Genomic DNA, 144179 nt, shown 5'->3' with positions numbered 1-144179 from the left:
TTCAGCATGTTGCCTATCTGTACTTACTAGCAACTAACACTTAGTAAACAAAATAAAGATTAGCCTATATTGCACTTCCTTTGTCCGTGGACTGACTGCTTGGCTTTTAAATGACATTCTAAGGGCATGCTCTGCAAAAGAATTAGGGTTGGGGAAAACTAAATTTGATAACATTTTCTTTTAAAAAATACTCCTCTTTTATGATATAGCTTTTTTGTTAAACGAGTTCATTTCAGTAGCAGGTTTTGGAGAAACTTGTGGCTACGTACAAGCCTTTTGGAAATGACATGGAACTGTCATGTTCCAAGCTGTAGACCTAGATTAAAACATCATATTTTTAAATTATTATGTATGGATTTTCCTCCTGTTTTGCTAACTGAGATGTTTTCATTATTCTCAGATTTACAATTAAGTTTCCCAGACTTCTCGGTTCTCATTTCTGACCTTAATGGTGGTTCAAAAGTACTTCTCTAAGCCTATAATGTTTCCTGAATTGACAAGAGGCTGATGAATTGAATTTCAGCTCTGTGGGAGGACAGTGGTGCTGTTAATTCACTAGATTCATCCAATTCAATGTATTTGCCTCAAAGGTTCCCAGTACTTTCTTATATACATGATTTAATTTCCTCACTTTCAACAAGAATTAAGAATTATCCAACCTGATCTGCCTATTTCACTGTGACAGGCCACATCAATTTTAGCCACAAACTGATTGCTAGTGTCTAAAAGCTAAATTATGACATGAAGTGAATTATCTGTAGTGTTAACCATGTATGAGATCATTTCCAGGAATCTCTTGAAATGTAGTAATGTGAGAAACATCTGGCCAATGTACAGTTGAATTTGATTTAAATGTGAAAGCCGTATTCCAAGGAGACTATGTATTTATACATAAATCATGCTCTTTTCAGAGATTTCCATTCAGCCACCTCATTAGGCATTGAAAGTCCAGAATGTCTCCAACATTTTGAATCATATGATTTATGCAATTCCACTTCTACTTTAAATTATTTTCTAAGTGGGCTTTCTCCATTTCCAATTGATTGTATTACTTCATACCCAAATTATATTCTGATGAAAGATCAAAGATTAACATAGAAATATAGTTAACAGTGCCCTGAAAAGTAGGACCCAAAGATTAATGAATCTAAGATTTCACTGATCTGTCTACCTCAATCCATGGCAATTGTGACGTTACTTCTAGAGTCCATGGTGTCCTCCTACATGCTGAACCAATTGCATCATCTTTGCCTACTGAACCAAGACCATTTTTGGACCATTTTTGGCTTTTAAGGCAGACACTGTGATTAAGTGAGGAGAAAATTAACTGGATTTAGTATAACATTCTATACCTAGATGCTCACTATAAATTATAATTTCAATATTTGTGTGAGTATAACTTTCAGATTTTCACATCTTATTTGGAAAACAGCCTTATTGCTAAATGAAGTTTATTTTCATTTTATATTATTTAGAAGATTCAGAAGCCATCTTACCTCAGAGGCTGCAGTGTTTAAATAAGACAATGTAGTAAACTATATACAATGAGCCACAAAATAATGATAGTAGCAATATCACCAGTGGCACAGAACTTACTTGGCTGTTCCTAGTGATAGGTCTTTAATTGTTCTTCAAATGTCCTTCACAAGAGATGCATTCTTGTTTCAGGTGATAAGCCATTCCATGGAGAGCAACTGCCTTACATCCCCCTCCTATTGTAACTCCTTAAACCAGCACTCTGTTTATACGGGCTGGGACAGAATATGAGACAGGTGGTCTGTGACATAGTCAAAGTTCAGGCCACTATAAGGAGGACTACTTTTAAAGTCAGGGCATGTAAGGTTTGTGAGAATAACTTTGAGGAAAAGCTGAAGCCAAGGTATGGTCAGATAAAAGAAATAGCCCAAAGCACAGATGGACATTAAGAAAACATCTCATACTGGACCCTCCCTAGTTCTTTTTAGGAAGGACAGAGGCACATTCAGAGTTGCAAGATTCTGTTACGGTAACCCTATAATAAATATAGTTTTACTATTCATGACTTTGGTGTTCACATCTGCTGAAAGGGCACTAATTCTTCAATATGTTGCCCCAGCAGACCTATCAGGCCTAAACATTGTATATTTGATGAGCTTTTGGACTAGATATCTGAGTTTAGTTGCCCATGTGGCTTTTATTTATTATTGATGGGATTTATTGATGGGATTTATATCCCGCCCTATCTCCCGAAGGACTCAGGGCGGCTAACAATAAAACATATAATAAGTACATAAATCAAGATAAAATGAAATTGAGAGCATCAGTGCAGTAAAAAATTAGAGAATTTAAAAATGAATTAAAAATACTAAATATAAATTAATTAAAATGCCTGTCAGTCTAGGTCAGCTTGGTGGAACAGGTGTGTTTTGAGGCCGCGGCGAAAGGATTGGAGGTTTTGGGCTATCCGAAGCTCAGGGGGGAGCTGATTCCATAGGGTTGGTGCTCCCACAGAGAAGGCCCTCCCCCTGGGGGTCGCCAGCCGACATTGCCTAGCTGACAGTACCCTGAGGAGGCCTTCTCTGTGTGAGCGTACTGGACGGTGGGAATTTGTTCCCGGCAGCAGATGGTCCTGCAAGTATCCCGGACCTAAGCCATGTAGGGCTTTAAAGGTAAGTACCAGCACCTTAAATCTCACCCGGAGGGCAACTGGTAGCCAATGCAGCTCACGCAGGAGGGGTGTAATATGGGAGTATCGGGGAGCTCCCATCACAACCCGTGCAGCTGCATTCTGCACCAGCTGAAGCCTCCGGGTGGTCTTCAAGGGCAGCCCCATGTAGAGAGCATTACAGTAATCAATACGGGAGGTAACGAGTGCGTGGGTGACTGTACGTAGGGCATCTCGGTCCAAAAAGGGGCGCAATTGGTATATAAGACGAATCTGTGCAAATGCCCCCCTAGCCACGGTTCCAATGTGATCTTCGAAACTGAGTCGTGAATCTAGGAGGACGCCCAGATTGCGTGCTTTATCAATGGGAGGTAACATCTCTCCTCCTATAGTCAGAGATGGAACCTCTTGGACTAAACGAGATGACAGGCTTTTGTTTTCTGTTCTAGCTGGGTGACTATTATGGAGCAATATTGATGTAGGCCAGTGTTTCTCAACCTCAGTTCCTTTAAGATTGATGGACTTCAACTCCCAGAATTCCCCCAGCCATTATTCTCAGGAGGAATTCTGGGAGCTGAAATTCAGCCATCTTAAAGGGAATGAAATTGAGAAGCACAGGCAATGTGGCAGAATGATTTCTTAAGGTCAGTTTTCATTTTACTGATTTATGCTGTTTATTCTAAGGATCGCTTTGTGTCACATATTTTAATAAAAGGTTGTCAGCTGCTTTAGATGGATTCTTACATAAGTCTATTATAAATAAAATCAATCAATCAATCAATCAATCAATCAATCCATCCATTTGATGGCATTCTTCCAAACTGCACACATCAAACTGTTCATGCCATTCCTGTTGAGATGGTAAGCACAAGGCAATGTTATATCTATGAATGATCTTTTACATTCATGGTATTCATTTTTTGAGCAGGGATAACACCAAGGCATAGTGAAGAACAGTAGACACACTTCCTCCTCCTCTCTCTCACCCCCAAAATAGCCTTTCTTTCTGCCTTTCCCTATCTAGTTGGCTGGAACTATACAACCAAAGTCACGTAATAGTCAAAGTACATTATGAGACAATCTCATGAACTCATAATTTTTCCATTTCTTCTCCTTTTTTTTTTGAAGCCTCATTGACTCATTTCCCTGTCTTCCTCCCCCTTCCTCTAGCAAGCAGCAATCCCCAGCACTGCAGCCAAATAAGTAGGAGATGTCTCAGCTTCCCAGGAGCCAGACCATACCCTTGGCCTCTTTGCAAACTGGGAACTGCAGGCCAGACACATGTGGACAGACGATCTTCCTGCAGACATGCTTCTTCTCACAATCTGAAAGAAATTATCAGTTCTCTTGATAAGTTAACCTGACAATCATAAATTTCCTGATCTCTGTAACTTTTATATATAGAAGAAAATCACTGATCTCCCCCAAATGATATATGCCACTGTTTTGCTCCTCCAAACTGTTTGCTCTAGAGTACGGGTGTCAAACTCACCACATCATGTGTCGTCTCGCAACGTATCACAACTTGTTTTGCATTGCTGGAGCTGGATTGGGTGCAGCCTCTGTATGATACAACCAGCCTGCAGGCTGGCAGTTTGAGACCCCTGCTCTAGAATAATTGATGTTTTAGCTTTTTAAGAACATTTTATGCCTCTGACACATATTACTTCTTCTGCACATTATACAAGTTGCATCAGATTAAAGTTGATCTCTATATTCTTCAAGCAGCGACTTCCAAGATATAATGAGGTCAATGTTGTACTGCGTTTCCAAGCAAAAATGTACACAATGTATGAGATGAGTAGCAATGTACTGTATCGGTTACTATGGGAATTGCAGTGCTTAACTAACTGTATATAAAAAGTTCATCTGTGGCATGAGGTTGATTCTTCAGAACAAATCTTGATATTTCCCTGACAGATTCATAACCAGATTTTTCCCCTCAGAAATGTGGAAAATTTAACATTCTAAGTATGGCATTTGAAATTTAACATTAACATTAAAAACATTTAACCCTAACCCTAGCCATGGAACATGTTATTCTTTTTCCTTTGGGGCTGCAGAAATCCTATGTTCCTCCAGTCACAGAGAAGGAAAAATCTCCAATTTTCTCTGGTGAAAAGAGTGAGGAAGATGAGAAGACATTTCATGGAACATGTCAGATGGATTTGAATCTATAGAACCCTAAGTTTCACTTCAGTACTCCCCAGTAATCTAGCTTAAAGGTAAATTTAGCTTTGAAATGCTTGCTGGATGCAGGAGGAGAGGGAAATGTGGCTTTTATTTTATTTCAATAGCAGGAAGAGAGGGAAATGTGGCTTTTATTTTATTTCAAGCCACATGTGGAGGTTTCTGGAGATCCCAACCACTATGGGTAAAGCAATAGTCTAGTCCAGGGGTGTCAAACTGCCGGCCCGTGGGCCGGAGCATCACGGAGAAACTGCGCCCATCCCATTGCCGGCAATGGGAAAAAGTTCCGATACGTCGCGTAATGTCACGTGACGCCACGAGTTTGACATGTCTGGTCTAGTCCAAGAAGATTGCTTTGTCCATGGGAATCAATGAAAGGATTAAAAATATATATTCAAACAAAAACATTCTTCATGTATTTCTTCCTAATAATTCTTTGCAGGTTTAATACAAATCTACAAAGTCTCTCAAGCACAAGTTCTGGATTATATTGAGAAAGGGCTGTTCAGTTTTTACATAGATGGCCTCTTTGACCCCTCTTTCAAACCAGCAGTCCAAAATTTGGACTTTGCTATCTTCAAAAGAGTGGCCAGAAGGAATGCACCACCCTGAAGCTAGGCATGTCACAGGTCATGAACAAGCGCAACCAAAGTCATCACCGTATTGTATCCCAGTCTGAATCCTGACTGGAAACTATCCTGATCATTTGCTTCTTCATGGGTCCTCTGAAGCACTGTCAGCTAAATAAAAGGTTATACAGTATTTACTTCTTTCAGCCAGCTCTGTGAAAAGGGATTTATTCATCACTTGCAGTTCTACCTCAGGAATAGTGTGCAAGCATACAGCTCTAAGCCTGATTAATATGTACATGAAAGATGTTCAGGAAATCCTTGGACTTTAGACCAGATTGAAAAAATTTATATGTATTATAAATATTTCCATCTTTCTATCTTCTGTCTTTCTATATGGCAGAAGATAAAGGCAATCCACTTTCATATCTATAAAAAAAACACAACACAAACCCACAGTTACATATCCCTAAACTGCAGGGATGGAAAATGATGGCCCTTTTATGACTTGTGGACTTCAGTGCCCAAATTTGGTGAGCCAGGAATTGAGTTGAAATCCACAAGTCATAAAGGAGCCATCGTTCTCCACCTATGCCCTAAGTTAACAGGACTGAAGTTTAGCATAGATGAGGCTTTAAGAGTCCCCCCCCCATATAATGAATAGGAAAATAGCTATGAAGCAATTCAGGGATCTGCATGAACAGGCAGGGTTAAAGCAATACACACAGAGGCACACACAACTGAAATATGACATAGATTATAAAGCTTTGAAACTTAATGTAATTTTCTTTAATCGTATATCCTTCTCTTTTAATTAGTTTCAGAATAAATAATACCAAGGGTAGGGTGATTTAAAATGGGCTCATAAAATGTAAGGCTGCACATTACACAGTTTAGGACAACAATTTTCTTAGTAGATGCATTTCAGCAGTCTCTTTTGCCAAAAAGGTTTCCAAAGCAGCATGGCCAAGGTCTCAACAATTTGTTTTATAAAAACAGAGCTGGAGCTTTAGCAGCTTAAAGGTTTGGAAAGACAAATGGAAAAAGTATTTTTTTTTCAAAAAGAAAAGAAGGAATGGGTGAGAAAAGTCAAGATCCAGCATCAAGGGAAAAGGATGTGGATAGGAGAGTCAAGGGAGAGATGTCTGGGATTGCTTAATATTCTTCATTGTTCCTTTTCTTAAGAATGTATGAAGAAGAAAGTAACATGTAAAATACCTAGTGAGTCTCTGGTGATTCTTTTGTATGCTAAGATAAATGAGACATGTTACCTAGACATAATATTAAATGCATGGGCAGTTCTAAAAGCTGAGATATTAATCAAAGATAGCTATACACCACATATAACACATTGCTAGTTTAGATACAGACCTAATATGGATTAATGTTACATTTATTAGATCAGACAACCCAATTTGTCTCAATTTCCCCCCCAGAAGTAGCTCATAATGTTATGTGACAGCCAGGGGCTCATTTTGACTCATTCACAATCCTGTAATGTGGCTTTTGTAAGTATAAAAAAGGCTGGGGTTTAGGATTGGGTTTTGAAGATACTTAATGGGGTCTAGGTGACTGATATGGTAAGCAAGAATGGTAGAGGGGACTAATGTACCTGAAAGTGATACATAGCACTACAAAAAAAAAATGATCAGATTGGTAGAGAGAGAGATGGTTGCTGGATGGAAGATAAATGACAGAGGATGGTGGAGGAAGGTGAAGGGGATCAGGGAAGATTAAAGAAGAAGCAGTAGGGCTTGTGATGGTGTTTCATGCAGAGTAAGGGGAATGTTGGATAGACACAGATATCAGAGACCGTTGGAGTGTGTTTTTAGGGAGGAGTTGAAAACCAGCCAAAAGAGAAATAAGATTGGCTGTGAGAATGGAATATACCAAAATCAATGGTGGAACTTGTTGAGGACACCACACTGATTTCCAATAAGTTTCTGAGTACAATTCAAACTTATGGTTGGTTTTAATTTTTAAAGGCCTACTTGGCATGTCAGCTATATATTTTCAGGTCAAGTGGGAACAAACCATCTAAGGTGCATTCCTCATCTAAGGTGTCCCAGTGCCATCACAGGAGACAGGGTAAAGACCCAAAGACAATGTATTGGTTGCAACCCTTTGAGACAGGCTACCCCAGAGGTTTGGGCTACACTTCCTTGGCATTCTTTAGGAAACCCTTGAGTTCTTCCATAGGCATTCACAGCTTAACAGATATAAAAGATTAATGTAATACATGGTTTTCACACTCATGTATTATTGTTGTGTTTACTTTGTTGCTTTTAAGCTACAAAGGGTGGTTGAAAAAATAGGAAAAGCCTGCAATCCAACTTTCCATTATCCAGCAGTGGAAAAACATAAACAATGCCCATAACATCTTTGAGTTTTATTTGAATGGGATATAATTTTCAGGAAAGGTAGAGCATTGGGGGTGGGTGGGTATGCAACATTTGCAGAATTAATGCAGGTGTTTTCACATTTGTTCAATAGTCATAGCTGGTCAAACTTCTTCCACAGTATTTTCAAAGCTCCTATTAACAAAGGATTGATCATCATATGGACAACCAAAGTCATCTCCATGCCAAATCAGAATCTGAACCCATATTAGAAAGGATTTATTTATTATTTATTTATAAAATTTATTGGCCACCTATCAAATGGGTAACTCTGGGTGGCTTGCAGTCATTAAAATATGTCCAAAAGCCATCAGAATAGCCATTTAGATAAGTCTCCATCCTCTAAGGATTACTAGTTGCAGTATCACCACCCTCCCTGCCACATTACCTAAATATAGAATGTTGGACACCCACCAGCTGATAGCTGTTGAAATAGATGAGATCCAGAAAGGCCTCACGACCACTTCCTTTAAATTGTTAAAAAATGCCAGGTATACTAGAGATGACACTCATATGAGATTCTGCTAGTAGTGAATTTATTTATCACTCTCCCGCTCTATCCAGTCCCCACATCTTGCCAACCATTGAAAAGTCTGGAAACACTAACTGCAAACATTACTGTGATCTGAAGATTGATTTATTGATCTAAGCAGCCAATGTCCCTGCTTTCCATTAGTTTAAAAACAACAATAACAACAACAACTATCTTTTTAGTGTAAAGGCTGGCCTCAGAATCCAGGTAGTCCTTGATTAGGGACATATTTGGGAATAGAAATCTAGTTATAAATTGTTGTGGTTGTAAGTTGAAGCACTGTCATCACAGTTATCACTAAGCAAATGTGATGGTTGTTAAGTGAATGTGGTGGTCATTAAATGAATCTATTCATTTGGACTTCCAGTTTGATGTTGCGGTGTAATGGGCACAGGAAGACAAGGCTCCATCTTCCACATTCAATTTTGCCCCACTGGGGACCCTAAAAAGGGTCAAAAGTCACCCCGAAGAGAAGACAAAGAAGGAGGAGATCCTTATTATTATTATTATTATTATTATTATTATTATTATTATTATTATTATTATTAATTGGATTTATATACCGCCCTTCTCCCGAAGGACTCAGGGCAGTGTACAGGACAATTAAAACACAATATACAATATACACTATACAAAGTTAAAATAAATTAAATTAAATTAGCCCTAATAAGTAAAAAACATTTCAAAAGTTTAAAAATTAAAAAATTTAAAATCCCAATCCCTCAGTCCAGGCCGGCAAGCTCAAATAACCAAGTTTTCAGGTCGCGGCGAAAGGAGCGAAGGTCGGGAGCCATCTGGAGCTCAACAGGGAGTTGATAGCAGAGGGGTGGCAGCCCGTCCATTGGATCTTAGGAAGCCCTCCAAAATGGCGGGGGAAAGACTGGCTTCGTTTGTGTGGCCAGTCAGAAGCTGCTGACAACTGAAGACAAGCACCAACTAGCAATTTCTGAGCAACGTGGATAGAACTGAGTGAGACTTTATCCTCTTTGTATGGCCCTAACACTACTTTCTTGGGGGAAAAAATGCCCAAAGCAAAGAATCCTCCTTGATGAGAGAGGGAAGGGAAATTATTGCCCTGCTCCCTCAGGAAAAGAAAAATGGTGAATTAATTGCTTTGGGGGAAAACAGAGGAAACAACAAAATTAATTTGGAACTAATACAGAGCTATAGCTTTGAATTTGGGGACTAAAAATTCCTTTGAGACTTTTTTTTAGAAAAAAAATATTTGAAAGTTTGCAAAATAAGCTTGGATTTGGAAAGCTGGAAGATGTTGTCAACAACATCTAGTGGAGAATTATGGCACTACAATTTATTATGCTTAAGGGAAACCTGGCTTGAAGCCCAGACTCAGATAAGACTCTTTGTTGTTCCTGGACACTTTCACTTTTGCAGACTGCAGCTGGGGAAAGGAAAAAAACAAAAACTCCTGGGCTGCTTATCTGGACTGGGGACCCTATTGGACTATAAAGACTACATACAAAAACAAAATGAGGGTTCCATACTCAGCCTTAAATGGTAAAAAAATCATCTTTAACACCTGTCTCCAAAGCTCCCAGCTTGATATATCAACAAGAAAATGTTAATGAATTGCAGAAAGAAATTCTTTCCATGTTGAAATCAATCCATGAGACATTTGTGTTATTTCAGGATAAGACTAAAAATAATGCAAATAAGATAAAAGAACAATTTTCTAACTTAAACTTAAAAATCCAGACAATGACTGCAAAGAAGGAACTAATAACCAGAAAACAGAAGGAAAATTAGAAGATATGGATCCAAAGCTGGAGGACCTAAAACAGACATGTCAAACCTGCCACATCACGTGACGTTGTGCAATGTATTGGAGCTTTTTCTACATTGCTGGCAATGGGGTGGGCATGGTTTTGGGATGATGCATCCAGCCCGCAGGCCAGCAGTTTGACATCCCTGACCTAAAGGAAGGAATTAACAGACATATACAGACAAACGAAAAATTAAAAGATGAAGTGATAACACCAGAAATGGAAAAGACATTATACTTGTCAAGATGTCAGAACACATTTGAGGATAAGGAAGAAAAACTGATTGAACGGATGATAAAGCTGTTAGGAGAAATGCTGAATATTGTCAAATAAGAAATGAAAAGAAAAACTGAAGGAGAAGAATGGAGGCTGTTTAATGAATGTAAATGGGTTGAGCGTTCTTCCAAAAACACTTCAACTGAATTATTTTCCTCATTCCAAATAATATATACAAAACTACTTAATGATTTAAATGTACTGACTTGGAAACTTATTTGGCAAAGGAAGAAAGCTAGAGTAAGACTGAAAAAAATTGAGGTTCTGACCTATTAGAAGGGACATTATGCTACTAAACAGTTGTTTGAATATGGCTAAAAATAGATAACTGTTAGAAATAAAAGTATTATTATAATTAGGATAGGATTTTTAACTAGAATATTGTACTTTGTTATGAGATGGGAAATATGAAAATTCTAAAAGGGTTTGAATAAGGGAAGATTTTGGTTACCCAAATATAATTTATAATGAGAAAATTATAAGCAATAGAAATATTTTGAACATTGATGAGAAAGTAAAATTTTTAAAAAGTGGAAAAAACAGGATATTGATTAAATAAATAGATTTTAAATGGAAATGCAATTGATATATATTTTAACTAGAAAAGATATTATAAATTGATACTATCAATATTATATATAATACCAGAAAAATATGATGAAGATGTCTATATTTAATTGTATATCTATTAACAGTAACAAGAATTGTATTTGCCCAGTATGGAAAAATGCATACTACTGGAAGAAGAGAAGATCAAGGAAGCACTGGATGCTGTAATATTGGAATAGACTGAGAAAGTTAATATGTACCACTGAATTACTAATAGACCCACACAACACATTACTTATTAAGTACTTATGATTGTAAAATTAGAAAATTAATAAAATCTTTATAACAAAATTGAATCTATTCATTTGAATGGGAACTTTTGCTGGAAATCAGCAAACAAATATTGGAAATTCATGGCCACGTGACTATGGAATGACATGACTATCATCAAGCTGAAAATCTGCCTGATTGTGGGGAGGGCAACGTGATCATTTATGGAGGCCAGTGGGTGCTTAACAGGCCATAAATCACCTTTCAGTGACTGGCATAACTTTGAATGTTTGTAAAAACAACCAATTCAGTGGTGGGAATCAGCCAGTGTGCACCGGTTTGGTAGAACCGGTAGCTAAATTTTGTTGAGTTCAGAGAACCAGCTGAACCCATGCTGCTTCTGGAAGTCTGTTCTAGGCGAATGTGTGTGGATGTCACTTCCAGAAGTCCATTCTAGGACTCGGAGGCCCAGGCCTGCATCCACGCAGAGAACCGGTTGTTCAGGTATTTGAATCCCACCACTGAACCAATTGCAAGTCAAGGACTGTATGCTGAACCATTGAACAATATATAACAGGTGGAGCACCATTAAGCATTTTTAGCAGGAAAAGATAGAGACTTGAATGAGGTTGAAAGAAATAAACATCTGCACCCCAAATTTCTCCATTCCATGTCTGGTTTCTAGTGGAAACACAATTTTATATTGCATGTCTGCTCAGACTGACGTTCAATTGAGGTAAATTAAGCCTATCCTTAAATACCTGTTTATAAGACAACCATCTTAAGTAACATTTGTGATCCAAGTGTTTGCGTTGGGACTGCTCTGCTTTGAGTGAACATTTTGCCCTAGCTCTGTTTTACTTTTCTGTATTTATGTTATACAGCACGTTTCCCCTGCATGTTTATATTATCAGAAGCCTCTACATTAAACAGTCTGCATTCAAAAAGTGAACAGTTTACACGTTTTAATAAGTTATAAACAATCCAAACAATCTAAAGTAATAAAACAGATTAGGTCAAGATCGTGAAGAGAATAATATAAAAAAAAATGCTGTAGGAGAGTTTAAGCTTTTTCTTTATACGTCAGAAGCCCAAAGTGAGAAGCAAAATTCTTGGCTTCATGGACCTGTTCAACAACATGCACTCATGACTGTTAATTAGCTTAAAACCAAGGATAAATTAGCATTCCGTTGCCATCTCTTCAGATTGATTCCCTGCTGCTCTTTTAGCAATTTATGGTATATAATATAATTTATTTCAGAGGAAGTGTGTTTAGGATTACAGCCCAGATACAGTGATACGGTTTAGATTGTATTAAAGACAGTCTAGATACATCCATGGAAGAGAATAGGTCCGAGCATAACTTTGTCAATCATCGGCAGCTTTCTTTAAATATTAGTTGCAAAGGGGCAACAGTGCAAAAAAGATGCCACCTAGTCCTGCTTCCCAAATGCATTCTTCCTAATAGGGAATGCTAGACTGGATTAAAATTAGCCTCATCTAGATGGCCATTTTTTGTCTTCAAAATGGGTCATAGGACAAGATGAGAATCTTACTGGAGTACCACTATCCTACAACCTGACAGGGTCTCTACCTGTTACTTAATCTGGTCTTGAGGCTGGTGTTGGAGTTCCCATTCCTCTTGGTGTCATGTGACTTTGGTTTCTGTGTTCCAGTACCCAATTCAGACAGAGCTTTGAAAATCTTGGAGCCAATTCATACAGATAGCCACACATTAGACCTTATTTTGCCTAGGAGCAGATGTAGCAATCTGGATAAGGAAGGCATTTTGTTCTGCCCTTTACTATGGTGAGATTCCCTTCCTGGTTCAGAGGAGATTGATGCTCCAGACACTGATGGATCCTGATGAACTCCAGTGTGTGTTTTGTGGCTTTCCTAGCAACCTTTCAGGCATTCTATTAAGTGCCTGGTCAGCCACTGGTAACAGGAGGTGACCCAGGCATATGATGTAATTGAGTCCTCAAGCAGACTTTGTATATTGGCTGTTCCTGAATGACTCAAGAGTCTACTGGGGATCTCTGGGGATTGAAGGGGTAAGAAAGACACCTGGAACACAAAGGCAAAGAGTGAATCTGACTGACCACAGACATGAACTCAAGTCTGAGCCTAGATTGTGGCAGGGAGACAAAGCTTTGCTTTTTCTTCTCCTTTATTATGTCAATGAGCTGTTTCTGTGCACTTACTGATGGCAATTGGGATAAGAACTCTGTTGCTTTGCCATGCGGTTGTAAAGTTCAATGTCACACTGACTTATGATGGCAATTCTGGCAGACCTGGTTGCCGTTGTTAGGTGAACCCTCACAGATGCAGAATTCTGTGGCATCTGGTTGTCCCTTGTGAAGCTTTGCCAGCTTTTCTCACTGACTTTGCTTGTCAGAAGCCAGCAGTGAAGATCACAAAAGGTGAACTCATGAATGCGGGATTCTATGACATTGTAATTGAGAGCTAGTCACTGAGTGCCCAAATTCATGATCATGTGACCCCATGGATGCTGTGATGGTGACAACTACAAGAACACATTGTTAAGTAGCCTTCGTTTAGCACTGTTAGAATTTCAAACTGTCACTGAGCAAGTGGACTTTAAATAAGGACTACCTGTCAGAATCCATTTATATCACATTTCATAATTGTATAGGTAGAACAACGTGCTATTACTGGGGATTCTGCCATCTCTCCGAGGGGGGGGGAGAGGATGGTTACTAAAGCGATTTTCAAACAACAGGGGATGTTTTAACGGGGGAAGGGAGGGGGACAGACAGATCTGGTTTGTGTCTTCATTTACAACTGAAAAAGGGAAGCAATAACCATAAAACCAAGGAGAGTTCCCTTTCCCATGGAAGGACCTGACACCTAGCAACTGACGACAGCCTGACCAAATGGATGAGGGGAGGGACTGGAATGGGAATGGTTTATATAGGATTGAAATGTAACTTTTCTCAGATTCCGTCTTGTATTCCCACAATCGATTCCTTCCTAGTAAACATTTTCCTTTTGGACTAAACTTGCATCCAAGAGTTCTTATTTCCTAAGATGTGGATTGAGGTGGGTCCTGACACTACCTCTGCAGTATATGGTAACACCAAGAGGATAGGATTTAGCTTGGTAGATATTCAAGCTGTAGATAATCCAATGGTTTCCTCTGATTATTTTTTTAAACTTTACATCTTCCCACTGATTCAATTAGTAACTGCTGTTCTGATACTTCATTACATGTCACATTTCACTTCTTCCTTTTTTGTAACTACATAATTTTTAACAGATTGTATAAAAAGAAATTGCCAAAAGATGAAAATACAAAAAGCAAAGTAGATGATAAACAAGTACTAATAAAACATAAGGAAAAAAACATTATTTAAACAACTGGTAGCACATTTCCCCCTCTCTTCCATTTATTTTTTCAACTGCTGATCACAACATAAATATCTTTACTGTACTTTGACCATTAAACAGGGAGATTGTTGCTAGAACCTTCTTAAGTCATTTCATCTATTCTTTTTGACTAGATGCTTAACTTTTAAGTCTTTTTCAAAAAAAAATATTCTAAATGCCTGAGTTTGCCTTACTGTGTAATGTGTCATACATGAGGGAACATGCATTCCTGCTTAAATGCCTAAATTTATAATGTATAAATGTATAAAATGTATAAATTTATAAATACTGTCAGTTTTGTCATTGCTGTATATTCTCTAATTCTGGTCTCCCAATCTTGTATTGTCAGCAAAGTTTCATTTTTCCAATTTTGTGCCAAATCTGCTTTTGCAGCCATCAACAAATTTTTCAGTAAATTGTGATACTTTTCATTTAATATATTTTCTGGAATTACTCTTCATAAAAATAATTGTAGTTTCCATTGAAATTTTATCTTTAGTATTTTTGAACATCTTGATGTATATTCTTCCAGTACTTTTGATTCCCCTTCCCTTCCATCACATGTATTAAAATGTTCTATCTTAGTTGTGGCTTTCTAATCTTTATATTGTTATATAAGTTATTAATCACCTGTAAAATATCCTATACCAAGTTTTCCTTCAAATTATAGCTTGGAGAAAATGTTACTGATTTTTCCCCCCATAGCTTTTCTCATTGTTCTACCATAACTGCCATTTTAATTTAATTTAATTTAATTTATTAATATTTCTATACCGCCCTTCTCCCGGAGGACTCAGGGCGGTGTACAGGGCAAGAATAAAACACAGAGATTTACAAAAAATAAAAGATAATTAAATACATGCCCGATTAAAAATACAGTTAATACATGGTAAAAACCCCAATAAAAATAATAAAAAGACCCCACCAATCCCCCTCAAGCTTTACATCTGCTTTTTAGTGCAGTTTTCAATTTCTTCTGTCTCCATGTCATATTACAATAATATATTATGCATTTTAATGGATGATCTGGGTTTTGCATAAGACAATACTCTGTGGTATGACATAATTCTGTTAGCTTTCTTAAGGGCTCTCCTTTTTTCTTAAAATAACCTTTTATTTTTCCAGCAAGTTGTAAAGGCAACAACCATGGTAAATTCCTTCTTTCAACAAACAGCTGTGTCTTTATCCCAGTGGTTTTCAACCCCTTCTTTACTTCAGACCCCTTTAAATACATTTTATGGCCACAGACCATTACCACAGACCCCCAAGACCTAACTCAGCATTTAAATATAACATTTCTTCAGGCCTTTGCAGATCCCCCTGTGATGACATCACAGAGCCCCAGGAACTGCAGACCACCAGTTGAGAACCACTGCTTTAGCTGGTTTGCTGAGTCTGGATATATCATACTGGCAAACGTAATTAAACCCCTTCTTACTGTATAATAGTTGTCCTTGAAATAAAAGGCATTTGACTAGTAGCATTAATGCTGTGATTGCTAGACGTATCCTCATTTTTGGATGCATCAATATTTTTTTAACAAACTTTGCCTTAAACTATTTTATTTTTTCTTTTGTTTATTTTACACATGCCTACTGTAGAGTAAGGAACATGATTTTGACAAAAAATATGCAAAAGCTCTCTAGTTAGGTAAAAGGGGCTGATTTTCCCCCACCTTAAGTACAGAGCAATGAGGTAACATTTGGAAGTGGCTCAAAGAAAGGCCACCCTGATTCCACAGGAGTATAAGGAGGAGGTGGAAATGCAACACAATGTATTCTTGCAAGATTCTGCTATGATTATAATCCATTTCAATTAAAGTGGTTTTAACCTCCCATTGGAGTTGATTTCCTGTACTCATCTATCTAGTGGGGTTGAGATCTATAAAGTCCTTTGGCTGAGCCAGCACCTTCTATAATTGATATTCTGCTATTTGGGGATTTTGTCCTTTCTGTTATCCATGATAGACAACTAGCTTGATAATATAATTTAAGATTAGGAAATACAAGTTTACCTCTTACTTTTGAAGTTGAAAAATGTTGACCCTTCCTCTCATTGTTTTTTCTACTCCATCTATGTCTATGGATTATTTTGCCAGTCCTGCAAGCATTTGTTTGAGATTGGAATGATGCCATTTGGCATGGGAAGTTTATTTTAGGAATATGTCCATCTTTACTGTTACAATAAGTCCTAACCAAGAAAGGTTTAGGTTTTTCCACCTATTAAAGGTCTTGTTTTCTTTTCTTTTATTTGTAAAAGTTTTTATTATTTTTTCCATACATAAATAATAATTTTTCAACCAATGTGCTGCCTGAGTTTAAATTCGTTAATATATATTTAATTCCTAATCCTTTATTCTTTCCTTTAGCCATTGATAAAATAAGTCACAAGTTTGATAATATCCTGTTTCTTTTTCTTTCAGTCTCAGTCAGTCTGTCCATCTCTGCGCATTCTAGTATTTTTTTAAATTATTTCTTCATCTGATGGTGTTCCTTCATTTTTCCAGTATTGCACAAATATAATTCTTGCCGCTGCTGTGACATGTAAAATCAAATATAAGCTTTGTTTGTTAGTCTTTTCTGGCATCATACCTAATAAAAAAAGTTCAAGTTTAAAATCTATATGTTCTCCCAACATCTTTTCTAGCCAGGTATGTAATTTTTTCCAAAAATTCTTTACTTTGTCACATGTCCACCAAACATGATAATATGTGCCTGGCTTATGTTTACATTTCCAACATCTACCTGGCATGTTTTTCAACATTTTTGCTAATCTTGCTGGTGGCAGGTGCCATCTATAAAACATTTTATATAAATTTTCTTTGTAGGAAGTTGACATTGTCAGTTTGTTATTTCTTTCCCATAAGTTTTGCCATTTTTCTAATTCTATTTTATATCCAAAAATTTTTGCCCATCTTATCATTGTTTCTTTAACTTGTTCACTTTCCATTTTCAAAGTTAATAGAAAATTATACATTTTCTTAATTAGTTTCTCATCCGAAGTTAACAATGTCTTATCAAACACAGTTTGTTCCTTGTAAAATCCATAGTTGATCATATCTAGCTTGTTTTCTTTCCATAATTTATTGTAATTTCTTTTGAAATATGTCTTTATTGCATCTTACCAAAGAGAGACCCACATATATCACTTTTTCTTTTTTTCTTTTGGTTTTCCCACAAGTAGTCTCTTTTTTTCAATCGTCTTCTTTTCCTTTAGAGATTATGTAACATTATCTTTATTTTCTTTTCATTAATCCTGTATCCGTGGAATGGGCTGAAGCCTTTGATTGTTTTTATCAACTGTCATATGGAACTGTGGTTGCATAATTATTAATGCTACTCCATCTGTATAGCATTTCATTTTATACTCCTGTCCTTTCTGACTGAATTTTGATCCCGCATATTTGTTTGTCTGTTTAGATCTTATCTGCCAACATATCAAATTAATTCCCAATGGAAGAAAGTAGATACCTTTGCCTTCTTTTACTTACTGAAAAGCTTATGGAGAATATTCCATTTGCTGTAATCTTTGCTGTTTGAATTCAACATATACTCCCTATCCAAATCTAAAAGGTTATTCCTGGATTTATTTTGTTCAAAACCTCGACTGAAAAAGTTCACTCCAAATTATGAAACATTTTTATATTACTATATAAATGTTGATTTACTCTAATGCATTTATTTGTTGTTCTTTATGTTCCTCATGGGAATGTAGTAACCCGTTTGATCTTATATATTATTTTGGATATGTTCTTTCTTGTAGATTCAGCTAATATTGTAGTGACTATTATACTGTATAACCAACAATCAGAAAAGAAATTGATCATCTGTGAACAACAACTAGCAGTTGGAAGACATGATGAAAACTCTTTAAATTCACAACAAGTGGACAGACTTAACCATAGTTTTAGTTGGTAAAATGTGGCCAACCTAGACCAAGCTAGGGAATTTCTAAAAGCCTAGCACTCTGACAAGTTAGCCATCAATAGAAACATAGACGTAATCTATATGCTATGCAAAAAAAGACAATCAACAAGCACTTCCCCAACAGTAATCAGTACCCCGATGAGCATAGAATAACTTCAAGATGAAATCAGACCAACAATCAAGTAAACAATACCCCAAACAAGGAACTGCCAAACAAGCCAACAATAAACAGTACAACCAAAGACCCTCTATGACCACTCCATTTAAAGAACCATGGTGGCGCAGTGGCTAGAATGCAGTACTGCAACACTACTTCTGCTGACTGCCAGCTGCCAGCAGTTTGGCAGTTCGATTCTCACCAGCTCAAGGTTGACTTAGCCTTCCATCCTTCTGAGGTGAGTAAAGTGAGGACCCAGATTGTTGGGGGCCATATGCTGACTCTGTAAACCGCTTAGAGAAGGCTGTAAAGCACTGTGAAGCAGCATGTAAGTCAAAATACTATTGCTATTGCTACTTATAGCTTGACAGGGCAAGTTATAAGAATATAGACTGAGAGCAAACCCAACTCTCTACTAGCCCTGATGATGCTACCTAGTTTGGGTAATCAAATATCTGCAAGAAAACAACAAGGCTCAGAGACCACCAAGGACCCTTTATTTCAACCCTGAGCTACAAATTTCTTCTTTATTGGTAATGTAAGAGCTTTGCAGAGAACCACTATTTCCTTGTTTAAAGAAAAGGTTCTTTCATATGTGAAAGAAATTTAAGAGTTTCAGTGAAGTGAGCGGGAGTGGGAGTGGCATCAGTAATGTGATGTGCATGTGTCTGTGTGCAAAGTTCATAATGTGGAGACATCGACAAATTACAAACGATCAGTTACTGGAAAGTGTTCCTCTTTTTCTTGCCAAAGCATCTGCAAATTTAGGCTGACTCTTCTAAAATGAAGCAACAAGATGACTTACCTCTGTAATAAAAAAGCATTCTTGTTCACTAGTAGCCACATTACTCTATATGTAAAGCATGTTTCAAAGCCTACTGAAAATACATCCTAAGTGTGATAATCCCAGTTACTATTCCACTATATGACTTCTGCTCTCAATTTTCATTTCATTTATATTAATGTGTTATGAATTATATAAAGGTTACAGTCCTAGCCAGTGGTTGGATTCAAATATGTGAACAGCCAGTTCTCTGTGTGGATGGCACTTCCAGAAGTCCATTCTGGGCCTGCACGACAAAAAATTAGCTACTGGTTCTGCCGAAGTGGTGCGAACTGGCTGAATTCCACCCAGTCCTGGTCCTAGCCTCATGTGAACAAAAACTTAATTGAACTGAATTCTCTGTATTTGATATTCTAGGACAAGTTCTACAGTAGAGTTTCTTTTTCTTGATTTATGTTAATTGTAACTAATTGTGGGTGAAATGCAAAGACAACTTTCTATGGAAGGAACTGTTTCCATAAGTAGCACAGAGAAAGGGTGACCTTCTTATCACTGTTTCCTCAAGGATCCCACACAATCTGCTCAATAAGGATGAAAAAGCTTCAAAAGAAAGTAGAAGATGGAAAAAAAATCCTACTGAGTTTAATGACTGCCCGTCTGTGCTGTGTGGGTCTATCACCGATGGAAGTGGCTACCATTTCAATGTTCTCAGAGTGAAGATGGGGTAAGTGCTAAAGAAGGAAGCCTGCACCGTATCTCTGCTTGAAATATGCTTGGGACTCCTAAGAATTCCTTGTGAGAGCAGTAAAACCGCTGCAGTGTCCAGAAATGTTGCCTCCTCGTTGCTCCTAATTGGCCTCACTAAGAGGACTGATAGCTTCCTCTGTGGCCTGACTACATTTCAGCCTGTCAGCCATGGACATGATAAAATGGCTCTGACTGCACGGAGAAAAGCCAGGAGAAACTGAAAGGCATTGCTTCTAGAAATTGCAGGAAAAAGTGACCAACTTGGAAAGCTGCACTGGATGAATGTATTTATTTATGCATCATTTTATATGGACACCCACCTCATAAAAATGTGACTCTGGGCAGTGTACATCAGTGAATTAAAAAGAAAAACCAATAAATATTGAAAAAACAATCATCATTAAAAACTATAAGAAGAGAGGAAGATGTTATTTATTTTTATTTTATTTTTTTATTAAATTTCTACACCACCTTTTGTTGTTGTTGTTAGTTGCGAAGTCATGTCCGACCCATCGCGACCCTATGGACAATGTTCCTCCAGGCTTTCCTGTCCTCCACCATCTTCTGGAGTCCATTTAAGCTCAGGCCTAAATGATTCTGGGCAACTTACAACTGTGTATTGTGTAATTGTACAGTATATTTGTACTTTGTATAGTTTACTAACATTTGTTGACTACAGCTAGGGAGCCATATTTTCAGTGCCCTAGCCCAGGGGTCCCCAACCCTTGAGCCACAGACTGGTACCGGTCCATGGTCTGTTAGGAACTAGGCCACACAGCTAGAGTTGAGTGGCAGGCAAACAAGAATTTGTCACCCTAACTATAACCCATCAAATTAAGCATTTACAGAAGTAATTCTCTGTGTTAACTATGAGAGAAGTAGAAATAAAGTGAATTAGGCAAAACGAAGAAATTTTGAATTTGCCAATAAACTGGAGAGGTGGTTGGCATACAAGCTGCGAAAAGAAAAAGGAAAGAAAGTGAAATTAAGGTTACAAGATGGGAATGCTGTAATAACAGATAATGTGAATAAGCAAAAATGTGTTTTATCAATATTACATTATTGGTTTTTTGGAAAATTTTACAGTAGTTGTCTTATCTGGTTAACTATACCCAGAAGGTGATCCTGCTTAGCCTGGATGTATGGGTGTGTCAGGCAAATATATTAACTCAATCAGCAGTATGGGTAGAGAAAGGTAATTTTAGCCCACGTCATGGATAAGGGTTCCTATAGGTCTGTCTTCCTATTTTCTGGTATACAAACAAGTTCTATATCAGACATGTCAAACACAAGGTCTGGGGGCCGGATCCGGCCCACAAAGTGGTTTCATGTGGCCCACAAAGCCATCCTGGAAACAGTGAGGGAACGGCCCCCGCTGCCCTGGCCCTTGCCCAGAGACCCTCCTTCTGCCAGAGACCCTCAGATCTGTCCCACTCTTGCCCAGACCCCCAAAGGCACCCTTGATGCGAACGATGTAGAGCTGGCCATGCCCACCCAGTAGGCCATACGCACTCTAGCCACGCCCACCCAGTAGGCCATGCCCACCTAGGCCATACCCACCTGGCCCCCTGAGGGCAACCGCAATGCTGATGCAGCCCTCAATGAAACTGAGTTTGACACCCCTGTTCTAGATCAATCCCCTTCCTAAATGGGATCATCCATCGTATTTAATTTTTAACTCTCCTAGCAAAATGGAGATTGGCAGTTTGGAGAAGAAGAGAAGATGGTTAAGTCACTTCCAGTTTTGTACATAGTGACACCACATCACTGATAATTATTTTAGATTTTTCTCCTTAGTGCTTTGTGTTTTGTAAGCGTTGTCAGGAAGCAACAACCTCTCAGCCACCACAATAGCAGCTGGAGGGCTCTCAAATGTCGTTACTTCCTATTTGATGGACCATCTATAACTGTCTGTTGCCAACTCATTAAAATGTTTATCGTGGAGTAGCAACAGACTGAATCTCTCATTTATCTAAGTACTGTGGGGTCATGAACTGAGATTTCATCCAAACTAGTAGAAGCCACTGTGCATCAATAGACTAATCTGGACAGCTTATAAATTGATATCACCTGTAATATATGGACATTTTCTACATAAAAAACGAGATGAGTAGAATAGCAACTCATCAAAGAGAGCTAGGGGAAAAGGCAATAAGCTTGCTATATGCCTTTATCTAGAAATCTGTAAAAAAATAACATTACTTATACAGTTGCATGCAAAAACTTATAAAACTGGTTAAATTGTATATTTTAATTATTCTCAAAATGAACCAAAGCTAAAACATTTATTCATTAGCATTTTGATACATACTTACTTTTTATGTGCAATTGTTTACAGATTCAAAATAAGAAAAAGTTATATTAGAGGAATGAGGTAGAGGGACTGGCTGATTTCTTTATTTTTTTTTTTTTTGGGTTACAACTTTCACTTCTATATTTCAGAGGGGATTGCAAAAAGTATATTTGTGAAAAAAGGAAATACCATGCAGAGAAGACACACTCAGAAAATTTATAGAGCAGAATGTGAAGAATTCAGTCTGAGCACAGCTCTCAAAGCTGTATTTTAAAAAAGTTGACACAATGTCTGAATGTACAAGGACCCAAAGACGCAAGTGGTTTTGAAACTCAAAAGAGTAAAATGAAAGACCCAAATGAATGTTGGTTACAAATGATTAAGCACCAGGAATTTAATGAAAAATGTCAAAGATCATAGGAGGAAAGACCTTGGCCTTTCAAACTGCAATTACTGCCAAGAGAAAATAAATTATTGGGCACTATTTTATTGAGTCAAATATGGATGGAAGTTAACTGAATCAACTAAACAGGCCTTCCTTTGATACTTCCCTGGAACTTGACTGAGATGCAAAGTTGCCAGGTTTTAGAGTTTTGAGATTTCTCAAAGAAGAAAGGAGTATAGTTTCTGAATGAGGGGAACACATTTTCTTTCTTAGCCGCCAGGGACCTTTTAAGATTCAGAGAGACCTGGGCATGAAATGTTCAGCTGAGTGTTCTCCTCCGTCGTCAGCTGAGAGTGTGCCTGTATGTATATTGTGTATATTTTCCATTTCTTTTTGTTGGTTGATGTCAGTTGCCAGAGGCAGGAATGTATGGGAAAATCCAAAACATTGATATAATGATGAGAATTGTATTTTAAGAAATGAGATATACCAGTTTGAATCAATACATCTGTCTACCTGACTGCTTTCAAATAAAGTGCTGAAAGCTCAACAAGAAGCAACTGACACTGTCTTAATGGTAAGGTTGAAAATAGTGCAAAGCTTTCTTAAAATCAGGTAAAAGTAAAGGTACATGACTCTATCCCTGTCCTGGGGCTGACTCATATTTTTTATTCTTTGGTTTCTGTTCTGCAAATTCTTCATAATGGATATTCATTCATTCATTCATTCATTTACTGTCTTTATTTTTTACAAATAATGCAAGGTGGCAAACATATTCAACACACTTTCTTCCTCTTATTTTTTTTCCATAACAACAACCCCGTAAGGTGGGTTGGACTAAGAAAGAGTGACTGGCCCAGAGTCACCCACCTAGCTTTTACTGGTAAAGCAGGATGTGAACTCATGGTCTCCCGCTTTCTAACCTGGTGACCAGCTTTTACATTCCTTCTTTTTACTTCTAACACTTACTTTTTAGTTCTTTCAAATATTGTAGGAAAGGCCTTGGGAAATGGGGTGAAGAGATGCTTCCTAGGGAACAATCAGGTAAGTGAAGGCATAGCCCACAGGCTGCATAACGGGCAGATAAAAAATTTCAGAAGGGACTCTCCCTAGATTCTAAGGCTATAAAGGAGATGGTGGAAGATTTGTACTTTCAGACATGCAATATTCCATTAATAAGCTGCATTTATGAGATGGTTATCTATATAAACGTTGATAAATAAGTAATTCTGAGTCCAAAGAAGGGCCACTGTACTACATCTCTGAGGAGATTCCATCACCTGCTTTAATAGGATGAACAGCCTATGAAGAGAATCAAAATGCATAGAGGGAGGCAGGAAAAATCAGCATACATTTATAGTATTTCTACTGGAGAAGTAGTAGCATTGAGAATATATAGGCTTGATGAATGATGTGGATTATAGTGGTATTCACTCACTATTGCCTTTCTTTCTTTCTTTCTTTCTTTCTTTCTTTCTTTCTTTCTTTCTTTCTTTCTTTCTTTCTTTCTTTCCTTCCTTCCTTCCTTCCTTCCTTCCTTCCTTCCTTCCTTCCTTTCTTTCTTTCTTTCTTTCTTTCTTTCTTTCTTTCTTTCTTTCTTTCTTTCTTTCTTTCTTTCTTTCTTTCTTTCTTCTTTCTTCTTTCTCTTTCTTCTGAATATAATATTAGCTTTGCAGCAGATCTTTAGGACTCCTCCTGGAGTTAGCTTGCTAAGTGTTGGATTGATTTGCTTGTCACAGGAAAAATAAAAGCTTCTGCAAAATCACTTTGCAGCCTGCAGTGGGAAAGCAGAGAGATGTCCTACTGTCCTCCTGAGAATCAGTAGCTGTCATTAGCAGAGATGGAGCAACTTGTCATGATGTCATGTCTGTGTGTGGCAGACCCCTGGCTGTAAACATCTGGAAATTGTTTCTGAGAAAAAGTCTCATCAAGTCCTTGTTCCCTGTGATGAAGCTGATCTCCTTCATTTCTCCCCAATTTCCAGACTTTTCAGCAGATGCTGGTGCCAGTGGTGTGGAAAAGAATAGCACAAGCAATATCAGTTCTACTTGAGATGCAGATGCATGAAAAAACACAGTGCAGCAGTTAATCAAGAAATTGCAAGGAAAGTAAACAGATTAAGAAACTAAGATAGGTGGAAAAATATTTCTCAGATGATTTGTCAGAAAGAATAGAATGGCTCATAAAAGGAACTGCTGCTACACTTGAGGAAAAAAATGCAGAACATTTTTGGACCAAATCTGTTTTAACTGAGATTTCTTGTGTTGAAAGAAAAATCTTCATCAGGGTCCAGTCTAAGCCAGGAATAAACAAAATGGAGACTGCTTTAGAAAGAAGGTTGTAGTTTATTGAAGAGGAGAGCCAGACAGAAAGATGGCTCTGGAAAAGCTGACCACATATTGCTGGGAGTGGTCGGTTTTTATATTTTCTGGGGCTCTTGAGGTTGTTTCCTGTACCTGTTTGAGGCTTTGTATTTCCTGTGTCATGTACTTTGACCTGAGTCTGAGTATGCCCTTTTGGTATTGGTGGGTTAATCCTATTATGTCCCCAAAGGTCATGTCTTTTAGCGTTTGGGTGGGGTATGTAGATTTTCCAGAGCCATGTTTCATTGTCATTGTCTTCCTAATCTCATAGCTTCTAGCTTCCGGGCCCCCAACCTTTCTGAATGGATTATTACGTCTGCATTTCTAAAAGCTGATTTCTGCTGAGTTTTCTGCCTTCTAAAGATCTTCTCCATTATTCCTTTGGAGAAATATATTCTGCCTTTTTAATATTTCCCAAAATATTTCTTTCTCTGGATTCTTCCCACACTTGTATTGATGTTAGCATGAAGTTTAACAATTTATGAAATACAAATCTAGTGATTTTCTAATTTGCATGTCACCATTGCAAACACAATTTGTTTTGGTTGGACATATACATAAATATAAATATAAATGTGATTCCAGTGAAAGGAATCCAGAAGATCTGTTTCTTCTCTTCTTTCTTGGTGCAACTCCATTGCTGTCAAAAGGGAACAGCAGCCGTAATGAAAAAAAGAGTGTTTCAAGAGAAAGCCACTGTCCCTGGAGTTCTCCTAAATATCTTAAGTTTGATGCAAGGAAGAAAAGAACATTTGAATTCAGTGGCAGCAAAATATGCACTTTAAGCAAAGATAGCACATTTAACAGCGTTCCGTGCGCCTTTGGCATCTAGTCATGCTGGCCACATGACCACGGAGACGTTCTCGGACAAGCGCTGGCTCTTCGGCTTTGAAACGGAGATGAGCACCGGCCCCTAGAGTCGGAAACGACTAGCACGCATGTGCGGGGGAACCTTTACCTTTACCTTTACCTAGCACATTTAAACCGCAAAATGTAATTATGTGCATCTCTCTCTCTCTCTCTCTCTCTCTCTCTCTCTCTCTCTCTCTCTCTCTCTCTCACACACACACACACACACACACACACACACATTGACTCAACAACTGAGATATCAGAGGATAGCTGCTGTGATTTTGCCCAACGCAAGAAAAGGAAAGAATTTTAACAGAAATTGGTGAAGAAATCAGGGGAAACCAGAATAAGGCTTGGTCTGATGCAGATTTATGAGAGAAAAGCTGTATGTCCTACTTATTTTAATTAAAAATGTTCCACTTAGAATGAGAATAGGAAACACAAAATTTAATGAGGAAAAGAATGGCCAAAATAAATTATCCAAATGTTTTTACCAGAGATTCCTTCCTGTCTTTTTATGACAATGATTTACAATACAAATTTCTGAAATACCATGGCCTTACCCAGAGGTACATAATTAGTTTTTCCATGAGAACAATAATGCAAAAAAATGTTCTGGAACCTGGGGTCAACGTTTCTTTTCTGGATTTGGGAACAGATTATTGTTTCTTGTCACCAGCATACCTCAGTTTGCATATATAAAGCAGCACAGACTTTTGTCATACCACCATATGAGAACGGAAACAGACCAGGAACCATTTGCACTTTCATTTCAGATGCATTAAGACTGGCTTTAGGTCTGCCTTTTGCAATTGATTGAAACAGCAGCCAGTTTATTGCACACCAGCCATTTTATTGGTCAGACAGCAGGGAACACCTGGCTGATTCTTTTGGATCATATTTCAGACTAATCTTTGTATGCTAGACATTTATTTTATCATGAAAGATCAGAACGCTGGACTTCCTTTTTGTTTATTAGAATTTATAGTAGTATAGGTAGAGACATACCGGTTCGCTTTCATAAACTACATGCTGCACCAGAAATATTTTTCACTCTAGAAGACTGAAATTCAAATAGTAATAGTATCTCTTCTTCAACACCTGTGTTTATCAAGAACTAGTTGAAAACATTTTTATTTTTACTTTGAGACTCATGTGTGATGCAATAAATTTTAGATGCTTAGGACCACGTGACCTAAGGCTGATAGCATCATTATACTTACATTGATGCTCTTGTGATGGAGGTGGTCCATTTAAGCCTATTCAAGTGGATCTTTAAAGTGTACTTTAGGCATCCAATCAGTCTTGTGTTTTAGCATGTTTAGATGAAGATGCAACGCCTCCTGGGAGGTGACTATGTGTTTGTATCGCAAGCCATTACATGTTGTATAGCAAGCCATTATATTTAGAGTTACACTAAGCTGTTTATGAGATTCTTTCAACAGAGACAAAAGTACTAAAAAGATCAAAGGACGTTGGCTGAGGTGGCTCTACCTTCTTTTTTCTTTTTTTTAACTGTCTAGGAAAGTACTGCAAAGGAGGAGGAAGCCAAGAATGACTTAAACTGCCCATACAACCTGAAGGGTTAAAACCATATGACTTTGAACTCCATAGTCTCTTGGTACACTGTCAGACAAGAAAAACAGACTCTTGTTTATTTTACAGTTTAACAGGCACAAAGAGTTTTAATTAGGACATTCTAGAGGAATAATAACCCATAGGATCACAAAAAAAGTCTCTTTTACTTATGGTCCAAAGACAGATTTGTGGAACATGCCCAAGATATCTAACTTGCAAACTCTGATGGACAAAATTAATAAATGCCAAAACTGTCCATCTTGATCATACTACAGAATGTAGAGAAATCCTCCTGGAATTTTATACAGATGAAATCATGTTAACTATAATGCTAATGGTTATATTAAAAAGTAATTGTTTTTCTTGGAAATCAATATAATAACCTGCTATATTATTGTTTCTAGGACTTCAGTTAGCTAGAAGGATCAGCCAAATATGTTTCATAGTTTCCGCATTAAAATATACAGCTTCTCATTGCTAGTAGACATGATAACACATTTATGGAAAATGTATCTCCAGATACATTTGCAAGAAAGAGGACCATTATCTAATATAATAGGCTATGTATGGTAAATACTTATTTTTTTATCAAGGGGGAGGAATTATCCCAAGTTAAAAGTTCTTAATCAAAACAACTGCTGTAATATAGTTATGGACCAGCATAATACTTAATAAAATAAAATTACAAAATGAGTGTTTTTGATTGACATATAAATTCAAATTTTTCGAGTAGGATAGAACAGAGGAGTCGGAAGGGACCATGGAGATCTTCTAGTCCAATTCACTACTTGAGCAGGACACCCTATACCATTGTCCAGTCTCTTGAAAGTCTCCAGTGATGGAGCACCCACAACTTCTGAAGGCAAGCTATTCTATTGGTTGACTGCTCTCACCATTTGGAAATTTCTCCTTAGTTCTAGGATGCTTCTCTCCTTGATTAGTTTCCATCAATTGTTTCTTGCCTTGCCTTTTGGTCCTTTAGAAAATAGATTGATCCCCTCATCTTTGTAGGAGCCCCTCAAATATTGGAACACTGTTATCATGTCTCTCTTAGTCCTTCCTTTCATTAGACTAGACATACCCAATTCCTGTAAGTGTTCTTTGTATGTTTTAGCCTCCAGCCCTCAATAATTTGTGTTGCTCTTCTCTTTCCAGAATCTCAACATTGGTTTTATATATTGTAGTGACCAGAACTGGATGCAGTATCCCAAATGTGGTCTTACTAAGGCTTTGTGTGATCTTGATTCTATCCCTTTATTATTGCAGCTTAGGATTGCATTGACATTTGTGGCTGCTGCCATACTGTTAGCTCATATTTAAGTGATTGTCCACTAAGACGCCAAGATGCCTCTCACAGTTACTGGCGTTAAACCAAGTTTCACCTACTCTGTACCTATACAATTGGGTTTTTTTGCCTAATTATATAGGTGAATATAAGTGAATAGGAAGACTCCTAAATTTGTCTTGCTTTAACAGAACAAGCCTGTGACCATTATTTCTGATATTTTTTCTTGAAAGATAACCTGATGATAGATTTGGATATTGTTCTTTACACGTAGCCAATAGATTAATATGACAAAGTTATAGTATGGAGCCAGTGGCTGGGCTGATTTGTACAATCAAAATCAATTGGTGGTATAGAGATTTAGGTTTACCACTGCTCGTCAAAAGTAGTAGATATTTCAAACAACAGTGTTTTAAATTGGAATTGTTTCTCAAAGAAATAGCCTCAAATTATAATCCATTTTGCATTATCTCTATTTAAATTGCATTTGATTTTAACCTGCACATAGTGCTTCTTTAGCTTGTTTGCTTTAATTTTAAATAAACCACAATTATGTGGTAAAGCAACTTATAGCAGAAAAAAATATATGGAAATAAGTGTCTTAAACTTTCTCTCTCTGCAGGTCCTACAGTGAGGTAAATGAGGCAAGCTGGTTATGCTAGAAATAGGAGAATTAACAGGGCATGTTTGATGACAAGAGTTTTCCATTGGGAAGTCTGCAGCCTCAGGCATAGTATAATGCGGGATGTTGTGCTGTTTCCAAATTAGAGTATTAGCTGCCTCATTGTCCATTTTCTAAAATTGGTTCCTACCTGTTTCAGACAAAGAAATCCATGATCTCAGGAGTGTATAGGATGTGCATTTCCACTGAAGAATGTCTCATTTTCTTAGTGGAATTTTTTAAAACGGCACTTGTCACTTTCTTTTCCAGATCCAAAAGACAAGAATCCACTTCTGTCATTTTAATTCAAGCAGAAAAGTCATCAGAGTAGAAGAAACAGCTAAGGAGTTTCCCCACTACTGTGGTTCAGTGCAAATTGCAGCTTCTTGAACCTCATTTTCTTGAGTTTGTTTTGCTTGCTTGCTAACCAATTACCACCAATGACAAGTTCACTTGCTATTTAGCCTGCAGGCACTGTAATAATGATATGGAGACACTGAAAACATGCTGCAAGAAACTTTTATAAACATCACTTACTGCTGACTTGAAGATAAACTTGCTTGACAACTAAACTTTCTTTATGTGTAAGTTATACCAAATTTAATATGATTTATTAAAACATAGCTTATTTAAGTGGGCTGTGAAGGAGCGGATCAAATGTTGTTTTATCTTAAAATTCTATGTTTACAAGCCCCTCTCTTCCCCCCCCCCAAACTGGCTCTTTATTTCTTTTTTCTATAAACAGCATCTTTTCCCAATTATCTGCTTAACTGTGATCTATAAAATCACTCTAGTTAAAGCAAACCATATGCATTTCATAAAAGAATGTATGTGTGACATACACAGGCTAGGTTCCTTGGCCAGCTTAAGTGTTCTCTCCATAAGGCCCAACGGTGAAGAGAAAGCGATGGCTACTTGCCATTTTTCCATTCTCTGTGCCTGAACTAGCCTTAGAAAAATCTAACATCATGATGTAAGGAAAGAACTCTATTAATCTCAGCTTCCCAAATGTAAATTAAATAAATAAAGAGCCAGTTGGCTCCCCAAACTCAAACAGTGAGGTTGAAAAAACATACATCATCGACACCTCAGGAATGAAGGTTATTCGGAACTCAGCAAATTCTTCCCTGAGATATTAAATGTGGAGGCTGAAGCTTAACATGGACTCTTTCCCCATAACTGGGCCAGAGTTCACGGCAATACCTCTTGTCCATATGGCTACCTAAAATGATGGTAGTATAATCCCCACTCTGATGTCTAATTTCCTCATTAAAGACTCTTTGTTAATCAACTTTAAAATGCTGAAAAAAGAATTCTGAACCAAAGATCCAAATTAATTTCCTACCCATTATCTGCCCTGATCAGTTTTTAATAATATCATACAATGTATTTGATCTACACCTTCCTTTGTAACATCACAAAGAATACTAATGTAAGCATATCAAAAGTTTCTATATCATCTGGCTTTGATAGGTTTCTCACAGAAGCCTATCAAAGTAATACTGCCACTCTCCGTAAACAGCTGCTGGGCAGCCTGGTTTCCGTGTCTTGGAAGATGGACAATGAGGAGACCCTGGAAAGTCTTTCAAGCAACAGGAGTCTGCATGAAGCCAACGTTGCTCCTCCTTGCAGTGTAATGGGTCAGTTACCATGTGATTTCTACAGTATAGTCATTATTTTTCATTGAATATTCCAATCATTTATCACAGCACAACAATCTTCTTCATGTTGGACACTATTCAGATGTGTGAACCAATTACTTCCAGAATTGTCACACAACAACATGGGCATGGCTGAGAATTCTGCCACAGAAGTTTAACTGAGGGATGTTCAGTAGATAAAATGGCTTGAACATGTACCATTTCAACAATAATCTTTTCTTGTATGACCAAATGGCTTGTAGCCAATGATTGTAGGTTGCTGTCATACTATTTATGGGCATTTGTAAAGCAATGTCATCAGCTAAGCAAACCCCCCAAAAGTTGCAGTTTTGGATAAATCAGTTGATCAACTTCTAATAAAAGTTTTTTTTATTCCAGCAGTGATATAAAGTGTTTCACAGTTTCAGCCAGTTCAGCTAAAAGTTTATCTATCTTTCCTTTTGTTTGCCTTAAAAGGTATTGGTTGAAAATAAAAGACTATTGAGGTCAAAAGGAGACAGCTATTTAAAAGAACCTGAATAATAAACTGGTCAGGAACAAGTCCTAGATAGATGATGCACCCTTTCCTCTCAAGTGATTGCAGTCAGGCCTACAATCCTGGGATTTCCTAGTGGTCTCCCACCCAAGTCCAATCCTGCTTAAACTTTTTCCCAGATCAGATAATGTTGTCTAGGGCCATCAACTATGGCAATCTTCTAAGAGGCATCCAAGGCAGCTCAGCCACATGAAAGCAGTCAGACTTCACATTTGGGTGTAAACATCTATAAGATATGTGCAGACAGTCATTATTATGTAGCATATGTGTGTGCATGTCTTTCAAAAACTACAATTTCTTAGAATAAAAAACTGTTTTCTTAGGATAAACTGTCACATGAAATATTATAATCTAACAACTTGCTTGATCATAAAACCACAGGATAATGTTTCCCATCTGAATGTATTCTTTATAGGGTTGTAAATGGAATAAAATTACTCAGATACATATAGTGGTACGTATATCCTCCACTCAGAAGAAGATAGTAACATTCGACAGTAGGTGAAAAAAATGAGCATGAAACCAGAAACATTTAAAAAAGTTTTAATGAAACCAATAATTTAATGGATTAAGTAAACTAATTTTAAATAGAAAAGGCAGTCATTTAATAGAATAGGCATGCTTACTTTCTCACTGGGTTTATCTGAACATTAGATATAGTAAAAAATACTTATACCAGTTAAAACGTTTGTGTTTATTCTTGATTCTTTATTTTTTATTGGCTAAGTGTGATTGGACATAGAAAAAATTTGTCTCACACAAGGAATTTCATTTATTTTTCATTTTTGACAATATACCTTTAAAAAGTGATTATTCTGAGATGAAATTAACCATTAGTTAATCTAGTTTATCATACTGGTTGACGCACACAACATTTATTAAGTTGCGTAGGGTGGGATTGCCATAGAAAAATGATAAATCCCCATTACAAAATCTAGGGAAATATTCTATTTAAATAAGCAAACAACTTACTCAGTCTGTAAGTTATCTTATATTGTCCAGACATAGGTTGATGTAATGGTTCTTTTTTCATGAAATGTATCAATCCTTCTATCAAAAAACCTGGGTCTTCTTAAGTTGCAAATGCAAAGTTCACTTTTTACAACAAGGACATTTATCTGTTTACAAACCCTCTGCTATATTATTTATTGGTTGCAGTAAGTTCTCAGTAGATAAAGTTTGCAATAATACTGTGAACCATAATTATTTCATCATCAGGAAATATGGGTTATGCATGAGAAGCCTGTGGTTACATTTCACAAACTCACATCTCTGTCAAGCTAAAGGCTTCTTCTGTTAGGTTCTGTGATACCTTTGGGAGAAATTCATTTCCTGATTTATAGTACAACAGCTGTCATTTTTTGGCTGCTTAGTTTGAAAATAAGTATAAAAGCATTTTTGTGTTGATGTGTTATAGTCAATATTTCCAGCACGTTTGTAGAAACAAGGTATATTTCTGCAAATCATTTTAACAAATTATTATTTAACAGAACAACAACAAAAAGAATGTTTTAAATCTTTTGTAGCAAAAACAAGAATTTTACTGCACCTTAAAGACCAGGGCTTTTTTTCTCATAGAACGCTCAGAACGGAGTTCCAGCACCTTTTTTGGATGGAACCTTGTAGGGTAGGCAAGGTGGGTTGTATGACATGTGTGAGTTCCGGCACCTTTTTCTTTTACAAAAAAAGCACTGTTAAAGACTAACACATTATCTCATACACCCATGAAATAATAAATGTCAGCCTTTAAATGCCATGAGATCCTTTGTAGTTTTACATTTTTTTTTAAAACAAACAAACAAACCCAACTCAGTGAGCAACTGGCCAGTTTATGGGGTTAGACATTTGCAGTCTGTGAATCTTACTCCTGATTGTGGTTTTGTGTCATCATCCAGCATAAACACTAAACTGTACTCTTACCCCAGGTCACATCTGTCCTTATCTGAATTGGAGCTATTTGTCTTTTTAACTTTCCATGTTAAAATCATGGGACTTTAACTGTGGGATTGTGGGACAATAATCATAGCCTTGCTCTGGAGTTTCTGAACTGAATTCCATTCATGGGTTTCTCCTGTAAGAGGAGAGGAAGGCAAACTATCCTTTTCTCATTCTGCAGCTCTTTGAAAAATTGCTCCAGAGGGCTTTATTTTCCGTCCCTTTCCTAACATTGGATAATATGACATTAATCTTTCTCCCAGGCTGACCTTTTGTCTTGAGTAGTTCACACATATTGCAGATCTGCTTTCTGGATCAGTCACTGCCAGTTCAGGCTTATTAAGGTGCAATACATAAACTTTTACAGCAAAGATTTGTCCTTTTATGTAGTTGATAATATGTAATAGAGATTGGCCAGAAGAAGATCGTGGTAAATTGCTTCCATATTGTTGTCAATAAGACAACGTGGGCATATCAATGAAGTCATCAAGAGCTGAGCTCAGTTTACACAAGCGGAAACTTTGTCTTCTTCAAAGATGCCTGCAGTGATTTCCTTCGTTACCTTCTGCTTTTTCCTTATATTCTTTTAATACAGCTTTTCATTCTCTTATTATCTACCCATCCCAACTTTTCCCTGGTGGTTATTCTGTTTGGCTTGCATTTTAGAGCGGATTGATTTTAGCAACTGCCTTCTTTTTACACGTATGTAATTTCATGTGCAGTCCCACGTCACTGTAGGGCCATTAACAAAGGCATTCAGTAGGATGTAAAATCAGCAGAACTGTATTAGGAAGACCCAGACTGAATTAATGACCTCATGGAGGTAGTGAATGAGTCACTACTGTGCCTTCAGTTCCCCTTTCCTAAGATGGGAATAGTGACTTCCTTATGGATGAACAATATACTTTTTTTTGTTTTTGCAGTCACCATCTTTTTTGGGGTTGCAGACTCACGTTCTTTTAACGCCTGATGGAGGGAGGGGGCAAGAGTCACCAGCAGAAAACACACACACACACACACACACACACACACACACACACACACACACAAGAAAGCTTCAGGTTACTGCGCGTCCTGCATTCCCCGTTCCCTCTCTCTCTCTCTCTCTCTCTCTCTCTCTCTCTCTCTCTCTCTCTCTCTCTCTCTCACACACGCACACACACACACACACACACAAACACACACGAAAGCTTCAGGTGACTGCACGTCCTGTATTCCCTGTCCTCCCTCTTCATTCCTTGCTTTGCCTTGCGGGCCAGGTTACTCAGTTCAGTCGGAAAGTCAGCCGCGCCCCGTCCAGCCCCGTGCCGCCCAAATAGGGCCTGTCTCTGCCCCCCCGTCCAGCCTCCTCGCTCACGCTCTTATTTAACGGCGGCTCTTTTCCTTTCTTACAACTCGCCGCTCCCCGTCCGGTGTTGCCCCCTCGTTGCTCGCCTGGGATTGTAGAGTCAGTGGCCGAGATCGCTCAGCTCCGGGGACTCCTTCGCGATGCGCAGCGGGCTGCTTTTCTCCTTGGCGCTGGCTCTCTGGGTCACCAATGCCTGGGCGGCCAGCCGAGCGCCTTACCAACAGATCTTGCAGCACAGCCGAATCCGGGGCAGGCATCAAGGGTAAGGCTGCCGAGGAGGGAGACAGCCAAGGGACCGGGAGTGCTTTTGGCTGTGGGCTAGCCATTCAGCCCACCACCCCATGCCTCTTGCTTTTTTTTTGGGGGGGGCGCGCTTGGAAAGAGGCTCAGTACAGCTCTCTTGAAATGGATGGGACGGACGGGGTGGTCACAAGGCAGAGTGCGATTCTGTGAGACTTGAGAGAGAGAGGGTGGTTTTCTTGATTTCATTGCCACTGATTTCCTACGGGAAAGAGGAAGCTTTTCTTGGGGGTGGGGTGGGGAGAACAGAGCAGCCCCGATCGCCTTGTTCCAGTTCAAGCAGCCAAATCCTTCAGTAGTTCAAAAATGCTCCACCTCTCCCCACAGTCTTTTTTTTTTTGCCAATGAGAGAGAAGCTGCGGCTGATTTGTTTGGGTCCTGGTTCAGAGAAGTCAAAGGCCACTGAGGAAACGAAGACTTGCTCGAAAGCCTAAGGCCGTTTCCTTTGCCAATTGCTGTGTCCCTCCCCAGCAGACAGGCACAAAATGGTATCCTTTATTGAACCAACTGGGTAAGATGGGTAGAAGGGAAAAAATCTGAGTCAGAGAGGTGATCCTGCCCAGATGAAAGTCCAGTGTGGCTTGACAGTTTACGGAATTTGAGACATAGTGCTTAACAGTAGGAAAGGGAACACTGTCCCCATGGAGGTCTCACTGTCTGAGCCTATGATCTTTTTTTTTTTAAGATATTCTTGTGTTCTAAGTAACACAACCAGTCAGACTTTTAAGTAACATTTGTGTCTTGCACCAAAGGTTGCTTAACACAATGATTCCAGGTCTTTTCCTATTCCTGTCACTTTTTAAAACTTTTTGCAGAATGCAGCACTGGTTTTGTTCTTCCCAGATGTGATGAATGGATCTTTGTTCACATCTATGCACTGTGTATCACAAAAGCTTATATCAGGGACAGATATCCTGGTCAACTTGAAGTCCTTCAGATATTTTTGAAGACTGTGGGTCAGCAGCAAAGGCTTGTGAAACTTGTAATTCCAAAAGGAGTAGCAGGTTGTCTATCTTTGATTTGTATGAAAATGTAATTCTTAGTATAAAATATGTCAAACGGTTTGGTCCTGAGGGAAGGATCTCTTCACTCATCTCCTAATGCATACACTTGGATAGGTAAGAATAAAGATAACGGTTTCTGCATTATCTTTTCCTTTTCTTCCCAATTCAAACACTCAAAATGTTAGCAAGAGAAATCACTGCCAGATCCACAATACGGATCCCCCAGTGTGGTGATCTACTGTCAAAACCTGCTTGATTTTCAACAGGGCACTATTTTGCCCAAGGATCTTTTCTTTTTGTTGCATGGTTCAATAATTGGTGTAGGGATCAGAAAAGATTCACCAACTGAACTCGTCTGACAGAGCGGCTGTCCTGCCAAAATAATGGTAGCAGGATGGCAACATCCTGATTATGGATTTGCACTAATGGAAAGCATTTCTATTCATTTAAGTCTTTCTGCTATAACTTCACGCAACCCTCTACAAACTGATCCCACTAAGAATAGTGTTGTTGTAACATGTATGCATTTGCAGTCTGTTTTTCCAATTGCTAACTTGCTTTTTTGAAGACCTCATCTCTCTACCATAAATAGAGAACCGCCTGATGGCCTTGAGAACTATTTGATTGCAATTCATATAACCTGGATGTACAGTATTGGCTGCCAGATGCTGGTAACTGTAAATCTATGATGCCTGCAGAGCTCCTATCTGGAATTAACCCAGAGAATTATGATGCCCTTGGACATGGATAGATCTTGGGAAATGGAGCCAAATAACTACTATCTTGGCTTCTGCTCCAGAGACAATGCTGCCAATATTTGTAGTGTAGCCTCTGGAACTGTGAGATGGGTATTTCCTATTGGTGTTACACTACCATACTTGCCATGTCTTCCCAAATGCTACATTTTTTTTCCTTTCTCTAATACTCTACCACAATTCTTCCTTCTTCCCCAGTCAGACTAATGAAGTACTTTGTTTTGCTGTGCTTTGGCAATATCTCTCTAATCTCCCCCCACCCCGCCCCTCCAAATTAGGATTCCTTCCCATTTTGTTTATCATTGCAAAAATCACATACTGGAAAAAATGAATAAAGGTGCAGTTTTCTAACTGGCTACCAATGTTTGTGCCCTTCCATTGACTAGCTGGAGAAAGCCCTAGCACAGTGAATAGGAGGAGATGGATGGCAGCACAGAGTGTTAGGACATCTGCACAAAGGTGTGAAAGGATTTCCTGGAGGTGACTCATGGCTGGATTGAACCGTTGCAGCTCATCTTCCAACAGTATAGAATGGAAAAATCTTTGTTTATTCTTTCCCAACGGATAACTGAATTTAAGAACAGTTTCAGAGGTGATTTGGCTCGATGTTTTTTCCATTATCCACAGACTATATTAATTGTTCCTGTACTAACTGTCCTTTTTCTAATTCTGCAAACCCCCAATGAGAGGGTTAATGTTTAAAACAAAGCTTTGAGAAAGCTTTAAGAGAATCTGTATTGCTGAGTGAGAAGTCCCTTGGTTCAACAGAAGGTGTCTTTTGCCTCATAATAAAATAAATCAGTTTTTTTTCTCCCCGTTTCTTCCTGTTAAAGTACCATGTCTGCTCCAAAAGGCAGAAACAAGTACAGAAAAAAGGAGGAGCAATCTCAAAAAAGAGACTCTTGGCCTTGGCCTTTTAGAGAGGAAATGGGATTCCTTAGATCAGGGGTGTCAAACTCAATTTCATTGAGGGCCGCATCAGCATTGCGGTTGCCCTCAGTGGGATGGGTGGGCATGGCTAGAGTGCGTATGGCCTACTGGGTGGGTGTGGCCAGCTCTACATCGTTGGCATCAAGGGTGCCTATGGGGGCCTGGGCAGGAGTGGGACAGATCTGAGGGTCTCTGGCAGAAGGAGGGTCTCTGGGCCAGGGCCAAGGCAGTGGGGGCCGTTCCCTCACTGTTTCCAGGATGGCTTTGTGGGCCGCATGAAACCACTTCGCGGGCCAGATCCGGCCCCCGGGCCTTGTGTTTGACATGTCTGCCTTAGATTAAAGGCCAAACATTTTTGTGGTTCAAATGTGTTTAATGGCTTCCCTTATCTTTATTTGAGCAATTGTAAAAAAAAATTGGAGATAAAGTGACAGTGATTTACACAGGGCTATCTGTTTGGTTCATGGTACAAAGAATGCCATTGGGCAGATTACAGCTTCTTCATAAAAGCTCTGCCCAATACTGTTCTTGCCCAAAAGGCAAACAACATGTATTCTCCTTCATTGGTACAACATATATGTATGAATGCACATATGTCTGCTATCTGTCTGTCTGCATTTATTGTATATCCTGACACAATGCCAAAGAGCTTTTCGTGGTTTACAGATATGCAATACAGTTAAAATAAACATGGTCAGATTAAAAAAATCAAAGCATAGCATGTGCACCTATAAAACATGAACACTTCAACAAGCAGGAACCTATACACCTCAACCAAGATAAGATTACAACCTTAATTCCTTCCAGACTAGCTCCATTTTAAGCTACTTTCATAAGGTAGTTGGGAATAACATGATTTCCACTGTGGGGGGGAGCATTCCAATGACTTTGGACCCCCTCACCTCTCCTGAGCCTTGGAGCCCCTCATTTTATCAGCAAAATGGGAAACTCACTGATCAAACAGTCAGGCAGAGCTCTTGATGCTGGTTCTTCCTTAATGGGAAGGTAAACACACTAAACATAACAGTTAGGCACAACCGAACAACTAAGAAGTTAAAGAGTTCTGCCTCCCTTATTGCCTTGAAAAAGGCCCAAACATGGGCATTTACCCATGCTTGGGCCTATTCACTTTTTGTCTTTCACTATCAATGCTTTAGGTCAGGGGTTCCCAATCTTGGCAACTTTAAGATGAGTGGACATCAATTCCCAGAATTTCACAGCAGTCATGCTGGCTGGGGAATTCTGTGAGTTGAAATTCATACATCTTAAAGTTGCCAAGATTTAGAAACTCTGCTCTAGATGCTGCTGCTTCATCTCCTGGAGGCCCATGGTCAAATCAATGAGCTACTTGGGATTAATCAATTAAAAAGAGGGCACTCATGGGAGATTTTTATCAGTTGCCATGGCTAGCAGTGAATTGGGGTCTCAGCAGGTTTACCCAACAGATGGAGAAATTCCTTGCAGATCCACAAGATACTTGCATCATTCAAATAAGTCCAACACTGCAGAGGTCATGGAAGTTGTCAACTGTCTTTGAACTAACAAATGATGATTAAGGCAATGGGGTGATGGTAATACTCCTATATTACAATCATATAACAAATTTTCAATAGCAGAAAGGTCTAACATATGTCTTCCCATAATAATGAGACAATTCATGGTTCCTCTTGACCCTTACTAGAATCAAGGTTTGTGGCAAGATTTGACTGTATGTTTTAAGCAGGGCTAAAGAGGTAAGCTAAGGCTCCTACTTACCTCACACATCAGGGTCCTCCCTTGGCTAATAGATCTGAATGCTCAGCAGATGATGATCTATTGGTGTTGGTTGACTTCAGTCTTCATACAAATGACACTGGTTACCAGTCTAACTGTCTTAAATTTCTTGATGTCTATGGAGATTCTCAGTCATCCAGGTCATAGTTGTCCCAAAAAGATGCTTTTTCAAGAGGCAACTGGACTTTCTTTGTTTTTTTTTCCTTGAAGATGTCTCACTTCTTATCCAAGACTCTTCCTCAGAATTGAAGAAGCTTCTTGAATGAGAAGGAAAATGTCTTCAAGGAAAACCAAAGAAAGTCCAGTTGCCTCTTGAAAAAGCACCTTTGGGAACTGGATGACTGAGAAGAGTTTAAGACACTTAGACTGGGAAGCTTTCAAATCAGAGACTTTATATTGCCCAGATGAAATTCCTGTGCAGCCTGAAAGTTTGTTGATTTTGAGATATGACATGTACTCTAGGAATATAAATGCTGGAACTATGGTTGAGATTGCTGATGGCCAACCTCTATATTCTGAACCCATCATGGAGTGTAGTGAATCTCTACATTTAACCTCTGGTAATAATTAGGAGTTCTTGTACTTTGTATGGCTTCCCCCTACATTTTCTAGTCCATTTCCTGTCTATAGATTCAAAATCCCCATATTCATTTATATCATGATGATAATCACCTTTGAGTCCATGGGATGGAAAATTCCTTAAGATGGAAAACTCACAGTCTGGAATACATCAGTTAACATTTCACAAGGAATAAACTCTCTTGCCTTACTTTCCAGATATTTGGATTATGGCTAAATAAATTTATTGATGATCTTCCTACTTTGCCAATGTCACCCATCATTTTTTTAAAACAATGGTTTTAAGTAGTCCCTAACCGTTAGGCATCACTACCTCTTAGTAATTTCTAAACTCTTAGTACATTGCAGAAGCAAAAAGTATTTGCTAAGTAGACTATTGTCACAAATATTTGCAATTTTTCTCCAAAGATTCTACCACTATAATAATAAAAATCTGTGCAGATCTTCAGTACCTATGTGACAGTAGCCTCTAGCTAGAGAATGTGTTCTTTGACTTGCCAGTGTTCAACTATTTGGGCTACTATATTTTCTTTCTAGGAAATCTGATGGATCCAGCTAATCCATTTTGTCAGTTGTGTATTTCTGCACTATCAGAATTGTATAGCATTTCTTGGGTTTTTCCAATTATTATTATCCAAATTTGCAAGTCTGGCCAAACCACTGACTTGGCTTTCCCAGAAGGGTGTTCCCTTTCAGTGAAATTTCAGAGTTTAGTAACCTTTCTTCAACTTAAACAGGCACTTGCTTGTCAAACCAGATATTTAACACAAACATCATGTATATATACATTTGTATGTGTACATATAATCCTCACTGTCATCTTTATCAATAATTTTGCCAAGTTTCCTATTTTAGAATGAATTGCTTCCTGTCTCTGTATACTTGGCCATGTGGTATTAAATTATTCTCAGTCATTCCAGATATTTCATGTAGGTGGAATGTAGAACTGAATAGTTAGGAATATACCATCCAATTGAGTTTGTCTTCTGGTAACTATATCAACAGTTTTGACAGGCCTTTTAAAAAGCTTGTGGCTCTTCCAAGGATAATTCAGAGATATTTTTTATTCCTCCATCCTCCCTATTGCCCTTCCATTGCACTCCTCTCAACTTTGGAAAGCATAGTGATTTTTTTTTGTCCATTCATATGCTTGTATCATCTGCCCAAATTATGTGAGTTTTTGATTATCGCTCAGAGTTGCTGTTCTGAGATAGAGCTTGAAGACTTGATTTTATACATTAAAGTAATAGTTATTAACCTTTTATTTAATGCCGTGGAAAAAATGAATAAAACAAATCAAAGATCCAGGCTTCCGGTTTGCATGTGCGGCGCTGGTGGATATGCCGGGAGAAGCTCTCTGTCCCCCCCAACCATCCAATCTTTCTTCCTCGGAGGACCCTGCAAAGGGTTAAAAGTCACCCTGGAGGAGTGACCGCAGTGAGGAGGCTCTCTCTGCGATCACGGAAGGGTGGCAGCCCTCCGTTTGATCCAGAGTTACTCCTCTGGCCTGAAGAAGAAGAGATCGGCCATTAACATGGCCAATCACTAAGCTGTTCCCTGCCGAAAGCCAAAATCACCATCAAGCACAACGAAGCAATCTGGAGGATTTGGGTGAGACCTTACCCTTCTTACTTCCCTAATTACTTTCCTGTGGGACTCTCTTGAAAATCTTTTTCCCCCTTCTTGAAAGATCGGCGACTGCTTACTTGGGGATTTACAACCTTAAAGCCTCAAAGAAATCAAATGACTAAGCTGAATAACTATGCAACCCTATCGGTACCTGTGAAATTTTTGGGCCACTAAAAAGTTTTTATTGCTTATTTTTACAGGGACCTACTACCCTATTTACTAATAAAAATAAATTAATTGGATAAAAGACTTATATTAGTCTGTAAACGATTGTACATGGTATTGAGGACATCTTGTAGGGAAACCTGTATAGCAAGTAAACGTTGTTTTTTTTGCTCTGAGATCTGGCTCTAACAGATTTGTCCTTGACATTAAAGATAAAAATTGGGAACACCTGGCACTGAAAACAACCTTTAGGAATAGTGGAGGTGGACATTTATTGACTTTTATTAAAATAGCCTCCACTAAAGGCCTATTTGTAAAATACTAAAGAAATGGAAGAATATATTCCACCACTTGACTATAAACTCATACTTAATACAATTTTGGCAATGACTGCAGAAATAAAAGCCAGACTTAAAGACAAATCTGACAGCACAAACTCACCAAATGAGACTCTTACTTCAATTGATGAACTGACAATCCAGAAACATACAGAGGATGAGGAATTTAACAACAAAACAAGGGACTTTAAAGTACAACAATCTACTGAGAGCCTTGATGTCCAAACTTTGATTTCAACTATAAAACCTACAATCCAACAAGCAACAGAAGCTGAAGAAAGCAATACTAAGATGTAGGATGCCAAAGGCCTTCAAATACAGTACACCAAGACTTCAACCAACCAAACAATAACTACAAAACCAGACATTACCTCTTACCCGACAAGACTGAGTGGCTGTGCATACCGGCATCCCGGGATATTCAGAATATTCCACCTCTTTCCATGTGGGGTGAGCTTTTACCCCCCGTAGATAGGGCTCGCAACTTTGGAGTCCTCCTAGATTCGCGGCTTACTTTGGAAGATCATATAGTGGCTGTGACTAGGGGGGCTTTCACCCAGGTTCGCCTGGTGCGCCAGTTGCGGCCCTATCTAGACTGGGATGCCCTGTGTATGGTCACTCATGTGCTCGTGACCTCTCTACATGGGGCTTCCCTTGAAGACCACTCGGAGGCTCCAGCTGGTACAGAATGCAGCCGCGAGAGTTGTCTTGGGAGTTTCCCGATACTCCCATGTTACACCTTTGCTCCGCGAGCTGCATTGGCTACCAGTTGTCTTCTGGGTGAGATTCAAGGTTTTGGTAATGGTTTTCAAAGCCCTACATGGCATGGGTCCGAAGTACCTCGGGGATCACCTGCTGCCGGCGTCAACTTCCCTCCACCCTGTGCGTTCCCACAGAGAGGGCCTCCTCAGGGTGCCACCGGTCAGAGAATGTCGGCTGGTGGCCCCCAGGGGGAGGGCCTTCTCTGTGGGTGCCCCGGCTTTATGGAATCAGCTGACGGTTGAGCTCCGGATGGCACCTGACCTTCGCTCCTTCCGACGCGGTCTGAAGACCTATCTATTTGAACAAGCCGGCCTGGCCTGATGGGGGATGTGTTGGGGTTTTTATTGTGGATTTTTTATTACCATCTATTGTTTTAGCTCGGGCTCCTATTTAATTCTTTTTTAATTTTTGTATTCTGTATTTTTATATGTGCCCTGTTCACTGCCCTGAGTCCTTCGGGAGAAGGGCGGTATACAAATATAATAAATACTAAATACTAAATACCTAAGCCAGATAGATTTGAAAGAAGAAGACCAGATTGAATTAATGACAACTGCACTACGCCAAACATGGAGATTGGATTTACTGAAATGAAAATTTATTGACTACAAAGGGGTCACTCTCTATGAAAAATTGATAACTGGATGGTCTCCCTGGATTCAAACAACATGCATAGGAAGAAAGGGAGACACATTTGAGAAGCTAAAGGCAATGATATGGAAGCCTGCCTGGCACAAGAAGAAAGCTAGTTAGATTTTAATAATAATAATAATAATAATAATAATAATAATAATAATAATAATAATAATAATAATAATAATAAATTTTTCTTCTTTTTCTATTGTAATTGTTGGGGCTTGCAATAATAAAGGTTAAATTTTTCTCTCAACAGGCCAAGGAGAACTGTTAAAAGCTATAAACTGAGTCTATATTTAGGATCTAGATTTTTAAGGGAATGAAAATTAGCTACAAGCAATAAAACATACTTTGTTAACTATAGATGAATTGTAAGGATGACAAATAGAATATGTATGTATTTCAGATATGATAATTACTGTATAATGAAATACCGGTAGATTAGCTATCAGAACATAACTTTGAATTATAGAATTTCCAATGATTTAATAAAAGATATTATTTTAAAAATTGATGAACTACTAAGATGATAAATGGAATATATTTGTTGTAATGATAGAGCTAAAAATTTTCTTAATGGGCTAAGCGGAATCTTTAAAAGATACACATTGATTTTATACTTAACTTTTAGACCTTTAAACGAAAGGAAAATTAGCTATTAGAATTGACTTATATTACAGTATTTGGAAGGATACAACAAATGATATTTTTTCAATACTTGGTGAACTATTAAGATGTTAAATAGAATAAATTTGTATAACATAAGAATGCACTGAAATGAACAATATATGTATTTTAGACAGGATAATTACTATATAATGAAATGGGGGAAATGTGGGCTACCCCAAATTAAGTTTTCTTTTATATATTATAGGCTAGTTCAGAATATCTTATTCTAATTAGGTAAACCTTAAAAACAGGACATGGATATGTATATGTGAAAATATTGAAAATTGTTGTAATTGATTGTATTATAATTAGAAATGTATTAATTTGATTAATTTGACTATGCTATCATACCTAAGGGAATTGGAGAGAGAATTCTTGTTGATGTAATTTGACCTATCTACAAATGACTTTGTTATTTACTATTGTTTACTTTTAATTACCCAACCACTGTATTGCTTCATAAATACCTGAATGTAAAACTAAAAAAATCAATAAAACTTGTATTAAAAACAAAAACAAATCAAAGGTCCAGATGCTGTCAACCTATACATGTGTATCTGTATTACGGTAAAGGTAAAGTTCCCCCGCACATGCGTGCTAGTCATTTCCGACTCTAGGGGCCGGTGCTCATCTCCGTTTCAAAGCCGAAGAGCCAGCGTTTGTCTGAGGACGTCTCTGTGGTCATGTGGCTGGCATGACTAGACGCCAAAGGCACACGAAACCTTCCCACCGTAGTGGTCCCTATTTTTCTACTTGCATTTTTACATGCTTTCGAACTGCTAGGTTGGCAGAAGCTGGGACGAGTAACAGGTGCTCACTCTGTTACGCAGTACTCAGGATTCAACCTGCCAAACTGCTGACCTTCTTATCAACAAGCTCAGCATCCTAACCCACTGAGCCACCATGTCCCTTGTATTACCGTACTTAGCTTGTAATCAACCTTGACAAAAGATATTTTTGTTTCCTGTGTCAAAGCAGTAAATGAAATCCAGATATCTTAGTCAGTTAACTTATTTTGGCATCGGAGGGACAAAGTCTCAAAGCAATTGGTCACCCATCACAGTTTAACAATACTGCACAACAACAATAATTCTAGTTTGCTCTTCCTTGCCACCCAGAATCAGCTGTTTGAAACAGCCATTCTATGTAATTTTATCAGCTGGCCTACTCTACGTATGAAAAAAAAATCTCTGGTTTCATTTCCCCCCCTCTGAAATGTGTTTTCTCATGAATCAAATGAAACAGATAACATTAAAGTTCAAGATACATGTTGAACTCAAAGATGAAACAAATCAAGTTGATATATGTCAAAGATAAAAGGCTTTTAGAAGGCTTTGAATGTAATGCAAGCAAATTATGTTAATCCTTTCAATGGCCTGTTTATCTAGGAATTGCATTGAGATGTTTATCTAGTGAACTGTAGACAGAGTTGCTGGATCATAATTCCCACTCTTCCAAACAATGGAAGTGTTGAGATGATATGAGTTATATTCCAACCTCCCAGAGTGTAGTAGATTGTGGAAGGCTGCCCAACAATTTTATTGGTCTACTGTTGTGATATTATCTCCTTGAAAATGTAAACTAAGTTTTCTTTCCCTTTATTTAGCTTATAAAAACATTCTAACCCAATGGTGGCTCACTTCAACCTCAGTAGCAATTCTAGTTAAATATAGGATCAGATTCATAAGAAATGAATATGCCAATTCCTATGCTGTTTAGCTAACTTGGATTGACTACTACAAGATGTGGGATGTCCACTAGTATTTTTTTAAAAGCAAAATTAATATAATGACAATAGGTCTTGTATTAGTAACTGGAACCTCATTTGCGCAGACTAGTTAATAGACTTGTTCCTAGGTATTGTTAATTTCTTGAAGTTTTTCTTAAGAAGTTGAGTGTAGCCTGTTATCTTTCCTCAACCTTACCTTTCGATGGAAGGCACGTTGGGAAAAATGATTGCCCAAAGCAGAGCTTTGTTGCTAAGTGATTATTTAATTAGGGACTCCCACATCCAAATCCAACTTTAAGGAGTATCCATACAATCATTTGATCTTCATTGGGAGATCACACAAAATACTGTACACTTCCAGCAGCATTTGATTTACATTCCCATTTCACAGTCAACCACATTTTTAGACTGGATTTGACATCAGGTGCTTCCCAAGGACCTAGGATATGCAGATATGGTTTTTTTTAACCATTTCAGGATGTAAGTTATTCCAAGTAAAGCTGCCTTTTGCAATTGACTAATGCTGATTTTGCCAATGCCAATGGTGTTCAGATGGAATTACACTCAAGGAACTTATTATTATTGATAATTTTTGCTTTCTTTTGCCAGAATTATTCTACTTCTATTTGCAGATCTTTATACTTTGTGATTTACTTATTATTAAAAATTGAGTTAATTGAGTTTCTCATGAGGTCATTTTTACTGTTTAATGGTAGAACTAGATAAGAAGATAATGTTGGAGTTGGAAGATAATTGATAGGTGGCTTTCCTATCAAGTCACTTCTTTATAGTTTTCTCTCTGTCTACCTGTCCTCTTGTCAACAGTTCTTATCTGTAAGCTGAAACAGAGTGTGAGAAATATATTATTGCTTTTCTTTCAAAAGTAGAGGCTGTTGGCCACAACTTATCACCCTCTCAAAATTTCCTTTGTTGTTTCTTCTATATTACTTAATACATTGTTTTCTCTATACCAAGCTTATAACCCCATACGGAAATCACATATGAATTCAGCTTTATATACTTTTATATTTATACACAAAACATTTCGAGGAATATTGGAGGAGTAGCATATCAGTGTGCATTGTGCTGTTACAGTAGTATAACTGTGAAAAAGTATGGGTGATGACTTTGACACCATATTAAGTCTGACAGGAGAATCCTGTCTGTTAGGAAATGTCAACTGATGGGGCCAAAGAAGAAAACATTTTCTATTGTAACATCTGGCCTTTGCAACATCATTCTCCTAAAGATCAGATTGGCTTCAAATCTAAAGCCGTTTGCAAGACTTTAAAGACATGACATTGGCACCCAGAATTGGGGAACAGGTATGCAATAAAATCTGCATAGTTGTGTAGAGTATTAATAGTTTTTTATACCTTAGCTGCAGATTATACTATATCATTTTTTACAGGGGTTTATGTATTTTTATATGTTTAAATATATATATTGTGTACTTTTGTATTGCTTTTAACTGCTGGAAGCTGTCCAGAGTCATGAATTTAAGATAACAGGTTATATACCATACATCAAACCAGCCTTATCATCAAACTATGAAGCTATATAGTCTGGCGACTGAAAATTGCTTAAAATAGCTTTCACAACCATGCACACATGAGACATCTTGAATCATGGTTGTAAGAATGTTCAGGCAGTATAACTAACGAGACTTGGTGGTCCACTGACTAGCTACCTTGATAGAAAACATACCGTACTAACTTAAGCATTTAAAATTATTACGATTGTCAGAGGGGAAAAAGGTATTTTTTTAGTATTAATTCAAAGGAAGACAAACCCCACTCTTGCTTTAATGTCGAATTCCAGTTGAGTTTACAGTATTATATTATTTGCAGTGTTTATTGCTGATGTATTGTCAAAGACATGTTTGAATACCAATCTATAAATGGAGAAATGAAAAATAATGTTTCTCTTTTGATTTGTAGCCCCAATGTTTGTGCCGTACTGAAACTCATCGGAACCAACAAAAAATACTTGCCAAGTTGCAAACTGTGGTACCAGAAGAAAATATGTGGAAAATCAACGTAAGTAAGGTTTAAGAAAAGGAGAACATTTTTCTTTTTGTGCTCAACAGCCATGCAAATGAATAATGAAGTAAGGTTTTCTTCCTGGCTTCTTCAGCCCCATGAGGGATATCTGCAAATCAATCTGAGGTCTGTACTGGCAAATCCAACAAGCATCGCCTAAAGCTTCCTGGAAATAAAATGGCCTTGATACATACGCTTGGAAGAAAGAAGCAATCTGCACTCAGTTAGGAATTTATACAGGCTGGCTGACTGCCAGTCTTCTGCTAAAGTCTTCTAGTCTTCTGAGAAAGGTGTATCCTCCCCAAGGTCAGATAAATTTTGAATTTGAGGGATGAGATAAATATAAGTATCATGAAAGATTCGGAGAGCTAACTTGGCCTGAGTAATTTATAGGTTGATCATCTGTGATGATAAATAAGTTTCTACATAAGATGAAATCAACATAAGTTAGAAAAGGGAAAGTATGTCTTAAAGGAACCAGTGTCTTAGAGCAAAAGCATGTAAGTGTTTTTACCTCAATGGTTGCAAGTAAGTAGGGCTGGCAAAGTAGTGGGTCCAGGATAAAATTTTGCTTAGTTTAATTTACATGGAAAAAATTATACAAAAAATTAATTACAGATCAATCAAGTCAGTTTAGTGATACCAATTCTGCACTGATTTAATAATTTCCTCTAATAATCACATTAACATTTACAGTTTTCTGGCAGTGTTTGGAGAGTTGTATGGACTATACTGACAACTTTACTGACAACTGTTCCCTTCTGCATTTGAAGTTCCGATGTTGACCACAAGGGATGCACTTTTATAAGGAAGCCTCAGCACCATGGCATTATGGTGGTTTTGAATTCCAAAATATAATGCTCTTCTCTAGAAAAAAAATAGAGACACTATTCCTATTTTTTTTTTCTTTTTGTAGATAAGAAGGGCTGTAAGAGAAGGTTGATTGAGAACATGCAAGATCAAATAATGTTTTTTTAAAAAAATGACAGTTTTATGATTTACAATGCTCAGTGTAGAGAGCAGGGGGCATAATCTTGATGTATAATGGATAGATGAGATTCATTACCTAAGCAACAAGGGAGGAAAAACCCGAGTTCAAAACATGCATGAAGTATGCAGAAATGTTTCAGATACTGACACCTCTCTAATTCACATGGGTATTAGAAAAGGAGGACTTATAAACACAGTAAGATTTGCCAGATTCTGTTATTATAGCTACTCTCAATAAAAGTAGTCTTAGCCTTCCTAACCATGGTCTAGTCTATGCGGTGAGGCTGCCACTCAGAAATACTTTGCCAAAAATGAGGATTGACAAAATGTCCAGATGTGGATTGGAAAGGACCCAACAAATGCTCATTTATGGCTTTGTGCCAGCCTGCATGGAGATTTTGAAAAGATGTCCCATGGACTTAAGTTAGGTCCTGCCTTTCCATTATTTGAGCACAGAATTTGAAAGAAAGAGGGGTGGTTGGCTTATCAAATTGGTAGGTGACAGAAAGTTGGCAAGGGTTATCAGTGCCGGGGAGTACATAATCAAAATTCAAATGATCTTGACAGGCCTAAACTAACAAGAATGAAATTTAACAGAAATAAATTTTAAGTCCAACATTCAGCAACAAAAGAATAAAAAGCAGGTGGGATGGGTGAGAGCAAACTTGGCAAAAGTATACGTGAAAAGGATTTAAGTACCTTGTTGTAGCTTGAATGTGAGCCAGCATGGTTAAAAAAAAGCGTGAATGCAATCATAGACTATAGGAACAAAGTAAGACTGGTGAGATCATGAGAAGTAGATTCTCAACTTTTATGCTAGATATGTCAAACTTTGAGTACTTAAATGATCATAGATGTTTCATTTGAAAAAGTACAATGAAAAACTGGTAAATGTCCAGAGGAATTGCTGTAAGGAGTGACTGAAGGAACTTGGGTATCTTTAGCCTGAAGAAAAGATTAATAAGGGGTGGCTTGTATATTTTATGCAAAAGATGGAACTTGATGCTCTGGATGGCAGAGATGTATGTAATTCTAGTGTCAATCTCTTTGGATTCATTCCTTACTCCCCACCCTCCCATTTTCTTGCTTCATGTTTTGATAGGTTATTTTCCCTATGAAACACCAGCAACAACACAACTATATCTATCTATCTATCTATCTATCTATCTATCTATCTATCTATCTATCTATCTATCTATCTATCTATCTATCTATCTATATCTATATCTCTATATCTATCTATTGATATATAAATATAGATATATAGATATATAAAGGTATCTGAAAGGCATCTGAAACAACTGAGACATTCACAGAATGTCTGGAAAATCTGGAAAATCCTTACTTGGGTCATAACAGTTAATAACAGTAAATTTATTAAAGCACTTAATCACCAATATATTAAAAACATTTTGGACTACTTATTTCTTGTTCCACCACAAATTTTAAGCAGTTGTTAAATCAGAATTGCTACCCTGTAGCAGATTTTTAGGTTTCTACTTATATATACTGATCCCTAGACAAGAGGTCTTTCTCTTACAGAACAAAAATGTGAGGTTGTTTTTTTTAAAAAACTGTAGTTATGGGTTTTAATTAAGTATTAAGAATTGGTACACAAGTAATGTATAGCAATAGCAATAGCACTTAGACTTCTATACCACTTCATAGTGCTTTTCAGCCCTCTTTAAGCAATTTACAAGTCAGTAGATTGTCCCCAACAATCTGGGTCCTCATTTTACCGACCTTGAAAGGATGGAAGGCTGTGTCAACCTTGAGACAGTCAGGATTGAACTCCTGGCAGTTGGCAGAATTAGTTTGCAATACTGCATTATAACCATTGTCCCATCACAGCTCATTATATATGGTTCATTAATAGCATAAAACTTTTTAACTGAAGATGAAGATGGCTGTAAACTAGTGTTTCTCAACCTTGGCTGAAGACGTGTGGACTTCAACTCCCAAAACTCCTCAGCCAGCGTGCTGGTTGAGGAATCCTGGGAACCGAAGTCCACCCATCTTTAAACTGTGAAGGTTGAGAAACACTACTGTAAATCATTGGGAGACTTCAGTAGTTGCAATATACTATGTTTAGACATACAGACAGAGATGATAGACAGCTAAAAGCTTTGAGCAGTGAAATGGGAGATAACTTAAATAGAACCAATTATTCAGAAGAATGATGGGTTCATCTTTTCTTTTAAGATGGACCTGGACTACCATCTATTAAGGATATTTTATTTTGTAGACTTCCATGTTGTTGACTGAAACAGCTCCTTCCATAGAAGCTATCATTTATGTGCAAGCAATTATGGGCAATTGCTCCTATCCTGAGGTCTTCCTGTCCTATGCATGTACCATAGAGATCAAATAAATCTTGCAACACTTGTGGACAATGTAACAATAAAGATAATAAAGTTCAGAGAAATTGGTAAAAATACTCATGCCAGGTTATCAAAAGACAAAATGTTTGTAAGATTCACAGCTTTGAATCCTACCTAAAGCTAATCCAAACATGAATAGCTTATGATACCTGTAACACGCTAGCAAATTTCAGATTAAAGCAAGTTTTTCAAGATAGCTTTTCATACCTTGAAAAGAATACACATATGATAAGACATGTAAACAGTATGTAGAAGGGACTGGATCGTTGTTCTGTTTTAAATGTGGATGTAGGTTTTTCTTACTTCCTTGTGCTTATCTTTACTAGAAAACCACATTTGCATGACAAGCACAAACACTCTCTGATTTCAACAACAAAAAGACATTGTATGAAAGTCTCTGAAAGTCTTTGACATCTCCCCAAAAGGAGATCTAACTCAACATCTGGAAGGTACAAGTAGAAATAGTCAATAGAAAAGTCAAAGGAAGCATTTCTAACTCATTCCTATATTATGTCATGAACTATTTTTCAGACTACTATGACAATAGGTACTATAATTCCTTTTTTTTAAATTGGTCACAAATTTAGGAAGGATATTTGGAAGTGGTTTGCCATTGCCTCCTCCCTGCGGCTGAGGGGGAATGACTGGCCCAAGATCACCCAGCTGGCTTTGTGCCTAAGGCAAGGCTAGAACTCTCTATCTTCTGGGATTACTAGCTTGATGCCTTTACCACTACAACAAACTGATTCTTTTCATGATCTTTTTAAGTATGCTAATTATTCCTTATCATTTGAACTTACTAATGCACATAAAAGATTATTTCCTGATTGTAAAAAAAATTCTGATTGTGGATTTCCAGTCTCAAAATATCAGATTGGTTCCTCTCTTCCTGAATTTTAACAGTGGTAATTTGTTCCATCTCGATGACCTTTTCAGCTAAAATGGAACACAATGTTATAAAGAAATAAAGTATTAATAAATAAATTAATAAAGTATTAATAGGAGTTGCTGATAGTGTTGGGAGGCCCTTCCCTCCAAGAGCATATCAAGGGACTTAATGGAAGAGGATGTGAATATTATGCTGCTGGAATTGTTCTGGTTTTCTTCTTAGTGTTTTTAGGGTGTCAGATGGAGATATACAGTATTTTAATCCTATATCTGCCCTGTCAAGCTCCTGGCATCAGAATTCTAGAAATTTCAAAGTTTCTGATATTTGATTTACTGATATCTAAATCCCTACTATATACTAAATCCCCACTTCCTTGCTGTATTTACAGTGATTGAATTCTTTCAGCTTGATTCAAATAGAATTTAACTCACTTGGTTCTTGAAAAGGCATAAATCATGCATTATTTTGCCTTGGCTCTATCAGTGTTTGGAATGGGTCCCTCAGGAAGTATTGAAAATCCAAGGTCACTCTTTGACAAAAGTAGAGCACTTTGGATTTCAAAATTAGGGTTCAGTTAATGCTGCTTGATTGCTTTGTTTTTAGCTAACTAATTCTTCAAAACAAAAGGGAAGAAACCTTATCTCAAATATTAGAATATAATTAATTATTTGGTAGAAGATGTATTTGTTTTTACCTAAAAATTGCAACACTAAGAAGAAAATCAAAACAATTCCAGCAGCGTAATATTCACATCCTCTCCTGTTAAGTCCCTTGATGAAACATAGTGAAATATAGTCTTTCAATATCCTCCTTTTCCTCTAATACATAAAGCTGACTTCTGTATCCAGAGATTAATAAATGTGGTCTTCTGTTTAAGTCCCCATTGAGTCTAGTGCTGGTTCATTGGCACAAATACAAGTGATATAAATAGAAATGTTTGCCACCATGAGGCTATCTTCCCAGTTTTGCATTTGAGAAAAAGCAAATCTGATTGTAAAATGTTATCAGAGATGCAGTTTTAAACATCTGCAAAGGAGAATTTATATTTATAGTGATGATTAAAGCACAGGCCATAAAATAAGTTACATATAGGTAATATGGATTCAAATCTCTTCTGCCACAAAGCACTTTAACCGCCATTAGTTAAACTATCTCAAAGAGCTGCCATGATAATAAAATAAGGGATGTTATTATTTACAAGATGTTTTTGGACTATGATAGAAAAGTAAGCTAAATGTCCAATTCTTTAATACCGAAGGCCTTTAGGCCATTTCCCAAAATGTTGTTTTTCCTGATGTTTTTCATAACATCAAAGGAAGATGAGCTGATTTTGTTCTTCTTCCAAACCCTTGATTTTCTGGATGATAATATCATTGCATTTCTCCCTTCTGTCACCACATGTTGTGCTCTCTCTTTAGTCCATAGACCTGAGAAAACCTGAAGGATAAATTTCATGATACTATCTGGTTATAAAACTTCCCACAAACCTACGTGTCCTCTGATTCACTTGACAGTTCAGAGTTATCTCTGGTGTGTTTTTATTTTGTAAAATGAGCAACCATTTTGCTGTTTGAAAGTTGTCTCTGAGTTCTTTGATGCTCAACCATCATTTGTCCTCCTTCTCTGATAAAAGTCCACTAGCTGCTCTACTCTTGTGCTTGTCTAAATGCTATCAGTAATGGAAAATACTTGAGCTTTCCTTTGTTCCACATTCCTTCATTCTTGCCTGAACAGCCCTTTCCTTGCACTGGTTGTTATTATGCCTGAAGAGTTATGCTAAAGCAGTTTGAAAAGGACTTTTTGAATTTAATTAATTCAGTGGGCTAGATTGAGGTGGGGTGGGGGGGACACAGGCAACTATTTTTTACTCAGGGACTGGGTTTTTTTTTAAAGCCAGTTTCCAAGGCCTATGGGGACAGAGCAGGGCAGCATCAGACTCTGATGTGAAAATAGACATAAAAGGCGAGGATTAGTGTAGCCCTGTTACTTTTACAAAGAACATGGTATTCCTGCGACATTCCCAGTTTTAGAATAATGTTGTATTTGGAATTAGACTGCATGGAGAAGTAGGCTTGCGTAACTCTCAGTATATGTTTGGATAAGATGTTGGTTTAAGAGCATTGGCAACTAAAATGATATTACAATATTTTATTAACTGTATAGTGAAAGAAGAACTCTATGTAGTTAATTATGTAGTTTTTCAAAGCTGGATGTTGAAGGAGCAAAGAAGGAATTATTTTCCCTAATAGCATCCTTATATTCTTTTAGATTTTACTCCTGGCTGTAACAGAATGATTTAGTTTACCAGGAATGACATAAGTCTGTAAGAATTCCATCCCACATAAATGCAAACAAGAATACCTTTGCTCAGTGGTGGGATTCAAATACCTGAACAACCGGTTCTCATATTTGATGCAGGCCTGGGCCTCCGACGCCTGCATCAAATATGGTGGGCTGTTCTAGGTCTGAGAGGACTCCCCCAGGCCTCTGAGGCCTAGACTGGACATCTGGAAGCCAGCCGGTTCTCCAAATTCAGGTAAATTTAGCTACCGGTTCTCCCGAACCAGTGCGTACCGGCTGAATCCCACCACTGCCTTTGCTCCTAGATCACTGTAAAAGAGACTTAAAAAAATAAAGTAGCAGGTAAGCAATTAAGACACTTCTAGAAGTTTTGAATGTCAACTTGCGTCAGCTTCAGCCAGCATGCCCACTAGCAAAAGACTATTGGCTTGAAGTCTAAAACAATTATTGGACACAATATTCCATATTCCCAGTGTATAGGATAGTTACCATGGCTATCTGTATGCTATTTCATCCAGTTTCATCTAATTGCATACATTTCTCCGGTTTGTGTTTGACAGGGAGGGCTGCCCAATAACTAAAGCATTAATAAGGATAATCAAAGACAACACTTGGGTCTGAGCTATACAGGGCATACGGGACATTGGAAGCCAGGAGAATCAGAATTCAGAAGGCCATTGCTTACTAGCAAACTGAGAAAGAAAGCAGATGTCAACCTTTCAAAGTAAACCAGAAAGGAAACGTGATCAGTTAAGCTAACTGTATTTTATTGTAAGACTACATTAACTGAATCTTGCAAGTCTGAAAGTACAGATTTCCTGCTGTCTCTTATTAGCCTGATCTATTAGGGTGGGACCTTCCTAGGTTTCTTTCTCTGACCATTAAGCAACTGAGGGCTCCTCCCTCTCTTGTCTGACTGTTCCCTCAGAGATATCACTTCCCCTCTTCCCTCAAGGTCATTCCCACCTACCATTCCAACAGAAAAACCAAACAGGAAAATGGGGCAGGGAGCCAGTTGATTCTGACCCAAATATATAGTCTGTGTGCCATCACATCCTTCTCCAGGAACAAACTATGTGAAACTCAGTTTTGACTTGACATGAGGAACTTACCATAAAAGCTAAGATAAGAATTCAGCCCGTAAAAATTTCTCTTCTACCTCTGTGTAACATAACTAGAACTAGGAATCCAAAAGTTTTTAATTACAGCTTAGCACAGAGATACGCAGTGTCTTATTTTTTGCAGGCTGCTTATTCTGCAGCTGAACAATAATAGCAATAGCATTTAGACTTCTATACTGCTTCACAGTGCTTTACAGCCCTCTCATCTGAGAGTTCTTACTGTTTAAAAGGACATATTTTTCTTATTTCTTAGGAAACAAAGTTACGGTAATAAAAATGTTGACCACTAGATAATATTGTTTTGAGAAACAAATCCACGAAGGGCTTCTGTTTATCTATTCATCCAGCCAGTGATATAACTAGGATAATGGTTCAAGCTGAGTGAGCAGTGGTGTAACAAATAATTAGTCATAAGTAAATCTGCTATGTTTTGAGGACTACTCCACACATATGGAGCTCTTCAGTGTCAACATTTTCCTTTCTATTACCTCTGTTTTTCATTGAGATATTTATCTAGGCTAAGTAGTGACCCATAAAGATAGAATAGAATAATAATGTTGAGGTACAACTGTCTATTTTGTTTATGTTTGCCTCAGATTTATTTCTCAATAATATGTGAAACCCTGCTAATATCAACTTAAAGATAAGCAATTTCTTTTTAGTCATTTATTCCCCAAGGCTCTGTGCTGTCAATTTGCAGTTGATCCACCAAATCAAGCAAAGACTTCTACTGAAGAGCTCAAACTGCCCTCCTAAGTTTGTATACATTAGGTTTCTAGCCAGTTAGTAGCAGCTCATTAACACCCATTTCTCTATAAATAAGCCTTTGAGAAACAACATCCTCTCTTGGGAATTCTTGATGCTGAACTGTGGCTGAATTCTCTATTAATCATTTCTTTATGTTTAATTCTGGTTTGAACTAAAAAATCTGTCTAGACCATTAAGGGTGTGTTTATTTGGTTGCCAAATTGGGCATATAAATGCATATATCTGTATATCTTAAAAAAAAGGTTAGTGTGAGGCTGAAAAGTGTACCAGTGGGAGGTTGAGAGCTCCAAGCATCAAAGAAAGCAAATTATTTTAAGCAAAATATTTCCCATATGGAATATATATAAAGTCTAGACAATGAGTCAGGATTTTCCTAGGTAACCTTTTTTTGGAAGGTTGCAGAACAGATTTTGTTTTTATAAATGTAATGCGTGTTTAAAATTTAATTATTTTATTTATTTATTTAAATTATTTAATTATTTTAAAGAATTTTTTTTCATCCTGCAGCATAAAGGTAAAGGTCAAATCATAAACTGCTGCCATCCAATGACTCTTCCCTATTTCATGTACAGATACATTCCTATATTTTCCATAACATTTTAACCCAAGACTGCATACTTGCTTTTGAGTTAATCCTATAGGTTAAATCCACAGGCAATACATTATTCTCTGCAGTTTTGTCACTAAGATTACATTATCTGCTTTTCTAAAAGTTGCAGAATCAGAAGTTAATATTGGGGAAAGATGAAGCTTTTTTCCTTAAGAAAAAGGAAAGCATAGGTTTATTTTGTTTAAATAAATAATAAAATGCAGTTGTTGCTTTTTTAAAAAAAATGTTGACTTCTATTTCTATATGTTGTCTTTTGCTATAAGGCAGAGAAAAGACAAATCACCAGCAGCTGTTAAATATGTCAGAGACAACTCATTAGCTTGATCCCAGATCATATTTTTTTCAAAATTAAACCTTAAAACATAACTAATTGGCCTGGCTGCTTATTTACAACACAGAGGTATGTTCATTGGCTTATTTATTTACCTGCTTGGTCATAATACAGTTGGGATAGCCATGAGTTCATTCAAATTGATACAAGAGAATGAAAAAAATCAATCAATCAATTCCTAGTCAAGTAGGCTGGTCAAAGAAAGCAAAAATTGTCTCCCAAGGAGAGAACTATTATTCTAATGCTGGGGGCTTGATGAAAGAAAACATTACATAGCTCGTGAAGATAATAAACATAACAGAATTATGATATCATCCAAACAATGATTAAATACATTGTAGGAGCCCAGCAGATACCAAAGTAGCTTAATCTGCTAAAAAATTCACTTCGTTACCTTTAATGTAGTTTACAGTCGATTACCCTGATAGATGAAGTAAAACTTTTTAAGCTTTAGAAAGATGCAGTGAATAGGTGTATATTTAACAGTTAGAAAACAGCAAATGATGTTAGCTTCAGTGCACATATTTTATGCACATTTTGCTTAAGTGATACCCCCTTAGTAGATCTTGCACCCCAATATGGCAAGTGAATGTCAGACACAAAAGATCAGGACTATGCATGAAGATCTAATTAAACTGATTTATTGCTAACAATGCATGTACACAGAAATCTACTCTATTAACAGTTAGTACTATCTTGGTGTTAGATAAGGATTCAAGAGGGTTGGACTTAGTCGTTTGTGGCTACATAAAGACTCTAGGCTGATTCCTCTTTTGACTCCGCCCCCAGGTTCTGCCTCTTCTTTTATAGTGAAATACATTGATTTTTCAGTTTATCTTTATAATGCCCCCCACCCCCAAGTAGTGTATAATTGTTCAATTAGCTTCACTACACAGATATTTCTCAACTTGCCAGTCATCTTTCCAAATGTTTTATATGACTTTTCAAAATGATAGGTCAATACAGACTGATCCAACTAGACCAGAAATGTCAAACACAAGGCCCGGGGGCTGGATCCGGCCCGCAAAGTGGTTTCATGTGGCCCGTGAAGCCATCCTGGAAACAGTGAGGGAACAGCCCCCACTGCCTTGGCCCTGGCCCAGAGACCCTCCTTCTGCCAGAGACCCTCAGATCTGTCCCACTCCTGCCCAGGCCCCCATAGGCACCCTTGATGCGAATGATGTAGAGATGGCCACGTCCACCCAGTAGGCCATACGCACTTTAGCCACGCCCACCCAGTAGGCCACGTCCACCCTGGCCATACCCACCCGGCCCCCTGAGGGCAACTGCAATGCTGATGCGGCCCTCAATGAAAGCGAGTTTGACACCCCTGAACTAGACTTAATTTCAGTCAACTTTCACTGTACCAATTATGCCAGATGGTAACTGAAGTTGTGGGTGATTAATCTTATTATGCTGTGTATGTTTCTTAATACAGGGTGGTTGCTTATGAATGTTGCCCTGGATATGAAGAAGTTCCTGGAGAAAAAGGCTGCCCAGCTGGTAAGTATCTATATGTCTGTCTATCTGTCTGTCTATCTGTCTGTCTATCTATCTATCTATCTATCTATCTATCTATCTATCTATCTATCTATCTATCTATCATCTATCTATCTTTTATCTATCTGATGGCACAGAAGAGCAGCCTGGAGTGAAAAATGAAACCTGAAAATTGCTTGCTATAAATTACTCTTCCCTACCTCCCACCCCATGTTTTCTTCTCTATGGAATTTCAAATGTGTCTGCAATTGCAAATGGATGTTTAAAGAGTAATAAATTGTACGAAAACAATGGAATGGGAAACCTGGTCCACAAAAATCCAGATAACCACTAGATAGAAGAAGAGGGATTTCTGTATTATCATCTTAATAGTTATCTTGATTTTTGCAGAGCAAATATGGTATGCCTACACAATTATACCCATGTTCATGCAAAATACATTTCCCACTTTTGTTTCTCTTTTCTGTCTCTGGATTAAAAACACCAATCAAGCTAATTCTAGATCTGTGCTAAGAACTGTAATATGTGAAAAAAATGTATCAATTCAATGGGTTGGATTTACACTTACTTATTTTTTGAGAACTAAGAATCCTGTCTAATCTATTTTATTGATTTCAATTGGCCTCACTAACTCTCAGAACAAACCTATTGCTTAATTATTGCTTAATTGTTTTATTCTAATTGAGAAATGACTCTAACCTAACCAGAGAGCCAGTATGATATAGTGTTTTAAGACATGAGACTAGAAACTGGGAGTTCTAGTTGCACCTTAGGCACAAAGCCATAGCTAGATGACTTTGGCCCAGTCACTCTCTCTCAGTCCTAGAAGGAGGCAGTCCTAAGTCACTTCTGAATTTTTGTCAAGAAAAATACAAGGACTTGTCCAGGTGGTCACCAGGAATCAATACTGACTTGAAGACATCACAGAAAGAGAACAAGAAAAGAGAGAGAGAGGAAGAGAGAGAGGGGGGGGGAGGGAGAGAGAGAAAATAGATTTTGTTCTGAATCTACCTATGCCTTTGTTAAAGAAAAAAATCTTCTTTATTTTTAACAGCTTTGCCACTTGCCAATCTTTATGAGACACTTGGAATTGTCGGAGCCTCTACCACTCAGCTCTATTCTGCCAGCTCTAACCTGAGTGCTGAAATCACAGGGCCTGGCAGCTACACAATCTTTGCTCCCACCAATGAGGCCTGGGCATCATTGCCTGCTGTAAGTCTAGGGCAGCTGCATTTTGCTCAACATAGATGGAATTCCTGATGTGATATATCAGGAACATAACCAATCATTATGAATACAACTAAGAATAAATAGAATGTGAAGAGGTTAGATCCAGAGTCATGCCTGTATAATGAAACATTTGCTCTGTCTTTATAAGAAATATTGTTTAAATATGCCTGACGTATTTTTTTAAACAATATAAGATTAGGTGGAATTATGTAACTTATGTGCAGCAAATATGCGGCTGTAACTACTGTATATCCACTCCAGGCTCATGAAAGCTAAGATCAAGTTAGACTGCAAAAGAATGTAGGAGAGCCAGTGTCTTCTGCAGAGGGACAGGGACATCAGATTAACTAAAGCAGTGTTGTGGTATCACTTCACAAGCTTTCCCCCTTTCGTACACCTGTTGCAGTGTTGCACATCTGGTTCAAAATGGAAGAGCTTGTGGCATAATGCTGCTATCAGTTTTTTCATCATTCTAATGAAAGCAACAAAATTCTGTGAACATTGTTGCTCGGGGCTGAATATACAGTTATTACTGTACCCCTTCCTACTTGGAAAGGCAGAATTCCTTTTCACAAGGGTAAGCCACCTCAACATAGTGCTTCCAAATTATTCTGTCATTAGCCATGATAACTGAGAATTAGGGTAGTTGTACTTTAATACATCAAGTTGGAAAAGGAAGCAGATATAAGAAAATTTTCTGTTAAGAAAAAATGTTGAGATAGCAACTGCTGTTTTGCTGGCAAAGCTCTCAATTCTCACTCTAGGGAAGCTAGTACAGTTCCCCACCTCCTACAGGCAGAAAGCAGATAGAAATAGTCACGTAAAGTACATAGGATGCTCAGAACAGCCAACTCTTTAATATGATTTCTTGATCTTAGGAAGTGTTGGATTCATTGGTGAGCAATGTCAATATTGAACTGCTAAACGCTCTGCGATATCATATGGTGAATAAACGAGTCCTAACTGATGAGCTAAAACACGGGCTTTCTCTCCCTTCAATGTACCAGAATATTGATCTCAAGATTCATCATTACCCAAATGGAGTAAGTATCTGGTAAATGTACAAATACAGCTTGGCATGGACTTAACTTAGACTGGATGAAGATAAGATTATTCCATTCCTACTTGGGATGGCTTAATAATGGAGCCAGTTATATTAATATAAACTAGCTTTCTACAGCATGATAACCAAAACAGGCAGACTACAGAAGGGCTGGCTTTTTATTATTGTCTTTACCTGGAGTTTCTACCATGAAGAAACCCTTTAAAGAGATTTTCTCATACCCATTATGATGAATACATACAGCACTCCTCATACTTTTTGGAATGCAAAGATTGAAAGAAACTAAGCCTACTTGCCTTTATTCACATCTCCCTGCAGCCATGTAATATTTTCATTATAATGTATAATTTAAAAGGAGACTGCTAAATTACATTGAGAGACAAGGGTGAAGACCTCTACTCTACATAGGTAGGTTTCTATTATTTCAAAATGTAGGGTGAATATAATATAAATTATATGAAGGAAAAGCAGTGAATTATGTATGCATCAGTTTTTTTTAAGTTCAGTGTCTTGTGTTTAGATGTTTGTGTTTCGAGTAAAAAAAAGTTTGAGTAAAAAGAGGTTATTTGAATTATTGGTCTTTAACTATATGAGTTTTTATTAAAGTGAATTTATTCATTTATAAATAGCTATTTGTAAAATCTATCGGATTCTTCAAAATATTCTGTCAGATCTACACAAGCAATCTTGAGATTCATTCTCTTTTAATGATAACCTTTCTTATGTTGTGTCATCCTTCAAATCAATATAGATATTTATATTCATTTCCATTTATTCCTGCCCTGCCAATCCCAGATTGTGACTGTGAACTGTGCTAGATTACTGAAGGCTGACCACCATGCTACCAATGGAGTAGTCCATCTGATAGACAAAGTCATTTCTACAACTTCCAACAGTATCCTGCAAGTTGTAGAGATTGAAGAAAGTCTTGAAACTCTTAGGGTAAGCCCATCTCAAATGATCTCAGTCTTATTTCCTTACACCAATGGTAAGTGAGATCACTTTCTTGTGTAATTGTGTAATTGGTAACCTTATTAGATTTATTCTAACGTAATCGATTCTCTTTCTTTTCCATTTATTTAAAGGCTGCTGTGGCAGCTGCCGGTCTGAATAATCTTTTAGACAGTGAAGGTCAGCTTACATTATTAGCACCAACCAATGAAGCTTTTGAGAAGATTCCTAAAGAAACACTTAACAGAATCCTGGGAGACCCAGAAGCTCTAAAAGGTAAATAACCACAGTCTATCCATAATAATTTTTAATTAATATAAAGTCTGTTGCTTTCACCAGAGATTTGAGTCTGTATGGAAGCCATATGTATTTTTGAAATTTACTACTGTTAATTCCTCTTTATTCTCTTGAGTTACAGTGAGACAGTAAATGATGGTCACAGGTGAAAGGAACTGTATTGAGATATAACATATTATCCTGAGGATTAGGAATGGCCATTTAGCTTTCATTATAATTCATTTTTTCAGAAAGATAAAATCATGTTTCAACATTCTCTTCGCAAAACCGAATCTTCCTTTGAATCACGTTCTTTTAAGATGTCCTTGTTTTCATAAGAAATAAATACTTGTATGGGAAAACTAATCAAGTTTTTAAATGTTACAAGCATTAATATTAACTTATAAAGGCATGTATAGTATGAGATCAGTTTATCTGATGTATCGTTCATGGAGAATGTTGGTCTTTCTCAGTTATGAAATTCAATAGATTTTTTTTGTGTGTGGTGAAAACCTTGTTTAAACTTCTAACGAAATTGCATTGTATTTCTACTTAGTGAAAGTAATGTATGTTTGGGTGTAGATAGTGTGTGTGAATGTAAATACACCTATGTGCATGTCATCTATAACCTAAGGCAACATTCCCTATTTAAAAACGGGCTGAACATCATCTCTAGGCTTTTCACTCACTGGGAGAAATGAAAATGCCTTTGGGTTTTAACTAGAAGTTCTAAATAAAGAATGGGGCCACCTATTTTGAAATCTAATAAAAGTCTAATCAAGATGTCTGTTCTCACCATCTAGAGCTTAAAGAGGCAAAAGCTTTGATAGCGTTGCCTCTTTTTTCTCTCTGTTCAATTGTTTTTTTATTTGTTTTTTTTATTGAAAAGTTTTATCATACATTTTATCTTTCTGTTCAATTGTTATATCAACAAGTTATATAGGAATGAAAGGGAACCTGACTGAAGTAATAGTTTGCATGGCTCTCTGCTATGGTGGTAGTTCTTCCTAACTCTATTTTGTCTTTTGGTGTATTGTGTTTACATGAGTCACTGCTTTGGTGATGGTCCTTTTCAACTCTTCTGCTGACTTTAAGACAGGAGTGGAGAGAGGAAACCATGAGAAAGCTGTGTCAGCACTGACTCATTACCAAGAAGGCAGACGCAGGGGGAACTGGGCAATATGGTCAGCACTTTCTATGGGGAAAAAAGATGAACAATAGCAATCAGCATGTTAAATGATGTATTTGATGATCAGATGGGCCTCAGGAACCTCTGTGATAGCAAGCTGTGTTTTATACATACATACATATGTGTGTGTGCGTTAATTATTGTATGTATATGTATGTATGTATGTATGCATGCGAGCAAAGTGTGATCAGAGCTGCCGTCTCTCTATAAATATTGGTGGGGTTGTGTGTGGTGCTGGCTTTGTTGCTGTAAGCAGGTTGGTTGGCTGTGTTGTTACATCCTGATTGGATGATGGAGTTATTGTTTGCAGCCAACTAACCCGCTTACAGCAACAAAGCCAGCACCACACACAACCCCACCAATATTTATAGAGAGACGGCAGCTCTGATCACACTTTGCACACACAAGCATGAAGCCGAAGACACCAGCCTGAAGATGATGAGTGGGACCTCATTGAAACGTCGCCAAGACACTCTCAATCTTACATGGGAAAAGACCCAAATATACACCAACACTCATTCATTTCTAAAGCCAAAGTATAGTATAATTAGACCAGTTGTCTTTAAAATAGGAAACAATCCTCAGTTTTGCCAAGGATCTGAATAAATGCATCTAGTAAGAGTCGAGAAGCATCTTATCTTTAGGAAATAAACCTGATTTTGTACATGTAAACTATATTATACCATAGAAGCACTTTTTAGCAAATAAATATTTTTGTAAATAGCAAGGAAGGCTTAGAATGGATTTGAAGACTACAGGCAGGTCCTGGGTTAAGAATGGGTCCTGGGTTCTTTTTCTAATTCTCTTTAATTTGAAATTGTATGTAAGTTGGAACTCATATTTATGAATAGACCGCCTATTAATAAAAATGACAGATGGCGTTTTCCTTCCTTCAGCTGACAAACTGCTGATGCTACGCAGTGTTTACATGAACTGCTGAAAACTCCTGAAAACAGGCAGTATATTAAAACACACACAGCTTCAGTGATTTATAAAAACATTGTGCAGCATATGTGGTTCATTGGCTCAAAGTAGGCCAACACTGACTGTCATTTTTAGTTATAGGCAACCCATTAGTAAGTTTGGGTTGTTCATAAGTCAGATTTTCTTAGCCTGGAGACTGCCTGCATTGGAGTCTCTGGCTACATAACAATATTATTACAATATACAAGTTTCTATCCCTCACTATTCTTGTTCCAATCCCTTGACCACAAAGGAATTTCACCTCTACTGGGCAGGGTTCTCTTAGAGCAGGGGTTCCCAACTGGGGGTGCTTGTACCCCCTGGGGGCGAGACGATATTCCAGGAGGTGCGAAAACTTGGGTTTAGAAGTTTCAAAATTATAGTGCATAAGCATAATTCATTGCTTTTTTTCAAACTTTTGTAAGGGGTGTGAGAATATATCAGAAGCAATCTAGGGGTGCAGGTTATAGAAAAGGTTGGGAACCATTGTCTTAGAGATATGGCTACAGAATGTGCAAATAGTCACCCCCAATTTATAGATGATGATGATGATGATGATGATGATGATGATAAGATGGTTGGGCTTGGAACAAGCAACTGATTCCTTCTTGACTGGCTCAGACGAGTAGAACTCCTTCCTTGTCATTAAGTATTGTATTTGCAATTGATTTGCCTGTATGACCAGGCAAGCTGGAGGCTACAAGCATCTCTTTATTGATATGCAAGGAACTAAAATTAGGAGCCCACCTTCCTCAGCCCATCCTCCAGATATAATTGTAGGAGCTGTAGACTCAACTTATCAGGAGGGCATCAAATTAGAGAAAGCTGCAGTGAGCAAGCTGCAAGATTTGATTTAGCTTGACTATTTTGCCTATTCATAGGCAAAAATGTTAAGCATGTCAGCTTGCTGTTGTTTCAAAATACTATTTAATTTTCACTCCGTGGCTTACCAGTCACTAGAAGAGATGTACAAGCTAAAATATTTCGCTTACTGTGTTCTATTTTCCCATAGCACTGCTGAACAACCACATCTTAAAAACAGCTATGTGTGCTGAAGCTATTATTGCCGGTTTATCCATGGAAACCCTAGAGGGTGATATGTTGGAAGTAAGCTGTACTGGCAATCAGCTGACTCTCAATGGAAAGCCCATCATTGCTGACAAGGATATAATGGCCACAAATGGAGTAATACACATGGTCAATGAACTTCTCATCCCAGACTCTGGTAAACTTCCTCCTCCTCCTCCTCCTCCTCCTCCTCCTCCTCCTCCTCCTCCTCCTCCTCCTCCTCCTCCTCCTCCTCCTCCTCCTCCTCCTCCATGGTTTATGGAACTAGTCATCTTTTCCCATTTAAAATGAATGCATGAAATGGGACAATGGAAATTGCACATAGTCCATGCTATAATGTATGCTTCCTTGTTATAAAGATTCTAATCCTTGCATGTTGCCTACACTTTTGAGAATTGTTAAAAAAATGCTAATTACCTTTTAGGCAGAGACAACTATGAAAATTGGCAAGAGACAATCAGGTTAAAACTAGATATTTTCACACTGACAAGGGTTGGGTATGATTAGGAAGATGTTTTAATTCATTTGTGTGTGTGTGTGTGTGTGTGTGTGTGTGTGTCTGTGTGTGTATACTTCTAAAATGAAGTTAAAAATTGGGAAAATATGGAAGGGCAATAATTCTTTTTGTTTAAATGAAGCATGGAAGAAACTAAAAAAGTGAAGAATTTGTTTTTGAATAAGTTTGAAACTGTTTTGATACAAATTTAATTAAGCCTAGATTACATTCATTGAAATCAGTGGAATTAGTCATGACAAAATTAGTCATGGGATTCCTTGAGGGATTCCTTTTTCCAAGAATCTCTACCCACCCAACCAGATCAAGTAGAATGGGCATGCTGCAGATCATGTCAGCCAAAGAGTGTCAGCTGATAGGGACCAAAACCCAAGCTTTTTCCACAGTGAGCCCTGTTCTATGGAATATCTTTCTTAGGGTGGCCCCAACCTTGTTAGTCTTTCATAAGGCCCTAAAAACCTGGCTATGTTCCTGTGCCTAGGGTGCTGAATGTGTGAAGGGCTCTCTTTCCTGGCTGTATTTCTAACTGGCCAAATATCTTGCTCCCACATATCTGGATATTTTTATTATTTTAAAATGTTTTTAGAATCTTTAATTGTAATGTAGTATTTTCTGAATTATAAGATGTCCAGAGTCATAGACTGAGAGAGCAGCTATAAAAATTGAATAAACAGAAAGCAATGCCCTGTTGAATTCACTAAGCATGCTTAAATATGATTAAACGTTTTAGTTTTAACAAGTACAAGTACCTGCTTCTTCATCATATTACTCTGTATAATAATTATGAAATCCATTTTGAAATCTGTTGTTATTTTAATTGAAGCGAAAACTCTGCTGGAGCTGGGTAAGGAATCCGATCTTTCGACATCTATTGACCTTTTTAGACAAGTTGGTCTCGGTTCACATCTTACTGGGAATGAGCATTTGACAGTCCTGGCTCCCATCAATTCTTTCTACAAAGGTTTGTATACTTGAACTCTTATACAGTGGGATCTGTTTGTCATTAGTGCCTCATGTCCAATCAACAAGCTGAAATGGAGGGAGAGGAGGAAAGCCCATCCCGATTCCTATGCCTGGAATTGTGCCTCTGGATGTGCCTTCTGCTTGAATTAACTGCTAAGAATATTTTTTAATTAGTAGGATTGCATTACAAAACAATATCCAATCCTACTCTTTTTTTTGCTGGAATTCAAGATTTATAAAAGTTACACACACACAAACAGACACATTTTCCCCCCTAAAGCTGATTCTTAGCTAGCTAAAACAATGTCACAAATACATAAGACAGTCAAAGTGTTAAACTTAAATTGTAAAGTTTTAAAAGTGACCCAGTGCGCATCTATTATGCTAAAATAGATTGCTGATCAGCTGTCAGAGCAGTGGGGCAGAAAACTGGGGGAAAGAGGATAAAATAGTGTAGACAGCATCCGAAATATCCTCAGCATATAATTATATCATATCAAAGTGGGGTTTAGTGCATGCCAGTAAATGCTTCCAGATGGAGTGGATATGTTCTAAGCTATTGGCATAAACTCTGACCAAATTGTGTAGCATAAAAGTACTATAAGTAAGCAATAAATAAAATAAATTGGCCAGGAGATTGGAGAATGTCAGTTCAACATATCTGGAGGCCATCACAACAGAAAGGCTGATCTGTGAAGTCCCCCAAGTATTTGGGTTTTTATACCACCATCAACATGCTCGCCAAAACCCAGAGTGATTTTTTTTAAATAATGTCTACTTGGTAACAATATAGGAGGAACTGAAAGTAGGTGGGGAGGAGTAGATAGAAAATTGTGAGATTTCTGCTGTGAATAGTCTGAAAAATGCAATGTTCTTCATTGCTTAGAATATCTCAGAAAAGGAGGGAGAGAGAAAGATGGAGGAAATGCTGATGTTGTTTCTATGACCTCTTCTTGCAGAGGCATGCACAGGGTTGGTCAAAATGATGAAAGCACTATTGCAATGTCACAATATATGCCCTTTGGTATGTATGTGCAAAGTCACAAGGGCAGAACTTGCATTGTAGCACTGCTTTTAAAATTTCCCCCCTTTGTCATCTCCTATGGATGCTTCTGTCTGGATGTATTTTAAAATGAAAGTAATTGACTGTCTGCTGATCTGAATGTATGAATAATGGTTTTTGTGTTTTTTTTTCTGCAGATCACAGTCCTTCAGCAAACAGAAATTTGCTTCAAAATCATATAATTAAAGAGCAGCTTTCTTCTAAATACCTTTTCCATGGACAGAAGCTAGAAACTTTGGGTGGCAAAGAACTGAGAGTATTTGTGTACCGCAATGTATGTTTCTCTTTAATAATTTATTTTATTTATTTTTTATTTTATTTTAATTCCATTTATATCCCGCCCTTCTCCAAAGACTCAGGGCAGCTTACAAGCTTAGCAGTAGCCTTCATTCTATGTATATGCCTGCTTATTAGGTCTTTCACACACACCCCAAGTGGCATTATTACAAAGTCAGCTTAATTGCCCCCAATAATCTGGGTCCTCATTTTACCTACCTCGGAAGGATGGAAGGCTGACCGCTAGTTTGATATTTAAGTCATAATATCTTATGATAGTTTTTAAACATATACAGTACCCAACTAAGATATCACTATCTTACTACAGTATGCCTGCAGGCTGCAGATTACAACTTTCACTCAAATATTCTTGGTATCACATATAAAGATATTCCAGGTCTATCTTCTCAATAGTTCTCTAAGATTGGTTGCATCTAAGGATTTTGTAGTAGAGCAAGGATTTGGATATCAACCTTTCTATTCCACCTCCAATAATTTATCTGTTGTAGAAGACACATTCTGTTCCTGATTCAAAAAAGAAGAGCAACTTATTTTTGTCTTTTCTTTTCGCTGGAAAACTTTTTCAAAAAATGTAGAATTGTTCAGCAGAATGCAACTGGGAGCTAATGTATGTCAAGCCTCTTTCTTAAGAGTGGAGACATAATGGATTTCCTTTTGTATTGTTTCTCACTTCACCATTTTCTTCTAGAAGTTTGTGGCTTCTTCACAGCCTATTTTAAAAACCCATAGTGTGGTGCAAGTAGAGGGGGGGATATTTATCTTCATGTATTCATGTGATTTAGATAAGTAATGGGGAGGGGGTTGTTTTTGGTCCTGATTAGGGACCAAACATAGTAAAATGTTGCACATTCCAAATTTATTACGATGCAATCCCTCTTGTAGAATCTCTGCATCGAAAATGCCTGCATTGCTGCTCACGACAAAAGAGGAAGATTTGGCACCTTGTTTGCTATGGACAAGATGCTCAGTCCCCCTACGGGAACTGTTATGGATGTGCTCAAAGCAGATGATCGGTTCAGGTAATAGTTTTACTTCTTACTAATATTGTACAAAGGGACGCGGTGGATCAGTGGGTTAGGACGCTGAGCTTGTTGATCAGATGGCAGTTTGGCGGGTCGAATCCCAAGTGCCGCATAACAGAGTGAGCACCTGTTACTCGTCCCAGCTTCTGCCAACCTAGCAGTTCAAAAGCACATAAAAATGCAAGTAGAAAAATAGGGACCACTACGGTGGGAAGGTAACAGCGTTCCGTGTGCCTTTGGCATCTAGTCATGGCCACATGACCACAGAGTCATCCTCAGACAAGCGCTGGCTCTTCGGCTTTGAAACGGAGATGAGCACTGGCCCCTAGAGTTGGAAACAACTAGCATGCATGTGCAGGGGAACCTTTACCTTTACCTTTAATATTGTACAAGCAGTAGAGTAGGAAAAATCATTTGGCTTCTGTAAGGATTGTTTGGAGATGCTAATTGCTTCTATATTTTAAAACATATACTTATGTTTTGAATATAGGCAGTCCTCCACTTAACCACAGTGCATTTAGTGATCATTCAAAAGTACAGTGGCACTGAAAAAAGTGGACTTATGACCGTTTTTCACACTTGATGACCGTTGTGGCATCCCCATGGTGACGTGATCAAAATCCAGACACGTGGAAACTGACTCATATTTATGACAAATACAGAGTCCCCAGGGTCACGTGATCACCTTTTGCGACCCCTTTGACAAGCAAAGTGAATAGGAAAGCCAGATTCATTTTACAACCGTGTTACTAATTTAACAACTGCAGTGATTTGCTTAACACATTTGCTTAACAAATGTGGCAAGAAAGGTCGTAAAATGGGGCAAAATTTACTCAATAATTGTCTCACTTAGCAATAGAAATTTGGGCTCCATTATGGTCGTAGGTTAAGGACTACCTGTATGTGTTCCTCTTATATATTAAAAAAAAAGAAAAAGCAGGCCACATAAGTTATTTTTAACTGTGTAAGATTAGTGGCTCACCTGATTCATTGTTGTCTCTATTGACTGGTAGTGATGTTCCAAAGTTTCTGAGAGGAATGTTTCATCTCTTCTAATGCACCTAATGCAGTCCTACATGACATTTGTTGTGTTAAAACATTGGCACATACTTATAACCCAGAGTTGTAATCCTTCTCTATTTGAGGATGGATATTTGCAGAAAGATAAACAGTAAGCTTACCAAACCTATTGCTACCTATTAAACATACAAGGTTGTGTCCTATGACAGCAAAGGAAAATAGGATATCTGTGTATGGTTCCTACATCTTCCTATGCCTTGCCTCTTCAAACTGATTAACACAAAGAAGCTTTGACCCTTGAGTTAGCTTTCACAAGTGTGTGTACAAGGGAGGGAAACAGCTGGATAGAAATATGAAATATAGTATAACTCCCCCCTCCCTTTCTCCCTGTTGTCCTATCAGCTGTCCATAGACCTATGCTAAGGGAAGATCCATAGAAGGTGGGGTTCTTAGGGGTTCGTTTTTTGCTTTTTTAAAACTTTGCTTTGTAAAATATGTTTGGTTTTTCAGGTTTACATTCAGCCTTAAAAAACCCTATTTTCACAGTGTTTAGACAGGAAGTCAACCAGTGACATCTTTATGAGCAGTCAAGAAGTCAAGAGAGTGGTCACAACCACACGGTCTAAGAACCATCATTTTTTTATGTACATCAGCATACATAAAAAAAGACAGAACTGATGTTGGAGTCAAAGCTGCTATTTTATTATATATATCTTTTAAACCTTATGTAGACTTCCCTGGAGTTAACCAAGAATGCTCATTGAATCCTTTTTGAATCTCTGACACCTCCAGCAAATTTGCCAGATGCTTTTGTTCTAGCAGTTTGTGAACTGCAAAAGGTAAAAGTCTCTGTAAATCAGTCTTCTCAAAAAAATAAAACAACCAATCTGCAGGGAAGTCTTAGCTTAAAGGTCATTGTTAATTCTCCTTAAGCACTTTGCTCCATTTCAACAATTAATTACAGGTATATGAACTCTGACAATAAAATGAATGAAGAAAAACTTCAAGTAGCAACTGGGGCCACTGCATTGTAGCTGTGATATTTTCTACTGCCTTTGGAAACTTATAATTGTTAACCAAGGATTTCTGTTCTTTTGTGATTTTTTTTTACAGTACCCTAGTGGCTGCCATCCAATCTGCAGGCCTAACTGAAACACTGAATAGGCCAAGATCCTTCACAGTGTTTGCACCGACAAATGAAGCTTTTCAAGCCATGCCTCAGAGGGAGCTGAACAGACTTATGGGTAACTTCTAAGTTCTTATTGATCAATTATATTTATACTACCTATTCTTAGCCTTCTAGTAAACTTCCAATATTTGATTTTCAGCCTCAAAAATGCATACCTTCTCTTTGATATATTAGTAAAAAAAATTGTGTTCAGAAATATTATTAGACTAAAATAATGTAATGGGGGACTTTAACTACCCTGACATCAACTGGGAGACAAACTCTGCACTAAGTGGAAGGCCAAACAGATTCCTGACAAACCTAACAGACAGCTTTGTCACCCAAAAATAGAGAAGGGAATGGGGATTAGCCATTTTGGATCTAATTCTCACTAACAGAGATGAAATGATAAAAGGTGTTGAAGCCACAGGAACCTTGGGAGGAAGTGATCATGCAATATTGGAATTCAACATTATGGAAGCACAAGCAATACAATACAGTCAAACTATAGTCTTGGACTTTAAGAGAGCTAATTTCAATAAAGTTAGAGAGAGCTTGGGAAAGATTCCATGAATGAGAATCCTAAAGGGGAAAACAATTCAAGAAGCTTGGGAAATTTCGAAAAGTGACATAATAAAAACCCAGTCTAGCACAATACCAACAAAGAGGAAAAATAACATCTCTCAAAAGTAACCAACATGGCTGCATAAAAAACTCTCTGATAAATTGAAAGATAAAAAGGACAAGTATAGAAAGTAGAAAGAGGGGCACATAACTAAGTCAGAATAACAGCAAATAGCCCAAGCCTGCAAAGATGAAGTGAGGAAAGCTAAGGCTCAAAATGAACTAAGGCTTGCGACCAAAGTCAAAAATAACAAAAAAAAGCTTCTTTCAACATGTAAAAAACAAGAAAAAAGTGAAGGAAATGATTGGTCCATTAGTGGGTGAAAGTGGCAAGAAGGTGACAAGCAACAGGGAGAAAGCGGAACTATTTAATTCATTTTTTGCATCTGTCTTTAAACAAAGGGAAATAACAGTCCAATCTATCAAAAATAGTGCCATAAAAAACAGAATAGAAACACAAGTTAAGATAGGCAAGAAAATGGTAGCCTAGACGAGTTCAAATCACCAGGACCAGATGGATTACACCCCAAGGTTCTCAAGGAACTGGTAGATGTGATCTCAGAACCACTCAACTATATTTTTCAAAGATCCTGGAACACTGGGGAACTACCAGAGGACTGGAAAAGAGCTGATGTAGTTCCCATTTTCAAAAAAGGAAAAAAAATGGAACCAGGAAATTACAGACCTATCAGCCTGACCTCAATACCTGGGAAGATTCTGGAAAAGATAATCAAACAACAAATCAGCAAGCACCTAGAGGCAAACAAAGTCATTACTAAAAGCCAACATGGGTTTGTCAAAAACAGATCATGCCAGGCAAATCTTATTGCATTCTTTGACCAAGTGACAAAATTAGTGGATCAGAGGAATGCTGTGGATATAATTTACTTGGACTTCAGTAAGGCATTTGATAAAGTAGTTCACAAACTACTACTTAATAAGATAGAAAAATGTGGGTTAGACAGCATCACCACCAGATGGATTCGGAGCTGGCTGACTGGCCATACTCAGCGTGTGGTCCTCAATGGAACCGCATCTACATGGAGGGAAGTGTGTAGTGGGGGTGCCCCAGGGCTCTGTCCTGGGCCCAGTGCTCTTCAACATCTTCATCAAAGATTTGGACAAGGGGATAGATGGGGAACTCATCAAATCTGCAGACGACACCAAGCTGGCAGGAATAGCCAATACTCCAGAAGATAGGCTTAAGATACAGGATGATCTGGACAGACTTGAACACTGGGCGCTATCTAACAAAATGAAATTCAATGGTGAAAAAAGTAAGGTTCTGCATTTAGGCAAGAAAAACCAAATGTACAGGTATAGTATAGGGGGTAACTTGCTCAATAGTAGTAACAGTCAGAGCCCTGATTGTTTGCTTAGAGAGAGAGAGAGAGAGAGAGAGAGAGAGAGAGAGAGAGAGAGAGAGAGAGAGAGAGAGAGGGAGGGAGGGAGGGAGGGAAGGAAGGAAGGAAGGAAGACAACTGTGAGAGGGATTTCGGACTCCTAGTGAACAATCACTTAAATATGAGCCAGCAGTGTGCTGCAGCTGCCAAAAAAGCCAACACAGTGCTAGACTGCATTAACAGAGGGATAGAATCAAGATCACATGAAATATTAATACCACTTTACAATGCCTTGGTAAGGCCACACTTGGAATACTGCATCCAGTTTTGGTCACCACGATGTAAAAAAGATGTTGAGACTCTGGAAAGAGTACAGAGAAGAGTAACAAAGATGATTAGAGGTCTGGAGGCTAAAACATATAAAGAACGGCGGCTGGAATTGGGTATGTCTAGTTTAATGAAGAGAAGGACGAGGGGTGACATGATAGCAGTGTTCTAATATCTCAGGGGCTGCCACATAGAAGAGGGAGTCAAGCTATTCTCCAAAGCAGAGAGGACAAGGGAGGACAAGAAGTAATGGATGGAAACTAATGAAGGAGAGAAGCAACCTAGAACTAAGGAGAAATTTCCTGACAGTTAGAACAATTAACCAGTGGAACAACCTGCCTCCAGAAGCTGTGAATGCTCCAACACTGGAAGTTTTTAAGAAGAGACTGGACAGCCATTTGTCTGAAATGGTATAGGGTTTCCTGCCTGTGCAGGGGGTTGGACTAGATGACCTCCAAGGTCCCTTCCAACTTTACTACTATAATTATTATTTTAAAACATGGACTGAGGGTTTTACAAGTTAAGGTACTCTATTACTCTTTGTTGCATTAGTATTTATTTAAAATTCTAAAATCTGATGTATTTTTCCTTCTTCACGTAAGAAGGAAAATAATTCAACTGAAGTTATATTTTTACTATTACTCATGAATATATCTAGTAACATTTTCCTGCAACAGAGCCAGATCCATTAATAGAATTGATTCACCTGCTGAAGCATAGACTATATGTGCATATACTGATTGTGAAGGGACGCGGTGGCTCAGTGGGTTAGGACGCTGAGCTTGTCGATCGGAAGGTCGGCAGTTTGGCGGGTCGAATCCCGAGTGCCGCGTAGCAGAGTGAGTGCCTGTTACTCGTCCCAGCTTCTGCCAACCTAGCAGTTCGAAAGCACGTAAAAATGCAAGTAGAAAAATAGGGACCACTACGGTGGGAAGGTAACAGCATTCCGTGCGCCTTTGGCGTGTAGTCATGCCAGCCACATGACCACGGAGACGTCCTCGGACAAGTGCTGGCTCTTCGGCTTTGAAACGGAGATGAGCACCGGCCCCTAGAGTCGGAAACGACTAGCACGCATGTGCGGGGGAACCTTTACCTTTACCTTTTTTTACTGATTGTGAAATCATCCTAAATTCCAGTCACAATTCATACAGTATATTTTCTAGTAATAATATGATCAAAAACATATAAGTTCAATATAGTAACATACCTATTAGCTGAAATGGTCACTTGAAAATAATATGAAGACATATTAGGAAATGACATATGAATATTTGTCATTTTTGTGCAAATAATGAAGCATTCAGACTGGTGCAGTGAAATCTTATTATGGCTTTGAAATAATATGAATGTATATTTTATTTATTGAAACTAGTTTTGAGACATTGTAGTGAAGCAGACATCTACTTATGAGCGCTGACTATCCCTTATACTGTAAGTTCTTACAGCAGCATTCTGCACATTTGTTCTATTGTTTAAAAATACTTTATATTTGATTGGCAGCTACTATAAGCAGTTGTGATGCTGAAACATCCCAGAACAGTCAAAATGTTCTTGTGTTTTCTAAGCAAATGTTTAGTTTACTCTTTCTGAAAGTGATCAGTCATAGATAGGAAAATACAGAAGACAAACAGACTTATGTAAGAGGAGGAAAAGTTATAGTGACCGTTTGATGTAATAATGGCACTGAAAAAAGTGACTTATGATATTTTTCACACTCACTACCATTGCAACATCCCCCATTATCACATGATCAAAATTCAAATGCTTGGCAGCTGACTCATTCTGACAAGCAAAGTCAACGGGGGAAGCCAGAGTCACTTAACAACCAGTTTATAACTTAACAATTGCAGTGATTCACTTAACAACTGTGGCATTAAAGGTTGCAAAATAGGGCAAATTTCACTTAACAACTGTCTCACTTAGCAACAGAAAGTTTGGACTCAGTTGCGATTGTGAGGATTACCTATATAATTCCAAGATAAGAGCAGTGATCAAATTACCTATACATTCAGTTAGGCTTCATTCTCAGCTGTGGACAGCAAAATTCTGTGAAATAAGCTGGTCCATATAATTGCAAATTTCTGATTGGCCATGTGGTACTTTGAGAGGAGCTGGGGCCACTGGATTTTGATTGGCTTGTATGGCTTGAATCAAACAATCTGATAATCATAGCTAAACATATTAGCAATGTAAATGTGATATAGATGGTTTTGTAAAATAACTACCTCTTATTGCTTCTGTACCTCAAGATCTTAACATTGTATCTTCAGGAAGAAGATACTTGAAAGGTTGATACTTAACAGAATTGGACAGAAAATTAACGAACAAATACCGATTGAACAGGCTGGGTTTAGATCTTATTGGAGCTGTGCCGATCAAGTCCTTAGTCTTACTAGTCACATTGAAAGCAGCTATCAGAATAAATTTAAAACATCTGTTATATTTGTGGATCTCACAGCAGCATATGATACAGTGTGGAGGGATGGTCTATTAAGCAAATTCCTCCACACTGTCCCTTGTAGTACCATGGGCCGCCTAATAAATAACATACTCTCAGCAAGGACCTTTCAAGTCATCATGGGCAATAAAATTAGTAAGCAAAGACATCTGAATAATGGACTCCCTCAGGGCTCTGTATTGGCCCCATCCTTATTCAACTTATATATTTCCAATATACCACCCACGCTATCAACAAAGTTCTCTTACGCTGATGACTTGGCATTAGCATATAGCCACAAGGACATCGAAGTTACAGAAGGTGTACTTACAGCTGACCTTACAACTCTGAGCACATACTTCCACCAATGGAGGTTAATCCCAAGCGTAAGTAAGACAGTCACATCATGTTTCCACCTTAATAATAAACTGGCAAAAGAGAACTCAATGTATACCTAAATAACAAATTGCTCCCATATGAGGCAATTCCAAAATATCTGGGGGTCACCTTAGACAGGACCCTGTCTTTTAAAAAACATATTCAGAATATGGCTGCCAAGGTTAACAGCAGAAACAACATTCTGCAAAAACTATGCGGAACAACTTGGGGAGCTTCAGCTCCAACTCTTCGATGCGCAGCCCTTGGGCTTTGCTACTCTGTAGCGGAATACTGCGCACCTGTATGGATAAACAGCTCACATACAAGACTTGTTGATGTTCAACTCAACCATACGATGAGATTAATTACTGGGTGCATAAAATCTACACCTATTCACTGGCTACCAGTTCTTAGCCACATACTTCCCCCGCACTTATGACGACAAGAAGCTCTCATTCAGGAGTATAGTAAGATCCTGCTAAACTCCTCTCTACCCATTCATGCCTATACCTCTGATCTCTTAAGATGTCGATTAAAGTCAAGAAATCCACCACTCCTCACAGCGCTTAAGCTGCTGGCCGAACATCAGAGCACTATACAAAAGTGGATGGAAGCATGGAGTAGCTATACCTCCCAAGATATTTCTGAGCATATTAATCCTAATAGTATACCTCCAGGATTTAATCTACCCCGACACATATGGGTGACATACAATAGAATTAGAACGACTCATGGGGTGTGTGCTGATTCTCTGTATAAATGGGGAAAGACACCTTCAGCACAATGTGATTGCAGGGCTCCCCGACAGACTATCCAACATATAGTGAGGGAATGCACTAACAGAAGATACCCAGGAGATTTTAAGGACTTCCTCTGCATAACAACAGCAGCTACTGACTGTATCTCCAAACTCAACATTAAACTCTGAAATGTTATTTCTGTTTTCCTCTTAGGTTTTATAATTGCTTCTATTTTTTAAAAAAATTGTTTTAACTGTTCTAACTTGTAAATATGAAGTGCTTTTAATTCTGTGTGTGATCAGCCATACGCTAAATAAATAAATAAATAAATCTTCAGGAAAGCTAAACCATTATTATCCTCCTCAAATTCACAGTGTCCAGATAATTCAGTAATTATACATTTTCAGTCATTACTTCTGAGCCCAACATTTTGTCAAGAGATCAAAGATCTCTTTCATGCTAAATATAGTTCCATGTTTACCAGTCTTTTGGTCAGGGGGAATGAATTATATATTTTTTAGACTTTATCAACTTCTATTTGAGATTCAGTTTTACCTTTTCAAAAAAAAAAGGGTTGCTCTCAATCTTCCAGTTGTTTTTTGGCCACATTTAGAAGCTTTTGCCAGAAAGCTATTTTATACACTAGATGTAAGGAGTCAGTGTCAATATGTGTGGCTCTTCTCTTTTATTTAAGAAATATGGAAAGAACAGGAAATAGCAGCCAGGTATGTCAATGTGACAGAAACAAAATGGCAAGGCAGCTGTTTCGCCAAGCCAGCATCTGATCTAAAAGGAGAGCCCAATTTGGCCTCTTTTATAGGTTTCCCAAAATTCAAGTCTTTTTGTACTTTTTGAGCTAACCTGAAGAAATGTGTTTTTTTCTGTTTGGGGCACAGTATCCCTCCTGCTGTTGCACAAACTGCTCCAGCTGCAGAGTGTGAAACACTTTATTAGGTCGAAGGAGTTGCTATGGTTGTCTAGGCTAGGGGAATCTTGATAGGAATACTAGATGAGGAAACAGCTGCTTAGTTTAATGTAAAGGGAACACTTTTAATATTTTTTTCTCCTTATGAACACTGCCAGCATGACATTGTGTTTTCTTTCTTAGATACCATGGAACATGGGAAATAAGCTGTAATCCTGAAATATTATTGGTCTCCTCTTCCCTTTCCTTCCTGTCCTAGGTAATGCAAAAGAACTTGCCAACATCCTGAAGTACCACATTGGGGATGAAATTTTAGTGAGTGGAGCAGTTGGTGCTGTTATAAGAATCAAGTCTCTGCAGGGTGATAAACTGGAAGTCAGCTCTGTAAGTTTATGGCCTCTCCCTCCCTTTTTTTTTTTAAAAAAAGATTTTTTTATGGTAGCTCAATCTGCCCTAATGCAGTTTAAAGAACAGCTACTAAATTTATATCATCTTAATTTTTTTTTAAAAAAAGGCCATCAGGATTTAGCAGATTGGAGGTTGCCAGATGGAGCCTCAAGAAATAAAACTATTAAAGTCTAAAGTTGGGGGAAAATCTGTTTTCTTTCCCAGTGAACGTTGTCTTTATTACTGAAGATTAGTGTTGATTTTCCCTTCCACTGTTCTCATTCTTCCTGTCACGTAGTCTCAAAGCAAGTCCTGCTGGATGGTTGGGAATGACAACTATTTTTTATATTGTGTTAGTTACTTAACAAGGTTTAGACAAACTTTTATTTGTATGTTATGGAGAATGGCACTAAAATAAGATTCTCCTACATAGTTTCAGATAATTGAGTTTTAGTGCTACTGATCTAAAGACATTAAACAGCTCTGTCCTTTTTAATGTATTTTTTGTAAATTCTGTGTTTGAGAAAGAGTAGTTCAACAATAAAAACCCACAGCCCAATCCAGGTGTGTGTGTCTCTCTGTGTGTGTGTGCGTGGGCATACACACTATACAAACACTAATTACTCCATTTCTCACTTCAGGCCAGGGCTACAGAATGGGTTTATACTGGTGTGGCAAAGCAGAACTTTTCTTAAGACAGTATTATTACTATATTTTACCTTACCTTTCCCTTTAGAGCTCAAGGCAAAACCAGTGATAAGAGATTGTGATTGAGAGGTCCTTGGTTTCTCTGACTTGGCTGTTTTCTTGCAGACATTTCATTACCCAAACCAGGTAACATCACTAGTACACTGACAGGTAGATTGAAACATCTGCTAGAAAACAGTGAAGCTATCGGTAGATTGTGATTGGCCCAGAATCACCCAAAGAGCTCAGTCACTGAGTACCTATTTCCGGCCAAGTTTCCATAGCCCCACCCAGCATCTGTGCAAAGAAAAAGATGTATATCACTGACACTCTACTTCTTTGAAACAGCCTATTCCAGCTTTTATTTGTGAGACTAAAATATCCGAAACCAGTCAATAGCACAAGCAACCTTATTTTTTAAAAAAACCAAAAACAAAAAACTGCCCATATGAATATTAGACTCTTTCTTATATATTACATTAGATTTTTGCAAATGTGTCATCTGTCATTTCAATTCTTCATACTTTTTTGACACTTTATCTCTACTTTTTCTGCTTCAGAGAAACCACATAATAAACGTCAACAAGATGCCTGTTGCCGAAGCTGATATTATGGCCACCAATGGTGTGATTTATGCAGTAAATAGTATCTTACAATCCCCAGGTAGGTCAGCTTGAGTTCAAGCAGAACATATTTTCCCCTAGATTTGCTTCTCTTTCCTGAGTAGTTAAAGTCACGCTATTATTATGGAACACCAGTGAATTCCTATGTAGAAAGGAAGTTCATTTCCTGCACAGAAGGAAACAAGCAGGTGATCCTCATCTTCCAGAGAACCATTAGCACTTCTGTTGTTGTTTTTTTTTAAAGGCATGCAAACAAAGCATACACATTTTAAAGTGTGTGCTGGTTTTCTCGGAGCAAGATAACAAATAACTTCTTTGTGCTTTGGGAGGAAAAAGGGAAAGCGGGTTCACAAAATATGGTGAATCATTTCCTTTGACAACAATTGTACATTCTTCCATGGATGCGCAGAGGTATCCTCCAGGTCAGTAGTGGATGAGGATGCCTACTTTTTTGTATTGGTCTCTGTGGAGGGTACATATGGTGGAATGTGGACAGGGTTCTGTCTGCTTCTTGGAATCTCTTTCATGGGGATCAGAAGAACATATTTAGGAGGAAAAAAATGATTCTACATATAGTTCAGAAATCATTTACTTTTTCCATTCAACATTTGGCACTGGCAAAAGTAAAATATGCCAAAATCAAACTGGCAATTCACAATAACATCCTTACACGTGGAATTCTGTCTCTGCTGTCACACGTTGAGTGGTAAGATTGAGACTAGTATAAGGGTTTCAAACTTAAGATGCTCATGAGCCCAGAATCCCACACAGAAGTTGCTCAGAGGCTACATCCAAAAAGCACAATCAAGTATAGGGGAACTTTTTCTTAACCCCAGTGAACTGCAAAATAACAGCTGAAGAGTGCTCTAAAACTATTTGAATGGAACTATGATCACAGGATGTATACAAAAGTTTACAAGCAAGCAAGTGATTTGCTCAAGTTGGTTACATACATCATCTGCATCCCTTCCTGTAACCTTATTTGGAACAAAGAATCTTGCCAGACAGAAATTAGTTGATTGGGGGGGGGGGAAGAGCAACCTTGCCTTTGATCAGGAACCTTGCCTTTTACACAAAGCAATTCCATGCAGCTTATTGGTGATTCTCCTCCCTCCCAAGGCATTTTTATACACTATCTGTTTTCATAATGGCCTTTAGCAAACTCTTGAAAGCTTGAAAGCTCTCTCCTCGACTTGTAGCTTATTCTATTTGAATTCTAATATGGCTTTAGTTTTGTACCTCTGCTGATTTGTGGAGAGGGGCATGGAGAGGGCCAACAAAAAGATCAGGGCTTAACTTCTAAATAATATCATTTGCTATTCAAACTCTAATGTTACTCTTATCTACTTTATGACAATCCCTTTTCCTGCTCTCAAAGCTGCCAGCTCCTTTTGATACTCTTTCAAGCTGGAGAGTACAGCTGCAAACCTTCCATTTGGTTGAAAAGGTAGACTAAAAAATCCAAATTCTTGAACAGAGCGATTTATGTTCACTAATGAAAATCAACTCTGTGATATTGGGATTACAACTTTCTGCAGCCAGCAAGCTGACACTAAAGGAATTGTAGCTTCCTCTGAAGGATAGGCATCAGGTTAGGAAATAGCTATCTGCCTTTTCTATCTGTCCCAAATCAGCAGGATACATCTGGATAAGACTTCCAGCTGAAACCCTGGGAACAAGTTGTTATTATGGTAGGCCTTGCTGAGTGGATTAGTGACTGACTCAGAAATACTATTAAAAGGCGGACATCAGGGTGCAGCTATTATGTAGTCTGTAATCTATTATGGACAATTTGGGTGTTTGCTTACCCGGACAAGGTACTGATCCAGCAGCATTGTTGAAAATTTTGTGCCTGGATTCCATTAATTTTATTGTAAAAGATAGGTATTGGTCTACATTGCACATTGCGCAAATACCAAATAAAAACGTTAAAATAATAAAATAAAATAAAATAAAACAGTGTTTTGATCTGTAAATTAGAGAATAGTTCTTTTTTCACTAAATATGTTTGAATGTTGTCTCTTCAGCTTCTAGGCATAATGAAAGAAGTGATCAACCTGCAGATCCTTCTCTGGAAATCTTCAAGCATGCTTCTGCATTATCCAAGGTACATATAATAAATACTTAAATCACCATATACAGTAGCCATTTTTATAAAATTGTCATTTGATGTTATGGTTAATTGATCAAGGCATATTTTTCGATAAAACCAATAAATGCAATTCCCTCAAACCCCCCCCCCACACACACACATATGCATTTTGAAGGAGTCAGAGACAGTTATGCAAAATTCAGATAAAGTTTTAATCTTTGCGCACACAGAAAATTAGGCTGGAAAGGATTGCCTGAACAGGCTCAACATTTATAATTACAACAGGATTTATTTATTTATTTATTTATTTATTTATTTATTTATTTATTTATTTATTTATTTATTTATTTATTTATTTTTTCCCCTTTATTATTTTTCTTCAACATAGCTAAATGCTCCTTTCTCCTTTTGTTTTCCCCACCAGAACAACCCTATAAAGTAGGCTGAGCTGATAGAGAGTGATTGGCCCTAAGTCATCCAATCATCTTTCATGCTTAAGCTATAGCCTGGTACCTATCTGCTTTAGCCTTTATCTACAATCTCAGTCTTATACTTGTAAGGGAACTGCTTCCTTAGATCAGAATGTTACTTAGCCTGTTGAGGAAACCATCCAGCCCATTTGTCGCTTTTGCTAGATTTATATCTTGCTTTTCACAGGCTATATAATGCTTTCTCCTCCTGTCTTCCTCATGAGATGTGAGCTGGGCTGAGAGAGATAGCTTCTATTGCCCCCCCACCCACGCAACATTGGAGGGCTGAGGCTGAGAGGAAGGATTTCTGCCGAGTTAAGCTTTTGTAGTGCCCAGCTCGGCCTTGGGCAATCAGATTGATTGGTCCGCTTCCTGCCCTCCAGAAGGCAGTTAAGCCAAATTCTTCAGAGTGCTTTGCTACTTGAAGAATATTACAGGAACTGGTTTTAGAGATAGCCTGCATGCTTTTAATTGCTTTATTATATACTGATTACTAACTGTGCCACGGATGTTTTATGTTAGTACACTTCTGAAAATTGTTGGATTATAGCAGGCTAAAATTTCAATTAAATATTTTCCAACCCTACTTGCAAGGGCTACGGAGCCTGTGATCCAAAATATCCCCCTGGATGCTCTGTTCTTCCGCAAGGCTTCTTTTCCAGTGGAAGCTCTGTGTAGCTCAGAGCTAACAGTCTAAAATTGCTTTGGACTTGAGTGAAGAAGAGAACAAGAAATGATGTCTTTGAAAGGCACACAGATTCCGCCTGACATTCTGTGGGTTTTGACCACTTTTTCCTCACTGATGTTTTTCTCTTTTGTTCCTGACAGATTTCGCTAAGGGATGCTCGGCTTGGTACGTGACATATTCTGGCTTCTTTAAATGTACCTTTATAATATGAGATAAGATTATGGACTTTCTACTTGGAAATACAAGCACAGGCATCCCCAGGCAAATGAAAAAAAAACCCTCTATGTTTTTGAAGTGAAAAAACAAAATGAAACGAAAACATTTGGATATAATGGGAGTCAACACACATTTTATTTTATTTTTTTTTAACTAATCACAGTTTGTACTAAACTAATTTGTACAATCACCTATACTTACAGGCATTCTAACTATCATTAAGCCTGAAATTTTCTAAAAAATGAGTGGAATGGGTCTTGGCTCACAAGCCTCTGAGAAACACCATGTTAGGAGGTTGCTATCTCTGCATCAGCATAAATCCTTTTGTACATCATCAGGGCACTCACCACACCCTCATTAGATTGAGATACACAATAATTTCTAAGACATATTGGTAAATTGTAGCCCAAAGTTCAGCTCTATTTATAAAGTGTATATAGGAAGGAAGGGGCACTGACTGATATGACTTTATATTTCAGTTTATAAGTTGATTGAAAATAAGATAATGAATGGATGCCTAAGCAAAATAATAACTCTATCAGAGCTAAATAGTCTCAAATTCATGTGCTCGGAAACATAATTAGAAGGGTGCTATTTTACCCAATTTATGATCTTGCCAGAGGCATTCACCTAGCCATTGTGAAGATAGAAGCTGAGCTAAATACACCTTCAGTCTGGTTCAACATGGATCTTCTTTACAGTCTTGCATAATCTTTACACACAAAGGATACACACATACTTTTGCCCCTGGTGCAGTCAGCAAGAAGTGAAATTGTTAAGACTCTCTACATTAGCTTGTGTTATGTAGTTTTGCTTTAAGAAGCCAATACACTATTCTCTTTTTTGTCAAATACAATTTGTCAAATATAACCAAGGGAAGATGAGGCAAAGACCTGTCATGATCACTCTGGCATGAATATCTGAGCTAACTTGCAAATGATTGTAGTGTGCCAAGACAGCAGATATACAGTAGAGTGTATTACCCAAGTTTCAAAATAGTTGTCATAATTTATGAAAATAGACGTTTATGGTTTAAGTATTATTATTATTATTTTTAATCCCATTTATATCCTGCCCTTCTCTGAAGACTCAGGGCGGCTTACAATTTAAAGCACAAATCAATGTGCTTAGCACATTTCTCTCTCACCTCCAGCAATTAGCTCAATGTTGCATAACCTGACAGGTTTTCATCCACTGCTGTTTCCAAAATCCTGCTGTGATTAATTAGACAGCATCTGATGAAAGAATAAAAGGATTACCAATAAAATTTGAATCCATGATCTTCAGTGAAAGAATGAAAATAACTGCCTGAGGCCAAATATATCTATAAATTAATTGCCTATATGAATCATTAGTCTTAATCTTCATTGTCATTCAGTGATGAGATTCTCCCTATCCATACTCTTACCAAATTTGTTTCTTTTGTCTGCCAGAACCTAAGAGTAAACTTGATTTAGTGATGCACTGGAATGAAAGGGTAGAATTGTTAAATGGCAAAATGTATTATGTTTTTTCAGACTATGGCTATTTGAAACCTTTCTTAAACTATTATTTGGAAGAGTTTAGCAGTCTTCAGTCTCCTCAAAATTCTGTTAAATCAGAAACACAATACAACCATAAAATGATATTAGTTAAGCTAATATAGTGCTCTTCTTAAAGGACTCTTTGCCTTTCTCTCTCTCTTTCTCTCTCTCTCTCTCTCTCACACACACACACAAACACACACACACACACAAACACACACACACATACACACAGAAAATGTCTTCCCCCTGCCTGCAAGGACACAGAAGATGGATTGGACAGCAGCCTTCACAGGCAGCATAGAGGACAATAGCCTTTCTTGGAAACCCCTTTTCTGTTTCCCAAGCATCAATAAACAAACTTTCAGTAAACAAATAAAAGCTATATTATTTTAGCAAAGCTTCCATTGCTCTTATCATACCCATTGACTTGATAACTTGTTCTGTAACGTTGTTTTGCTGAATTTAGACATCACCCAGAGTCTTGGAATTGGGGCAGGTTATAAATACTATCAGTAATTAAATAAAATAAATGTCCTAGTTTGAGTATACTACCACTTTCATATTATTGTGACATTGTTATTTAAAAATCTGTTTAAAACCACCACATCAAGGAAACCAGCTCCAAACTCATTTAGATTTTTTAAAAAAAACATATATTTCCCCCACTTGCAATCTGTAGGGAGTATAATCGATTCTGTTATTTTATTTCTTCCTAATTCTAAACCTGATCTAAGATGTTGATCAGTGAACATTCTGTTGATCACTGGAGATCATTATAGCTGAATAGTTTTACAAATAAATAGACTGTAAGCAAACTAGACTAAAAGAAAACAAATTATTGCAAGCTTACAACTGCCATATTCCACAACTTCTTCAAGGTAGTCCAGACAAGGAAACTCAACTTATAAATGCTAATACTATTTTTATTATAAGGTTATAGTAACAGAATTTTGTAAGTCTGACTGTACTTCCCTCCCTGCCTTTTACATTCCAGATAGCTGGGCTGGGAGACAATCCTTTCTAAGATGCTTATTCTACCCTCAGCTTTCCTTTTCACTCAGGCTGTTGCCTAGGCTTAGGGCAATTCCTCTTCTCTCCCTCAAAGTTATCCCCATAGCCCATTACATGGTCTTAACAGTATAGTCTACGGTTAGAGAATTTATTCATTTATTTATTTATTTTTGGGACTTATATGCCGCCCTATCTCCCGAAGGACTCAGGGCAGCTAACAACAATAAAAAACAACAGTACAAAAATTAAAAAAGAATTAAATAACAGCCCCAAAATAAATTAACTACACAGTTAAAAATTTAAAAATTAAAACATATTTTAAAACCCATCATCAATCCAAGTCAGCCTGATGGAAGAGAAAAGTTTTGAGGTCGCGGCGGAATTATAGGAGTTCTGGTCTATTGCATCTGAAGTATCAGTTTGCCTGGAAAAGAGGCAATACCTGAATACTGATTTTAATTTTAGTGCAAATTTCTGTGCAGAGATCAAATAACATGACTTGTGTTTTAAAGCTGGTTCTGTTTTTTTCCCTCTTTTTTCCCCAGCTCCTGTGTATTCCAGATTGTTAGCCAGGATGAAACAGTAAAGTGACAGCAAATCTACAGGTCAAGCACAATCAAGGATTCTGTTGACTTTTAGTGTGGAAAGCAAAGCCTAAATGTAAACAGAACCAAACACCATCATGTAGGTGGAATTTATCTTAATGCAGAGGTTATCTTCTTTTTGAAGTAAAACAAAAAGAAAAGAAAAGCCATTTTGCCAGACACAGCCAGATACACCCATCACTTAATAAGATTACTTTGTCCTGAATAGTAGCTGATAATTTAGGAAACATCTATTCCAAAATTATTTAGGTCAGATGAGCTTAAGCAAAAAAAACAACAACAACAACCCAATCCTCTAGTATTTGTAGGTGCTATCAAGAAGAGAAACAGGTGTGATATGCTAAGCTCACCCATTCAACTGTTTTTCTCAATGCCTTCTACTTCACTGGACAAAAATTGTCCTGGTTCTCAAAGGAACAGCTTTCTTACATATTCTGATGGAACTTCTTAGCTAGTGTCAGTGCCTTAGATCTTATGTATATAACCCTGCTCTGTTCCAGTGAATAGGTTTCTTCCATAAATTATTTTTTCAGTGGATTCTATGATTTATTTGGACTTTAGCTGCAGAAAATGAAGACATTGAGCACTCTTAGTCTAAATAATCCTCAGGTTGGCTTCCATTTTGTTTTTCTATATTCTGTCTGTAGACAAAATGGCAATCCCTTAAATTAAACTTTCATATTCATTTCTAAAACAATTGCTAGAGCTCAGAAGGCTAAACTATTTTTATGTTCTCAAGTCCAATGGGATGAATGGTCAATTTTTTGTAAGGTTCTAACAATAGGATTTTGCTTCTATATAGTTTTGTCAAGGAATATGTTTGGATAGAATCAGAGAGCCATTCATGTACATATACTGTATACTGGCAGAATCATTAGTTTCTCTTTACATATTAGGAATCTTTAAATTGTAATGCTCTTTTTAAAATTGCACTCTTTTTTTAAAAAAAATACTGTAGAATAAACTCTGGATTTAAGAAATCTATCTCTTATTTCTGATTTGAGGTTCACAATCCGCACATCCCTACAATATGACTTTTCTCATAGGTGCCTGGAGAGGGGAGGGGAAGCAAGAGGGAAAAATGACAGAATGTGCATTATGACATGATGATACACAACTCAGGCGTTTCATCGTACTTGTCTTACACACATTTGATAAAAGCTTTGCCACTGACTATGGTAGAGGATGCCAATTACCTCTTTTGTGCTGCTCAAGGGATCGTATGACTTTTCAGCTCTAGATATATTTTGAAAATGAAGCCTGAAACTTTGGGATGATAATCATATCTATTATGTATTGGGCTCAATTGTAGCACCACGTGGTTAGCTGGGGCAGCTAACGGCTCTCCAGCAACCCAGACTCCAGGTCTCCAGTCCTGCTATTGGCTGCCCCTAGGTGGCAATGGGCTACTTTAAATCTATTGGCTGCCGCCTAGGGGCCAGGCTATAAATTGCTGCAAGCTGCAGCACTATTCTCAGTTCAGATCCTGCAAGCAATAAACCATGAGTTCTGCTGAAATCACTTGCCTCGTCTTCTTTCCTGCGGGAAGAACCCGATACATTATAATATCCTTTTCTTCTCAACTGCAATAACTTGGAATTACATTTGTATATACATATTTTAAGCAAAGTAAAATTGAATTTTGTCAATTGAATGTGGCTCTGTAAGTGACAATCCAAGTCTGGGTTTCTTTTTGTTCTTTCATTGCGTGCCATCTCCAGATCTAGGTTTTTATTTATTTATTTATTTATTTTTAAACTTTTTTAAAGTTTAGAATTCAAAAGGCTTTTGCAATGTCATAGGAAGGGCTGCTGTCAAAAGCCACTTGGATAGGTACAAGGTATTGCATATGCAGACATGAGCTTCCTGAAATATGATGTGATCTGCTTATATGATAACCATAAGCAAGTACATTAGCAAGAATCTGAGGTTTTGAACTTCTTCCCTGGGCTTTGAAAATCTTCCATGCAATTCCGGATTTCAACTTTTTTTTTAAAAAAAACTTCATTGTTGATATTAGGGAATTTTTAGCGCTCTCTGAGCTCGGTTGTTTGCTTGCAGACAACCAAGTAACATAATCAGTGCAAGCAAAACAACTGAGCTCAGAGATCACCAAGGACTCCATAGTTCAGCTCTGAGCTACATATTCTCTATTACAGTTAGGAACTTTGCATGAGGCAAGCCACAATTTGATCAGTGCTGCTGATTAGTTTTAGTTTACACATATGGTTCTAACTTTAATACTCTTTGTTCTTCCCACATGTGAAAATACACCCTCACATTAAAAAAGAGGAAGTTCTCCCTCACAAAAAACTTTGAGTAAACAATCAATTTGTAATGTAATTTGAGTATCAACTTAAATAGATGGATAATTTAAAGTTTTTTTTTCAAGTCAGACTTAATCTTTTGACACAGCCATGTAATTTTCTTGGCAGTGTGGAAGTGGTTGGTTGTATGCTTCATAATTATGACAAATGATTCCAGCATGTTTGGGACTTTGAGGACATAAAGATTTTTAACTTAGAGGTAGGTGTCAGCCCCCTTTATCGTTATAATAATCAAGCTACAGCCATTTCTTTCTCCCTAAATCATCAGGAAACCTTGACCCAAGTAAAAGAAATTGAATTCAATACTTTTGGAAATCTTGACCCACAGAAGTCGTGTTCACCTGTAGACAAATTCAAACAAATGAATTCACATGTGAATACTAAGAAAATATTGGTTGGTGAGGGGGAGAAGTTCCACATACAGACTTCACACTCTTCATTTTTGTGTATTGATGTGTTTAGAATAAGGGGAAAACATCTGTGGATTCTACAGTTATTGTTTAACTCCAAATTCCCGCCTCTCTAATAACTGGCTGGCCTCTTTGAGGTTGATAGTGATTATAATTCAAAGAAATCTAGATAATTATACATTCCTTACTTTGGGCGAAAAGCTTTGGAATTATGGCATAGAATAAAAATATTAGTTGGTCAAATGATTTCCTTAGTTTCACAATGAAGGAGCTCAAGGCTTCTCCCTTATATTACACTGACAACAACTTTATGATATGAATCAGATTGAAAAATAGTAATCATATTGGACAATTTTTCTCAAAATAAATACCAGAGGCCCCATTTTTATTTGTAGGTCTCCTTGCCCAATATTTCTGTAAATTTCAGTATCTCTTCTAATACTTGGCCTGAAATAGTTTGTTGGTTTTTTTTAACCTTTTTAAGGCAATGACATTATTGTGTTGCTAAATGTGAATACTGTCCACCTGAGCCTTGTCCAACCTGCCCCATCAACTCCATTGATAAGAGGGGAATGGGTCAATTCTCAGGACAATCATTTCCTTACCTAATATAGAAGCCTCAGGGATGACTCATTTCTTTATTATTACAGCAGTGGCATGCCAATATCCAGTGATATCCAATTGCTTTTCCTTGATTGACAATGAACTGGCACTATCTATATGTAAAAGTGAATCCTCCATCTTCCACATGTAATTTGGGCCATGCACCAATTCCTTCTCCATCACCTGGGGCAACACTCAAACACCTATGGCCTCACTTGAAGTTTTAACACCAGTCAATTTAAGCTAAAATGTATAGCAAAATGTATTTCATTGCAGATAAATGTAAATTGTGAAGTCTACAGCTACTTCTAGATGTTTTAATTACTTGAGCTTTCTTTCACAAAAAATAAGTGAGCTATAGACTATAATTCTTCTATGCAATCCAAGAAACAGAAACAGATGTGCAATAAAGTAATTTAGAAAAAAAATGCACAAATGGGTAAATAGACCTTTAAAGAGCCAGAGAATAACAGGATACCAATAGCGGGTTGGGCAAGGTTATTGTCCAAAACAGGATTGCCAAAGTCCTTTGCTGTACAATTGGAGTGAAAAGCCTTGTTGCCTCATCCAGACTTAAGAAACCACAAAAAGATCTAGCAGGACAAAATTCAGAGCACAGCTGTTATGAAGGCAAATGGGGAATGAGAAAAGGACTTTTGAAAAAGGAACAAATATTTATATATTTGAAATAAGCCTTTAACTTTATTCTTCTACAGTATCACCTCAGAATGCAATCATCTTTGTGGCTACTGATCACGAAATCATTATGCTCCTTTTCAGTGTTTGCTGGGTGATTTTGGGGCAGTCACATTTTCAGCTCAACCTCCTTAGACATGGGTTGCTGTGAGGAAATGCATTAGGAAAAAGTTCTGTTTATGCTGTTTTGAGTTCATGGAAAAGAGATCAGGTACAAATAGCGGAAATGGAGAAATGATTGAAATATGGCCAATTAGGAGAACTAACAAACTCCATAACAATCCTGACGCTAATCAGTTTCCTTCCATTTCTTAACCATGAGAAGACTCAAGTGAAAAGGTGCATTGGGTCATCAAGTATTCACTTTCCAAAAATAAACTTGGTGAATCAATTGTCCATTCTGTTCTTTTAAGTGGAAATAATTTTGTTGCCTGGCCTGTAGGCAGTGGTGGGATTCAGCCAGTTCGCACCACTTTGACAGAACCGGTAGCTAATTTTTTTGTTGCCCAGGCCCAGAATGGACTTCTGGAAGCGGCATCCACATAGAGAACCAGTTGTTCACATATTTGAATCCCACCACTGCCTGCAGGCAGTGCAGAAGACAAGGAAGGAAAGAAGGAATTCTTATATAAACGTACACCAACATTCAGTACATTGTATATAGAAAGAAACAGTATTTGGTTAGCTCACCAAGTGACTTAAGTGCCAGCCAAAAGAAGCAATGTATCTTGTGGAGCAAGTTTCCAGGGACATAAGTAGGAAAGTGATTTTGCATATTTACAGCTGGCTGGTCAGTGTAAGAAAAGAATCTTGATTGATCTGATTCAGCAAACTATTGTGATCGTCTTAACCCATTGTGGTAAATGCCTCTATTTAACCTCTGAATCATCCTACCAATATTGAAAAGTGTATGATGATGTCACAAAGCAAGCTCCACTGTTTTTTTACCTCATTCAAGAATGTAAGGAGAAGGTTTTGTGTCACAACGCATGTTTCATCAAACATGCAGAAAGGAGTAGTCAAGCTACAAATTGTCCCATTTTCCATATCAATGTGCAGTTTAGAAACATGATCAAATTGGGGGTGTTGTGAAGAGATGACAATAGTGGCTGGTCTTTCCCCCCCCTTTCAGTTGCAGTTTAATCAAAGAAAAACAGATGATAGTTTAGCTGGCACCTATAACCTAAAGATCTGGCTTTTGTTTTGTGTCAGATAAGTTGCTTCTAATCCAGGATGTAAAATGCTGTCCTGGCTTATATAATGGAGAGCTGGCTAAGAAAAGGGGAGAGTCAACCTCTTCCAGTTCTGCCCACCAGGTAACAGAGTCCAAGACTATGGCTGGAATTAATATAGCAGCTTTTGGGTGTATCTATGGGTGTGCCTTCAAGTCATTGTTGACTCATAGTGACTGCCTGGACAAGTCCCTGCAGTTTTCTTGGCAAGATTTCAGAAGCTCTTGCCTCTTCCCTTGGGATGAGAGAGAATGACTGGCCCAAGGTCACCTAGTTGGATTTGTAGCCAGGGCAGGTCTAGTACTCACAGTCTCCTGGCATCTTAACCACTACACCAAGCTGGCTCCCTGATTAGAGTTAGGATTGTTTCTCAATTAGTTTAAAATAAATAAGCATAGTAGTATTCTGAAAACAAACCTGTTTAATAAATTGGCACCAAGAGTTAGTGAAACCAACTGAAATCAATGAGATAGTTTAGACAGGACTATTTTAAGTTCTATTCTTGGTTCATGAAGAATAAGTAAGTCTGAATCTGATCCACTGAAGTGAGACAAATTTTTCACATATTACAATTTTTAGCACATACCTACAGTAGATTTAGCTTGATTTGTCTTTTAGGTCTGAAGAGGCCAGGGGAAACAAAAACAAAAAACTTGTAGCCTTGGCAAACATCTCCCAGTTTCTTGTAGCATTAGTCTATAAAGAAATTGTCTCATTGATCGGAAATTCCATTGACACTCTGTTGTTAATACTACTACATGATGGTTTCAGGTTTCAGTCCTTTCTGTGAGAACACACTTAGAATGTAGTGTTGGTGGATACTCCTACTGTATATTGTTGACTTGTGATGTCTCCTATGTGGTTTCAAATTTGATGAAACTCCCGGGGGAGATTTGGAGGTTTAGATATACAGTGTATACTGATGACATCTATCTCTACCACTCCTTACCATCTAATCCCAAGGAAGTGCTCTTGAATACTGCTTAATCTCATCAATGGGATTATGAGGGAGAAGAAGCTGAAATTAAATGTTGATGGTAAGGAAACAGTTGAATGAACAAAGTTTCTACTCTCCCAGACCCATCACACCTTTTCAATTTAAGAATGCTCCTCAAAGTAATGTTGCATTCAGAGGTGGTGATAGTAGCAGAGAACAAATGAACAATATTTCCTGAGCCAATAATTATTTCTTCCTTAGTTACATCTCGTCTTATCTACTGCAAAATCATTTTATGTGTGGGGTTGATGTGGAAGGAAGGAAGGAAGGCATTTTGTAAAGTAGATACTTGGGTCTATTAAGAGCACAGCTGCTACAAATGAAAAAGTTGGCATGGAAGTTGTGGTTGAAGTGAATAACGAGTAAATCCAGCAGTTAAAATAGCCAGAAAATGCCCTTTTAACTCAGTTACTCCTTATGTCTAAAATTTAGAGGGTTTCAGCAAAGGGCAACGCAAAGATGCACTGGAAAAAGGAATAGGAAATAAGGAACTAATTCATAAGAATAGTCACCAATAAGCAACTCATAAATTTAGTTCTTAAGTAAGTATAGCTAATAAAAGTAAGTTTTTGGGAATAGTTTATAGGACTCTATGTATAGATTATCGGTATTGATTTGTCAATAAGAAATAGAATTATAGAAATGGATACAAATAGATAAAGATTTAAGAACTTGCACTGTTTAATAACTATCTAAAGCCATTTACAGAAGTCATCTCATCAAACAATCAATAGGCTGATGATATTCATCTTTATCTTTCAATTTTGAGTTGAATGAGAAAAGCAGTGGAAGCATGTCTTGAAGCTGTTAGGGAGAAACATGTCCAAACTCAGATTCATTCAGAAACTCAGTGAATCTGGGGTTATACCATCTTTGGCTCTTCATATGGCAGTGCTCTTCAAGGACAACAGTACTTTTCAAGTCTTCCTGAAGAAAAAATATGCAGAGACTTGGCCATTAGAGAATTAGCCATGACCAGCCAATCGTGCCAATTATGACCTTCCCTAGAATAGGAAATGCCTTCTACCTCCTTGGGGCAGCCCTTGAAGATCTCCAAAACAGTTTCTGCATAAAACATGGAATATAAATCTAATAAACAAACAAACAAATTAATAGATATGTTTGGCCTCCACTGTCTATTTTGGAAAATGGCAAATTTCTCCTCTTTCACCCAGCTTTTTGTGATGAATTAATGCAATGATGTCATAATTAAATTTGTGTTTTCCTTTTCTTTTATTAGCTTGTTTATATATTTATGTATGTCTTTGGGTGAATTTTTGACTCCTGGCAATTGCCTGCAGAATATTTCTTGGCCACCTTCCTAGGGCTGAAAGAGACTGACTGGCCCAATGTGACCCAGCTGGTTTTGTGCCTAATAAAGGATTAAAACTGATGCTCTCCTGGTTTTTAACCACTACTTGTGCTTAACCACTACTCCAAACTCACTCACTGAATTTAATTGTATTGTTTTTATTGTTATGGGTTATATTCTGGGCTTTTCCATTTGTTTGCCTTACATTTTTATATAGATAGAAAACTAGGGTACAAATTCATCAAGTAAAAAAACAAATAAAAATCCCATGCTTCTATTTAACTTGCATGTTGAAGCCTGTGAGGAGTATGGAGGAGACATTAGAAAGCCGTTGGGGTACTAGACTTCAGAAGCTGCTGCCTGATGGCTTCCTGGCTTGAGAGAAGGGTAGAATCTAGAAAGAATTGGTTCAGCCTGGAAAAGTCAAATAGGCCACCATCAGTCCTACTTTGGTCAGAGCACCAATGTCCATTACAAACATTTCTCTGTCACACTTAGAGTAATTAGATGCCCTGGGCAATAGGATGAGAAAGTTTTAAATATACACCAAGTCTGAATTGGCAAGTGTACTTTAGCCTCAGGCTATTACAACATAGAAACTATGAGCTGTCAAACTAGACTGCTCACAACCTTGCTTAGTGAGTTGCAAAAGCTTCTCTGTTCCCACAGTAAAAAATATTGAGATGTTTCTCCAGCTTGATTAGAATAATAATTAAAACTCTGGCCCAGACCAGGCAGCAATAATGAATTTTCAGTGCTAAGTACCTAAGGACACTCTGTGTTGTTTATTTGCTAGATAACAATTTACTCAGATTTTGCACACTTCTTTTTAAACTGAACAAAACGTTGAAATTCAAATGTGGGAGAAATTGAATGGAGAGTTTCATAAATTGCAGCTGAGAGTTTAGTTCTTACTAATCAATTTCCACTTCTTACTTCTGAGAAGTTCCTTGTTTTTCCTAAATACATGGTAGGTTGCTATAGATTGATCCTTTCCCAGCTTGGATGATTAACTTTACTGTAAGAGGAGAGGAATTATACTTTACTGTACTGTACTGTATGATGTAATGAGATGTATCAAATTGTATCAGTAAGATATACATATACATTATCAATAATATGCTTGATGAGAATCTTAGTTAAATGACTGGGGACACTGGGGACACTGGTTCCAAGGAGCTGATCCATGAACCAGCTTCTTTTTTTGCCACTGTTTCCTCTACCAAGTGTTAGTATGTAGTGTATTTCCTGACTGCTGTTCGCTTATTGTTGATAGCTGATCCTAAAAGACCAACACTATCCATCAAGTGATCAATTCATAATGACACATCTGGTATTGCTTACCCCTTACAAGATTTGCATGGGTAGAAATACTGTTTTGGACTGTCCAGGTTGTTGACAGTAAGATTTCAAAGCTTTAAAATTAAAAATGGAATTTTTAAATATGCGAACTTGTCAGATGTTGGTTTGTTATCTAAATATGGAATACTCTATTTCCTTAAGGTTGCACTGACTTTCAGTAGTTGTATCATAAGTATTACAGTAATTTAGATTGAGGTGGCACAAAATCCAATTAAATAAATATGTATTTCTGATGTATAAGTAGACCAGCAGGCCATCAATAATCAAATTACTACTTTGTTAGTATAGAAAAGATAGGGTTATTATATAAAAACTGCAAACATCCAAGTGTCTGCAGATGGCCGAAAACAGACACAAAACTAAATTTTTGCCACCAATTCATAACCTAGCTCTGGTAGCTCTAGATAAAATCCAGGGTGTGGGCCCTATGGAGTACTTTATTGCAGGCATGTCAAACTCGTGACATCACGTGATCTCATGTGACATATCATGACTTTTCTCCCATTGCTGGCCATGCGGTGGGCATGGTTTCAGTATCAGCATCTGGCCCGTGGGCCGGCAGTTTGACATGCCTGATCTATTGGATTCCTGTCTCTCGCTTTGTCCATGTCATACAGGGGAATTCACTGGAGAAAGCAATTATGTTGGAAGAGTTACTGGTAAAAGGATACCAGGCTGTCAAAGAATATGGTGGCTGAATACCATCAAAGCTGACACCAGCCAGAGCATAGGACAACTCAAAGAAGCAGTGCAAGGTCAGAGGATGCAGAGAGATTTACCTCATAGAATTGCCAAGAGTTGTACTCAACTGAATTGATGACATCATCATCATCATCACCACCATCATCATCATCACCACCACCACCACCATTATCATCATCAGGGAATTGCCAATGCTCAGCATTTTGGACAACAAAAATTCATAGTAAAAGCAGCTAGAAATAATAGACAAAAACAGTACTAGGTGAACTCTTTTATTTAAAAATATTTATTTATTATCTATAACATGCATTCATCTTTAATAAATATCCAAAAATAAATAATAATACAAAAAACAAGACAAACCTGAAGCTAACAGAAAATAAAGCAAAAAAAAAATAGAAATATAAAGAAGAAAAATAAAATACACAAGGTCAAGATTTAATTTGCAATTTATTAAAACTTGGTATCATTGCATATTTAACTGTTCTAGTAGGTGCTCCTCATTTTATGTTTAAATTGTTTTTAAGGACTTCTTCCTTTAATGTTTTTTTTTATTGAAAAGTTTTAACATACAATTTTCCTTTGAAACCCCCCTCCCCCTCCCTTCTCCCCCCCTGCCCCCCCTACCTCCCCCCCTCCCCCCTCCCCCCCGACTTCCCAGAGCTAAATACAAGGTATATATATAAAAAGCAATCATAAACAATCATATACTAACAACTATAAACTCTAAAATCCATCACTCTCTAGCTTATATAGGATAAAACAAGCCTTAGTAATATTAAATATATATAAAGAAACCAAAAGAAAAAAAGAAAAAAAGAAAGAAGACCTATTCAAATGCTACATAAAACTTCTTAACCCTATACTTGTTCTGGATAAACTCAATCCATTTTCTCCATTCCATAATATAGCGTTCTTGCGAATGATCTTTCAAATAGGCCGAAATCTTCGCCATCTCTGCCAGGTCGGAAACCTTTAAAGTCCACTCTTCTATGGTCGGCAGTTCCTCTTTCTTCCAATACTGACCTATCAAAAGTCTTGCTGCTGTAATTAAATTCAACATCAGCTTGGTGTCCACAACTGTAGCATCTGTAATTATTCCCAACAAAAAAAGTTGCGGACAAAACTTTATCCTCTGTTTAAAAATCTTCTGCATGTTCCACCAGACTTTTATCCAAAAAGCCTTAACCTTCTTACATGTCCACCATATGTGAAAATATGTTGCATCTTCATCACCGCACCTCCAACAGTTAGGCTGATAATTCGGATACATACTTGCAAGCTTTTTAGGATCTAAATGCCATCTGTAAAACATTTTGTAAAAATTCTCTCTTAGATTTTGAGCTTGTGTAAATTTTACGTTCCTCACCCAAATCTTTTCCCACGTGTCCATTGTGATAACTTCCTGGATGTTTTGGGCCCATTTTATCATACAATCCTTAACAAGCTCTGTTTCTGAGTCAATCTCTATCAATGCAAGATATATCCGTTTGATATGTGCTGGACCCTGATTTCTAATTTGCTTTATCAAATTTTCATCAGTCATTGTAAAACCATTTTTCTGGTCTTCTTTCCACCTGGCCCGTAACTGAGTATATTGAAACCAGTTTTGAACAACCTTCTCTTCTCGCAAGAGGCTATATGATTTCAAACACCAGACATTTCTTTCCAAACTTAGGATCTCCTTGTATGTAGTCACATCATGTTTGAAACCAGCATGTATATTTTCTATTGCATGTTTTGGAATTGCCCACAGTGGTATCTTGCAATCTAGCTTATGTCTATACTTCTTCCAAACTCTCAGCAATGCCTGTCTTAAAATATGCACTCTAAACACATTGTCTACCTTCTTATCATACAACAAATATGCATGCCAGCCAAAGAACAAATCATGGCCCTCAAGATTTAATAATCTCTCTTGTGTCAAATTAATCCAATCACTTATTCCTACTAATGCAGCAGCTTCATAATATAGTTTAAAATTGGGCATTTTAAGGCCACCTCTCTCACGAGTATCCTGCATAATCTTAAGTTTAACTCGTGGCTTTTTCCCTGCCCAGACAAATTTATTGATACCTCGCTGCCATTCCTCCAAGTTAGAGTCTTTCTTAAGAATAGGTATCATTTGAAATAAAAATAAAAATTTAGGCAGGACATTCATTTTCACTGCTGCAATCCGTCCCAACAAAGACAATTGCAATTTTTCCCAAGTCTCCAATTCTTTTTGAACTTTCCCCCATAGTTTTTCATAATTATTTTTATATAGCTTTGTATTAGAGGGCGACAAAATCACCCCCAAATATTTAACCCTTTTAACAATCTCAAATCCAGTTAATCCTTCTAAGAGAGCCTTTTGCGAAACTGTCATATTTCTGGCCAAAATTTTGGTTTTCTGTATATTAACTTTAAATCCAGAAACCTTCCCATATTGTGTTATTATCTCCATCAGGTCCACAACAGAGTTCTCTGGCTGGGTCACTGTAACAACCAGATCATCTGCGAATGCTCTCAATCTATAATCCTGATCTCTAATTTGTATCCCCTTAATTTTTTTCGAATTCCGTATTTTAGCCAATAATATCTCTAATGTTAACACAAATAACAAGGGCGATAACGGACACCCTTGCCTTGTGCCCTTCTCAATATTACATGCCTCTGTCAGGCTATTATTAACTATAATTCGGGCAGTTTGTTTTTGATATAATGCCCTAATCGGTTGCAAAAAGTTTTCCCCAAAATCCATTTTGTCTAAAACTTTCAACAAAAATTGCCAATTCAATTGATCAAAAGCTTTTTCAGCATCTAAAAAAATTAGCGCCGCAGAGATCTGGTTGTTCCTTTCCAAAAACTCTAACACATCAACTATATGCCTCACATTATTTTTCATTTGCCTACCACTAATAAACCCTGTTTGGTCCCCATGAATCACCTGTTGCAGAACCCTCATCAGTCTATTAGCCAAAACCTTAGCAAATATCTTGTAATCTGTATTTAAAAGCGATATCGGTCTGTAATTTTTAACTTGAGTAGCATCTTGGTCTTCCTTCGGAATCAGGGAAATAAAAGCTGTTCTCCAAGACGGTGGCACCTTTCCCCCCCTCTGGATTGTCTGGAACAGTTCCTTTAACGGTTTTATCATCTCTAATTGCAAATTTTTGTAATAGGCCGCAGTCAAACCATCCGTACCTGGTGCTTTATCCACCTTCAGTTCCTTAATTGCTGTAAAAATTTCTTCTTCTGTAATCAATTGATTAATCCCCTCTTTTTGTACTTGCGTAAGAACCGGGATGCTAGCATTCTCCAAATATATATCAATGTCTTTTTCATTAATTTTCTCCTTAGCATATAATTTAGAGTAAAAATCCACAAATGCGTCCTTGATAAGGTCCTGTTGAAACACAACCCTTCCTTTATGCTCAATCTTATCAATATTAGAAGCCCTTTGTTTTTTCCTCAATCTATAAGCTAACCATCTGCCTGGTTTATTAGCGTTGCAAAAAGTATTATGCCTGGCAAACCGCAGATTGGTTGCCACTTGGTCAGCCATTAGTTTATCAAATTGTCCTCTTAACAATTTAATAGCCTCCTTAATCTTCACATCCTCTGAGTTCAAAATCAAAGCCTTTTCTTTTTCCTTTATTTCATTCTCCAGTTCTTTCCTTCTAGCTTCCACAGCACGTCTATGTTTATTATTCATATATATCAACACCCCTCTCATGTAGGCCTTGCTAGCATCCCAAACCATATCCATAGAGGTACCCTTGTTCATATTAATTTCAAAAAAATCCTTCATCCGCTGTTTACATTCTTCCACATTTCTCTGATTTCTAAATAAGTTCTCATTTACGCGCCACGAGCGCCTGTCCCTTTTCTCTTTATCAATCTCTAACCAAACTGGACTATGATCAGAGATAATTCTTGCGCAAATCTTCACCTTTTTAGTCCTCAAAAAAAAATCATTAGTCAACAAAATAAAATCAATCCTCGAAAAAGATTGATGTCTATCAGAATAAAAAGTATAATCCTTTTCCTGTAGATGTCTCTCACGCCAAATATCTCGCAGTTCCAAGTCATCCTTCATTTCAAAAAAAGATTTAGGCAGTCTAGCATGACTTGGAATGCGCTTAAAAGCTCCAGCCTTGTCCATCTGTACATCCAAAACACCATTCCAATCCCCCATAAAAATAAAAGATTTATAATCCAACTGGGTAAGCTTTGTGTGAAGTAAACTAAAAAAGTCAGCTTGTTGTTGATTAGGTGCATATAATCCAACTAAAAGCGTCTTTTTACCTTCTAGCAGCAGCTCTATCATAATGTATCTTCCATGCTTATCTGCTTCAATTAAGTCTGCTGTTAAGGCACTTTTAACATAAACAACCACTCCATTTTTCTTATTCATTGCAGAAGCAACAAATTGCGTACCCAACCTTGAGTTCAATAAATACTTTTGATCCAAGACTCTAATATGCGTTTCTTGCAAACATATAACATCTATCTTAAATTGTTTTAAATATTGAAAAACTTTCCTCCTCTTCTGTGGTGAATTTAGTCCATTAACGTTCCAAGTTAAAAATTTAGTTGCCATGCATATCCTCCCAAAGCTCTTGGAGCACTGCTTTGATAGGACTATCTTCTTTAGGCCGTGCTCCTCCCACTGCTTGGCTATGAATACGTTGTGGAGATTCCGAAGACTTTTGCTGGTCTTGTTCTTTTATTTTCTTTGCTCGTTTTAAAGCAGCACACGTTACCCTTTGCTCTCTAGGATCATCCAAAGAAGTTATAGCTTGTTCTCCTCCAGCACCATTTTCCTCTACTTCAACCTCTTGATGTTCTCCTTCTCCAGATCCCTTTGCAGCTTCCAGAAGTGTTAATGGGGTTGCTTTTAAAACATTATTGTAGAAATCACGCGCTTGCTTCACAGTAATCAGCCGGTACCTTTTACCTTCATGCATCACCATCAGCCCATCTGGAATCTCCCATCTGAACCTTATATCTCGTTGCTTGAGCTCTTGCACAAGAAATGTGAAGTCTTTCCTTCTCCTTAAAATCTTTGGAGGAATTTCTTTTAAAACCAAGACTTCTTGATCAGCAATCACAACTTTAGCATCATAGGCAGCTTGTATAACTTCATCTCTAATTTCTCTTTTTGCAAAGTAGACCACCACATCTCTAGGTAGCTTTCTCTGCCTAGCAATCCATTAATTCACACGGAACACTTTATCCATAGCTTCTCTTATTTCAGATGCTGGCTGTTTCAGTACCACTTCAAGAGCCTCAGAAACCAGCTGCTTTAAGTCTTCCTTAATATTCTCTTTTAAGCCTCTGATTCTAACAGCAAACTGCATCTGGTAATATTGAGCAAGACTTAATTCCCTTTCCATTTTGTCTCTTAAATCTTCATTCTCCCGTACTTTTGCTTCTAATATGGCATTCTTTTGAGTCAAATCATCCATTTTTTCATCCAAATCATCCACACATTCCGCCATTTTATGCACTGAAGACAAAATGTCTACCTTCATCACGCTGAACTTCTGTTCCATCCTCTCTTCCATTCTCTCCTCCAGTTTCTCCAATTTCTCCTCCATCTGTGCAAATTTATCACCGATTGATTGGTTGATTGACTCCAAAAGTACCTGGGCATGTTTATCCAGAGCATCTCGTAAGTCCTTCGGTGTCAATACATCAGGAGGGTGCAACGCCTGTAATGATGATTGTTGCACCGGAGAAGATCCACCACTCCGAAGAGTTTTAGGGGGAGGTTTAGCCGCCATCTTTTACTTTCAATTGTGACGCACTTTCACTTAAAGTTTAAAAAGTCCATCAAGCTCGAGAGTAAAATAAAATAATCCTCTTCACCTTTTCCTCTTGTACCGCTCTGCCTGCTCCTTTTAATCCATAGTCCTTTCTTCAGGCAGGGGTGGTCGCAGACGCCTGGCTCTGCTCCAAGAAGTCCGGAGCAGAGACGCTGGCCAGCTGGGAGCAACCCAGGCTTCGGGGGAGTTCAATCCTTCAGCCGCCCAAGCTCCAAGCTCAGGAGGCCCCGGAGAACTCGACCCCTACCTGGGGCCTCACCCCCTCCTCTTCTCCTGAGGAGGGGGCTTCAAATTCACCCGAACAGCTGATCGGCGCTGTTTCGGGCGAAAAAACACTCAGCTGAGCCACGGGCAGCCCGGGAAGGCTGTCTCCGGTGCCGCGCAGCCACCGGAAGTCCTTCCTTTAATGTTTGAATGTTGTTCTTTGTGAGCAAGTAAGAAGAAAAGACTGGAATTTCTTTTAATTGTAATTCCATGGGCAACAAATCAGCTGTGAAGGATAGGAACCACAGCATATTGTTTCCCTAGTTTGCAAAGCATCTTTGTATGATTTGACTGTGGCTCAGATTCATGGTCACTTGAATGGAATAGCAACAATTTCCAGCAGATGCTTGATGAATATGTACTTTGAGGTATCTTAGCCCTTGGTTACTAAACATGTAATTATTTGTTGTTGTTAGCTGCGAAGTCGTGTCCGACCCATCGTGACCCTATGGACAACGTTCCTCCAGGCCTTCCTGTCCTCTACCATCTTCTGGATGGAGCAGTCAAATTCTTTAAAAAGACCACCCAGAGTAACACAGAGGAAGGAAGGAAGGAAGGAAGGAAGGAAGGAAGGAAGGAAGGAAGGAAGGAAGGAAGGAAGGAAGGAAGGAAGGAAGATCAATCTCAAAATACAAAAGGTAAAGGTAAAACAAAGATAAAACTAGTCATACAGCTGAAAATGACATGGGTCTTGTACATGCCTAAAATATTATACTGATATTGATTGTCAATAATCAGTGTATGATTGATGCCTTTTGATGAACAGCAGCTTTCTGGTGATAGAAATGGAGGCAGATAATGAGAATCTACTTTCTGTAAAATGTCAAGCTTAGACAAAAAGTGAGTGGTCACTTCAGGCCATTTCCAATCATTCCACATTTCTAATAAGGGGTCAGAACATCTGAGGTGTAACAGATGATTCTTAGGAAGAATAAATTCTTGTTCCAAAAGATAACTACGGTATGTCCCCTTAGCACCTAACTGTACCCCTTTAAGATGAGAAGCTCACCTTCTGAATATTAAAAATAAAATATACAGAGATTATTCTTGAGTAGACAATTCATGGATATTTTTCATTATCTAGGGCAGCCAGTTCCCAACACAAGTTGATTTTAGACTATGACTGGTTCCTGAGATTATAATACTACTTTTCTATAAAAACTGGAATTAAACTGAGGAATTCAGACAGCGTTTTATTATAGCATTATAAAAATACTCACTGTTACAGCAGATGGCAGCAGCTAGCTAAACTTGGAAATGCTAAGTTGCATTGGACATGTTTTTAGATAAAAGACCCACCTAAAAAGTTCACAGCTCTAGGCCAGCTTGGGAAGTCAGAAAAGATGCCACAGCAAGGATAATGAATTATTGTTTCCATGTGGCTGCCAAGAAAATAACATTTATTTCCATTTATTCATCAGGAATCAAGCTTAGTTTCTGGGAGCCTTTACCTTTGTAATATTCTGTAATGTTCTTTGCTTTGGTCAGTCATATTTACTTCATCAACCATTGTGGGTAGTGACAAATCTTTCCATCTTTGTCCATACGATAATCTTGCTGCAGTTTTCACGTACAAAAACAAAGTTCCACGACTTTTTTGCCTATCTCGTCACCAATCCGAAAGGAAAACCCTTTGGTCTCAATTGTATATTAATGTTTAAAATACTCTGAATCAGTGTGTACATTTGAATTCAGAATTGTATAGCTTTTTTACTCATCCACAAGCATGATAAAATGTCCCTTCTTGTTCACATTTTCTACATAAATTTGAAGTACCTTTATACATTCTAGATAATTTCTATGATAACAGATTGTTAGAGGCAATGTGCTGACATTTGTAAACTGCTCAGAGAGTGCTGTAAAGCACTTTGGAGCAGTATATAAGTCTAGGTCCGATTGCTATATAAATATATACACCAATTGTACATTATCATATAAATAGTCTCTTTAAGTGTATAACATAGCGTAAATTTCAATCATTTCAACCACATATTTTCCCATTGTTCCATCCGTTTATTAAAATCAAAATGCCCACTTTATCATATATTCTTTCAAATGTCAATAAAAGTGTACATATTTTAGCTCTTTCTTACAGTTACAGAGTCATAAAAAGGGAGGGTTTTTTATGATTCCGTGAATTTGGAAGACATCTACCTGAGCCACCTCTGAATGTTAACTCATAGCTCTGGACTTAAAATATGCTTCAACTCCTTTTGCCTATGTAACTGTTTCTGCATATTTCTACCGAGGTCATCTTCCCTAGTCTGAACCATCGGTTTTGTTGACTGTTTTGTAGAGAAAGCTGTGGACTCTTGTCCTCTAACTCAGGGAGGGCAAATAAGAAAATAATGTGAACTGATTGCCTCCCAACCTTTTTTTTTACATTTTGCTGCTCATGTTAGAATCATTTAAATATTCTTTACTTTCATTGTTAGGAATTTAAGGTGGCTGTGCTTGAAATGTCACTGTCCCCAGTTCCTCTTTTTTTGCTCTGATTATGCTAGGAAACAAAGGAAATAAGAAGGTAAGCTGTTCCCACAGACTCTTGCCTCCCCACAAAATCACTGAGCAATTTTTGATTGAATTATAAGAAATTGGGCACACAGTTTAGAGCATGCTACATAGGCTATTTGTTTTCTTAGTTTATGAAAAATAAATATGAAGCCTGAAGATAGCAAATGTGGATATGTCATCATTGCTTTTATGGCTGGATGGGATGGGCATGTCATTCATAGTATTTATTGCAGTTGACATTTTTCTTGGCAGCTTTAAAGCGACCTGATGATCAGCTGGTTTATTTATTTATTTATTTGATTTGTATACCGCCCTTCTCCCTAAGGACTCAGGGCGGTGAACAGTGACATAAATAACAGAATGTACAAATACAGATATTTAAAACAAATTAAACCCTAATTTTGCCCAAATGCAGAAGATAGTTATCTTAAAACAATAATTAAAACAGAACCCGTCAGACCAGACCGGATTGCTCAAACAGATATGTTTTTAGGTCGCGTTGGAAGGAGCGAAGGTCGGGAGCCATCCGGAGCTCAACTGGTAAACGGTTCCATAGGTCAGGCGCGCTCACAGAGAACGCCCTCCCTCTGGGAGCCACCAGACGGCATTCTCCAAACGGCGGAACCCTTAGGAGGCCCTCTCTGTGGGAGCGCACTGGACGGAGGGATGTTGACGCTGGCAGCAGGTGATTCCTAAGGTACTCCGGACCCATGCCATGTAGGGCTTTGAAAACCATTACCAGCACCTTGAATCTTACCCGGAGGACAACTGGGAGCCAATGCAGCTCACGGAGTAGAGGTGTAACATGGGAGTATCGGGAGACTCCCAACACAACTCTCGCGGCTGCATTCTGTACCAGTTTAGATGTCCTTACACTAAACAGAGCCTTCATTGACTGTAGGAAAGCCTTTGATTTTTGTCAACCATATCAATATAATGTCCGTTGGAAAATGGGAATCCCAGAACATCTCATTGTCTTCATGCAAAATCTATATAAGGAATAGGCATTACAATCTGTAGAATAAGCGGTCCTAGAATTGACAAAGAAGTCACTGATGTGAAGGAGAGCTTCTATCTTTTAGGATTATATAAATATAATAAATATAATGTAATAAATATAATATTTTTAGGATTAGGAAATAACAGTCAAGAAATATGTCACGAACAAGCATTTGGTAGGGTAGCAATTAAGGCCTCATAAAAGATAATCCAATATCACGGTGTTTTTATATCTACAAAGATTAGAATTTTGCATATCATGGTTTTCCCTGTAAAACCTATGGATATGAAAGTTGAAGAAATAGGACAGAAAGAATACTGATACCTTTGAACTTGGTGCTTGGAGAAGTTTCTTGAAAATACCATGGATAGCTAGGAAAACAAACACATAGAAAGCAAACACAAATTCAAAATTCTCACTCAAAGTACAAATAAACAGGCATTTTTGGAGGCATTATGCAAAACTCCAGTTTTCATGTGGAGAAGGAAAAGAGTGGAAAGAAATAGAAAAGCACCAAGGTGAATGGGCTCAACAAATCAATCAGTTTTCAAAAATGACAGCTAATGTCTAATGTTATATTGCTGCTTTCCCACATTGTTTATATTATTTTCCATGATTTGTAGTATGTTTCCACTATTGGCAATTATTTAGACAACTTTACCTAATACCAGCATTCTCCAATCTCATCCTTTCCAAATATGATTGAACTCCAGATTTCATGAACCTCATATAGCAAAGTCTAGTTAATGGAGCAAAACTGAGTCAATGAGTAGGTTTTTGGATAACTTGAACCATTAAGTCAAATAGTTTACACTGCTTAAACCATGAACCTGGTTCTGTTTTTACCATGGCTGGATAATAGGCATTCTTTACAGTTTGCTGAAGTCCACCCCTCATCAGCCTAGCTGACATGTCCAGAGGTCTACAGTAGTAAGAACTGGAGTTCAGACACCGAGGTAAGACTAGCCATCCTTGCAATGGATTGTAAAAATTTATAATCTACCCAAGAAATAGCAATGTTTTGTGGAGGATCTTATTTCAACATAGAAGAAAAAACTATCTGAGGTTCACAGTTCACTGTTTTATACTCAAAGCAATGGCAGAATCCACAATTAGGTCCAAGAACAAAATGTGAACAATGTCACAATAAATTTAAAATTCTTGGGAGAGGAATTAACCTTACTCCTACAAACCATTTATTTACTAAGCCCTCTTTAGTAAATTGTCATAGTGGACAAGAGCATAAAAGTTTATTTTCAGGAATGAAACCAACCACTTTTGTGTACTGGCCAGCACTAATTTATGGCATTGATGGTTAGAGATTTATTATACAAAATACTTTTATTTCTATGCAAAAACATCAAAATTGGATTTCCAAAAGAAAGTACATATAATGTTGCTGCTAAGCAAAAAATGTGCAAAATAAATAGGTAGTTTAGTGTTTTGAAAGAAAAAGAAATCAAGATTATTTCAAGTAAATCAGGTGCTTATAAATGCCAATAAATGGTGCTCTCGAGGGCCTTCGAATGGGCATTATTGGTATATGACAAAAAGTGCATTCAGAGCCCTTGGTGTTTGCCTCAATTGAATCTGTTTAACAGATGTTAGCTCAGTGAAAGCCTGATAATTTATTAATGGAGAAAGTTGGGTAGCTGGATGTTGGGTTTTGTAACATCTCATTAAGAGTAATGAGTTTATAGCAGCTTATGGTACTTTCCATCTCTGCACCTGAACAGATGCCTTTGTCGTCTCCACCACTGCTTCTGACTCCTCTACTGAAATATTATATCTTTAATGTTAAAAAAAACCTCTTCAGAATAAAGTAAATTGATTACAAAAACTCTGTCATGGTTCCGGTAGATGAGACCAACTAAAAGAACTTCAAGGCAAGGAATTCTTCCTCAAAGAACATTTTTATTTGGTTCCAAAATAATGGCACATACAAAGGTGAACCCAAGACTAACTTCCCCTCCCCTTGGTTACAAAGTTTCAAGTTGCAATTCCCACCCCAATTTGCTGTCATAAATCATATTCACCAATGGTTAGAAAATGCGCGCACTCCTCCCAGCTCTCCAGCTCACCAAAATGTTATCCGCAATGACCTTGGTTCCCATACATTTGAACTGTTTTGGCTAACTGAGAACTGCATCCCCCCTCCTTCTTCTAAACTAAATATGTGGCAACGAAGACAAAATGAAAATGGCTTCAGTTCGGTTTGTTACAGCATTGACATTCAGCTCCCCTTAAAAGAAAGGAAAAACTCCTGCAAATTAAACAAGAATAAAAGTTAAGAATCCCCTCGTGGTTTACTTGGATGTTTATCATAGAATTTGCATATAGGTCTATCAGCTTTCACATCAGTACTCCTCACCCAGGTGGCTTCTGATAATGGATATCCCTTCCATTGCACTAATCTAAATATGTGGCAACGAAGACAAAATGAAAATGGCTTCAGTTCAGTTTGTTACAGCATTGACAAACTCATCTTCACAGCTTATTAACTCTTTTCATGAATTTCAGCTGAGCATTTTTCTAGGTCTTTCAGAATTCAAAATAATGAAATAGCGATTCAGTTAGAGAGTTGCAAGTGACTGTTAGCAGACCTTTCAGAATGCTTTCTGATGCTTTTGTTTTTATTTTGGAATCAAATTACACTCTGCTGGACTTGAATGAATTTTGTGTGGAGTGCAAGGACCCATGGTCTTGGAGGGCAGGTCTTCACTGAACCATTTTTAAGGCCATTTAAAAGTCTGAATAAATTGAATATTTTATTCATTTCACCTTTCACCCAGCTTCAAAACTATTTTGGATGATAAATAAGCACCAAATACCATGGTGGAGGGCGGTGAGATTTTGTATGCAACATGGATTACTAATCCACATAAACAGATGTTCAACCACAAGGTTAGTATATGGCCATTTTAAAAGACTCTTGAAGTTTTAATAGCTCTTTCTCCCTTCCTTTATTTTAAATATTTAATTGTGGAGGACTTTGCTAAAACATGCTTGTTTAAACTAGTGTCTAAGAGAGGACTACTAAGTTTATTAAAATCTATCCATTATTGTAGGGGTACTTTTTCATCAGAGCTCAGCTTAGTAATTTTAGAAACAATTTCCTCCTATTTACTACAAATCAAAGATTTCGTTCTCTTTTGGGCTTTCCTTTGCAGTTTGTTCCCATTTGCAATTTTTTTAAAATGTGGTCACTATTTCTTGAATTTATTTCCTGAACAAGTGATGTTTCATATTAAGGTAAAAAAAAACAATAACAACAACCGTGAACACTCTTTTCTAAAACCAGCTAAACTTTGACTCAGAAGCTATCAGCTCAATCTCACCCCTTCCCTTTGGGAATCATTGCTGTAATTTGTATACAACATCAAGAAGTGACACGGGTCAGCAGTATTGCACATTATGTTCAGTTCTGAGAAACTATTTTTTCCACCTTGGAAACTAGCACATGTGTGAGTAATTCTTGAGTAAACATTTATTTTTTCTTATTGTTGGAAAAAAAAGGTTGAAAGCTGGGAGAACTAAACACAATGGTTTCTGGAATTTTGGGTCTAGCTTCAGTAGGAATTCTAGTTTTGTCCTGAGAGTGTTTACAGAAATAAGGGGACAACATGTAAGTTTAACATTTGAATTCTACTCTTCCTTAATAGCACAAGATAGTAACAATGACATTGATTAGGGTAAAAAAAGGATGGCTAGCTGAAAGTCACCCATTGAGTTTTATGTCATACTAGATTTAAATTGGTATCTCCCTAATCTATTTTAATGTCAGCTCATCACAGTGGTGGCACTTTGAAATAATCCCATGGATCTCAATGAGAATTTCTTTTGTATATAAGCTCTCTGCAGTATATCTGCTCTCATAAATTACTAGTTAGATGTACACTGATTCATAACATTCCTTGTTGTAACCATATTTTGTTGAAGAAACCTAGATGACTTAAAGCCAAACAAATAATATGATCTGGTGTGTTGATAAGGTAAAAAGGCAGTGATGAACCAGACTACCCAATGACACCATGGTTGAATAAGAATTTGAGTTCATTCTAAATTAGGAATGGGGAGTCTTTTGCTTTCCAGTGAATGGTAATCTCCAAATCACAACTGTCGCTTTTACTAGACTGATTGGAGTTGCTGGAAGCTCGGTGGTTTCTGGAGGTGGGTTCTCACTGACATTTTAAATCCATCTGATTAAATGTATTTGGACTAAGTGGTGACCTGTTGAACAAGTGGCAGTCTCATCAATAAAGCAACTGAGATCATGAATTCATTCAGGCTGTCCAGGATTGCCATTTTGAATAGACTGGTTGGCATGCCTGATGAAGCCTATCTAGCTTTTGGCTTATAACTGTATCTTTGGTCCTGCCTATGACTTGTTCTTAACCTTTCTTTGTTCTTTGGCTTTGGGCAGTTAACTTGCTACAGCTTTCTACAGTTGCTGCTAATGAACTACTGTCTGGTCATTAAACTATGTTTGACTTAATGAACATCTTTAGAAGAAACCTTGCTTTTTACATAGCTTCTCTGTGAGATCTATTGTAAAGATTGACTATGTTGTTTCAAAAGTGTTAATGTAGAATGGGGATACACAACTGGTGGGGAGGCAAGGCTATGGTATCTGTGCTTTTATGTTTCTGTTTTATGTGCCCAGGGTCAAATATAATTTACTTTACAATAAGCTTGATCACTCATTTGTTCCATGGCTGGATGTTTCCATGGCTGCTTCACAAGTAGAATCAGTGGCATGAATACAGCTGAGTCACACTCTTTCCATTGTTGAACAACACCTCGGCTGCTCTTTTGCTGAAGGAGGGCCCCTGGAACAAGCATTCACATTCACACAAAATTCTTAACTTGTTGAACAGAATCCCCTTTTGTGATGGCCCAAAGTCACCCTGCTAGCTTTCATGGCTAAGGCAGGCCTAGAATCTCCCAGTTTCTAGCCTGGTGCTTAACCTTTGGAAGGTATCTATATCTTCAGAATGTTTATATAAAACTTATCTTAAATAATAGAAGGCAGGTTTGGGCTGATTGCCAGGAAAACCTTCTAATAGTAAGAGCCATTCTACAGTGAAATGAGTTACCCCATAAAGTTGGTAAGTTCTGCTTGGTTGTATGTTATCAAGCAGAGGCATTTGTCTGGGATGCTGTGATTTCAATTCCTGCACCAAGCAGGGTGCTGGACATGATAGCCTAAATGGTTTCTTCTAACTCTGATTTTATACCTCAATTTTCAAGCTGCACGCTGCACTGCAGTCTGTATTTAAAAAAAATCAAGAAAAACTTTATACAAGGCCTAGAAGCTTATTTATCTAAAAAAAAAGCTGTGGTAATCACAGGGCTAAAAATCCATGCTTCTGCAAAAACAACCAATCAAAATAAAGTTCATAATAAACTCTATATTGAATGTTCTAAATGCAATTGCAAGATGTTTCTCATAGATGTTCCCAAGAAATAACAAAAGCACCTTCAGTTTCAACCACAAAGTGATTGTATCACAATCACAATCTGATTTTAGACATAGTAGCATGTGTTTTAATGAGAAAAATAAGTCCCAATTACAATTTTTAAAATATCAACGTTTTAGTCTCTAACTCCTTCAGTATATCTTTGTATTATTTAACCTCAACTCTTTGTAATATTCATCTGGAAATACCTTCTGGGCTGGAGCAGTGCTGAGACTCAGTGCTGAATCTAAACCTACCATTTGAATGGAATAAATGTCAAAGCTTTAAATCAGAAAGCCACACAGCTGCAGTATTTTTGTGTGGTTTTTGCTGGGCAAAACTTTCACTTATCCTCTTACAACTCATGAAGTTGGCTGGATTGGTTTGAGCAAGCTGCTTTCTCAAACCCCAGAAGTAGTGTGCAGACAACACTGAAGTATCCTTTCCGTTTTACTACAATCTTCATAAGGAAAGTGTTTATGAACACATTAAATATATTTTTATGGTAGTATGAACAAGTAAACCCCTAAGCAACAATATTAAAACCCTGATGCTTTGCCATCAGTTAGGACCTCTGTGGGCAGTGTATACACACGTTCCTTCTTTCTTTATTGACCCAACAACTCTGTCAAGTTGTGCAGTTAATTGATTCAATCCAAAAGTAATATACAAATTGATAATCAGACAGTCTGCACATAACAATAAAAATACGTAGGAATCAATAATTAAATGCAATGTTTGATTGATTAGGTGCCATCGAGACATTTTCACTTCTAGTGACCACCTTAATTTTCTCCATGATAATCTGTCCCTAACCTGGTCTTTTAGGTCTTTCAACAGTGCACTCATCACCACTGTAACTGAGGCCATTTGCCTTGCTTCTGATTATCTTCTCTTTCCTTCCATCTTTTTCCAGCATTACAGCCTTTTCCAGAGAGCTGGGTCTTCACACAATTTGAATCTGGTTATTCATGTTTCACATGAGAGCTCTGGGTTGATTTGTTCAATTATAAATGTGAATGTGCACACTTAAAAAAAAACAAACCCAAAAGCTAAATCATAAAATAGCCTGGAATGGTAGCCACCCCGAGTAGACTAAAGACAAGATGGTGGCAAATAAATTTAACAAATAAGAGCACAAATTTAGTGCTGCACTTAAAAGACATTAAAGGATGCCATCCTTTTTTCACACTAGGCTTCTGCAGTTGCGTTAGGCCTCTGCATCCCTTTTCTGACCAGTTAAGGGCATAGTGGAGGAGGATTACTAGAGATGTCATCAGGTTTTACAGATGTTTATTGGTCCAGAAATGGGCTACATGTATGTCCACATATATAGGATTTAAGATCTTCTTTAAAAAACAGAGCGGTTTTTTTTATTATGGAGCATGTTAAAAAAACATCAGTTTAAGCTCTATGGGCAAGATCTCCACCAGTTAAATAGCTTTTCTTACCATCTTCAGTGATCAGCCTCTAAGAGCAGCTGTTTCAATATCAGTAGTTTTTGAATTATGACCACTCATTTAGCAACCAGTTGAAATTATGACCTACTTGAAAAAGCGGACTTATGATCCAGATCTGACATTCTGATAGTCACCCCATCCCATGGTTATGTGACTGCCCTTTGGGCACTCGGCAATACAGTCACTTATGGCCATTTGCAGTGTCCTGCAGTCATGTGACGACATTTTACATTGGTTTGCCGAACACTGGCACTTAATCCCAAAATTCAGCAAAACTGTACCATAGTGAGCAATGGGTTCGCTTAATGACCACAACTTTCACTTAATGTCAGCTGCAAAAAAAAGTCACAAAAATGGGTTGATCATGTGACTGACCCTGTTTACAACTGTTGCAACTTACAACCATAATGGGCAGTCTCCATTACCATTGGAACTTGAGATCTATCTAGATTCTAATGACATGAATAAGAAGAGGATTAAATAGGGTATCATTTATATGATACTACTAAAAGCTCCTGAAATGGAACATCCTTGACTGCACATACGTCCACATGGAATGTCTAGACTTTGAACATACAGATGCTAAATGTGTGGGCAGCTGGAGTAGGCGGTGGAAATCCAAAGTGTAAAACCAGCACTGCCCCCACTGAAGGAAAGTGCAACAGGCACTGAATGTCATGAAAGGGCAAAGAAAAGTGACAATATTTCATTTGTTGCTGTTTTTGCACAGATTTCTACCTTGTGTGCCAAACCTATTTTTGGTTCTGTACAACTGGACTCAGGCAGCCAATTTGTGTGGTCCAAACCAGAATCTTGTTTCAAATGTATGAAATGAACAGGAAGTTCATCCAAACACAAAGCAAAGGGAACCATCTCCTCCTTTTCTTTTATCTTGAGAACACAGCTAATATGAATATGAATTCAAACTCACGGTGATGTTATTTTCCAAGTTAATATATCCTTGAAGTTTCCCCAAAAGTGTCTCACTACAGAAGCTAGAAAATGAGAGATGTTTATATCTGCCACAACATTTATGGTGAGGGGTTTAATTTTGAGGGCAAGCAGGCTCTTCTCAAGACTATTCTCCTAAATAGATAATTGTTTCCTTCTTTTTTTTTTATTGAAAAGTTTTAACATACAGTTTATCTTTAACAGTCCCCCCTCCCCCTCCCCTCTCCCTCCCTCCCTACCCCTCCCCCCTCCCCCCCCCCCGACTTCCCAGAGCTAAATACAAGGTATAGAAAAAAAACAATCATAAACAACCATATACTAACAACCATAAGCTCTAAAATCCATCACTCTCTAGCTTATATAAGATAATACAAATCTTAGTAATATTAAATGTATATAGAGAAGAAAGAAAGAAAAAAGAAATAAAAAAGAAAAAAAGAAGGAAGACTTATTCAAATGCTACATGAAACTTCTTAACCCTATATTTGTTCTGGATATACTCAATCCATTTTCTCCATTCCATAATATAACGTTCTTGCGAATGATCTTTCAAGTAAGCCGAAATCTTTGCCATCTCTGCCAGGTCGGAAACCTTTAAAGTCCATTCTTCTATGGTCGGCAGTTCCTCTTTCTTCCAATATTGACCTATTAAAAGTCTTGCTGCCGTAATTAAATTTAACATCAACTTAGTGTCCACAACCATAGCATCTGTAATTATTCCCAACAAGAAGAGTTGCGGACAAAACTTTATCCTTTGCTTGAAAATCTTCTGCATATTCCACCAAATTTTTATCCAGAAAACCTTAACCTTTTTACAAGTCCACCATACATGAAAATATGTTGCATCTTCATCACCACATCTCCAACATTTTGGTTGATAATTCGGATACATACTTGCAAGCTTTTTAGGATCTAAATGCCATCTATAAAACATTTTATAAAAGTTCTCTCTTAGATTTTGAGCTTGTGTAAATTTTACGTTCCTCACCCAGATCTTTTCCCACGTGTCCATTGTAATAACTTCTTGAATATTTTGGGCCCATTTTATCATACAATCCTTAACAAGTTCTGCTTCTGAGTCAATCTCTATCAATGCAAGATATATCTGTTTAATATGTGCTGGACCCTGATTTCTTATTTGCTTTATCAGATTTTGATCAGTCATTGTGAAACCATTTTTCTGATCTTCTTTCCACCTGGCCCGTAGCTGAGTATATTGAAACCAATTCTGAACAATCTTCTCGTCTCGCAAGAGACTATATGGCTTCAAACACCAGACATTTCTTTCCAAGCTTAAAATCTCCTTGTACGTAGTCACATCATGTTTGAAACCAGCATGTATATTTTCTATTGCGTGTTTTGGAATTGCCCACAATGGTATCTTACAGTCTAGCTTATGTCTGTACTTCTTCCAAACTCTCAGCAATGCCTGTCTTATAATATGCACTCTAAACACATTATCTACCTTCTTATCATACAACAAATATGCATGCCAGCCAAACAACAAGTCGTGGCCCTCAAGATTTAATAATCTCTCTTGTGTCAAATTAATCCAATCACTTATACCTACTAACGCAGCAGCTTCATAATATAATTTAAGATTAGGCATTTTAAGACCACCTCTTTCACGAGTATCCTGCATAATCTTAAGTTTAACTCGTGGCCTTTTCCCTGCCCAAACAAATTTATTGATACCTCTCTGCCATTCCTCCAAGTTAGAATCTTTCTTAAGAACCGGTATCATTTGAAATAAAAATAAGAATTTAGGCAGGACATTCATTTTTACTGCTGCAATCCGCCCCAACAAAGACAATTGCAATTTTTCCCAACTCTCCATTTCTTTTTGGATCTTTCCCCATAATTTTTCATAATTATTCTTATATAATTTTGTATTAGAGGGCGACAAAAACACCCCCAAATATTTGACCCTTTTAACAATCTAAAATCCAGTTAACCCTTCTATAAGGGCCTTTTGCGATGCTGTCATGTTTTTGGCCAAAATTTTAGTTTTTTGTACATTAACTTTAAATCCAGAAACCTTCCCATATTGCATTATTATCTCCATCAGGTCCACAACAGAGCTCTCCGGCTGGGTCACTGTAACAACCAGATCGTCTGCGAACGCTCTCAATCTGTAATCCTGATCTCTAATCTGTATACCCTTAATTCTTTCCGAATTTCGTATTTTTACCAATAGTATCTCCAATGTTAACACAAATAACAAAGGCGATAGCGGGCACCCTTGCCTTGTACCCTTCTCAATATTGCATACTTCTGACAAACTATTGTTAACTGTTATTCGAGCTGTTTGTTTTTGATATAATGCCCTAATTGGTTGCAAAAATTTATCCCCAAAGTTCATTTTATCTAAAACTTTCATCAAAAATTGCCAATTCAATTGATCAAAAGCTTTTTCAGCATCTAAGAAAATTAGCGCCGCAGGGATCTGGTTGTTCCTTTCCAAAAATTCCAACACATCAACTATATGCCTCACGTTATTTTTCATTTGCCTACCACTAATAAACCCAGTTTGATCCCCATGAATCACCCGTTGCAGAACCCTCATCAATCTATTAGCCAACACCCTAGCAAATATCTTGTAGTCTGTATTTAATAGTGATATCGGTCTATAGTTTTTTACTTGAGTAGCATCTTGGTCTTCCTTCGGAATCAGAGAGATAAAGGCAGTTCTCCAAGATGGAGGCACCTTTCCCCCTCTCTGAATTGTCTGGAACAATTCCTTTAACGGTTTAACCATCTCTAATTGTAAATTTTTGTAGTAGGCCGCAGTCAAACTGTCTGTACCTGGCGCTTTGTCGACCTTCAACTCCTTAATTGCTGTAAATATTTCTTCTTCTGTAATCAATTGATTAATCTCCTCTTTTTGTACTTGCGTAAGCACCGGAATGCTAGCACTCTCCAGATATTCATCAATGTCTTTTTCATTAATCTTCTCCTTAGCATATAATTTAGAATAAAAATCCACAAAGGCTTCCTTAATAAGATCCTGTTGAAACACTGCTTTCCCCTTATGTTCAATTTTGTCTATGTTAGAAGCCCTCTGCTTTTTCCTTAGTCTATAAGCTAGCCATCTACCTGGCTTATTAGCATTGCAAAAAGTATTATGCCTGGCAAACCTCAAGTTGGTTGCCACTTGATCAGCCATTAGTTTATCAAATTGTCCTCTTAATAGCTTAATAGCCTCCTTAGTCTTCACATCCAATGGATTCAAAATCAGAGCATTCTCTTTTTCCTTAATTTCATTCTCCAATTCTTTCCTTCTAGCTTCCAAAGTACGTCTATGTTTGTTGTTCATATATATCAACACTCCTCTCATATAGGCCTTGCTAGCATCCCAGACCATATCCATAGAAGTATCCTTATTCATATTAATTTCAAAAAAATCCTTCATTCGCTGTTTACACTCTTCCACATTTTTCTGGTTTCTAAACAAATTCTCATTTACGCGCCACGAGCGCCTATCTCTGTTGTCCTTATTAATCTCTAACCATACTGGACTATGGTCAGAAATAGCTCTTGCACAAATCTTTACCTTCTTAATCCTAGAAAAAAAATCATTAGTCAGCAAAATAAAGTCAATCCTAGAAAAAGATTGATGTCTATCAGAAAAAAAAGTATAATCCTTTTCATGCGGGTGTGTGTCACGCCAAATGTCTCGCAATTCCAAATCATCCTTCATTTCAAAAAAAGACTTAGGCAGTCTGGCATGACACGGAATACGCTTAAAAAAACCAGCCTTATCCATTTGTACGTCCAAAACACCATTCCAATCCCCCATAAAAATAAACGATTTGTAATCCAACTGAGTAAGCTTTGTATGAAGTAAGCTTAAAAAGTCAGCCTGTTGTTGTTGTTGATTAGGAGCATACAGTCCAACTAAAAGCGTTTTTTTGCCTTCTAGCAACAAATCTATCATTACGTATCTTCCATGCTTATCTGCTTCAATTAAGTCCGCTGTTATAGCACTTTTAACATAAACAACCACTCCATTTTTCTTATTCATTGCAGAGGCAACAAATTGCGTGCCCAATCTTGAATTCAATAAAAACTTTTGGTCCATAGCCCTAATATGTGTTTCTTGCAAGCATATAACATCAGTCTTAAATTGTTTTAAATATAAAAAAACTTTCTTTCTCTTCTGAGGCGAATTTAATCCATTAACATTCCAAGTCAAAAATTTAGTCGCCATTCTTGTCGCCCCGAAGCTTTTGGAGCACCTCTTCAATGGCCCTGTCTCCTTTAGGCCACGCTCCTCCCACTGCCTCGCTGTAAGTGCGCTTAGAAAATTCCATAAACTTCTGCTGGTCTTGTTCTTTTATTTGTTTTGCTCTTTTTAAAGCAGCACGCATCACCCTTAGCTCTCCAACATCAGCCAACAAAGTTGTAGTTTGATCCACTCCTACACCATTCTCCTCTGTCTGACCATCTTCAGCCTCATGAGGTTTTTCTTCACCAGATCCCTTTGCCGCTTCCAGAAGTGATAGTGGGGTTGCTTTTAAAATATTGTTGTAGAAATCACGCGCCTGTGCCACAGTGACCAAACGGTATCTTTTACCCTCATGCATCGCCACCAGCCCAACTGGAATCTCCCATCTGAACCTTATATCACATTGTTTAAGTTCCTGCACAAGAAATGCAAAGTCCTTTCTTCTCCTTAAAATCTTTGGAGGAATTTCCTTTAAAACCAAAACTTCTTGGTCAGCAACCACTACTTTAGTATCATAGGCAGCTTGAATAACTTCATCTCTGATTTCTCTCTTTGTAAAGTAAACCACCACATCTCTAGGTAGCTTCCTCTGTCTAGCAATCCATGAATTTACACGAAAAGCTTTATTCATACATCCCCTTATTTCAGATGCTGGCTGACCCAATACTGCTTCTAGGGCTTCAGAAATCAGCTGCTTTAAGTCTTCTTTAATATTTTCTTTTAAGCCTCTAATTCTGATAGCATACTGCATCTGGTGAAACTGAACAAGGCTTAACTCTCTGTCCATTTTGTCTCTTAAGTCTTCATTCTCCAATACCTTAACTTCTAGTACAGCATTTTTTTGAGTCAAATCTTCCACTTTTTCTTCCAAACCTTGTACACATTCAGCCACACTTTCCACTGTAGACAAAATGTCTACCCTCATCGCACTAAATTTCTCTTCCATCCTCTCCTCCATTTTTGCCAATTTATCACCCAATGTTTCTAAAATTACCTGGGCATGCTTTTCAAGGGCATCTTGTAAATCCTTCGATGTCAATGCAGCAGGAGGAAGCAAGGCTTGCAACGATGTCTGTTGCACCGGAGAAGTTCCAGCACTCCGAAGGGTTTTTGAGGGAGGTTTAGCCGCCATCTTTTACTTTCACTTATGACGCACTTTCACTTTAAGTTTAAAAAGTCCATTAAGCTCGAGAGTAAAATATAATAATCCTCTTCACCTTTTCCTCTTGTACCGCTCTGCCTGCTCCTTTTATTCCAAAGTCTCTCTTTCTGGCAGGGGTGGTCGCAAACGCCTGGCTCTGCTCCAAGAAATCCGGGGCAGAGACGCTGACCAGCTGGGAGCAACCCAGGCTACGGGGGAGTTCGATCCTTCAGCCGCCCAAGCTTTAAGCTCAGGCGGCCCCGGAGAACTCGACCCCTATCTGGGGCCTCACCCCCTCCTCTTCTCCCGAGGAGGGGGCTTCAAATTCACCCGAACAGCTGATCGGCGCTGTTTCGGGTGAAAACTACACAGCTGAGCCGCGGGCAGCCCGAAAAGGCTGTCTCCGGCGCCGCGCCGCCACCGGAAGTCCAATTGTTTCCTTCTTTTAAACTAGAAATGGCAACTTTCTACTTTGGCTTCTACCCTTTCCTTTTGACAAAATAGCTCCAGGAGGAGATGTAAAGAAACACAAGACTGTCAATGGATGGGTATAAGAAGGGATGTCAATACTTGATCGTGAGAAGAGGAAAAGAATGGTCACTTGGACAACCATTGGTCTTTTTTCCACATAACTTTCTGGAACAGTTGGACTTCACAGATAATACATTACAGGTAGTCCTCAACTTATGTCCATAGTTAGGCTTGGAACTTCATTCCTAAGCAATGAGGTCATTAAGTGAATCACTCCCAATTTCACAACCTTTTTCCTGCAATTCTAAGTGAATCACATGGTTGCTAAGGAAATCCAACTCCTCCCATTAACTTTGCTTGGATGGGAAAATCATAAATGGTGATCAAGTAATCCTGGGATGCTGCAACAGTCATAAGCTGGTGGTAAGTCATTTTTTACAACATCATTGTAACTTCAAACAGTCACTAAATGAATGGTTGTAAGTTGAGGACTACTTGTATGGGGGGAAAAACAATGCCTAGAATGTTGATACTCAGTCAGCAGGATAAAAATAAATGTAACATTAAAGTACATTTAACTATCCAAACAAAAAATTATTTCCATTTTCATGAATTGTGAAGCCATCTCTACATTCTCTGGCTGCATCGTATTTAGAATACAGAAAGACTGATTTACACCACTCAGTCTTCACGCAGGCATGCAACTACAGTAAATATATTATCACGTAGGAAGGACTGGTATGGAGAACCAGCCTTGCTTCATAGAGCAGCGCTGAAAGAAAGGAATACAATACATATTAACAGCTGAGCCTCACAGTGGGTAGAGAGTTGTGCTCTCGTGGCATGGAAGATCATATTTTTGATTTTAGAAAGAAAGCTAAAAACAACACATTATCATCTGAAATACATTTACACTGTGTACATGTTAAAGTGTTACAGTGTTAAAATAGCTAAACATAGATTTCCTGTTATTTATGAATGTGGCTGGGAGTTTAGGTTACATTCTACTCTCTTAGATCAAAAGAGTAATTTACAGAGTGCCATATGTAACAGCCTACACCAATAATAGGAACAACAAACGAACATAAAATTCTGCTAAGCTACAAGGGCTAAACCATCTTTCAGGATCATTAGCTAGGAAAAAAGAAATCGCCATACCTACCACAAGATTAAATTTGGGTGCAATTTAAAACTATTATTACATATGCCACTCTGTAAATTTTTTAAATATACATTTAACCTAAAGTGTGCACAGATTTTTACTAATATTTTGGCCACTCCCTTGCAAAAACAATATAATGTAAGCACTGAAATAATGTTCTGATCTATAAAAATGGCTTCTTCCATTTCACAGACTCTCTTTTGAATACATTTTTTCATTCTCACACACTTCTTTCCACTGTGGCTTAGTGGATCATTTGCAACAGCACCTACAATGATCAGAAGGGTGGATAATAAAACATACATATATATTCTGATTACACTGGGTGTCATGGAAGCCAAATGACCCGAAGAGTTACAACTGGAAAGAAAATGCAACTAAATTGAGCATAGTTTTAAAATGTTTCTTAAAACATCTTAGAAGAAGCATGTTAAGCCATTCTTTTAATAATCAGTGAGCACTTTTCAGACCCTCCCTGGCAAAAAAGTAATATATGCCATTAAATCAAGCAGATATAGATAATCCCCAGATAAAATGAAATTCTTACTACCTTATTTTTGTATTTTCTACAGCAAAAACCAAGGAATCCATCTAGTGGTCACTGAAGGAATCACAATTACCAATACATTAAAGGTAAAGGTTTCCCTGCACAATCATGCTAGTCGTTTCCAACTCTAGGGGCCGGTGCTCATCTCTGTTTCAAAGCCGAAGAGCCAGCACTTGTCCGAGGACGTCTCCGTGGTCATGTGGCTGGCATGACTAGACGCCAAAGGCGCACGGAATGGTGTTACCTTCCCACCATAGTGGTCCCTATTTTTCTACTTACATTTTTATGTGCTTTCAAACTGCTAGGTTGGCAGAAGCTGGGATGAGTAACAGGCGCTCACTCTGTTACATGGTACTCGGGATTTGACCCACCAAACTGCCGACCTTTTGATCGACAAGCTCAGCGTCCTAACCCACTGAGCCACCGCGTCCCTTACCAATACATTAGATCAGGGCTTTTCAACCTTTTCAGAGATTGTACCACTTTTAGGATATGGCAATATTCGAGATCCATCAGTCGCCTAGCAGGTGGGTGTGGCCTGTTCCATGCCACTCCCTGGACACAGCTGACTCGAGACAGCTGGGTCAGAACGGACAGCTGGGTTTAACTCGATGTGGGGACAACTTAGTGCTCCACAAACTCCTCGCCTCCCCAAACAACTAGCAGCCAGCACATGCACACACACACACACATGCGTGCGTGCACCCCGCATTCCAGGTTTGGGGACTTTTATCCACTGAGGAAGGGGAGGGCCTTCTCCCCAAGCCCAGGCATGATTGGCAATTTGCTAGCTCAGATGTGGATACAAGTCTCCAAGCTTGGAGTGTGTGTGTGTGTGTGTGTGTGTGTGTGTGTGTGTGTGTAGCACACTAAAGAGATGTTCTTTTCCCAATCCCAGACATTGTTGGTGCTTCCCTGCCCAGTGCCCCCTCCTGGCAAAGCAGAAGGTGGAGGACATTTGCAGGAAGCAGTTTCCTCTGAGAAAGAGGACATGGCAGGGGAGCAGACCTCCTGGGTCCTGCACATTTCCAATCCTGCTTCGTTAGGCTACTGGCTTGTTGGGACAGCTTTCCCTCACGCAGCTCCCCTGCCACCCCCTCCTCCTCTCTAGAGATCTGCAGGGGAGACAGTGATCTGGAGGGCAAGGTGCAGCCTCCATATTGGCCACTTCTACCTCTCCAAGCCCTCCTTGATTAGATTTACATTATATATAAACTAAAACATAGCCAAAAAAGAAAAGTTAGTTAAATCACTAATTACAGCTCTTCAGATATTTTCTGGAAAAACCATCTTTACTGATGTTAGGAAGGAAGAGCAAACCTTATTAAGGAACTCTTAACAGGAAGGGAATTGAAGACCCCAAAACGTCTCATTCTTTCTAATCTGCCTTCCCTTTGAGCCTTTAGTTCTCATTATTTTATTATTACCTAATTAAGAAGAAGTAGATCAAAGGCCTCCGTAGCTCAGAATACTCACCTTAAAATCAGAACCCAGAAAAATTTAGCTAATCCACAGTACCACCTTATGAAGAATGAAGATAATCTTTGGGCCCTGAGAGCATGCAGGTGTCAAGTCAGAATATTAGTGGCACACCTGTCAGCAACTGGAAGTGCATAAATCCATGTACTTCCCTTTCCTGTCTCACAACTCAATCCATACATCCTTTAATTTTCAGACACATCTTTTTCTCCTCAAAAAGCTCCTTAAAAACCCAAGAAGGTAAACTGTAATTAGCAGGAAAAATAAATCTAGCACTTCTGAATTCTTTTTCCAAGGGGGAAAGGAAAGTTCACAGCCTGCAGGTTGCTAGCAAAGTCGTCAAGGAATGTAGTTATTGCTGCTAAAGGCAAGAATAAATAACAAATCAATTTTGCATCTCTCTTGTTACTACATCCTCTTACCTCAAGAATGTGGTCTGGGATTGCACAAGGGGCTAGGCTAAAATCTGAGTAGTTTGCAGCCAGGTGTTCAGTATAGACCTTGCCAATGTGATTTTAATAGCCCAGGAAGGGATAGAAAAACCCAAGGAAAGCTCAATAAACCATGGTGGACTGCGCTTGTTTAGCCCTGCTTTGATTCTCCTCCCCAGCAGCAACTCATGCATGGCCATAAAGATAGAGGCCTTCAGCCTCCCAGTCCCTGCTTATAGAGTGATTTGCATTTTGGTAAGGGTCAGGCCATATGGCCCCAATCAAAGGAAAAACCCAAATCCAGTGGGCCAGAAGGCAGCCCAGCCACTGTGCCCCTCTGGTTCCTTCTCCTTGGCCCCTGGGGCTGGACGTAGTTGCTGCTCCTCACCATAGCTGGGGCAGCTATGTCAGGGGTGCTCAAAGGCAACCCAACTGGAATTTCGGGGTTGGAAAATGGAGGGGTAGCACTACATTTGTGAGTATGGTGGCATCTGTTGGAAAGCCGCCTGCTTTCCCCCCCCCTCCCTGCAGCTTCCTCCTTCGGAGCCTTCCTGATGCTGACGGCCCTGCTGGCATACGTCCAGCCATCCTGCAAAGCGTGTCTCACCCGGCGCTCTTGCCTGCCACGATGCCAGCAGGCCCACCAGCATCAGGAAGGCTCTAAAGGAGGTAGCTGCAGGTGGGGGAGAAAGCAGGATGTTTTCCAGCAGTGCCATCATGCCTAAAAACGTGGCGCTGCCCCTCCACTTTCCAACCCCAAAATTCCAGAATAAAGTTGGGCAGCCTTTGAGCGTCCCTGACAAGCTGCAGATCTGATGTAGCCTCAGCTGCTGTTCTGTCCCAGCCTACGTGAGTACTTGCTCAGCTGCTTTACTCATGAGGAGAAACCCCTCTTCATGGATCCAGGCAGGACCAGCAAGAAAAACAAACCCCTTTTATTTTTACACACCTGACTCAATGTCCAAGACTTCAGAGGCAAGCAACACAATCAACAAAAACATGAATCCTCAGCATGAATGGTTGCCTTTGGCAACCAGCACCTCCCACACCTCCCTCCTTTATAGTCCAGCCAGGGCGTGGCTTCTTAATGACTTTTCCTTTGCCTCTGGAGCTGCCTCACTGCTTTCCTCTGTCTTGCTCTCCTCTCTTCTCTGCCCATCCACACATCTGGGATTGGCCCCAGCTGTTCCTCTTTGTTGCCAAACTCAGGCTCCAAAACAGCTGTCTCTCTGCCAGAGCACGGGTACAGGGGCCAGGTTCCTCGTCTGCCTTTGAGTCTTGGTGCTCCTCAGAGCCTTCCTCTTACTCCAATGTCACTCTAGGCCCCTCCTCCTCATCTGAATCCTCAGACTCAGCTGCCGGATCCACTGGCTGGAGAGAGATCACAACAGCTGCTGCCCCCTTCCTTGGCAGGGCGAGGGTGGAGCGTTTGGCCTTTAGTCGGGGCTGCTGACATGGCAGCAGATAGAAGTGCTGGGTCAGTGTCACTTTGCAGGATGAAGCAGATGGAGGTACTTGCAAGGCACTTGGTGAGGAGCAGCAACTGTGTCTGGGCTCAGGGGTTGAGGAGAAGGAACCAGAGGGGCATAGTGGCTGGGCTGCCTTCTGGCCTGCTGGATTTGGGTTTTTCCTTTCACTGCGGGCTGGGATGGGCCAGCCCCTTGCTGTCTCCAGGGCATCCCTGGGCCAAATGTAAACACCCCGCAGGCATGTCTATTTTATATCCTCTCCTCTCTCCCCCTCCTCCTTTTGTCTTCGGTGTAGCGGCAACTGACTCCTTTCCCCAGGCTGTACACAGCTTCCAGAAGCGCCAGTCAGCTGGAGCCTGGTGTGGATCCTGGGTGCTCAGCAGAGCCCTGGCAACGTCACGGCTCCAACTGACTCTCCCACAGGCCTGTGCTGTATTGCCGCCACTTCAGTTCATCCCCATGCTACACTTTTACACTTTTTTTTACACATTTTCTTTACAGTGCTTTTCAACCCATCGTAAGCATACCACCTGCCAGGTGCCAGCATATATCAGAGTGAGAAATCAGATCAAAGGGGCAAAAATTTCTTTTGGGATATTCATATAGCCTGAAGGAAATGTGGAATATATATACATATTACACTACTCTTATATAAAATTATAACGTTTTGTATTTTTTTAAATTTTTGATCTTAAAATTTTCCATTTTTTAATATTTTATTATATTGATTAATCTAATGGCAGAAAGTGAAGAGGAACTGAAGAGTCTCTTGTTGTGGGTGAAGAAGGAGAGTGCAAAAGTTGGGTTGAAACTAAACATTAAGAAAACCAAGATCATGGCATCTGGCCCTCTCAATTCCTGGCAAATAGATGGGGAAGAAATGGAGGTAGTGACAGATTTTATTTTCCTGGGCTCCAAGATCACTGCAGATGGGGACTGTAGCCAAGAAATTAAAAGACACTTGCTCCTTGGGAGGAAAGCCATGACAAATCTAGACAGCACACTAAAAAGCAAAGATATCACCCTGTCAACAAAAGTGTGTATAATCAAGGCTATGGTCTTCCCAGTTGCAATGTATGGCAGTGAAAGCTGGACCATAAGAAAGGCTGAGTGCCAAAGAATTGAAGCCTTTGAACTATGGTGCTGGAGAAGACTCCTGCGAGTCCCTTGGACTGCAAGGCGATCAAACCGGTCAGTCCTAGAGGAGATCAACCCTGACTGCTCTTTAGAAGGCCAGATCCTGAAGCTAAAACTCAAATACTTTGGCCACCTAATGAGAAGGAAGGACTCACTGGAGAAGAGCCTAATGCTGGGAAAGATTGAGGGCAATAGAAGAAAGGGACGACAGAGAATGAGGTGGCTGGATGGAGTTACTGAAGCAGTAGGCGTGAGCTTAAATGGACTCCAGAAGATGGTAGAGGACAGGAAGGCCTGGAGGAACGCTGTCCATAGGGTTGCGATGGGTCGGACACGACTTCGCAACTAACAACAACAACATATTGATTAAATTGTTTACCACCCAGAGCCCCTCGAAGAGGGAGATGGGCAGTTAAGAAGTTTGATGTACCACCTGCCACACTTGTGTGTTCATCGAAGCCTGGCACTCCACTAGCAATTCCATCAACAGACACATTGATCTACTACCAGCCTATGAACCCCGCAGAATCCAAATCAACTGCACAGCCAGCAGGAAACAGCACTGAGCCCCAACCAACTCACACAAGCCCCCCCTCCCCCCTAGAAGTTCAACTTCCAATGACCCTGACCTGAAATAACCTCCCCATCATACAAGACCCATCATCAACTTCTCACTGATGACTCATCACAAGATCCTCACTTGACACACCCACACCTGAAGCCCTTATAAACAGATACGACATAGACATCCCCTAAATGCCATTGGAGATGTTACCTATCCTGATAAGGAAATGTTCGGAAACCAGCCCACAAGCTTAGAGAATGAACCCTCACCCTCAGTTTGATATATAAATTAATTAAACAGAGAAGAAAAAAATAAAAGAAAATACAGCAAAAATCTAATTTATATAAATAGCAGTCTTATCTTTCTGTACTTTTGCAACAGCTTCATTCACCAATTCAAATACATTTTCTTTTGTTCCTTAAACTTTTCATCTCTTTTTTTTTTTTGGATTTCATCTAGTCCTTCCAATCACAATTTGTTTTTCAGCCTTTCCCTTCCTCTGGATCCCATTTACTTTTCTTTCGTGTTATTGTTTTGTTTCCTGATTCAATTCTTTCCATTCTCTCTAAAAGACCAAATCATTTCAACATGTTTCTTTCCTAACTGATTTTTAACCAACGATACAACTTCATCAGGGCATTAAGAGACACAGACATTAGCCTCCCCAAACCAACAGTTCTAATGTAACCACATGCATTCTTTATGTATTTAAGAATATATGTAGAAATATGCCCGTACATGTCTGTATGTGATGTGTGTAACAAATAAACAAGTGTAATGTAACTAGACGCTGCAACAAACAAATTTTGCATAATTTTCTCCTGCTTTTTTAAGAGCTAAAGTGTGTATGGATCAGTGTGGGTGTGTACATGAACACACAAGGGTGAGAGGGGAAGAGAGGAGAAAATAGTGCTAATACCTTTATTATTTGTTGCACATGTGGTGGTAGTAGCTTTAAACTGAAAGCAGCAAAACGAAACGCATAAACAAAAAACAGACTAGGTCAAAAGTAGAAACCATGCATTTATTACTTTAAATAGCAACAAAGAACCCAACACTAACAATTAAGCATCTGAAAAAGAGCAGTGGTCAATATTTTTACACTCCGGGAAGAAGGCAAATAAAATGTTTCCTGGACTCACTACAGAAAACATGAGCTCCTTGCCGTAACCTCCTCGTATGGTTTATGCTTTCTTCTTGTGCCTCCACCCACAGGCAGCATCTTGGCAACTACAAGTGAGAAAGCCAGCCCCAGGCTTTTGGGTGGGAACCCGATACTCCAAGGCAGTGAGAATGCTAGGCTGTCCAAGCATTGGAAGCTGCCAAGGTCAGCTATTGTTCAAGAGGTTATAAATAGTCTTCTGCTGGTAATCACCAGCCCCTACCTACTTTTTCCCCCTACTTTTTTAATGAGCAACAGTTGTCACTCTCCTGAGATAAGGAAAGTGAAACAAAAACAAAACAAAATGCAAAGGAGAACTATATGGCAGCCTACAGTAATCTCTTGTATTCCAAGGAGAACACCATGCAAGCTTCCCATTTGGTATCATAACTGACACTGAGTACAAGGTGACAGGGGAGTTTCTGCAAATGGGGAGAAAATACTAAAATGCCATCTAGCTTGCATCACATGCTAAGTTTTTTTTTTCCTCAGGGACCAAGGGAAAGCAAATTAAGATGCTCATTGTTCTTCTCTGTTTCCAAAGCCTTATTTATCAGGACACTGTTTGAAAAATATTGTTAGGACAAAAAACAATATATTCATAAATATTGTTGGATTTCTGCTTCTGTTGACACTGCAGCTTCCAATCCTATTTGCAAGCCTCTTCTTTGGTGCATTTTTCCAAACGTTTCCAAAAGATAAATAATTAATATTCCTCAGTAAATGTAATGCTAGTGATTAAATGCAGGGAGATGTCTTTCCGCTTATATCTAGCCAGTGGCCTTTGGCAGTAATAAAGTTGACTGGGTCTATACATTATATTTAAACATTATCTCACATTACTTTTTATAATGTGTTTGATCTTGGCAAGTTGATGGTTTGTGAATGCTGAAGAATGAACATGCTGATGCCCATTATATGCTCAGACTGAAACCTGAAACCCATCATGTTGCAAACAGATAGTGAAAACTGGGTGGCATTCTTCCATTGCAACTTCCAAACCAACACTCTGAGATTGGACAAAGCTGGCATCAGGCACGTGGACATTCCACGTCAGTGCTTCCAATTTAAGTCTGACACAACCTATATTACAATTCCAGTATGGTTCTGATTAAGCTGCCCCTACAAGGTGTTACCCCCATATTCTCTTACACCACTCCATCAGCCACCACCTGGCCTGCCACCTCATCTTCACTGCAGGTCTTGTTGGGAAAAGGAATGTTTTGGAAGAAGTTCAAAAGCAATACTTGGTTGCCTGCCACCATGTTTTCCTGAAAATAAGACCCGGTCTTATAATTTTTTTGGCTCCAAAAGATGCATAAGGGCTTATTTTTTGGGAAACATGGTATCAGGGTGACACAAGAAGCAGCAAGCGTGCGGGGGTTGAAGGTGGCCAGCAGCAGCCACAGCCCACGGACCCCTTGGTGCAGTGCAGGTAAGTCTGAGCATGGAGACAGAGGCTGGGGTAGGCAGGTGATCTGAATGCACTGTGTGGCCACTTGGCTCGCGGGAGGCTCATGTGGCAGCAACAGGTGGACACGGAGGCATGGGAGGGAGGCAGGTGATCCAGACATGCTACGTGGTCGCTTGGATCGTGGGAGGCTCACAGGGGGCCTGCACGGTAGCACCGGCAGCAAGCAAAAGTAGAGGCAGCCCTGTATTTTGTATTTTATATGTTTTCCCTGTTCACCGCCCTGAGTCCTTCGGGAGAAGGGCGGTATACAAATAAAATTATTTATTTATTTATTTATTTATCTCCTCCCCATGCCTCTGCCTGCTGCAGGGCCACCGTGCAAGCCCCCTGCAAGCCAGGCAGTTGCACAGTGCATCCAGATTGCCTACCTCACCATCTCTGCCTCCGGGCTTATTCTTACCTGTGCTGCATGAGCTGCAGCTACTGACAGATACCATCAGCTGCCTCTTGTACTGGCCATGGCCACCCCTCCTGGGTTTATTTTTGGGGTAGGGCTTATGTTAAGAGCGTGCTAAAAAAATCAGGCTAGGGCTTATTTACTAGGTGGTCTTATTTTCAGGGAAACATGGTATGTGTTAGTTTGTCTGAAATTCAATCCTTGAAAATGTTATCGGGCTCTGCATTTGTAGAAATTAAAATGAAAACAGTAGGCATCCAGCAATATCAAATACAGTTTGAAAAGGTTTCCTGCTCATCACAGTGTGATTGCTATGGATGAATTGCAGAAGACGGGCAAAGCCATATGATCTCAGTAGTGCCTGGTAGCACTACCGGTTCAAACATTGGAAACTTGCCTTGAATTCCAATACAAAGTAAATAATTTTGCCACCAAATTGCTAGTGATAAATCAATAATACTGTAAACATTCAAAGGAATTTTTTTTGAAAATATTTATTTGCTTATGTCTTAGTTTTAAAAAGCTTAATCAGAAATATTACTGAATCAAGACTTTCAAAGCATAACTTTTTTTTTAAGATCACATTACTAGTAAGGGAACAAATCATGAAATTCTGAAAAAACACCTTTTCACCCAAAATTTAAAAAAAAGAGGAAAAGAAAGTTAACATAGCTCAAACAATTCATTTTTCTTAAAGTTGACGTTGATATTAATTCACTTTACACATAGAACTGTATTGCACTCTTAATTTTCTCTATATTTGAAAGAGAACTCTTTACTTATCAGTGAACATCAAGAGAATTGGAGCTGAAATGAACCATTGAGATGAGAGAGCAGCACCACACATGCAGAAAATATATTATTAATCCATCCTTTTCCAAAAAGTTCCATAATGTTTGAGCAACCTGAGTTAAAAAAATGTTGAATTGGTGGGGGGAAAAGTGGGTATATTAGGAAAAAAATACCAGAGCATTTTGGAGAAAACCAAACCTGGAACTATAAAAAGGAGGTAAAGTGAAAAAGTACATTGTAAGACTCCCGTTGCCTTCCTATTGATAGTCACAATATATACTGCTTTGCTTTCATGTTTTAATAAAAAAGTAAAATGTATTCTTTAAACGTTTTCTTTCTAGACTAAAATTCCGTTAACATATGCCGTGCTTCATAAACCTAAGCTTAGTGGAATTCAACATAAACATTTAATTGCCTAATTCCATTGCTGAGAGCAGTGAGGTGAACAGGGCATTTAAATACTGTAGAAACATCTTTGGGCCCCAGACTCCTAATTACAATGAAAATGTTTTAAAACCTGTAACTGCATCAATTAGAGCATTAGCTGTTATTACAACTTCAGTGTGCACTTTAGATGGTGGTGTGCCTCTCACAGCTTGCCAACTCACTACAGAAATAATTACAACGCATCCTTACCTTTCAAGCTTCCTGATGAGATGAGATGAGATGAGGTTCTGCCTGGAATCAATGCCTGCCAAGATGCCTGTTGAAATTTCCTCAGGAAGTAGTTAAGGAGTGCTATAAAATGGGACTAATTTAGAAGGCAAAAGAAATCTTGCTCTAATTTCCAGGAACAAATGGCATCAAAGAAGAACAAACAGCTGGATTCCCCCAAATATTCTGCCATCACAACCCCCATGGGAGCAGGCAGGGTGCGGTCTGCTCATATAATCAGAGGCATGTGCTGTACTCCTAGGCACCAGTGTCAAGCAGGGAAAGAGAAAAGGATAAGAAAAACAGGGATCAGAACTAGGGCACTATGTATTCAATCTTTCCATCGGAGGATTTTATTTAATTGTCTGTATATCTCCCAGGATTTCAGGGCACTTTGATGAAAGAACATCAAAGTGGGAGGCCAATCTTATTTCTGCAGGGATGATATTCCACAGACTAGGAGCCACTATGGAGAACAAACTTCTTGAGGGAGGGGACCCATAACCTACACTGCCTCCCTGCTTTGGTGGGTTTCTAAAAGTAACTGGGAAAAGATAGTCCTTCAAGTAGCCTGGCACCTGCTTTCCTGGGAAGTCTTCGCTACAAAGCATTCCAAAGCTATGACACCACTGCAGAGAATGTGGTGGGTTAGGTGAATTTCAGGAACATCCTGCCATAAATACAACAGCATATAATCTTGCTGCAACTTATCTGTGTTCTCTTACCTGCTTCTATGAGCTAGCATAACTTTCATCCATCTGGTATTGTTAAATCGCTTAGATCCACAAAAGCTTACACAATAAATTAATTTTTAATAAGTGCCTGAGCAGTCCTTAGGGTTTTGGTGCAGCAGACTAACAACATAATAACATGGAGCGGATGCTACTACTGTTACATGGATCAAGAGTAGGTTAAGAACTGTACCCACGAATACTTACTGTATATACTGTATGTGATTCTGCATCAAGCTAACAAGACTTGTTGAGTAGGAATTTATATTCCTGGATCCTATTTTTATATGTCTGTGAGTTACTTTTTTAACCTGCAGGGGCTCTAAAATAGCACGTAGAAGAAAGACTCAAGATTCAAAAAAGATCCTCAACAATATGAAACTTGGTAATGTCTGGCATTCAGTTCCAAAAACCAAAGACCTAAGAAGTCAACAAAAGAAACCAGGTTTCGGAACAGAAAATTTTATTTATTTATTATAGTTGTATGCTGCCCAGTCTGGAGTGGCTGTAGGTGCTAAACAATCTTACAAAATAAAACATCACTAAAAAGGAAAAGGAAAAAAGAAAGACAAGAATATATAACAATTAGTCAAAAGATAAAAACATAAAATTAAAGATGTGACAAAAATCTAACGTCTTCATATATTACAAGATGACGATGAGCAGGAAGTAGACGATAGTTATTTACAGTATGAATGTATTTAGGCTGCATTCACTGAAGTAAGTAAGACAGGCCACAGGCCACAACACTAGTGTTTTCAGTTGTGGGTAGCAATTTTAAGAGAGACATTGCAAAACTGAAGCATGTTCAAAGAAGAGCACGCAGAACAGAACAGAAATTAAGGACTCTTTCCCACAGGAGCTATGAGAAGAATCTAGGTGTCCTAGTGGACAGTCAATTAAATATGAGCCAGCAGTGTGCTGCAATTGCCAAAAAAAGCCAATGCAATCTCAGGCTGCCTCAAAAAGTATCAAGATCATGCGAATTGGGAGATTGGGAGAGAAAGATGCTTTCAGATTTGCAAAATTCTGTTAATGTAACCTTATAATAAAGTAGAGCTAGCACTTCTGGGTACGCTTTTCATCTGGATTGCCTGACAAGACTGCAAGTACATTTCTCTCACATCAACTTTACAGCCCAAGAAGCTAGGAAGGGACCCTTCTGATACATTTGCTATACCCCGATTCCTTCTGCGGACTCTCCCATAGTAATCCCCTCATACTACTTTATACACGCACACACAATAAATTCTATACAGATAGTCCTTGACTTACAACAGTTCATTTAGTGACCACTCAAAGTTACAACGGCACTGAAAAAGTGACTTAATACTGTTTTTCACACTTATGATTAATACAGCATTCCCATGGTCCAGTGATCAAAATTCAGACACTTAGCAACTGACTTGTATTTATGACAATTGCAGTGTCCCAGGGTCCTATGATCACCTTTTGCAAACTTCCTACAAGCCAAGTCAATGGGAAAGCCAAATTCACTTAACAACCATGTTACTAACTTAACAACTGCAGTGATTCCCTTAACAACTGTGGCAAGAAAGGTTGTTAAATGGGGCAAAATTCATTTAACAAATGTTTCACTTGGCAACAAAATTTTTGGACTCAATTGTGGTCATAGGTTGACCTGTTACCTGCACTGGTAACACACTTTTGGTCCAGTTTTGGTCACCATGATACAAAAAAAGTTGAGATTTTAGAAAAAGTGCAAAGAAGAGCACCAAAAATGATTAGGGGACTGGAAGCTAAGCCATATGATGAACATTTGCAGAAACTGGAAATATCTAATCTAATGAAGAGAAGGACTAGGGGTGACATGATAGCAGTGTTCCAATATTTGAGGGCTGTCACAGAGAGGAGCAGGTCAACCTATTCTCCAGAGCACCTGAGGGCAAGACAAGAAGTAACAGATGAAAGCTTAACAAATAGAGATACAACCTAGGATTAAGGAGAAATTTCCTATCAGTGAGAACAATTAATCAGTAGAATAGCTCGAGGGTGCTCCATCACTGGAGGTTTTTAAGAGGAGATTGGTCAGCCATTTGACTGGAATGGTATAGGGTATCCCACTTGAGGAGGGGGTTGGACTAGAAGACCTTCAAGGTCCATTCCAACTCTGTTATTCTGTATTCTGTATTCCTCCATCCCCGAGTTGGCTGAAAGGTACATTGATACAAATTGTGCTGTCACACAGGCCAAGCTTTAATGGGCCTCAGCAATGAGGCTAATAAGTGATGCTGGCTGTATAGATTTAATATATGACAGTTTCAGGCCGGTGATGGCAATGTAAAACCAAACCTTGGGAATGGGAAAGGGATGAGTAAATTATCAAGGAAGAGGAAGTTCAGAGAAAAATTACTCAGGCCTGGGGGGAAAAATACAGCACTAGAAAGAAACTCAGCTTTGTTTAGGTTCAGATGGTGGGGGAGAGAAAGTGTCAGCTGCTTCAAAACTGACAGGCTGCTGTTATTATTGTCATGGCAAGCTCAGACTCAGAGGAGGAGACTGACAGTGAGCAGCCTGCTCTAGAGTTACCAAATGAACCACCGCCTGAGGACTTGGAGGCACTTGAGGTGGGGCCATCCAGGAATCAACAGGAGTAGCTGCTTTCAGTCTTGAAAGATGAGGAGTCTGAGCTGCTGTCTCCACCCAGCAAAAGGGCTCAAAATGCAGAGAAGAGAGCAGGGCAAAGGTGCTGTCCTGTAATAAGCAACACCTGCACTGGTTCCAGTTAAGTAGAGCAGCAAAAATGAGGAGGAGCTCAATTACAGCATCAAAGACATACAGAGCCAGGTACCTACCTGCAGAACAGATCATGAACTGCTGATGTGAAAGCTCCACATTAAGCTAAAGAAGAAAGGGAGCCAGTTTCCATGACATGATCTTGAACATGTAACGCCCATTTTCAAGGAGAAATCAGAAATTGCTTTGAAATCTCTCCCCATCACATTCCTGCTCCCAGATCTGGCAGGAAGGATCAGATGCCCTTGTTCCAGGTCCCATCCTTAGTTTAGAGCAGACATGTCAAACTCGCGACGTCACAGAGCTTTTTCGCCATTGCCGGCAATGGGGTGGGCTCAGTTTCTTCATGACGTGTCTGGCCCACTGGCTGACAGTTTGACACCCCTGGTTTAGACAGTGCCATCTTGTGGGATCACTATGATCTTTCCTGCTACAGTGCCTGTTCTCTGATACACCAAGCCATTGATATTAGATTACCTCTAACTGTTCTGTACACAACTGCACAGCCTCGTGATTGGCTAATCCAGCCGGTGGGAATTCCTGGACACCAGGTTGGGTGCCTGAGGCAAGGCGGGAGATTCCAGTCGGGTGGTTGGCTAGCGTCCGGTGCTTGCCGGACATATAAGCAACACGGGGCCATGCGAGTTCAGTTCTACCACGTGCAGCTAAATAAACAGTCTAGACCCAGATCCGTCTCCATGTTATCTGTCGCCTATCCGGACACAACAGTGGCAACGAAGGTGGGATAGCGGCAGAACAGCAAAGAAAAGGGCGTGTGAACAGGAAGCATGCGGAGCGGGAAATTCAAATAGCCATCAGCAGCACAACAAGTCTTCAGCCCAGCGGCACAGAATCGCTGATGGGAAGCAAGAATGGCTCAAGTCGGCTTGGTGAGAGAATTCAACCCCAAATATCTGGAGGACTGGGAGGAGTACGTCAGCCAGGTCGAGGGGTACATGTTAGTGAACGGCATAACAGAAGACCGGAAGAAGGCTGCCGCACTACTAACAATCAGTGGTACACCGGTCTACCGGGTCGCCGTTGGATTGTGCCAGCTGGCCGCCATTGCCAGTGTGTCTTATGCCGAGCTCTTAGCGAAACTCAAAGAGCACTTCACCCCCAAACGATTGGAGCTTTTCTGGAGAAGGATCTTCGAGAAAAGGAACCAGAAGCCGGGGGAATCCACAACAGAATTCGTGGCTGCAGTGAGGGAAGCCGCACTCCATTGTAAATACGACAATCTGGAGGTGTGAATTAGGGACAGAGTGGTCCTAGGCCTACGTGATGAACAACTACAAAACAGAATCATCGCAAAGCCCACGGGGAACTTACAAGAAGTTCTGGACGAACTACTCACGTATGAAACCACGAGGCAACGTGACCCCCCCACAACAGCAATGGCGCAGCGGAAGCCATCAACCAAGAGTGCCTGGTGGATGGTGGGGTGGAGGACTACCTGTGGGAGACGGACATCGATGAGATCACCCAGAAAATTGGAAAAATCCCGGCGAGGACCAACCGATTGGAAGGCGCCGACCCTCCCAGGAGACCACCACCACCACAACTGCACAGATCACCAAGAGAGGGCCCGAACAAACAAAGAGACCCCGAAGCCAAATGCGGAAGCTGCGGGGGAAACCATCCCCATGCCAGCTGCAGGTTCTAGAACGCAAAATGCCAGAACTGTGGAAAAACCGGCCACATGCAAATAATCTGCAGAGGCAGACCGCGCGACAACCTCCATGACATCGACGCCTGGGCTGCAGGTAAGGTAACCCTCCGCAAAAGTGGCAAAGAGACCCACAGGCCACAGGCACAGGGCCCTAGCCAGGGGGAGGGGGTGGTCATCAACCAGCTACTAAGCCCCAAACTAAAAATCGAGGTCAGACTTCAGGGCATCCCCTGCAAAATGGAAGTAGATTTGGGGGCAGCAGTGTCCATCATATCTGGGGACACGCTGCGACACATCAAAGCCAGAAGCGGGCGGCGAGTACCCATCAAACACACACAAATACAGTTAGCAGGCTTCCAGAGGACACCCATCAAAGTGAAGGGAAGAGTCACCATCGATGTCTGTTTCAATGGGTTTAAAGGGCCGTTAGACCTCCTAGTCACCGAGGGCCAAATAACCAGCTTAATCGGCCTCAACTGGTTCGGTCCATTAGGCATATGGGTCAGGGGAATAAACACTATACAACATCGAACCCTAAAATCCGTCTGCGACAGCTACGCAGATGTCTTCGATGGCACATTGGGGAGGTACAGGGGGCCACCCATTAACTTTAATCTTGATCAGCAGTAAATCCCATAAGGCTTAAGGCCAGGAGGGTACCCTTCGCGCTCAAACAAAAAATTGAGGCGGAGTTAGACAAGTTCCAGGGGGTACTGGAACCAGTAGAAGGGGGCCCCTGGGAGACACCCATCGTCACCCCCCTTAAACCTCATGGGAACGTGAGAATATGTGCCGACTATAAAGCGACACTAAACCGAGCGATGAAACAGCATGCTTACCCGGTCCCCACAGTGAAGCAGGTCCTCGTGACGATCCAGAATGGCGCCATCTTTGCTAAGCTTGATTTGGCGCAGGCATATTTGCAACTCACAGTTTCCCAGGAAGCTGCAGACGCACAGATGATAGTTACCCACAAGGGGGCGTTCCGAGTCCACAGATTGCAATTTGGCATTGCTACAGCCCCAGGCATTTTCCAAGAAGTGATGGAGAGGACCTTACTTTGATGATGTATTGATAGCAGGAAAAACCGAGGGAGTCCTAGCTGAGAGGTTGGAAAAGGTACTGGGGAGATTTAGAGCTGCAGGACTGAAATTAAAAAAGGAAAAATGCTCTATTGGGGTAAAATCCACTGAATTTTTAGGATACAGGATTGATGCTCAAGGCATACATCCAACTGAGGAAAAAATAAAAGCAATCAAATCAGCCCCAGCACCCAAAAATAAAGCAGAGCTACAAGCATTCTTAGGACTCATAAACTTTTACCACACATTCCTACCACATAAAGCGGCCATAGCAGAACCACTACACAGGCTACTTGACAAGAAAACCACCTGGCAGTGGCAGGAACAACACAAACGAAGTTTCCTAACACTGAAGGAGATACTGTCCAGCAGGTTCACAGTCACCCACTTCATTGAGGGTGAGCCAATATACCTGGCATGTGATGCATCACCATATGGGGTGGGGGCAGTGATCAGTCATATGGACAGTAAGGGGGAACAAAGGCCAATAGCATATTATTCCAGAACTCTGACCAAGGCAGAGCGGAATTATGCGCAAATTGACAAAGAAGCATTAGCAATCGTGGCAGGTATGAAGAAATTCCACGATTACATGTACGTCAGGAACTTCACAATATTCATGGACCACAAACCCCTTTTAGGTCTTTTCACAACCGACAAACAAACCCCCCCAGATAATGTCACCTAGGATGTTGAGATGGTCAATATTCCTATCAGCATATACATTTTCCATCAATTACAGACCGGGGAAATAAATGGGCCATGCAGACGCCTTAAGCAGGCTACCCCTACTGGACACAGACACAGACCCAGCACCAGTGGAGCAGTGGGCTAATGCCTCCTTAAGTAACACCAGCTGCCTGCAATTAGTGCAGGTTTGCATCCCACCAGGCTCAAGGTTGACTCAGCCTTCCATCCTTCCAAGGTAGGTAAAATGAGGACCCAGATTGTTGGGGGCAATTAAGCTGACTTTGTAATAATGCCACTTGGGGTGTATGTGAAAGCCCTAATAAGCAGGCATATACATAGAATGAAGGCTACTGCTAAGCTTGTAAGCCGCCCTGAGTCTTCGGAGAAGGGCGGGATATAAATGGAATAAAAATAAAAATAAAAATAAATAAATCCTCACACTACAAGAACTCCCTGAGTGCCCCCTAACAGCCAAAGACATTGCCACTGCCACCAGCAAGGATCCAATACTAAGCAGAGTAGCAGCATGGGTCCAAGGGGGGTGGTCTAGGGAAAGCCCAGACCCACAATTTCAGCCATACTTCAGGAGAAGGGACGAAATGTCATCACACTTAGGGTGTTTACTATGGGGCAACAGGGTAGTAGTGCCAGAGAAACTTAGAGACAAGGTCGTCTGCAAATTACACGAAGGGCACCCGGGGATCATACGCATGAAAGCTCTGGCCAGGAGTCACCTGTGGTGGCCTGGGTTAGACAAGGCAATCGAGGAAAGGGTAGCAGGGTGTTACCAATACCAGAAGTCAAGGCCAGAACAAGCCCACAAACCAGTACACAGGTGGGAGGCGACACACAACCCCTGGTCCCGAATACATATAGATTATGCGGGGCCCTTCCAGGGTCAGACCTTCTTAATACTTGTAGACAGCTATTCCTGGTGGTTAGAGGTAGTGCCTGTTAAGAGCATGACGTCTGCAAAGACAATACAGGTCCTGAGGGGACTCTTTGCCACTCATGGGTTACCTGATGTAGTTGTGTCTGACAATGGCCCTCAATTCACATCTACTGAATTTCAGGATTTCCTCAAGGCCAACTGGATTAGGCATGCAACATTGGCGCCCTTCCATCCCTCCAGCAACGGATTGGCTGAAAGGAACGTGAGGACAACTAAAGACGCACTGCGAAGAATTATTGTTGGGGACTGGCACCAAAGACTGGCCCAGTTTTTGCTGGCACAGCACACAACACCGTGCACAGCAACTGGGAAAAGCCCAGTGGAAATGAGGTGGGGCAGGAGACTGACAACCAAATTAGATAGACTCCACCCAGATAGGTTGACAGCTGAAACTGAACAGGACTGCTCAGCCAGATCATTGAGCATCGGGGATTTAGTGTGGGCCAGGAACTACGGCCCAGGGGATAAGTGGACACAGGGAGTGGTAATAGACAAGCTGGGGCCGCTATCGTACATCATAGAGGGGGAAGGGGGACGCCAGGTCAGGAGACACATTGACCAACTCAGGAAAAGGGCCCCTGAGAATACCCCACCGGCACCGAGAGAGACTCAGCCGTTGCAAAACCACACACACTACGAACCACTTCCATCTCCAACGTCTACACCCCAACCTAACCCAATGGGCAGGGCCGGACCAACAGAGGCCGGATCACCAAGGTCCACTACAAGGGGGTCAGAGTTTACAGAGCCAGCCACAGAGACAGTGCCAAGGGATCTCACAGGAACATCGCAACCACCGGGGCACCTGCAGAGGGGGGAGTTGCCACAGCCCACAAGGCCAATCCAGGAGAGAGAGACTAGGCCGGACAGTCCACCAGGGAGATACCCTGTCAGAGAACATAGACCTCCGGCATATCTAAGGGACTATGTAAGGAAATAATCAAAGAAACTTCGGAGACCTGGGTATTAGGGGATCCACAACTGGGGGGGGAAGGGGTGTTCTGTACACAACTGCACAGCCTCGTGATTGGCTAATCCAGCTGGCGGGAATTCCTGGACACCAGGTTGGGTGCCTGAGGCAAGGCGGGAGATTCCAGTCAGGTGGTTGGCTAGCGTCTGGTGCTTGCCGGACATATAAGCAACACGGGGCCATGCGAGTTCAGTTCTACCACGTGCAGCTAAATAAACAGTCTAGACCCAGATCCGTCTCCGTGTTATTTGTCGCCCATCCGGACACAACGCTAACCCTGTTAGCCTTTCAGAAAGCCATTCTGATCTGGCTTATCTTCTCAGCTATGGGTGTGAGAAGTTACGTTCAAGTGGTTGTTTGCTAGTTTCCTTGATTATTACAGTATGTTGTTGCTTTGTTATTAGTTTTTATTTTACGTCACTATCTGTACAGCTTTTACATTTTGTTAGCTGCCCAGAATTATCTTTGTGATATGGCCATTTTAGAAATCAGTTGAAATAAGGACACCCAGAGTCACCTTGCAGGGGAGATGGGTGCCATTTAATCAATTAAATAAATTGAAATAAATACCTCATTAGAATAGAATAGAATAGAATAGAATAGAATAGAATAGAATAGAATAGAATAGAATAGAATAGAATAGAATAGAATAGAATAGAATAGAATAGAATAGAATAGAATAGAGCTGGAAGGGACCTTGGAGGTCTTCTAGTCCAGCTCCCTGCTCAGGCAGGAGAACCTAAATCTTCTCAGACAGGTGATTGTCCAGTCTCTTCTTAAAAATCTTCAGTGATGGAGCACCTATAATTTCTGGGGGTAAGCTGTTCCACTGGTTGATTGTCCTCACTGTCCGGAACTTTCTCCTTAATTCCAGGTTGCTTCTCTCTTTGATCAGTTTCTAACCATTGTTTCTTGTACTTCTTTCTGGTGCTCTGGTTAACAACCTGAACCCCTCTGCCTTGTGGAAGCCCCTCAGATACTGGAATACTGCTATCATGTCTCTGCTATTTTTTCTTTTCTTTAGACTAGCCAAACCCAAGTCCTGCAGCTGTTTTTTGTATGTTTTGGTCTCCAGGCCTTTGATCATCTTAATTGCTCTTCTTAATTGCTCTTGTATGATCAACTTGCCAAATTTTGCCCAGAAAGATATCTGATGGTTATTCCTGTTTTTTTTAAATAGGAATTAGTTAGAAAAACAAATCTAATTGTGAAGTATGTGCAATTTCTCTAGTTATATTCTGTACATGGTATGGATTGGGGCTACTCTGGGAACCACTTTGCCTAGGCCATAATTGGGCTTCACACTAGAGCTTGATAGTAAATCACTGCTCTCCAGACACTTAATCCAGCTGGGCTTAACTTGGCAGAAAATTCAGACATGACCAACCAGATTAGAATCTTTATTGGAAATAAAACTAAAGCTCTAAATGCAACAGTTGATTGCCTACTATGAAGCACCAAGACTGAGACAGCATTACATAATGGTTCTTCCTAGCCTGGGAACCTCTGGGTGTTACTTTGCCAGTTTCAATTTTTATAGCAACCCACACCCCTTCCAATGCCCAGTTCCCACTACATTTTTCCATAACGTAAAATACAATCACCTATCCAAACTGCTTTCTGATTCTGGCTTAACTTATGTTCTGTGTGATATTTCTTCTTTTATTTTATTTTTTTACCATCTTCTGCACAGTTTTTCATAAAAGGTTTTGCCCCTCTTCTCCACTTCTCTTTATCATTCCTAGAGGTATCACATGCAAGCAATAGTTTAATGCTCCCTTCTCATTTGACTCTAAAGAGGCTATCCAGACTAAGCTGGATAACTATTAATTGTAAGCTAAGAGGAGGTTAAGAAATAGGGACATTGTTTATGCTTGTTGTAATAAGGTTGCTTTCGTACGTTTTCCCCCTCTTTTTCCTCTCTTTCTATTTTTCTTTCTTTTTTCCTTTCTTGAATTTTCTATTCCATTTTTACTTTGCACTTTCTTTTATTATTTCAGTTAAGGCTGTTCATAAAAAAAGTAGGGAATGAAATAATTCAGAAAACTGGGTTAATAGGCTAGATTCTTCAAGTGGGACAGACTTACTGATCAGAGAAATATAAAAAAATATGGAGTTTGGCACTAAAACTACAATGTAATTCATAATTAGATGGTATTGGCACCCAACCAAGGTTGAGCACATCACATCTGATCATGAAAGAAGAGCTATTCAGCTCTTTGCCACGCCCTGGACTGATCTCCATGAACATAAACATCAGAAACATTCTTCTTAGTGATTTGTGCTTTTTGAAAAGAAGGAATAGTTACTTCTTACTTACCTTCTTTTGTAAGGAATGAATTCAGGTAGTCCTCGACTTACGACCACAATTGAGCCCAACATTTCTGTTGTTAAATGAGACATTTGTTAAGTGTATTTTGCCTCATTTTACGACCTTTCTTGCCACCATTTTTAAGTGAAATACTGCAGTTGTTAAGTTAGTGACACTGTTGTTTAGTGAATCTGGCTTCCCAATGGACTTTGCTTGCCAGAAGGTCACAAATGTGATCACATGACCCCAGGACACTGCAACCGTCATAAATATGAGCCAGTTGCCAAGGGCATGAATTTTGATTATGTGACCCTGACGATGCTGCAATGGTTGAAAGCGTGCAGAACGGTCATAAGTCACTTTTTTCAATGCCGTTGCAACTTTGAATGGTCACTGAATGAACTGTGGTAAGTCAAGGACTACCTGTACTTACTTCTAGCTCTCTATTCAGAATTTTCAAGATTGTCCCACAATTCAGCAATTCAGCTATTTGGGCACGCTTTGTGTCTATATCCTCCACTCAAAATCTCTACTGAATTATTCAAGGGGTGTTTTTTTTAGCCTTCATCCATTTTTTTCATGCTCTGGTTAAGTAATAAACCTTGACAGGCTGAGGAACCATTGCTCCAGAGTTAGTTAATTTCTTGAGCACAGTCCAGGTATGACATAGCCAATCTTTGACCAGGTTGGTGGATTTGCTGCAGGCCTGTGGTTGCAGACCTATGACCACCTTATTGCAGTTGAATACAATTTCAAGGATGTCTTCTCTGGTTATTCAGCAGCTGCTAACCCTGGAACCAGACCAACAGATTTTAGAGTGGGTAGGTTGTCATTCCATTAATGCCTGGGTGTGAATGCTGGCAAAGCTTCACAGAAGGTGTGTATTTGCTTCAGCCTTCCCTGTTGTGCCGTCTAGCTGCGTTCCAAAGCTGCACCTCTGAAAAACTGCGAAGTGTAGGAAGAGACATCCGGAGATTCATTTTGGTTTCAAAAAGAATGGCAAAATATTTCACAAAAAGGAAGAAGAGAGAGGAAAGAAAGAAAGAAAGAAAGAAAGAAAGAAAGAAAGAAAGAAAGAAAGAAAGAAAGAAAGAAAGAAAGAAAGAAAGAGAAAGAAGTGGCAGTTCTTATAATCAAACTACTCATCTTTTTCAAGTGTGGTCACTCTTCCTGATTCTTTATGCCCCATCTTTGAGCAAAGCACAGACTAAAGGACACTACTCAAAGGAATTCAGAAAATTTAGTTGTTGTTCGGGTCAAAGCTAATGTGGATTGCTTAGCAAATTGCTGCAACAGGTATCAATAAAAAGAATCAAATATCACATGTTTGTCTGCAAGTATGAACAGCCAAACCCTGCCTGCATTCCAATTTAGAACTGCTGAAGTGGCATGTAGAGTGCTGCTACAATAATTATAGTTTATAACTCTTCTGAATATATTAATATGGCCTCTTGGATTTCATCACTTGAAGTTTTGAAAGCTGTATTTTTCCCAAGGTGTTTGAAAACAATACGGCTCTCCTAAATGCACTAGGATTTTATTTTTATTCTTTGCTTTTTGGGGGGGGGGGAAGATTAGATAGCCACCTTTCACGGATAGTTTAATTGCAGGGAGTTAGGTAGGGT

The 144179-nt window shown here is 38.7% G+C and overlaps 1 protein-coding gene across 1 annotated transcript; it reads left to right on the top strand.

Annotated features, from left to right (window-relative positions):
- Window positions 1-35158: 35158 nt before the first annotated feature.
- TGFBI (transforming growth factor beta induced) lies at window positions 35159-87324 on the top strand. The gene is made up of 17 exons (XM_083351736.1): window positions 35159-35372; window positions 48320-48418; window positions 59251-59315; window positions 60367-60524; window positions 61421-61585; window positions 62401-62547; window positions 62691-62832; window positions 65997-66209; window positions 67390-67527; window positions 68730-68866; window positions 69772-69908; window positions 72045-72175; window positions 79133-79257; window positions 80508-80610; window positions 82598-82677; window positions 83961-83985; window positions 87119-87324. The coding sequence occupies exons 1-17, from the start codon at window positions 35251-35253 to the stop codon at window positions 87157-87159; spliced, it is 2028 nt and encodes a 675-aa protein (XP_083207862.1). The 5' UTR covers window positions 35159-35250; the 3' UTR covers window positions 87160-87324.
- Window positions 87325-144179: the final 56855 nt, after the last annotated feature.

The sequence above is a fragment of the Vipera ursinii genome (assembly GCF_947247035.1).
Source record: "Vipera ursinii genome assembly, chromosome: 2".
Classification (NCBI taxonomy): Eukaryota; Metazoa; Chordata; class Lepidosauria; order Squamata; family Viperidae; genus Vipera; species Vipera ursinii.
This window is presented reverse-complemented; position numbering and strand designations above follow the sequence as displayed.

What these genes read in the sequence shown, in the direction of transcription:
- TGFBI (XM_083351736.1), top strand. Translation starts at nt 35,251, where the DNA reads ATGCGCAGCGGGCTGCTTTTCTCCTTGGCGCTGGCTCTCTGGGTCACC. An exon ending in AGACCCAGAAGCTCTAAAAG is followed by an intron (nt 62,833 to 65,996) that starts GTAAATAACCAC and finishes ATTTTCCCATAG; the next exon opens with CACTGCTGAACAACCACATC. An exon ending in GCTAAGGGATGCTCGGCTTG is followed by an intron (nt 83,986 to 87,118) that starts GTACGTGACATA and finishes TTTTTTCCCCAG; the next exon opens with CTCCTGTGTATTCCAGATTG.